At 44.9% G+C, this 144179-nt stretch overlaps 7 protein-coding genes and 1 pseudogene across 9 annotated transcripts; 6 read left to right on the forward strand and 2 right to left on the reverse strand.

Annotated features, from left to right (window-relative positions):
• Positions 1–54716: 54716 nt before the first annotated feature.
• LOC139835974 (uncharacterized) lies at positions 54717–56841 on the reverse strand (annotated as a pseudogene).
• A 115-nt stretch (positions 56842–56956) lies between these two features.
• On the reverse strand, positions 56957–78445 carry LOC127331669 (uncharacterized). The gene is made up of 6 exons (XM_071825936.1): positions 78290–78445; positions 58344–58424; positions 57757–57853; positions 57596–57680; positions 57454–57509; positions 56957–57106 (listed from the first exon to the last, which is right to left on the reverse strand). Exons 1-4 carry the CDS (start codon positions 78362–78364, stop codon positions 57649–57651), a joined length of 285 nt encoding a protein of 94 aa, XP_071682037.1. The 5' UTR covers positions 78365–78445; the 3' UTR covers positions 56957–57106; positions 57454–57509; positions 57596–57648.
• A 545-nt stretch (positions 78446–78990) lies between these two features.
• LOC127331672 (uncharacterized) lies at positions 78991–80813 on the forward strand. Its single transcript, XM_051357851.2, has 2 exons — positions 78991–79467; positions 79654–80813. Exons 1-2 carry the CDS (start codon positions 79088–79090, stop codon positions 80306–80308), a joined length of 1035 nt encoding a protein of 344 aa, XP_051213811.1. The 5' UTR covers positions 78991–79087; the 3' UTR covers positions 80309–80813.
• Positions 80814–85531: 4718 nt separating this feature from the next.
• Positions 85532–88221, forward strand: LOC127331671 (zinc finger protein CONSTANS-LIKE 13-like). Of its 2 annotated transcripts, none has more exons than XM_051357849.1 (4): positions 85532–86287; positions 86395–86616; positions 87101–87414; positions 87512–88221. In XM_051357849.1, exons 1-4 carry the CDS (start codon positions 85739–85741, stop codon positions 87603–87605), a joined length of 1179 nt encoding a protein of 392 aa, XP_051213809.1. In that variant the 5' UTR covers positions 85532–85738; the 3' UTR covers positions 87606–88221. The 2 variants fall into 2 exon arrangements, with proteins under 2 accessions (XP_051213809.1, XP_051213810.1); XM_051357850.1 differs by having other exon boundaries at positions 86401–86616.
• Positions 88222–88889: 668 nt separating this feature from the next.
• On the forward strand, positions 88890–93030 carry LOC127331676 (uncharacterized). The gene is made up of 3 exons (XM_051357859.2): positions 88890–89290; positions 89579–89868; positions 92612–93030. The coding sequence occupies exons 1-2, from the start codon at positions 88994–88996 to the stop codon at positions 89840–89842; spliced, it is 561 nt and encodes a 186-aa protein (XP_051213819.1). The 5' UTR covers positions 88890–88993; the 3' UTR covers positions 89843–89868; positions 92612–93030.
• A 600-nt stretch (positions 93031–93630) lies between these two features.
• On the forward strand, positions 93631–96734 carry LOC127331674 (uncharacterized). Of its 2 annotated transcripts, none has more exons than XM_051357856.2 (3): positions 93631–94104; positions 94295–94595; positions 96442–96734. In XM_051357856.2, the coding sequence occupies exons 1-2, from the start codon at positions 93721–93723 to the stop codon at positions 94592–94594; spliced, it is 684 nt and encodes a 227-aa protein (XP_051213816.1). In that variant the 5' UTR covers positions 93631–93720; the 3' UTR covers position 94595; positions 96442–96734. The 2 variants fall into 2 exon arrangements, with proteins under 2 accessions (XP_051213816.1, XP_051213814.1); XM_051357854.2 differs by having other exon boundaries at positions 93633–94104; positions 96423–96734.
• Positions 96735–98875: 2141 nt separating this feature from the next.
• On the forward strand, positions 98876–102275 carry LOC127331673 (uncharacterized). Its single transcript, XM_051357853.1, has 3 exons — positions 98876–99337; positions 99784–100102; positions 101915–102275. The coding sequence occupies exons 1-2, from the start codon at positions 98960–98962 to the stop codon at positions 100099–100101; spliced, it is 696 nt and encodes a 231-aa protein (XP_051213813.1). The 5' UTR covers positions 98876–98959; the 3' UTR covers position 100102; positions 101915–102275.
• Positions 102276–103131: 856 nt separating this feature from the next.
• LOC127331675 (uncharacterized) lies at positions 103132–107728 on the forward strand. The gene is made up of 3 exons (XM_051357858.2): positions 103132–103625; positions 103907–104221; positions 107214–107728. The coding sequence occupies exons 1-2, from the start codon at positions 103242–103244 to the stop codon at positions 104153–104155; spliced, it is 633 nt and encodes a 210-aa protein (XP_051213818.1). The 5' UTR covers positions 103132–103241; the 3' UTR covers positions 104156–104221; positions 107214–107728.
• The last annotated feature ends 36451 nt before the right edge of the window (positions 107729–144179 follow it).

The raw sequence follows: 144179 nt of genomic DNA on the forward strand, positions 1-144179 counted from the left end.
ATTCTGTTGAGGATTTCGCCACCGTGCACTGCTTCGAGCTTGCCCACCATCGCGCACCATTCAATATAAACACGTACCTGCATCGTGACTTAGAGTCATCAGGATCAGTGTTCCAACTTGCATCAGTGTAACTTGTTACAACGAGCTTTTGGTCACCTCCATAACAAAGAAACATATCCTTAGTTCTTTTCAAGTACTTCAGGATATTCTTGACCGCTGTCTAGTGTTCCATTCCTGGATCACTTTGATATCTGCTAGTCAAAATAACAGCATGTGCTATATCCGGTCTTGTACATAGCATGGCATACATGATAGAGCCTACTGCCGAGGCATAGGGGATTTGACTCATCCTTTCTCTTTCTTCTGCCGTAGCCGGACCTTGAGTCTTACTCAAGACCTTGCCTGGTAACATAGGTAAGAATCCTTTCTTACTTTCGTCCATTCTAAACTTTTTTAGAATCTTGTCCAGATATGTACTCTGTGATAGCCCTATTAGACATCTTGATCTATCTCTATAAATCTTGATGCCTAATATATATGATGCTTCACCAAGGTATTTCATTGAAAAACTATTATTCAAATAACCCTTTACACTGCTTAATAGTTCTATATCATTCCCAATCAATAATATGTCATCTACATATAATATCAGGAATGCTACAGAGCTCCCACTCACTTTCTTGTAAATACAAGCCTCTCCATGACACTGTATAAACCTGAAGTCTTTGATCACCTTATCAAAACGTCGGTTCCAACTTCTCGATGCTTGCTTCAGTCCATAGATTGAACGCTGAAGCTTGCATACTTTGTTAGCATTTTTAGGATCGACAAAACCTTTGGGTTGTACCATATACAACTCTTCCTCAATGTCTCCATTAAGGAACGCCGTTTTGACATCCATCTGCCAAATCTCATAATCGAAAAATGCAGCTATTGCTAACAAAATCCTCACAGATTTTAACTTCGCTACAGGTGAGAAAGTCTCATCGTAGTCAACACCTTGAATTTGTCGGAAACCCTTTGCGACAAGTCGAGCTTTATAGACAGTAATATTACCATCAGCATCTGTTTTTCTCTTGAAGATCCATTTATTCTCGACAGCCTTTCGGCTATCAGGTAAGTCTACCAAAGTCCATACTTTGTTATCATACATGGATCCCATTTCGGATTTCATGGCTTCTTGCCATTTGTTGGAATCTAGGCTCATCATCGCTTCTTCATATGTCGCAGGGTCTTCATCATTGTTGTCCACAATCATGACATTTAGACAAGGATCATACCAATCAGGAGTGGCACGTTCCCTTGTCGATCTGCGAGGTTCAGTAGCTATCTCATTTGAAGTTTCATGATCATTATCATTAGCTTCCTCTCGTTGCGGTGCGGGCGGTACAGAACATCTTCCCAGATCGCGCTACTCGATCAACGAGCAGAGATTCTTCAATCTCATCGAGTTCTACTTTTCTTCCAGTCACTTCTTTAGTGAGAAATTCTTTCTCAAGAAAGGTTCCGTTCTTAGCAACAAAGATCTTGCCTTCGGATCTGTGATAGAAAGTGTACCCTATAGTTTCCTTAGGGTATCCTATGAAGACGCATTTCTCCGCTTTGGGTTCTAGCTTGTCCGGTTGTAACTTTTAGACATAGGCTTCCCAACCCCAAACTTTCAGAACGATGACTTAGGTTTCTTATTAAACCATAATTCATACGGTGTCGTTTTAACGGATTTTGATGGTGCTCTATTTAAAGTGAATGCGGCTGTCTCTAATGCATAACTCCAAAATGATAACGGCAAATCAGTAAGAGACATCATAGAACGAACCATATCTAAGAGAGTTCGATTACGACGTTCGGACACACCATTTCGTTGTGGTGTTCCCGGCGGTGTCAATTGTGAAAGTATTCCGCATTTCTTTAAATGCATGCCAAACTCATAACTCAGATATTCACCTCCGCGATCAGATCGTAGAAATTTAATCTTCTTGTTACGTTGATTTTCTACCTCACTTTGGAATTCCTTAAACTTCTCAAAAGTTTCGGATTTATGTTTCATGAAATAGATATACCCATATCTACTCAGATCATCTGTGAAGGTTAGAACATAACGATAACCACCGCGCGATGCTACACTCATTGGTCCACACACATCGGTATGTATGATTTCCAATAAGTCAGTAGCTCGCTCCATAATTCCAGAGAATAGAGTCTTAGTCATTTTTCCCATTAGACATGCTTCACATCTATCAAGTGACTCAAAGTCAAGTGATTCAAGTAATCCATCGGTATGGAGTTTCTTCATGCGTTTCACTCCAATATGACCAAGACGACAGTGCCACATATAAGTAGAATTATCATTCAATTTAATTCGCTTAGCATCAATGTTATATATATGTGTATCACTACTATCGAGATCTAACAGAAATAAGCCATTCTTTTCAGGTGCTCGACCATAAAAGATATTATTCATAAAAATAGAACAACCATTATTCTCAGACTTGAATGAATAACCGTCTTGCATTAAACAAGATCCAGATATAATGTTCATGCTCAACGCGGGTACAAAATAACAATTATTGAGGCTTAAAACTAATCCCGAAGGTAGACGTAGAGGAAGTGTACCGACAGCGATCACATCGACTTTGGATCCATTTCCAACGCGCATGGTCACTTCATCCTTTAGTAGTCTTCGTTTATTCTTTAGTTCCTGTTTCGAGTTACAAATATGAGCAACCGAACCAGTATCAAATACCCAGGTACTAGTACGAGAACCAGTAAGATAAACATCTATAACATGTATATCATATATACCTTCTTTCTTCTTCTTGACAAGGCCGCTCTTCAGATCCGCCAAATACTTGGAGCAATTACGCTTCCAGTGTCCCTTCTCCTTGCAGTAATAGCACTCAGCATCAAGCTTAGGGCCAGTCTTAGGTTTCACAGGAGGTGTGGCAGCTTTCTTGCCACTCTTCTTGTTCTTGCCTTTAGACTTGCCCTGTTTCTTGAAACTGGTGGTCTTGTTGACCATCAACACTTGGTGCTCTTTCTTGATCTCAATCTCAGCAGATTTTAGCATGGAGAAGAGTTCAGGTAACTCTTTGTTCATGTTCTGCATATTGTAGTTCATCACAAAGTTCTTGTAACTAGGTGGCAGTGATTGAAGTACACGATTAATCCCCAGTCTGTTAGGAATCACTATTCCCAAGTCATCGAGTTTCTTCGCATGCCCGGTCATGGCGAGCATGTGCTCACTAACGGAGCTGCCTTCTTCCATCATGCAGCTGAAGAAGTGTTTCGATGCTTCATAGCATTCCACGGCCGCATGAGTTTCAAAGATAGTCTTTAACTCATTGATTAACTCATGTGGATCGTGGTGCTCAAAACGTTTTTGAAGATCGGCTTCCAGACTGCATAGGATGGCACACTGAACTTGAGAGTACCGAGTTTTCCAAGTCGCGTAAACATTCTTTACTTCATCGGTTTCAGTTTCTGCAGGAGGGTCACCTAGCGGTGCATCAAGCACATATTGCAGATTTCCGCCATTGAGGAAGATCCTCACATGACGGAACCAGTCGGTGAAGTTGCTACCGTTGCTCTTAAGCTTTTCTTTCTCTAGGAACTGGTTAAAATTGATTGAGGACGCCATATCTACAACATATTTGCAATAGTTTAGACTAATGTTTATGACAAATTGAGTTCAAATTTTAATTCAACATAATTAAAAACTAGGTGAACTCCCACTCAAAACAATATCCCTCGCATTGTCTTAGTGATCACACGAACCAAATCCACCACACCAAGTCCGATCATCACGAGACAAGATGTAACTTCAATGGCGAACACTCAAAGTGTTCATCATATCAATCATATGATTCATGCTCTACCTTTCGGTATCACGTGTTCCGAGACCATGTCTGTACATGCTAGGCTCGTCAAGGCCACCTTAGTATCCGCATGTGCAAAACTGTCTTGCACCCGTTGTATGCACTTGTTGAATCTATCGCACCCGATCATCACGAGATGCTTCGAAACGACAAGTCTTGGCAACGGTGCTACTAAGGATGAACACTTTATTATCTTGATATTTTAGTGAGAGGGATCATCTTATAATGCTACCGTCGCGATCTAAGCAAAATAAGATGCATAAAAGGATTAACATCACATGCAGTTCATATGTGATATGATATGGCCCTTTGTCTTTGCGCCTTTGATCTTCATCTCCAAAGCATGGACATGATCTCCATCATCAACGGGCATGATCTCCATCATCGTCGGCGAAGCACCAAGGTCAATGGCGCCGTCTTCATGATTGTCCTCCATGTAGCAACTATTACAACTACTTTGAAATACTACTCAACATGAAAATTAAAGACAACCATAAGGCTCCTGCCGGTTGCCACAATACAATAATGATCATCTCATACATAGTCATCATCACATTATGGCCATATCACATCACCAAACCCTGCAAAAACAAGTTAGACGTTCTCTAATTTGGTTTGTATATTTTACGTGGTTTAGGGTTTTCGAGTAAGATCCAATCTACCTACGAACATGAACCACAACGGTGATACTAGTGCTGTCAATAGAAGAGTAAATTGAATCTTCACTATAGTAGGAGAGACAGACACCCGCAAAGCCACTTATGCAATACAAGTTGCATGTCGAGCGTGGAGCAAATCTCATGAACGCGGTCATGTAAAGTTAGCCCGAGCCGCTTCATCCCACTATGCCACAAAGATGCAAAGTACTCAAACTAAAGATAACAAAAGCATCAACGCCCACAAAACCATTGTGTTCTACTCGTGCAACCATCTATGTATAGACACGGCTCTGATACCACTGTAGGATAACGTAGCATAGAAAACAAAAAATTTCCTACCGCGAACACGAAATCCAAGCCAAGATGCAATCTAGAAGACGGTAGCAACGAGGGGATTATCGAGTCTCACCCTTGAAGAGATTCCAAAGCCTACAAGATGAGGCTCTTGTTGCTGCGGTAGACGTTCACTTGCCGCTTGCAAAAGCGCGTAGAAGATCTTGATCACGGCGCCACGAACGGGCAGCACCTCCGTACTCGGTCACACGTTCGGTTGTCGATGAAGACGACGTCCACCTCCCCGTTCCAGCGGGCAGCGGAAGTAGTAGCTCCTCTTGAATCCGACAGCACGACGGCGTGGTGTCGGTGGTGGTGGAGAAATCCGGCGGAGCTTCGCTAAGCGTGCGGGATGTGGTGGAGGAGAGGGGGGCGCCGGCCACTAAGGGGTGCGGCCACCTTGTGGTCTTTGGGTGGCCGGCCCCCTCCCCTTGGCCCTCATTATATAGGTGGAACACCCAAGAGTTGGTCTACAAGTCTTCGAATAAGACCCCAAACCAAAACCTTCCATATCACATGAAACCTACCCAAGCTAGGACTCCCACTAGAGGTGGGATTCCCACCTTCCCTTGGGAGGGGGTGGCCGGCCACCTTAGGTGGAGTCCACCTGGGACTCCACCCCCTAGGGTTGGCCGGCCATGGTGGTGGAGTCCCTTTGGAACTCCGCCTTCCAAAGTGACTTTCTTCCGGATTTTTCTAGAACCGCCTTCTAGAACCTTCCATAAATGCACTGGATCATTTTTCAAACACATAAAATGACATCCTATATATGAATCTTATTCTCCGGACCATTCCGGAACTCCTCGTGATGTCTGGGATCTCATCCGGGACTTCGAACAAATATTCGAACTCCATTCCATATTCAAGTTCTACCATTTCAACATCCAACTTTAAGTGTGTCACCCTACGGTTCGCGAACTATGCGGACATGGTTGAGTACTCACTCCGACCAATAACCAATAGCGGGATCTGAAGATCCATAATGGCTCCCACATATTCAACGATGACTTAGTGATCGAATGAACCATTCACATACGATACCAATTCCCTTTGTCACGCGATATTTTACTTGTCCGAGGTTTAATCATCGGTATCACTCTATACCTTGTTCAACCTCGTCTCCTGACAAGTACTCTTTACTCGTACCGTGGTATGCGGTCTCTTATGAACTTATTCATATGCTTGCAAGACATTAGACGACATTCCACCGAGAGGGCCCAGAGTATATCTATCCGTCATCGGGATGGACAAATCCCACTGTTGATCCATATGCCTCAACTCATACTTTCCGGATACTTAATCCCACCTTTATAACCACCCATTTACGCAGTGGCGTTTTATGTAATCAAAGTACCTTTCCGGTATAAGTGATTTATATGATCTCATGGTCATAAGGACTAGGTAACTATGTATCGAAAGCTTATAGCAAATAACTTAATGACGTGATCTTATGCTACGCTTAATTGGGTGTGTCAATTACATCATTCATATAATGATACAACCTTGTCATTAATAACATCCAATGTTCATGATTATGAAACTAATCATCTATTAATCAACAAGCTAGTTAAGAGGCTTACAAGGGACTCATTTGTTTGTTACATAACACACATGTATCAATGTTTCGGTTAATACAATTATAGCATGGTATATAAACATTTATCATAAACATAAAGATATATAATAACCACTTTTATTATTGCCTCTTGGGCATATCTCCAACAGTAAAGTCTTTGATAGTAAAGTCAATACTAGATTTGGATTACTGCGCAGAAATAGATTTCTTGTTGTCACGAATTTGGGTATGGTTCTCTGTAGGTAACTCAGAAAAATCTGCCAATTTACGTGAGTGATCCTCAGATATGTACGCAACTTTCATTCAATTTGAGCATTTTCATCTGAGCAAGTCTGGTGCCTCTAAAAAATTCGTCTTTATGGACTGTTCTGTTTTGACAGATTCTGCCTTTTATTTCGCATTGCCTGTTTTGCTATGTTTGATGGATTTCTTTGTTCCATTAACTTTCAGTAGCTTTGTGCAATGTCCAGAAGTGTTAAGAATGATTATGTCACCTCTGAATATATGAATTATGCACTGACCCTCTAATGAGTTTGTTTTGAGTTTGGTGTGAAGGAAGTTTTCAAGGGTCAAGAGAGGAGGATGATACAATATGATCAAGAAGAGTGAAAAGTTTAAGCTTGGGGATGCCCCCGTGGTTCATCCTTGCATATTTTAAGAAGACCCAAGCGTCTAAGCTTGGGGATGCCCAAGGCATCCCCTTCTTCATCGACAACATTATCAGGTTCCTCTAATGAAACTATATTTTTATTCCGTCACATCTTATGTGCTTTACTTGGAGCGTCTGTTTGTATTTGTTTTTGTTTTGTTTGAATAAGATCGGATCCTAGCATTCTTTGTGTGGGAGAGAGAGACATCCGCTGTTTCGTATGAACACATATGTTCTTAGCTTTATCTTTAATGTTCATTGCGAAAGTTGGACTATTTCATTCATTGCTATATGGTTGGAATCGGAAAATGCCGCATGTGGTAAATGGTATAATGTCTTGAATAATGTGATACTTGGCAATTGTTGTGCTCATATAGATCATGTTTAAGCTCTTGCATCATATACCTTGTACCTATTAATGAAGAACTACATAGAGCATGTTAAAATTTGCTTTGCATGATTGATCTCTAGAGTCTAGATATTTTCTAGTTAAGGTGTTTGAACAACAAGGAGACAATGTAAATTCTTATAATAGCTACAATATGTTCATATGTGAGCTTTGCTGCACCTTTTATACTTGAGTTTGCTTCAAACAACCTTGCTAGCCTAGCCTTGTATTGAGAGGGATTCTTCTCGTGCATCCAAATTCTTGAGCCAAATACTATGCCATTTGTGTCCACCATACCTACCTACCACATGGTATTTCTCCGCCATTCCAAAGTACATTACTTGAGTGCTACCTTTAAAATTCCATTCTTTGCCTTTACAATATATAGCTCATGGGACAAATAGCCTTAAAAACTATTGTGGTGAAGAATATGTACTTATGTGTCTTATTTCTTAATAAGTTGCTTGTTAAGCGGTAACCATGTTTCTGGGGACGCCATCAACTTTTACCTTTGTTGAATATCATGTGAGTTGATATGCATGTTCGTCTTGTCTGAAGTAAGGGCGATTTTCATGATCAAATGGTTTGAGTATGCATACTGTTAGAGAAGAACATTGGGCCGCTAACTAAAGCCATGATTCATGGTGGAAGTTTCAGTTTGGACAACTAATCCTCAATCTCTTACGAGAATATTAACTGTTGTTGAATGCTTATGCATTAAAGAGGAGTCCATTATCTGTTGTCTATGTTGTCCCGGTATGGATGTCTAAGTTGAGAATAATCAAAAGCGAGAAATCCAATGCGAACTTTCTTCTTAGACCTTTGTACAGGCGGCATAGAGGTACCCCTTTGTGACACTTGGTTGAAACATATGCTATGTAATGATAATCCGTGTTAATCCAAGCTAATTAGGACAAGGTGCGAGCACTATTAGTATACTATGCATGAGACTTGCAACTTATAGGATATCTTATACATAACACATATGCTTTATTACTACCGTTGACAAAATTGTTTCTTGTTTTCAAAATGAAAAGCTCTAGCACAAAAATAGTAATCCATGCTTCCCTCTGCGAAGGGCCTATCTTCTACTTTATTGTTGAGTCAGTTTACCTACTTCTTTCTATCTTAGAAGCAAACACTTGTATCAACTGTGTGCATTGATTCTTACATGTTTACCTATTGCACTTGTTATATTGCTTTATGTTGACAATTATCCATGAGATATACATGTTGAAGTTGAAAGCAACCGCTGAAACTTATATCTTACTTTGTGTTGCTTCAATGCCTTTACTTTGAATTTATTGCTTTATGAGTAACTCTTATGCAAGTCTTATTGATGCTTGTCTTGAAAGTATTATTCTGTTATCACCAGATTTTGGACAAATCCAGAGGTGGGCCGTAAGAGAGATGGGCTTGGAAGACTACACGTGGAAGATCTCTGAAGCGGCCTTGCACGGAGAATTTGGGCTAGTTTGCCCGTGTATCTTTAATTATAGTAGATTATGTTTTAGATCAAGATTAGAGTTTGTATCGTGCACGGTGGGATATTCCCACGTTAGAAAGTCCCCTGGACTATAAATATGTATCTAGGGTTTATGGAATAAACAACAACTCACGTTCAACCCAAAACAAACCAATCTCGGCGCATCGCCAACTCCTTCATCTCGAGGGTTTCAATCAGGTAAGCGACATGCTGCCTAGATCGCATCTTGCGATCTAGGCAGCACAAGCTCCACGTTGTTCACGCGTTGCTCGATCGAAGCGTCTTTGATGGCGAGCAACGTAGTTATCATAGATGTGTTAGGGTTAGCATAGTTCTTCGTATAACATGCTTACGTAGTGCAACCCTTGCATGTCTAGCCGCCCTCACGCCTATCTCGGTGTGGGGGCGGCACCTGCTTGTTCATCATCCGGTAGATCCGATCCGTTACGATTGCTCCTTGCTCGCAAGGATTAGTTTAATATCTGCAATAGTTAGGCCTTACAAAGGGGTGGAGGATCCACGGCACGTAGGGTGGCGTTCGCAAGTCCTAAACAGGATGTTCCGAGGATCAACGTCATGTTGGTTTTTAGGCCTTGTTTAGGATCGGCTTATGAGCACCGTGCGTGGCCGCGAGGCCCAACCTGGAGTAGGATGATCCGATTATGCGGTGAAAACCCTAAATCGTCGTAGATCTCATTAGCTATATTTTGATCAAGCAGGATCACCAAGTATTCGTGCACCCCGTACGGATCATGGGTGAATCGGCTCTTTGAGCCGATTCACGGGATAACTTTGAGAGCCGATCGAGGCTCGTATTTAATGTTTACGTGTATGCCATGCAGAACTAAGCGAGGCATCCCCATCACCTTCCCGACCAGGTATAGGTCGTGGCACGCCCTGCACTTCGCATCGCCGCGTGTGACCAGAAGAGCATTGCGGGCCGTCGCTCGGAGGGGTCTCGGCCAGCCGCAGCTCTAGGCTCTTCCCGCTCTCCACCGTGTTGACAGGCGCGCCGCCGGTGGGTTTTGGCGATCCAACACATTCTCGCACGCCGGTGGGACAATCGTCTACATCAACCACATCGCCATCTACATCCGAGATGGCGGCGACGCGCACGCCGGTCACCTACGAGGAGCTGCCCGACGAGCTCAAGAAGAGATATGACGAGATCAAGGTCACCCTCGAAGCCGACCTCATCGGCTCTTTTCGAAGAACCCGTTCCCATGGCATCGATGGAAGGGATTCTCACCGCAAGGTGCACTCGATGGGATAGATCTCTCGCCCCGTCGGAGGAACGCACCATGGGCCTACGGCAGAGATCAACTACTTGGTGGCTCACTCACTACACCGCCACTCGAAAACTTGGTCAACGTGTTGGAGCGTCTCGCTCGCGCGTGATCCAGGAGATCATGAGCCACCGGTACTCGCCGTCGGGACCAGCTCTTGGGACGCATCAAGGAGAGTTGCCGCTCCAGCCCGTCCACCGCCGCCATATGCGTTGGCGGCACCACTGAAGTGCCGCCACACCGGCATTCGTCGTCTACAAGATTGGTGGTGACCCTAGTGACTACCAGTTCTTGACCGAGGCGCCTAAGGAGATCCCTCAAGGATACGCGTGCACGTATGTGCTGATTGTGGCAACTGGGCACTCTCAAACCAGGCCACAACATCGGGGACTCCGGCGAAGACAGAGAAACGTCGCAACGAGCTTGAAAGCGTACGTGGCTAACTAAGTACGCCACCCCGACGAAACTCCAGAGCCCAGCTCCTGCAGCTTGGCTCGAGGCTGGAAAAGCAAACATGGTTGGCTAAGTACGCCACCCTGGCGAACCTTCGAGTGCAACTTCTGCAGCCCAAAGACAATGGATCGATCGCACCATACCGAGAGACCGATTCGGCATGGTGCCGAAAAGAAGGGCAATCGGCTATTCCAAGCCGTACTCGACGAGTACGAGATGATCCCGCCGCCACCTAAATATCGGCTCCCGACTTCTCCAAATTCAAGTGGATCAGATGGCTCCAGCTCCATCGAGCACATCGGCCGATATTTGGCGCAACTAGGACCGGCTTCGGTGTCGGATCAGCTACGTGTGAGGCTCTTTTCACGATCCCTCACGGGATCGGCTTTCGGATGGTACACCTCTCTGCGACCAAACTCCATCCAGTCTTGGAAGCAATTGGAAGAACAATTCCATACGCAATACCATTCGAAGCTTCCGAGTCTAGCATTGCCGATCTAGCACAACTACGTCGAAGCGCGGAGAAACGGTGACAGAATCACATCCAGCGCTTCGGGAATCTTAGGAACCGATGTTATTCGGTTCGTATAACTGAAAAGGAAGCGATCGAGTTGGCGTAGCAGGCCTTGCGGACAGCTCAAGGACATGGCCTCCCAAGCAGATTATCCCTCGCCGCGCACATGGTTCGAAACTATCGGCATATGAACAGCGCCACCTGCACTGTACCAAGACAAGTTCAAGCGTGCAGAGTCATGGTCGATACAGAGGAAGATGAGGTGCTGCGGAGACCAAGAAGTAACGATGGGCGAGTGGACTCGGGGAGGAACCCCGTATCCTGCAAATGGGTAAAGCCACCGGGGCCGCCCGGGGATTTGATTTTGACGTGACCAAGACTGAACAAATCTTCGACCTCCGCTCAAGGAGAAACAATTGACGATTCCTGAAGGTCTCAAGTTCCCCACGGCGCAAGAGCTAAACGGAAAGCCGTCGCAAATTCCACAACTCGCTTTCCCATGCCACCAACGACTACAGGTGTGGCGTCGGCACATCCAAGCGGCGATAGAGAAGGGGCGTCTAATTTTCAACCAAGACGCCATGAAGGTCGACACCCAACCCTTCCCCGCCGTTAACATGGTAGAAGTCATCTACCACGAGGGTTGCCCCAGGTCCCACGTTCGGCATTAACATGGTAGGACACGGGAACCACTCGGCAAAGATGGAGATGAGGGCACCGCTCTCATAGCAAGGACACAGAGGAGGCCGCTCCACGCGATCGGCTCCATCATGATGGCAAGCGCTACGTCACGTAGGGAGAAGTGAAGAACATAAGATATCAACGACCTCTCTCTCGATCACCTCCTCAACAAATACGTAAGTCGCATGACCAACGCCGACGGTCCAACTATGATGATGAAGGAGATCGTCCGGCTAGAGAAGCCGGAAGACATCGTCGGCGGGATCGCGATGAGGAGGAGCACGAGCGCGTGCCACGGACAAGTCAAGGGAGCAAGATGACAACGCCAGACACCGGACCGCCCTTTCTTCGGACACTGGGATTCGGGAATGAGCCGATTGCCCACAATCGGCAATTGCCCGAATGCAACCAGAAGAAGAAGGAGGCGACCAACGTATCGTGTTCAAGCGCTTAGGGCCTCTCCCGCCACAGAGCAAACGTCTTTGAGTCACCTCGTTGGGCAGATCTTGAGGATTCCGAAGACGAGGGACTAGAAGAAGAAGAAGACAGTACCACCGTCCAAGGTGGTGCCTCGACGGACTCACCGTTCACCAAAACGCAGGGTGCAGCGGTTGCGCGGCCTGGAGGCCGCCGAAAGGTTATACTTGCACACGCTATGGACGGCACGGCGGATCCGTCGCAAAGGTTCAGCGAGCCCTGGATGAAGAGGGTCGTCCACGAAGAATGGAGTGGCGTCCCAAGCAAAAGAAAGCCGATGATGAAACATCGGCTGGCACAAACATGGTGCTCATCTTGCCGACAGAGCTTAGTGCTCCACGATTATACGATGCACTCAAGGTGGACGACAGCAGGCGCATCAAGTCAGAGGTTGGGTTGGTTTTATCCAGCCTAACCGAGTAGCAAGATTAAACCAATGAGCAAACCGGGTGAGGCTGATCCTTGTGATCGGCCCCAAAAATTTTTATGGAGGGACATTACAAAACCTTCATCGAGCAAGCAATGTGGAGGCCGATTCCAGCAATCGGCCAGAGTTATCTTCTGCACATATTCTGTTTGTGGTCAGCAACGATCTACTGGGCAGCGGCCACGTCGGCAGATGAACGTCAGCATGAATCTTTGCGAAGCCGACGTGCAAGTGCAGTGCCCTGACTAACCATGAAAGCCGATATCTGCAGTCATTTGGCAGATTCGGCTCGGGGGGCATATAGTCAGATGGACATATGCAGATAAACGTGTGCAGACATGCGTGCATTGGAATAACATGCGTGCAGTGGAATATTGGGGGCCGATTAAGAAAAATCAGCCAAATAAAAAACAAAATTTTCAGCCGATGGAAGGGCATAGACTTCAGAATTAAGAAGCGGAGCAAGACCGGCATCGACGGTCAGTGACCTACAAGGCGCGATGTAGACTGAAGAAGCCCGGGGGGCAGCTCACCCTGAAGGTTCTCTGCTCTGGAGAGCCGATTTTGCTGAAATCGGCTGGTGCCGCATCATGACTTGGGAACCGATGGTGACACATTTGGTTAGTCCACTGATATGCTCGCCTTGATGAAGGCTCGGGGGGCAACTGATGGCGCAGAACTTCCGTTCTCAAGAAGCCGATTGAAATTTCATCGAGCTGAAAACCCAGTGGTATCGACTTCAGGAGCAAGTCGTGTCGACAGTGGTTCTGGGGCTCTCGTGAGAACGTCGATCTGCCTAGTTGTCCGCCAGAGCTCAAGGGGATGGGGCATTGAGATACCGGTGCGTTGGCGTCGGCTCGTTGGGCATTGGCTAAGTAACGATCGGCGGGGTCAGCAGAAGAGGGAATCGGCTCAATTAAACTCCGAAGAAATCGGCAAAATCAAATTGGGGAAAAGTTCTTCATTGATAAACCAGATTTCTTACATGGAAGAGCTGATTGCTCTCAAAAGGGAGTACTAAGGGGATACATTGCCCCGTCTCATCGTTGCCGATCCTATTCTAGAGGTCCTATTCTACGGGCCGTCATCGCCTCGTCGTCACCGTCGTCCGGCTGTCGGCGCTGCTCCCGCGGGCTCGTCGTCGGCTTGTAGCGGCCGCCGGCAGGACCTTCGTTGTCTTCGTCCTCCATGTCGTCGTCGTCATCGTCGCTATCATAATCACTGAGATTCCCTGGCCAGGGGCAATGGCGCTTGGCCGGCGGCTCGTCGGAGGGGCTGTCGTCGTCATCCCCCTCCTCCTCTTCCTCCTCCTTCACCTCGGAGGAGGTCAAGTCGTCCCAGGGGAAGCGATCGTCATCGCTCTCCTCCTCCGATTCCCCGTTGGCTAGGAAGCGGAGGTCGCTCTCCCCGTCCGTCGAGGACTGGTCGTCCTCGGACCAGATGGAGAAGTCATGGTCTGACTCCTCCCCGGCCTCAATGGCACGGCGGGTGTTGGCCGCATGGACCTCTTGTGGGCTCGGTGCTGGCATCGGCTCGGGAGAAGAGGACTCGAAGGAAAGTCCCGATGAGGCGGAGGAAGAAGAAGACATGGTGCGCAGAAGGGTTTTTTGGGGTGCCGATGGCTGGAACAGAGGAAGGGGATAAAGATAACTAATCAGTCGGCACAGTTAAATAATGAGAAGCCTGGTGGAAATTTAATGTCATTACAGTTTCCAAGGAGACGACGCCGGAGCTATCGGATTTTGCAGAGAAGCTGAGAAGACAGGGCATAATGATAACGGATACTGCAACAACTCTGCTCTGCTACGACATGACCCGACGAGAGAGAAGCGTAATGATTTTGGAAATGTCATTTCCAAAACCAGGGGGGCATGTGTTATCACCAGATTTTGGACAAATCCAGAGGTGGGCCGTAAGAGAGATGGGCTTGGAAGACTACACGTGGAAGATCTCTGAAGCGGCCTTGCACGGAGAATTTGGGCTAGTTTGCCCGTGTATCTTTAATTATAGTAGATTATGTTTTAGATCAAGATTAGAGTTTGTATCGTGCACGGTGGGATATTCCCACGTTAGAAAGTCCCCTGGACTATAAATATGTATCTAGGGTTTATGGAATAAACAACAACTCACGTTCAACCCAAAACAAACCAATCTCGGCGCATAGCCAACTCCTTCATCTCGAGGGTTTCAATCAGGTAAGCGACATGCTGCCTAGATCGCATCTTGCGATCTAGGCAGCACAAGCTCCACGTTGTTCACGCGTTGCTCGTACTGAAGCGTCTTTGATGGCGAGCAACGTAGTTATCATAGATGTGTTAGGGTTAGCATAGTTCTTCGTATAACATGCTTACGTAGTGCAACCCTTGCATGTCTAGCCGCCCTCACGCCTATCTCAGGTGTGGGGGCGGCACCCTGCTTGTTCATCATCTGGTAGATCTGATCCGTTACGATTGCTCCTTGCTCTGCAAGGATTAGTTTAATATCTGCAATAGTTAGGCCTTACAAAGGGGTGGAGGATCCAGCGGCACGTAGGGTGGCGTTCGCAAGTCCTAAACAAGATGTTCCGAGGATCAACGTCATGTTGGTTTTTAGGCCTTGTTTAGGATCGGCTTATGAGCACCGTGCGTGGCCGCGAGGCCCAACCTGGAGTAGGATGATCCGATTATGCGGTGAAAACCCTAAATCGTCGTAGATCTCATTAGCTATATTTTGATCAAGCAGGATCACCAAGTATTCGTGCACCCCGTACGGATCATGGGTGAATCGGCTCTTTGAGCCGATTCACAGGATAACCTGAGAGCCGATCGAGGCTCGTATTTAATGTTTACGTGTATGCCATGCAGGAACTAAGCGAGGCATCCCCATCACCTTCCTGACCAGGTATAGGTCAGGTGGCACGCCCTTGCACTTCGCATCGCCGCTTGTGACCAGAAGAGCATTGCGGGCCGTCGCTCGGAGGGGTCTCAGCCAGCCGCAGCTCTAGGCTCTTCCCGGCTCTCCACTGTGTTGACAGGCCGCTGCCCGCCGGTGGGTTTTGGCAGTCAACACATTCATGAAAAGTCTTTGCTATATGATTCATTTGTTTACTCATTATCTTCATCATTGCTTCGAATCGCTGCATTCATCTCATATGCTTACAATAGTATGATCAAGATTATGATAGCATGTCACTTCAGAAATTATCTTTGTTATTGTTTACCTACTCGAGGGCGAGTAGGAACTAAGCTTGGGGATGCTTGATACGTCCCAAACGTATCTATAATTTCTTATGTTCCATGCTACTTTTATGATGATACTAACATGTTTTATACACATTATATGTCATTATTATGCATTTTCCGGCACTAACCTATTGACGAGATGCCGAAGAGCCGATTCTTTGTTTTCTGCTTTTGGTTTCAGAAATCCTAGTAAGGAAATATTCTCGGAATTGACGAAATCAACGCCCGGGGGCTTATTTTTCCACGAAGCTTCCGTAAGACCGAGGGAGATACGAAGTGGGGCCGCGAGGCGACGCCACACTAGGGCGGCGCGGCCTGTGTCCCGGCCGCGCGGCCCTGTTGTGTGGTTCCCTCGTGACGCCCGACCTACCCTTCCGCCTACATATAGTCTTCGTCGCGAAACCCCTGCATCGAGAGCCACGATACGGAAAACCTTCCGAGACGCAGCCGCCGCCAATCCCATCTCGGGGATTCAGGAGATCGCCTCCGGCACCCTGCCGGAGAGGGGAATCATCTCCCGGAGGTCTCTTCATCGCCATGATCGCCTCCGGATTGATGTGTGAGTAGTCCACTCCTGGACTATGGGTCCATAGCAGTAGCTAGATGGTTGTCTTCTCCTCATTGTGCTATCATGTTAGATCTTGTGAGCTGCCTATCATGATCAAGATCATCTATTTGTAATGCTACATGTTGTGTTTGTTGGGATCCGATGAATATTGAATACTATGTCAAGTTGATTATCAATCTATCATATATGTTGTTTATGTTCTTGCATGCTCTCCGTTGCTAGTAGAGGCTCTGGCCAAGTTGATACTTGTGACTCCAAGAGGGAGTATTTATGCTCGATAGTGGGTTCATGCCTCGCATTAAATGCAGGACAAGGACAGAAAGTTCTAAGGTTGTGGATGTCTTGTTGCCACTAGGGATAAAACATCGATGCTTTGTCTAAGGATATTTGTGTTGATTACATTACGCACCATACTTAATGCAATTGTCTGTTGTTTACAACTTAATACCGGAAGGGGTTCGGATGATAACCTGAAAGTGGACTTTTTAGGCATAGATGCATGCTGGATAGCGGTCTATGTACTTTGTCGTAATGCCCTGATTAAATCTCATAGTACTCATCATGATATATGTATGTGCATTGTTATGCCTTCTTTATTTGTCAATTGCCCAACTGTAATTTGTTCACCCAACATCTGTTTATCTTATGGGAGAGACACCACTAGTGAACTGTGGACCCCGGTCCTATTCTTTACATCTGAAATACAATCCCATCGCAATTGTTCTTTACCGTTCTTCGCAAACAATCATCATCATCCACACTATACATCTAATCCTTTGTTTACAGCAAGCTGGTGAGATTGACAACCTCACTGTTACGTTGGGGCAAAGTACTGTGATTGTGTTGTGCAGGTTCCACGTTGGCGCCGGAATCCCTGGTGTTGCGCCGCACTACACTCCTCCACCAACAACCTTCAACGTGCTTCTTGGCTCCTACTGGTTCGATAAACCTTGGTTTCTTTCTGAGGGAAAACTTACTGCTGTGCACATCACACCTTCTTCTTGGGGTTCCCAACGGACGTGTGTCTCACGCGCATCACTATGCAACTCTTGTCAAGTCCATTAAAGAGAAAAATGGCAAGCCATTGACAAGAAAAGAAGATTGCTTCACCAAAAATCAAGAGGCATGCCGCAAGGACATTGAGAGAGCTTTTGGTGTTTTGCAAGCAAAGTTTGCCATTGTCCGGGGTCCTGCAAGGTTTTGGGACAAGAAAATTCTTGTTCAAATCATGACATGTTGTATGATTCTTCACAACATGATCATTGAAGATGAGAGGGGGTTGAACTTGCCATGTTTCTATGACAATGTTGGCCCTCGAGTGTAGCCCCAGCGAAACCCCGATCGGATTGAAGGTTTTCTTGCAGTGCATCGCAACATTGAAGATGCCGAGACCCATCACCAGCTCACCCAAGATCTGATTGATCACCACTGACAGTTGCATGGCCAATGAGCTTTTGCATTCATTTCCTATTGTTGTATGTGTGAAACAGTTATCTTGATTGTTTGATTGCGGGAACATTTGTTATTTATTTAATTCTTCCATTATAACATTTGTTGGCAGTTCCGAAAAACATTATTGTAATAATTATGACAATTATTGTGTGATTTAAAACTTTTATTCAATGTGAATGTTGTATTGGTTCTAATATCTAATTTGTCAAAAACCTTGTTTTGAGGGGTTGGAAACTCGTCCGAGCTAGCAGTCCCGTATTCCCACCCCGTAAAACAGAATGTTTTTCTTCTCTCTAATTAAGCATGCAGGTTTCTTCTCGAAACAATCACTCAAAGTGGTTACAATTGCAATAATCTGCACCACGAAATTTACATTTGACTTCATCTTACATCGGTAATTGATGAAACATCAATCTAAACAATTTTAGTTTTTGTTCTAAATGTATTATATTGGGCAGCATTCATGCTATCATTGTAAGTTGTTGAATACACTTGCATATACTCTGATGTAGATTACCTTAAATTGCAGTAAAATAGACTTGCAAAATCTAATAGAACGCAGATTTCGTGCTCCCGAGCTCCAGTGCTCTTGGTTAGTTCAAAAATTTCAAAACCATATCTGTGAGTCTTAAAAAAAATTGAAAAAATATATTCGGATGTAGTTCATGAATTATCAATTCCAAATACTTTGTATTCTAAGCTGTAAAAAAATAACAAAAATGTAGATCTGTAGAAGTATGTTTCAAATCCCCAAATTTTATCAGATTTGTCATTTTTGTGTAGCCCACAATACAAAGAATTTCAAGTCACGATTTTATATGCTTGTGGGATACAACGGTAACTATGTGCAGAATTATTTTCAGATTTTTTAAAAACTTGTAAACCATGATTTTAATTTATTTGAACGACGAGAGCACTGGTGCTCAGGAGCAAATGATAGTAGTTTTTTGAGTCCAGGCTCTGTTTTATTGGTTCTGAACATTTGCAGATGTATCTTATTCTAGGGACAGCGACAGTATTACGAATGTTACTGTAAGGAAATGAGAGGCATTATTGAAATTATAACTGAAACTGGAAAGTTGCGGTATATACTGGACCTAGACCTGGATGAATTGACATTCTCTTAATGTTTTTTTAGAGATTCTTCGATTGTTGAAAGCAGCTACATGCTTCATATTTCTGTTCAGGTGTGCAATTTATAATCCAGTTTTCTCTTACTTATGAGTAACAAATATACAGTGTCACGTATTTTATCTTTGTGTACATGTACATTATGCACAGATTGTTAATAGCTATGTTGATTTAATTGTTCATTTTAGTATTGAAGATATAGTTGCTGGTTAGGGAGATTTCACCAAAATATACTGTGGTGAAACTGCGGTTTTCCTTTTTATTCTCGGCATTCTCAGGATAGAGTGTGCATGCTCATTTCTCACCATCTGATTTCTATGGCAGCGCGATTATTATGGTTCCAGCAATGCTGGATTGCTGGAAAGGCGTGTGCCAATCTGGACCTACACCCTGCCATCACTTCCACTTGCACGAGGAGTGGATCGGAGGGCGCCACCTTGACAGTGCACGACAACAAGCCCTACCGCTGACACTCTCAAGTGGACAAGAAGCACAAGCAACTCACAAGTCTGAACGTTAGTGTGCTGAATTCAGTTTGAGTTTTTGAAAGGGTAGCGTATGTTAGTCTTAACTGCCAAATTTAGTTTTCTCATTGTTGAACAGACTATAGAGTATGCATTTACATGTTGTGTTGGCATGTATTGATTCATTGCCTGGTGGTGCCAAATTACTGAGTATGCATGTAAATGTTGTCCAGGTATGTTTTCGATTCATTGCCTGGTGGTCCTGGATTAGAGCATCTCGCAGAGCCCGGAAAAACGCGAACTGAAAAATAGAGTTCAGTTCACCGAACTCGTGTTTACGGGTCAGAAAACTGCTGGCGCAGAATAGAGCCCCTAATCAAAACCGTAAAACAGAGAAAGATCCACATGTCAGCATTTTTCTTTGTTTTCCTCTTTTTGTTTCTTTTTTCCCTTCTTCTTCCTCCCGCACACGCACCAATCCCGCACACGCACCAACCCCGCCGCGCGCCTGCACCAGCCCCGCAGCGCCCGTCCCCGCCCGCCGCGCGTCGCCTTGGTTTCGCCCCACCGCGCATCGGCCTTGTCCCGCCCGCCGCGCGTCCCGGCCCCGTCCCGCCATGCGCCGCCGCACGCCGAACCTGTCCCGCGCCGCCACGCTCCGGCCCGCCCGCCGCGCGCGCCACGCGCCGGCTCCGCCGCCCGCCAAGCGCCACTCCACGCCGCGCCGCCCCGAGCTCGCCCGGCCCCATCCGGGCCACCCTACGCCACCACGAGCTCGCCCCATCCTCGCCGCCCCACGCCACTGCGAGCTCGCCGCCCACAAGCTCGCGCCGCCCCACGCCGGCGACGGATTTGACTAGATTCCTGCGACTACCGGCGGAAGCAGTTGGTCCCATCTGAAATTTCAGCGCGCCACGAATAGAGTTTGGTGTTCAATTCACCCTTTCAGCCCCTACAAATACATGTTGAGTTGGGTTTTCGGTCTTGGCCTGAAAACTTTATTTCGGTTTTGCCTCGTCTACGGTGACTGATCTACGCCATTTTTCAGCCCGAACCCGTAAACCGATGGTTATTTTTCGGTTTTGCCCCTTTTACGGGCTCTGCTAGAGATGCTCTTGCTACACCAAGTTATACATAGTTACCCAGCATAGCAAGTACTGCAGCAGTAGTCTCCTAGATGTGCCATGAAGTGATGCAAGATTCGGCATGAATATGTGCAGATATTTGTTTGAAGCCAGATCCCTACATCGCTACTGATGCTTTCTTACATGTATGCAAACAAACTAAATAAAGGCGCGGTAAAAAAATTCAGTTAGAAGATAGCATGCAATCTCTTCTTCTTTTCAGAATATGTTTCTCCTAAACAAAGGAACATGTAACGAAATATGCTTGCAGTATACGGAGTAATGGCACTTGACAGATATTTTTTGAAACGAATCACTTAATAGATATTCAGCCAGGAGAAGCATACCAGGCCGTCGGTCCACCCCCCTTGAACTCCGGTTTGGCCCACTGCTGCAAGACCAAGAGCAGAGCTGCCAGACAGCGCTCCGCCGCCAAGCTTTGGTCGCCTGAACAGCGTCTCCTGCACCCTCCTTTTTGCGACCTGCCTCCCACGCCCAGCCGGCGACTTCCACGGCTCCACCCCAACGCGCGAGCTCGAGCTGCCGCAGCAGGCGGCCACGAGCGCCCCAGATCCAGCCCCCCAGAGCAGCCTCTGCTACTCTCTCTTTCGCCATCCTCAATGGTAGCGACCAAACCTCCCCCAAGCGCTCTCATAGATCCTATCGAACGTGTTCGTCGTGAGCACAACACCACAATAGCATCCTCTGAAGAAGAAGCTCAGGAGTAGGTGACAACCACTCTACTGGTGAACTCACCCACTCGAAACAGCAGCACACTCCTCTCTAAGGCTGGCAATGGGCCTGGTTTGATCGGGTCAACCTAAACTAGATCCATGCCCATCACCCTTAGAGCATCTCCAGCCGCGTCCCCCAAACCGTCCCCCGAAGGGATTTGGGGCGCGCCGGACCAAAAATGCGTTCCAGCCGCGTCCCCCAAAGCCCTTTTTTGTCCGGCGCGCCCCTATACGGTGTCCGGCGTCCCGAGCCCGTCCCCGTCCCACAGGGGACGCACCGGGGACGCCGGTGTTGCCTGCCAAAACTCACCGGCGAGCAATGGTTAAGCAACACGAAGAGCCGGGAGACTCCCAAGACCGCTTAGTGGGCCCTGGCGCCTCGTGTCGTCCCGCAAAGTCCCAGCACACGTCCTGACGGTTGCAAGGGCGTGCCACCTGACCTATACCTGATCAGGAAGGTGTTGGATTGTTTCAACTAGTCTCCTGCATGGTAGACACGTAAACATTAAATACGAGCCCGATCGGCTCTCAGGTGCCCTGTGGATCGCTCAAAGAGCCGATCGCCCCATGGTTCACGTTGGATTTACGATGACCTGGGGATCCTGCTTGGTCAAAACAAAGCTAAACCAATCCACGACAGTTTAGGGTTTTCACCGCATAATCGGAACATCCTACGCGTAGTTGGGCCTAGCAGATACGAAAGATGATGAAAACTATCCCTAAAAGAGGCCTAAAAACCAACGTTAAGTCAATTCCCGGAATATCCCTTATAGGAACGGTAAAACAACACCTCACGCACTACCGGATCATCCAACCCCAGCATAAGGCCTAATCATGCAGATATTAAACTAATCCTTGAAACAAGGAGCAACTATAACAGATTGGATCTACTAAGTAACGAACAAGCAAGGTGCTGCCCTTACACCTGAATAGGTGTAAGGACAGCTAGATATCGAGGGACGGCATTGCTAAGCAAATATGCATAAGAAAAGCATCAATGCAAGCCCCAAAACATCTACGATAAATAGTGCTACTCGCCATCAACAACGCTTCAGCACGAGTAACACAAGGTAACGAATAAACGTATACTGCCTAGATCGCAAGATGCGATCTAGGCAGCATGATGCTTACCCGGAAGAAACCCTCGAAATAAGGGGTGGCGATGCGCCTGGTTTGTGTTTGTTGTGAACGTGATTGTCCTCCTTTCTCAATAACCCTAGATACATATTTATAGTCCAAGAGACTTTCTAATTCGGAAGTACACCTGACCGTGTACGAGCCAAACTCTATCTTCTAATTCTAAATACGATCTAATAATATACAGATGCACGGGCAATTTAGCCCAAACTCTCGTGCAAGGCCGCTTCAGATATTCTCCACGTGCATCTTCTTCAAGCCCATCTCAATTACGGCCCATCTCCTGATTTGGCCAAAATCTGGCGATAACACATGCCCCCCTGGTTTTGGTAATGATAATTTCAAAACCACTTTGTTCTTCGTTCGTAGGGTCATGTTGTGGCAGAGCAGAACCGCTTCAGTATCCTTCCATCATGATACCCTGTCTTCTCAACTTCTGCACGTTTGACAGTTTTGGCACCGCATCCTCGAAAACTGCTCAAGCATTAAATGTCCACTATGTCCCCTTCTATTTAACCGCATCGAGCAGTTCATCTCTTCATTCCCCTGCTCCGTACTTGCCATCGGCAAAAAACCCTCCTCCACCATGGACTCATCCTCCTCCTCTGCTGCATCGGCTCTCTCCTTCCAATCTTCCTCCTCAGATGAGCCGATGCCAGGGCCCAACCAATGGGATGAGTCGGAGTGGGACTTCGACTATGTGCCAGATGGCCCACTGATGACGCGTAAAGCACACGCTCGTTGGGAACCCCAAGTGGAAGGTGTGATGCGTACAGCAGCAAGTTTCCCTCAGTAAGAAACCAAGGTTTATCGAACCAGTAGGAGTCAAGAAGCACGTTGAAGGTTGATGGCGGCGAGATGTAGTGCGGCGCAACACCAGGGATTCCGGCGCCAACGTGGAACCTGCACAACACAACCAAAGTACTTTGCCCCAACGAAACAGTGAGGTTGTCAATCTCACCGGCTTGCTGTAACAAAGGATTAACCGTATTGTGTGGAAGATGATTGTTTGCAGAAAACAGTAGAAACGATGTTACGATGATTGTATTTCAGTAAAGAGAATTGGACCGGGGTCCACAGTTCACTAGAGGTGTCTCTCCCATAAGATAAACATCATGTTGGGTGAACAAATTACAGTTGGGCAATTGACAAATAAAGAGAGCATGACCATGCACATACATATCATGATGAGTATAGTGAGATTTAATTGGGCATTACGACAAAGTACATAGACCGCCATCCAGCATGCATCTATGCCTAAAAAGTCCACCTTCAGGTTATCATCCGAACCCCCTCCAGTATTAAGTTGCGAACAACAGACAATTGCATTAAGTATTGCGCGTAATGTAATCAATAACTACATCCTTAGACATAGCATCAATGTTTTATCCCTAGTGGCAACAACACATCCATAACCTTAGTGGTTCTTGTCACTCCTCCAGATTCACGGAGACATGAACCCACTATCGAGCATAAATACTCCCTCTTGGAGTTACTAGCATCAACTTGGCCAGAGCATCTACTAATAACGGAGAGCATGCAAGATCATAAACAACACATAGATATAACTTTGATAATCAACATAACAAGTATTCTCTATTCATCGGATCCCAACAAACGCAACATATAGAATTACAGATAGATGATCTTGATCATGTTAGGCAGCTCACAAGATCCGACAATGATAGCACAATGGGGAGAAGACAACCATCTAGCTACTGCTATGGACCCATAGTCCAAGGGTAGACTACTCACACATCACACCGGAGGCGACCATGGCGGCGTAGAGTCCTCCGGGAGATGAATCCCCTCTCCGGCAGGGTGCCGGAGGCGATCTCTTGGATCCCCCGAGATGGGATCGGCGGCGGCGGCGTCTCAGTAAGGTTTTCCGTATCGTGGCTCTCGGTACTGGGGGTTTCGTCACGGAGGCTTTAAGTAGGCGGAAGGGCAGGTCAAGAGGGGGCACAGGGGCCCCACACCATAGGTCGGCGCGGCCAGGGGGTGGGCCGCGCCGCCCTAGGGTTTGGCCACCCTGTGGCCCCACTTCGTTTCGTCTTAGGACTTCTGGAAGCTTCGTGGAAAAATAGGCCCCTGGGCGTTGATTTCGTCCAATTCCGAGAATATTTCGTTACTAGGATTTCTGAAACCAAAAACAGCAGAAAATAGCAACTGGCACTTCGGCATCTTGTTAATAGGTTAGTTCCAGAAAATGCACGAATATGACATAAAGTGTGCATAAAACATGTAGATAACATCAATAATGTGGCATGGAACATAAGAAATTATCGATACGTCGGAGACGTATCGGCATCCCCAAGCTTAGTTCTGCTCGTCCGAAGCGAGTAAAACGATAACACAGATAATTTCTGGAGTGACATGCCATCATAATCTTGATCATACTATTTGTAAAGCATATGTAGTGAATGCAGCGATCAAAACAATGTATATAACATGGGTAAACAAGTGAATCATATAGCAAAGACTTTTCATGAATAGCACTTCAAGACAAGCATCAATAAGTCTTGCATAAGAGTTAACTCATAAAGCAATAATTCAAAGTAAAAGCATTGAAGCAACACAAAAGAAGATTAAGTTTCAGCGGTTGCTTTCAACTTGTAACATGTATATCTCATGGATATTGTCAACATAGAGTAATATAATAAGTGCAATAAGCAAGTATGTAGGAATCAATGCATAGTTCACACAAGTGTTTGCTTCTTGAGGTGGAGAGAAATAGGTGAACTGACTCAACATTGAAAGTAAAAGAATTGTCCTCCATAGAGGAAAAGCATCGATTGCTATATTTGTGCTAGAGCTTTGATTTTGAAAACATGAAACAATTTTGTCAACGGTAGTAATAAAGCATATGTATCATGTAAATTATATCTTACAAGTTGCAAGCCTCATGCATAGTATACTAATAGTGCCCGCACCTTGTCCTAATTAGCTTGGACTACCGGATCATCACAATGCACATGTTTTTACCAAGTGTCACAAAGGGGTACCTCTATGCACTTTGTACAAAGGTCTAAGGAGAAAGCTCGCATTGGATTTCTCGCTATTGATTATTCTTCAACTTAGACATCCATACCGGGACAACATAGACAACAGATAATGGACTCCTCTTTTATGCATAAGCATGTAACAACAATTAATAATTTTCTCATTTGAGATTTGAGGATATATGTCCAAAACTGAAACTTCCACCATGGATCATGGCTTTAGTTAGCGGCCCAATGTTCTTCTCTAACATTATGCAGGCTTAACCATAAGGTGGTAGATCTCTCTTACTTCAGACAAGACGGACATGCATAGCAACTCACATGAAATTCAACAATGAGTAGTTGATGGCGTCCCCAGTGAACATGGTTATCGCGCAACAAGCAACTTAATAAGAGATAAAGTGCATAATTACATATTCAATACCACAATAGTTTTTAAGCTATTTGTCCCATGAGCTATATATTGCAAAGGTGAATGATGGAATTTTAAAGGTAGCACTCAAGCAATTTACTTTGGAATGGCGGAAAATACCATGTAGTAGGTAGGTATGGTGGACACAAATGGCATAGTGGTTGGCTCAAGTATTTTGGATGCATGAGAAGTATTCCCTCTCGATACAAGGTTTAGGCTAGCAAGGCTTATTTGAAACAAACACAAGGATGAACCGGTGCAGCAAAACTCACATAAAAGACATATTGTAAACATTATAAGACTCTACACCGTCTTCCTTGTTGTTCAAACTCAATACTAGAAATTATCTAGACCTTAGAGAAACCAAATATGCAAACCAAATTTTAGCATGCTCTATGTATTTCTTCATTAATGGGTGCAAAGCATATGATGCAAGAGCTTAATCATGAGCACAACAATTGCCAAGTATCACATTACCCACGACATTTATAGCAATTACTACATGTATCATTTTCCAATTCCAACCATATAACAATTTAACAAAGAAGAAACTTCGCCATGAATACTATGAGTAGAAGCTAAGGACATATTTGTCCATATGCTACAGCGGAGCGTGTCTCTCTCCCATAAAGTGAATGCTAGGATCCATTTTATTCAAACAAAACAAAAAATAAAAACAAACCGACGCTCCAAGCAAAGCACATAAGATGTGATGGAATAAAAATATAGTTTCAGGGGAGGAACCTGATAATGTTGTCGATGAAGAAGGGGATGCCTTGGGCATCCCCAAGCTTAGACGCTTGAGTCTTCTTAATATATGCAGGGGTGAACCACCGGGGTATCCCCAAGCTTAGAGCTTTCACTCTTCTTGATCATGTTGCATCATACTCCTCTCTTGATCCTTGAAAATTTCCTCCACACCAAACTCGAAACAACTCATTAGAGGGTTAGTGCACAATAAAAATTAACATATTCAGAGGTGACACAATCATTCTTAACACTTCTGGACATTGCATAATGCTACTGGACATTAGTGGATCAAAGAAATTCATCCAACATAGCAAAAGAGGCAATGCGAAATAAAAGGCAGAATCTGTCAAAACAGAACAGTTCGTATTGACGAATTTTAAAATGGCACCAGACTTGCTCAAATGAAAATGCCCAAATTGAATGAAAGTTGCGTACATATCTGAGGATCACTCACGTAAATTGGCATAATTTTCTGAGTTACCTACAGGGGGATTTTGCCCAGATTCGTGACAGCAAAGAAATCTGGAACTGCGCAGTAATCCAAATCTAGTACTTACTTTTCTATCAACGGCTTAACTTGGCACAACAAAACACAAAACTAAGATAAGGAGAGGTTGCTACAGTAGTAAACAACTTCCAAGACACAAAATAAAAACCAAGTACTGTAGTAAAATAAACACATGGGTTATCTCCCAAGAAGTTCTTTCTTTATAGCCATTAAGATGGGCTCAGCAGTTTTAATGATGCACTCGCAAGAAATAGTATTTCAAGCAAAAGAGAGCATCAAGAGGCAAATTCAAAACAAGTTTAAACCTAACATGCTTCCTATGAAAAGGAATCTTGTAAATAAACAAGTCAATGAAGAACAAAGTGAATAGCATAGGAAGATAAAACAAGTGTAGCTTCAAAAATTTCAGCATATAGAGAGGCATTTTAGTAACATGAAAATTTCTACAACCATATTTTCCTCTCTCATAATAACTTTCAGTAGTATCATGAGCAAACTCAAAAATATAACATAAAGCATTCTTATCATGAGTCTCATGCATAAAATTATTACTCTCCACATAAGCATAATCAATTTTATTAGTTGTAGTGGGAGCAAATTCAAGAAAGTGGCTATCATCATATATAGGAGGCATATTGTAATCATAAAAGAAAATTTTCTCCTCAATGCTTGGGGGACTAAAAAGATCATAATCATCAAAGCCAGCTTCCCCAAGCTTAGAATTTTCCATAGCATTAGCAACAATGGTGTTCAAAGCATTCATAGTAATAACATTCCCATTAGCATGCATATAAAGTTCCATGGGTTTTTTAATTCTCTCTTCAAACACATCATGTCCTAATTCAAGATAAAGTTCATAAAGATCACTCATATTTTTGTTGTTTTCCATTATGCTTAACTAGTGAAATAAAAACATGCATGATATTAAGTATAGTAAAACAAGTAACTAATTTTTTTGTATTTTTGATATAGCAAACAAGATAACAAATAAAGTAAAACTAGCAACTAATTTTTTTGTATTTTGATTTAGTGCAGCAAACAAAGTAGTAAATAAAACTAAGCAAGACAAAAACAAAGTAAAGAGATTGAGAAGTGGAGACTCCCCTTGCAGCGTGTCTTGATCTCCCCGGCAACGGCGCCAGAAATTTAGCTTGATGACGCGTAAAGCACACGCTCGTTGGGAACCCCAAGTGGAAGGTGTGATGCGTACAGCAGCAAGTTTCCCTCAGTAAGAAACCAAGGTTTATCGAACTAGTAGGAGTCAAGAAGCACGTTGAAGGTTGATGGCGGCGAGATGTAGTGCGGCGCAACACCAGGGATTCCGGCGCCAACGTGGAACCTGCACAACACAACCAAAGTACTTTGCCCCAACGAAACAGTGAGGTTGTCAATCTCACCGGCTTGCTGTAACAAAGGATTAACCGTATTGTGTGGAAGATGATTGTTTGCAGAAAACAGTAGAACAGTATTGCAGTAGATTGTATTTCAGTAAAGAGAATTGGACCGGGGTCCACAGTTCACTAGAGGTGTCTCTCCCATAAGATAAACAGCATGTTGGGTGAACAAATTACAGTTGGGCAATTGACAAATAAAGAGAGCATGACCATGCACATACATATCATGATGAGTATAGTGAGATTTAATTGGGCATTACGACAAAGTACATAGACCGCCATCCAGCATGCATCTATGCCTAAAAAGTCCACCTTCAGGTTATCATCCGAACCCCCTCCAGTATTAAGTTGCTAACAATAGACAATTGCATTAAGTATTGCGCGTAATGTAATCAATAACTACATCCTTAGACATAGCATCAATGTTTTATCCCTAGTGGCAACAGCACATCCATAACCTTAGTGGTTCTTGTCACTCCTCCAGATTCACGGAGACATGAACCCACTATCGAGCATAAATACTCCCTCTTGGAGTTACTAGCATCAACTTGGCCAGAGCATCTACTAATAACGGAGAGCATGCAAGATCATAAACAACACATAGATATAACTTTGATAATCAACATAACAAGTATTCTCTATTCATCGGATCCCAACAAACGCAACATATAGAATTACAGATAGATGATCTTGATCATGTTAGGCAGCTTACAAGATCCGACAATGATAGCACAATGGGGAGAAGACAACCATCTAGCTACTGCTATGGACCCATAGTCCAGGGGTAGACTACTCACACATCACACCGGAGGCGACCATGGCGGCGTAGAGTCCTCCGGGAGATGAATCCCCTCTCCGGCAGGGTGCCGGAGGCGATCTCCTGGATCCCCCGAGATGGGATCGGCGGCGGCGGCGTCTCAGTAAGGTTTTCCGTATCGTGGCTCTCGGTACTGGGGGTTTCGTCACGGAGGCTTTAAGTAGGCGGAAGGGCAGGTCAAGAGGGGGCACAGGGGCCCCACACCATAGGTCGGCGCGGCCAGGGGGTGGGCCACGCCGCCCTAGGGTTTGGCCACCCTGTGGCCCCACTTCGTTTCGTCTTCGGACTTCTGGAAGCTTCGTGGAAAAATAGGCCCCTGGGCGTTGATTTCGTCCAATTCCGAGAATATTTCGTTACTAGGATTTCTGAAACCAAAAACAGCAGAAAACAAAGAATCGGCACTTCGGCATCTTGTTAATAGGTTAGTTCCAGAAAATGCACGAATATGACATAAAGTGTGCATAAAACATGTAGATAACATCAATAATGTGGCATGGAACATAAGAAATTATCGATACGTCGGAGACGTATCACCCACCCGAGGCACTCGTCGGGTCAGATGGCGACCTGCCCCTGACCGATGGGGAGGACGACCTCCAATTCCTCATCGACGGGGAACTGGTGGCGGAGAGCAAGGATGAACTCCTCTCCTGGGGTAGCTTCGCCCCCTCCGACGAAGACGAAGAAGAAGAGGATGAGGAGGACGACGCCTCTTCCAACGAGGAGGAAGAGGATGGCGACACCTCCTCCGACGAGCCGCCAGCGAAGCGCTTCCGCGGCTGGGCCTGGTCGGATGACGACGAAGACGACGATGATGAGGAGGAAGAAGCCCCCATTGAGGGCTACGGCAGTAGCGACGAGGAGCTCGCCAGCAGCAGCACCGGCGGCGGCTACAGCGGCGATGACGAGGACAGCGACGGTCCTTAGAGTAGGGACCATTTAGCATAGGACTAGTGGTAGCAATCTGTCCTCCTTTTGTTCTTCCTCCCTTGAGCAATCGGCTCTCTCTTTGTAAAAATCCTATTATTAATGAAGAAAATATTCCCCAATTAATTTTGCTTTCCTGTCAATTTTGCCGATTGTCAAACGAAGTCGCTGTACAAAGAGCCGATGGCAGGGCATCGGCCTGCACTACAAACGCGATTTGAGGCCAAACAGTTGCCTATTCACACGGTCAAACAGGTCCAGTCCATGTCCAAACTATCCTCCAACCTTAAACGCGCAGATTCAAATCCTCAGCAAATCCACTGGGAGATTCATCTCAGATATCATGATCTCTGGTCTGAAACTGATCTGTTAACCTGCTCAATTGAGCTTGTTCCTCTAGAGTCGATAGCAATGCATCGACTTTTATTATTCTGAAGTCGATGTCCGTGCATCGGCTGTACTAGTATACTGTTGTCTTCGCATATTTTCTCAAGTCGATGTCTGTGCATCGGCTGTGATTTGTGTGTACACATAGCTTTTTTACTGGCCGATTTAAAATCGGCCCCCATACCTCACTGCCCATCATCCCACATGCTTGGGAAATACCTCTTGAGATGCTGGCCATTGACGGCCACTGGGAACTTCACACCATCCAACTGTTCAAGCATGTAGGAATTGCCCTTCAAAACCTGGATGACTTTGTAAGGACCGTGCCAATTTGGAGACCATTTACCATACACTTTGTCCTTAGTCCCCAACGGCAATACAGCTTCCCATACCAGATCACCAACCTGGAACTCCTTTGGCTTCACCTTCTTATTATATGCGCGAGCCACCTTAGCTTTATTCTCCTTGATTTTCTCAAGTGACCATAGTCTGAGTTCCGTTGCATCCTCAATGCCGTCGCTCATCAGGGCTGCATATTCCTCAGCAGTTAAATCATTCTGAAATGTTATCCGTCTCGACCCAGCCTTGATTTCCCAAGGTAACACAGCTTCTTGTCCATAGACCAGCTGGTATGGCGAGGTTTTTATTGCTCCATGACACAACATGCGATAAGCCCACAAAGCTTCTGACAATACCTCATGCCATCGTCTAGGGTGCTCGTCGATTTTCCTCTTAATCAGCTTGATCAGGCTTTTGTTGGACGCTTCGGCCTGCCCATTTGCTTGAGCATAGTATGGAGACGATCGGATCAGCTTGATTCCCATATCCTCGCAGAATTTTCTTAACTCCTTGGAAACGAAAACCGAACCTCCATCGGTCGTGATAGTCTGAGGAATCCCGAATCTATGAATGACGTGTTCCAACACGAAACTGATAACATCTTTCGATGCTACTGACTTCATAGGGACGGCCTCCACCCATTTAGTGAAGTAATCTGTAATGGCCAGAACCCATTCATGGCCTTTGCTCGATGCAGGATGAATTTTACCGATCATATCCATGCCCCAACCTCGGAATGGCCAAGGTTTGATGATAGGATTCATTGCTGATGCGGGTACCATCTGAATGCTCCCAAACTTCTGACATGCTTGACACCCTTTATAATACTGGAAACAATCTTTAAGCATGGTGGGCCAATAAAATCCCGATCGCCTGATCAGCCACTTCATCTTATGAGCCGATTGGTGAGTTCCACAGGCACCTTCATGCACCTCGTGCACGAGCCAATTGGACTCGGCTGGTCCCAAACATTTGAGAAGTAATCCTTCTAATGTCCTGTAGAACATGTCATCGCCAATCAGTACGTACTTCATGGCCCTATATCTTATCCATTTAGGTGCCCCCCGAGCCGAATCTTTCAAGTAATTGAAGATATCGGCTCTCCAATCATCTGGTTCCATGGACTGCACCTGAAAATCGGCTCCATCGGCTACGTCCTTGTATCCTGACGCCATTTGTGCGAGATCGTTCGCCTCGGTATTTCGCGACCTTGGGATCCAATGGAAGTTTATATATCTGAACCGTGTCATCAGCTCGCGGCATTGTATCCATAATGGAAAGAGCGACTCGCTCTCACACTTGTACTCTTCCGTGAGTTGAGAAATCACCAATTTGGAGTCTCCAAAGATCGCAACCGCTTCCGCCCCAGCGTCCAATAGCAACTCCATTCCCTTGCACATCGCTTCATACTCAGCAACTTTGTTGGTGCAAGGGGTAGATATCCTGATGGAGAAGGAAAATGTTGCCCCCCGAGGCGACACGAGTAGCACGCCGATGCCGCAACCATCCTCACAGACCGATCCATCGAAGAACATGGCCCATGCACGCACAGATAGTGCGGCGACGTCCGTGTTTATTCGTTCAGCGATAAGATCGGCCAACGCTTGTCCCTTGACTGCTTTCGTAGGTTGATACCGGATATCAAATTCCGATAACGCAAACATCCATTTGCCGAGTCGGCCTTTCAGTACAGGAGCCGACAGCATGTGCTTGATGACATCCGATTTGCATATGACGATGATTTACGCCGACAAGATGTGCTGGATCTTGGTGCAGGTGAAAAATAGACAGAGGCACAACTTCTCAATTTCAGGGTACCTTGTTTCTGCATCCAACATCCTTCTGCTGAGGTAGAAAACCACTTTTTCCAGACCATCATAGACCTGCACCACCACTGATGCGATGGAGGTGTCAGCCACTGATAAGTAAATGTAGAACGGCCTGTCTTGCTGCGGCGGAACTAACACAGGTGGCTTCGTTAGGTACTCCTTAATATCGTCAAATGCCTGTTGTTGCTCTGCCCCCCAGCGAAACTCCTCATCAGACTTGATTTTAACCAATCCCATGAACGGCTCGATTCGTCCTGACAAGTTGGAGATAAACCTTCTGACGAAATTAATTTTGCCGATGAGACATTGGAGCTCCTTCTTCGTGGTGGGTGGCTTCATCGTTCGCACTGCCTCTTGACTTTTCAGGCCGATCTCAATTCCACGTTCATGAACCAAGAAACCCAGGAACTGACCGGCCGTCACACCAAAGGCACACTTCTTTGGATTCATTCTTAGTCCGAACTTCCTAGTTCGGTCCAGGACGTGTCGCAAATCTTCCAAGTGTCCATCCATCGAAACAGACTTGACCACCACGTCATCGATGTAAATTTCCACCAATTTGCCGATTAAATCATGAAAGATGTAATTCATGGCTCTTTGGTATGTTGCGCCAGCATTCTTCAGTCCAAAAGTCATGACTACATATTCAAACAAGCCCACCGAGCCTGGCACTCTGAATGCAGTCTTGTGTATATCTTCTGGAGCCATAAAAATTTGGTTGTAGCCGGCATTGCCATCCATGAAACTTAAAATTTTATGACCAACAGCTGCATTGATCAATGTCTCCGCTACTGGCATTGGATATTCATCCTTTGGAGTGGTACTGTTGAGGTTCCGAAAATCTATGGCGACTCGCCATCGGTCGTCCTTTTTCTCCACAGGTACGACATTGGAAATCCATTCAGCGTACCTGCATGTCCTGATGAACCCGGCGTCCAACATCTTCTGGATCTCTTTCTTGACTTCCACCAAGATTTCGGCCTTCATCTGTCGTGCTCCATTCTTTGGAACGGCCGAAATCCTTTCTTCAGAGGGAGCCGATGCTCAATGATGCTCCTGTCTAACCCAGGCATCTCCGTATAATCCCATGCTAAACAATCTGGGTACTCTTTCAACAAGGCTATCATCAGGCCCCTCAGATGCGGATCCAACTTTTTGCTTATAAATGTTGGTCGTGGCTTATCCCCAGGACCAATGTCAATCTTTTCCAGCTCATCAGCTGATGTAAACCCATACCCCAGCTTTCCATCGCCTGTTAGATCAATGTTGAACACAGGGAAAATGCATGTTGAGGATAATTTTGGCCGATTGCCAGAATCGGCCCCCTTTTTCATTGCAATGCTCAATGAGGGTTTACAACTTCTTGGTTTCCTACTATGGCTACGTGACACGCTCGAGATGAGATTCGGGCTTTTTATTTTTTGGGGCCGATCGCAGGGATCGGCCTTGCCACGTACATCTACTGATTTAGATCTAGCTACTCTGTCAGGCGGTGGATAAGACCAGCCTCACCCCATTTTTTGAAGTTTCGATGCGCTCACAGCCGTCCAAACTAATTCCAGAGAGCGGCTCTTGGTCGTTTGCATCCCAAATGTTCATGGCAGCTAGTGAGATCTCGATTGAGTCATCTGCCTGAACAACCTCCACTTCATCTCCATCCCACTGTATGATGCATTGGTGCATTGTGGATGGGATGCAACAGTTGGCGTGAATCCAATCCCTTCCTAGCAGGACAGCGTAATTGCTTTTGCTGTCGACGATGAAGAACGAGGTAGGTATGGTTTTTCGGCCTACGGTCAGATCTACATTCAGAACACCTTTTGCTTCTGATGCTTGGCCGTTGAAATCGCTTAACGTGACGTTGGTCTTGATCAGATCATCATTGGAGTGTCCCAAACGTCGTAGCATGGAATACAGCATTATGTTGACTGCCGCTCCCGTGTCAACCAACATCTTGCTGACAGGCTGCCCATCGATATAACCTTTTAGGTATAGAGGTTTCAAGTGCCTGTAGCTCCTCTCTCGTGGCTTCTCAAAGATCACTGGCCGTGGACCGCAGTCGAATTGAGCCACCGATACTTCCTCGTCTTTTGGAGCACAAAACTCTGACGGGAGTATAAACACCATGTTTGTATCAGCCGATGCCTCTGCATCAGCTTTTGTCTGTTTAGGGCGCCACACCTTCTTTAGCGGGCGCATCTCTGACTCCAACGTTTGCTGAATTTTCAAGGCCAGATCGGGCCGTGCCTTCCTCAACGTGTACAGGTACTGTGCTTCGGCTTCCTCCAGGTTTCGTAGCCGCTGCACCCTACGCTTCTGCGAATGGCTGAGTCCATCAGGGCACCACCTTGGCCTGTGGTACCTATCCTCTTCTTCATCTGACTCCTCGAAGTCTTCATCTTGAGATGACTCAGCTCGTTTGTCCTGAGGTGGGAGAGGCCCTAGACGCTTGAACACTGAAACTTCATTTGTTCCCTTCCTCTGCGGTCTACATTCTGGGCAGTTCTCGATTGTAGGCAATCGGCTCATTCCTGAGTCCCAGCAATGTTTAAAGAAAGGACAGTTCCAATGCCTATCCAAGTCTTCTTGCTCTCTTGACTTCCCTCTAGTGTGACGCTCGTACCCTTCATCGTCTCTATCATATCGACGATACCTCTTGTCATCTACATCAGACCGACGATATCTTTCGTCATCCACGTCGTAGCGCCGACGTCGGTCATACTGCTGCTCATATTTGTTAAGGAGATGCGCGGAGAGTGGTCGTTGATACCGCACGCTTCTCACTTCTTCTTCTGTCAGGTACCGTCTGTTATCATGTTGGGGCCGGTCGCGTGGATCGGCCTCCTCTTTCTCTTTGCCACGGGAGTGAGCGCTACCTTTATCTTTGCCATGGCGGGTCCCAAGCCCTGCCATGTTGACACCAAAAGAAAAACCTGGCTCGCGTCTTAGGGAGTGACTGAGATCCACCATGTTGACGCCAGGAAACGGATGTGTATCTACTTTCATGGCAAATTGTCCGAAGATTAATCGGCCTGACTCTATCGCCATTTGAATCTGTGCACGCAACACCTTGCAGTCGTTGGTGGCGTGGGTGAACGTGTGATGCCATTTGCAGTATGGCCTACCGTTCATCTCTTGTGACGTAGGAATTTTGTGGCCTTCGGGTAACTTCAGCTGTTTCTCCTTCAGCAGCAAATCAAAAATTTGCTCAGTTTTGCTTAAATCGAAGTCAAACCCTTTTGGAGGCCCTGGTTGTTTCACCCATTTGCAGGACACGGGAACTGCCGTCCGAGTCCATTCAGCCACAGCGACTTCCTGATCTTCCGCAGGGTCTTCATCCTCCTCAGCGTCGACCAGGCCTATCGTGCGCTTGAACTTGTCTTGGTACAACTCTGGGTGGCGCTGTTCATACGAAGTTAGTCTCTGGACCATGTGCGCCAACGAATTGTACTCCACTTGGAACGTCAGATCCTTGAGTGGCGCTGCGAGACCTGCCACGGCCAGCTCGACTGCTTCTTTCTCAGATAAATGAATCGAATAACATCGGTTCTTGACAGTTCTGAAATGTTGAATGTATTCAGACACCGTCTCTCCTCGCCTTTGCCGAACCTGCGTCAGATCGGCAATGCCCGCTTCGGTAGCTTCTGAATGATATTGTATGTGAAACTGCTTCTTCCAATTTGCTTCCATGTCCGAACTGAATCTGGGGGTAGCGAGGTGTACCACCCAAAGGCTGGACCCGTGAGAGATTGGGCAAAGAACCTCACACGTAGCGGTTCTGACGCTGAAACCATGCCCAGCTGTGCCAAGTATCGGCTCACGTGCTCGATGGAGCTAGATCCTTCTGCTCCACTGAATTTTGTGAAGTCAGGGAGCCGATACTTAGGTGGCAGCGGGATCAGGTCATACTCATTGGGATACGGCTTGGAATAGCCGATTGTTTTCTTCTTCGGCAGGATACCGAACTGATCTCTCAAGATTGCGCCGATCTGATCCACAGTAGGAGCTGTAGAGGTTGAGCTGTCCGAACTCGTTGTAGTGGCATATTTAGTTAGCCACGCCTGTTTCTCAGCATCTGCTCCAGAACTCCCTGCTGCTCCAGCAATCCCTCCTGCCGTAACCATCGCTCCTGCTCCGGCAATTCCTCCTGCCGAAGTTTGGATCGCGCGCGTCCAGTTGTTGCAGTCCGGCACGTATGTGCACACGTATCCATATGGGATCTCCTTGGGCGGCTCATACAAGAATTGGTAGTCGCCAGGATCACCTCCAACCTTGTAGACAACGTATGCCGGTGAACCTTGTTGCTGTGGAGCTGCCATCGCGAATGGCAGTGGTGGCCTGGTGTGGAATGGTATCTCTCCCTGATAAGTCCCTAAAGCAGGTCCTGACGGAGAATACTGATGTTTCATGATTTCTTGCACCACATGAAGCGCAACTCGCTCAAGCGTATTCACCAGGCTCTCAGAATGCCGATGTAGAGAATGAGCCACAGCATAGTTAATTTCTTGGCGCAGGGCTCTGGTACGTTCCTCCGAAGGGAGAGATAGATCTAATCCCTCGAACGCGCCTTCGGGTGTGAATCCTTTGAACCTGATGCCGTGCGAACGGGTCTTCTCAAAAGAGCCGATGAGATCGGCTTCAAAGATGGCCTTCAGCTCATCGTATTTCTTCTTATGCTCTGCAGGTAGATCCTCGTACTTGATCAGTTCGTCCGATATCTTGGCTGCCGATGTTGACGTGGTTGTTGTAGAAAGTGTCCCACCGGGCGTGCCAGAATGTGTTGCCTGCCAAAATTCACCGGCGAGCAGTGGTTAAGCAACACGAAGAGCCGGGAGACTCCCAAGACCGCTTAGTGGGCCCTGGCGCCTCGCGTCGTCCCGCAAAGTCCCAGCACACGTCCTGGCGGTTGCAAGGGCGTGCCACCTGACCTATACCTGATCAGGAAGGTGTTGGATTGCTTCAACTAGTCTCCTGCATGGTAGACACATAAACATTAAATACGAGCCCGATCGGCTCTCAGGTTGCCCTGTGGATCGGCTCAAAGAGCCGATCGCCCCATGGTTCACGTTGGATTTACGATGACCTGGGGATCCTGCTTGGTCAAAACAAAGCTAAACCAATCCACGACAGTTTAGGGTTTTCACCGCATAATCGGAACATCCTACGCGTAGTTGGGCCTAGCAGATACGAAAGATGATGGAAACTATCCATAAAAGAGGCCTAAATACCAACGTTAAGTCAATTCCCGGAACATCCCTTATAGGAACGGTAAAACAACACCTCACGCACTACCGGATCATCCAACCCCAGCATAAGGCCTAATCATGCAGATATTAAACTAATCCTTGAAACAAGGAGCAACTATAACAGATTGGATCTACTAAGTAATGAACAAGCAAGGTGCTGCCATTACACCTGAATAGGTGTAAGGACAGCTAGATATCGAGGGACGGCATTGCTAAGCAAATATGCATAATAAAAGCATCAATGCAAGCCCCAAAACATCTACGATAAATAGTGCTACTCGCCATCAACAACGCTTCAGTACGAGTAACACAAGGTAACGAATAAACGTATACTGCCTAGATCGCAAGATGCGATCTAGGCAGCATGATGCTTACCCAGAAGAAACCCTCGAAATAAGGGGTGGCGATGCGCCTGGTTTGTGTTTGTTGTGAACGTGATTGTCCTCCTTTCTCAATAACCCTAGATACATATTTATAGTCCAAGGGACTTTCTAATTCGGAAGTACACCTGACCGTGTACGAGCCAAACTCTATATTCTAATTCTAAATACGATCTAATAATATACAGATACACGGGCAATTTAGCCCAAACTCTCGTGCAAGGCCGCTTCAGATATTCTCCACGTGCATCTTCTTCAAGCCCATCTCAATTACGGCCCATCTCCTGATTTGGCCAAAATTTGGCGATAACAGCCGGACACAACGAAAAGCGAGGCGGGGAGTGGCGGGGCCGACCCGTCAGCGGCACAATTAATTTTAACCTAACCGTCGCCTACCTCGCGACGGAAGTTATTGGCGCGCAGCGACGGTGCAGTTCCCGCAGAGGGCGCAGCGACGCGTCCCGTCACGCCTAGCTCTGCGTGCCGGCGTTAATGAGCGCCACCGCTCCTCCGCCTCCCTCCGGCCTATAAAAAGGGGCGCCTCTCATCGTCCCTGTCACACACAAACCCTAGCGCCTCTCTCCCAAACCCTAGCCGCCACCATCTCTCAACAAGACTCGACGCTATGTCTGGTAGAGGCGGAGGCCGACCTCGCGGCCGCGGCCGTGGTCGTGGTCGTGGCCGCGGCATAGCTGAACGCTCGCCGTCGCCTCCCACGTCGTCGTCTTCATCGTCGGAGATGGACGTGGAGCCGGACGTCCTGTTCGAGTTCGTCCACGTCCTCACGGGCGACCCGCGCGGCATCCAGAGGCTGCCGGACTCCTTCGCCGAGTACGTCGGCGGCGTACGCCCGCGCAAGATGCATCTGCGGGAGCATTCGTGCGGCTTCTGCCGGTGGATCGTCGACGCGATCTACGACGCGCGCGGCAAGATGTACCTCAACATCGGCTGGGAGAAGTTCGCGCGCCACCACAGCCTCGAAGCCGGCTTCATCCTCGTGTTCTCCTACTTCGGCAACAGGGACATGAGCGTCAAGGTCTTCGACGAGAGGCGCTGCCTTCGGGACTACCACGCCGACAGGGACTCCCACGACGACAGCACCGACGAGGAGGACGACTGAGTGTTGTTTCTTCGCAGCGAATACGTGCACGGAGGTTTCTGCCTGTTCGCCTCATCGGTAGAACCAACAAGGGCACCATCCTCCCGCTGGATTTTCCAGTTTAGGTGACTGGGTGTGCCCTCGAGTGTTCTTTCTTAGCAGCGAACACAGGAAACCTTCGATGCACGGCCTAGTTAGGTTTAGTTTTTTTGCAATATTTTATATTTGTGTCCACCATGGTTCAAACTATGTATTAGTTTGTGGAAAACCATGTTCCAAACTATGTCTTCGTGTAAACCACGTTCCCAATTATGTATTAGTTTGTGGAAATTGAAATAAAAATGCCAAGAAAAAATATTTTAAATGTTTGGGGGCGGCGTTTGGGGGACGCGGCTGGGGAGCGACGTCCCCCAAACGCGGCACGAACAAAACACGTCCCCCAAACGCTCGATCTGTCGCGGTTTGGGGGACGGTTTGGGGGACGCGACTGGAGATGCTCTTATCGAGCACATCGGTGACCCACGAACCTACCCATGGGTAAGGAATGAGACCCATGCCCAAACCCATCGGGCAATCCGACCCTATCGGTCAACCCATCGGGTACAAAAAATGAAGAGTTTGACGCAACCAAATATTTAGAACACATCGGCACATTGTTGGGCTGCCAGGACGAAGAGTGGTGTGTTCCGTTCATGGCTTTGTGACTGCAAGTAGTACTAATATGCACATGTTTGGTGTCTGGATACAAGAGAGCTTTGTGTGTAAACGATGTATACTATCTACATGTATAATGTATATGTATCATAGCCCATGTACCATACAAAATAATTCAATTGTTTTAATTAGTAATATTAATCGGGTGACCCATCGGGCAACCCGTGGGCATAGACTGATACCTATGCCCGACCCACGACTAATCGGGTTGCCCATGGGTCGTTTCCATGGGCGAACATCGAGACCCATACCCTACCCATTCGGGTCGGGTGCCCATGGGCAGACGTACCCATGGGTCGAAATGCCGGCTTGACTCCTCTCTCTTCAGTCAACTGCGGCCTGAATAAAAAAGATGACCACTGCCAAATTATTTTATACGAGCATAATCAAAATTAAGAAATTATTTAACAAGCTAAAAAGGATATCAGAGCAAGAAAGCAACGCGTCGCCAACCAAGGATCATGCATGCACCCAGCGACAAAGGCTTCCACTGCTGCACTACTCAACCAAAGCTGATCACATGCACGACCTCTATACATCAGCGGACACCACAAACTAAAAAAAATATATATATACATGCCATACGATCAGCTAGGGGTCCATATGGCAACGGGGACACTAACCACTGGTTATTGCTCAACCGTAACCATCCCCGTGCATGAAAATTTTCTCCGTCCCCATCCCCGTTAACTGTCATGGGGTCAGTTCTTTTACCATCCCCATCCCCATCGGATAAACAAATAACCATCGGTTAACCATCCCCGCTTTAGCTAGTAACTATGAGGCCAAAATAAAATAACAACATGGTAGAATGACAGGGCTGGCTAGATCAAGAGTTTAGGAAGGAGAGACGAGCGTTTGGGAGTTGGGATTTAGGGACTATGGCGGTTGGAGGCGAGATGGGAAATTGAGCACAATAGGATTAGGGTTTTCCCCGTATCTATACATATCTATCTTGTACCCTAGTGCCACATGTCATGTGCCTAACGGGGATTTCATGGTTATCGGGTATGGATAGTGGTAATACAGACCCATCCCCACCTTACCTAATGGGGAGAGTTTGCCTCCAATAAGATCCCCACGGGGATGAAGTACTAACCAAAACTATCCCCTAATAGGTGAATGAACCATCGGGGATCGGGGAATGGGGCCCCATTGCCAAATTGAGCTAGGGGCGTGGCGTGCGCCGCGCCAAACACTTCCTAGTACTGCTTATGGCGCCAAGGAATGGGTCACCATTCCCACACCCTCTAAAGGTGCTAACAACTCGTCCTTCCACAAGATGTTCTATTTTGTTCATCGCAATTTCCGTTCAAAAAGATTATGATGGTGCTGTTAGAATATGTATTAGAGGTTTATATCATATGTGTTTGGGCCTCATACGGGCTGAGTCTGTATACGTTTCTGGTGTTCTGTACAAACTCTGGCATTGTGTGCCTCCTATATAACATGGAACCGTGGCCGAGACAAAGGTACACGTTAACAGCCATTGCTAATATGGTATCAGAGCCAACTTCTTCCACGACCTAGCTGCCTCGCCGCCGCCGCCGCCGCTGTTCCCAGCCGCCGCCGCCGCCACAAACCAACAACTGCGCCACCGCCACAGCTGTCTGCTGTCGCCGTCGCGTCCTACAAAATCGCTCCAAGACACACACAAACACAACTCTGCCGCCGCCGCCGTTGCTGGTTCTCAGCCGCCGCCGCCGCCGCATCACAAAACCCTACAGACATACACCTGCCGCTGCCGCCGTTGTCTTCTCCAGCCACCGCCGCAGCCGCACCACAAACAAAACCCCTAAAATTCTCGCTGATCAAAACCCTAGATCCGTTAGCCGCCAGCCATCTCCACCAAAAACCCACCACAAGCCCAAAACCCTAATTTTGCTTCTGTTTTCAGGTCTACCATCATGAGCGCGTCAAGTTCATCCGCCATGTCGAGTTCTGCTCTCGCTGCTGCCCTAGGAACACCACCGGCCCAACAACTGAATCGCAACAATTTTCTGCTCTGGAAGGCTCTTGTTCTCCCTGCCTTCCGCGGTGCCAATGTCATGCAACTTCTGGATGGTTCAGATCGTGCTCCTCCCAATACTATTGAGGTTGAAGATGCTGAGAAGAACAAAGTGCTAGTCCCCAACTCAGCGTACATTGACTGGATGGCCAAGGATCAACAAGTTCTTCGATTTCTCCTCAACACCCTCTCGCCCGATGTGCTGTCACATTTGCTTGAGGTGACGTCCACTGCCGAGGCCTGGGCTGCTATCAACGCCATGTTCAAGACAGCGTCTCGCACCAAGGCCCAGCATCTCCGTGGTGCACTCAATGACACCAAGAAACTATCGCTGACCGCTGATCAATACTACACCAAGATGAGAGGCCTTGCTTCTGAATTATCTGCTCTCGGAAAACCTGTTGAAGATGATGAACTCCTTGGCTACCTGTTACATGGGCTTGATAAGGGAGAATACAATGCACTCATTACCACGGTGAATGGAAACCCGGGTACATCTCTTGATGAATTTTATGAACAACTGTGCTCTTATGATATGCGGAACGGAGTGGAAGAAAATGGCTCCTTTGTATCATCTGCAAATCTTGCCCGTCGTGGTGATCCACGATCTCGTGCTCGCACTCCACCACCCCGTGATCGCTCTCCTCCTCCGCCACGAGCTCGCAGTCCCTACCGTGGTGGTGGCAATACCCGTGATGATGACAGCCGCAACTGGCGCCGTGATGACAACCGATGCAATGGAAACTGGCGTCGTGATGACACTTGGCGCCGTGATGATCGTAGAGGTGACCGTCGTGATGATCGCCGTAGAGATAATGGTGGTGGCCGACGTTCTGATGGACGCCGTTCCGATCGTGTCCCTACTCCTTATGTTGATACGGAGTGCCAAATTTGTAAGAAGCATGGTCACCCTGCCAATGCGTGCTGGTGGCGTTACTCGGATGACAAGAAGGACAGGGATGATGGTGAGAAGGGAGCAAACCTTGCGTCGTATGGTGTTGATACAAATTGGTATACTGATACAGGGGCCACTGACCACATCACGAGTGAATTAAACAAGCTTCTTATAGCCAACAAGTATCATGGGCAAGATCGAGTTCGCACTGCTGAAGGTTCAGGTATGCACATTAGTCATATTGGTAATTCAGTTTTGCGCACTCCTCATGGTTCCTTTGATCTCAATAATATCCTTCATGTCCCTAGTGCGTCAAAGAATCTTTTGTCCGTTCACCGCTTTACTCTTGATAATCATGTCTTTATTGAGTTTCATCCCTTCTTCTTTTTAATCAAGGACCAAGCAACTCGAAGGACACTGTTTAGGGGCCCCTGCTGGGGTGGTCTCTATCCCTTGGTGCCTATGTTTCATGAGACCGCCAAGCACGCCTTCATCACAATAAAGCCATCATCCGCTACATGGCATCGCCGCTTAGGACATCCATCTTCGTTCGTGGTTCAACAAGTTCTTAGGAAGAATAAAATAGCTTACACTCCAGACAGTACCCCTTATGTTTGTGACTCTTGTCAGTTGGCAAAGAGTCACCAGCTACCATACCCCACTTCTTCTAGTGTTTCTACTGCTCCCTTGGAGCAAGTCTTTTCTGATGTATGGGGACCTGCCCCTCTTTCTGTGGGAAAACATGCATATTATGTAAGCTTTATCGATGATTTCAGTAAATTTACATGGATCTATTTGCTCAAAAAGCGTTCTGATGTTTATCAAGCCTTTCTTAACTATCAACAATATGTTGAACGTAAGTTTGACAGAAAAATTGTTACTATGCAAACTGACTGGGGAGGTGAATATGAGAAGTTAAATGGTTTCTTTCAAAAGGTTGGCATTACACATCATGTCTCTTGCCCTCATGCTCATCAGCAAAATGGCTCTGCTGAAAGAAAGCATCGTCATATCGTCGAAGTTGGTCTTGCTTTGCTTGCCAATGCCTCCATGCCCCTTAAATTCTGGGATGAAGCTTTTATCACTGCAACCTTTCTCATTAATTTACTTCCCAGCAAAGTGCTTGATTTTGAAACTCCCACTGAACGGCTCCTTCATATCATTCCAAATTATGATGCATTGAGAACTTTTGGTTGTGCATGTTGGCCCAACCTTCGTCCTTATAACAAGCGGAAACTTGCGTTTCGCTCCACACGATGTGTGTTCCTTGGTTATAGTCCTCTCCATAAAGGTGTCAAATGCCTAGATATCTCCACAGGTCATGTGTATATTTCCCGTGATGTTGTCTTTGATGAAAATGTCTTCCCATTTGCATCTCTTCATCCAAATGCAGGTGCTCTTCTTAAGAAGGAAATTCTCCTTCTTCCGTCATCCACCTCCACTTCCCATGAGAGTGCACAAAATTGCAATAACCATGTTGTACCTATTGTGTCTGTTCCTAATGTGTTGCAGGATACCACAAGTTCTGAAGAAAATTCTGGTGCAAACAGTGAAGAAATCAGTGTTGAATCTGCTGCTGAAAACCAGTCACAAAACGACGAAACGAGCACAGAACACGGAGCAGATTTTCCTGAACATTCTTCTGCCAGTGCTGATTCCGAGACGTCGCGCCCCGAGGTGGATCCGTCCAGCCAGACGCGGACAGCCTCCGACAGCGAACAGCAGGCCTCGCCTGCAGTGTCCGCGCGTGCTGGCCACACGCCTGCGGGACCGCACGCACATGCACCCGGTGCCTCGTCGCCGCGTGGCAGTCCTGGCTCCCCGCGCGGGAGCTCCTTGTCGCTGTCTGCCGCCGATTCCCCAGGTGCGGGATCTTCTGCATCCAACTCTGATGCGGTCTCTGCTGCGGCTGCTGCTGGGGGAGAAGAAGAAAATTCAGCCACCTCAGATGATGATTCAAATACACATTCTCCGCCTCCTCCTTCACCACCTGGTGTCCGTACTCGACTGCAGAAAGGTATACGCAATCCCAAACAATATACTGATGGTACGGTTCGCTATGGTATGTTGTCCTCTACAGGTGAACCGCATACACTTACAGAGGCTTTGAATGACTCAAATTGGCGCAAGGCTATGGAAGAAGAATACAATGCACTTCTTGAGAACAAGACTTGGCATCTTGTCCCTGCAAGTAAAAACAAGAATTTGATTGATTGCAAGTGGGTGTACAGAATTAAGAAGAAGGCAGATGTATCTATTGATAGATATAAAGCAAGACTGGTTGCAAAAGGTTTTAAGCAGAGATATGGCATTGATTATGAGGATACATTCAGTCCTGTAGTGAAGATTGCAACTATCAGAATTGTTTTATCTCTCTCTGTCTCTTGTGGATGGAGCTTACGGCAGCTAGATGTCAAGAACGCGTTTCTCCATGGTGTTCTGGAAGAAGAGGTTTACATGAGACAACCTCCAGGTTTTGAAAATCCCCATGCTCCGCATCACATTTGCAAACTTGACAAAGCCTTATATGGTCTGAAACAAGCACCTCGAGCCTGGTATTCTAGATTGAGCTCTAAGCTATGTGAACTAGGATTTACACCGTCCAAGGCTGATACTTCCTTGTTCTTCTTGAGAAAGTCAGGTATCACTATGTTTGTGTTAATTTATGTTGATGATATCATAGTTACTGGCTCTTCTGATCGTGCTATCACTGCGCTTCTTCGAGATTTAAATGTGAACTTTGCTATCAAGGATTTAGGAGACTTACATTTTTTCCTTGGTATTGAGGTGAAGAGGATACCAAATGGTCTGCTTTTGACACAGGAAAAATATGCTACAGAGTTACTAAGCAAAGTTGGTATGCATGATTGTAAGCCTGCTCCTACACCTTTGTCCTCTTCTGAACAGTTATCTCTCACAGATGGTACACCTCTTGGCTCAAGATCGTACTCAGTATAGAAGCATAGTTGGAGCTCTTCAGTATTTAACCCTGACACGGCCTGATTTAGCCTTTTCTGTAAACAAGGTTTGTCAGTATCTTCATGCCCCAACTACAGAACATTGGACAGCTGTTAAGCGTATTCTTAGATATGTGAAGGATACAGTGAAACTTGGCATCACATTTACAAGATTATCTTCCACACTTTTAAGTGCTTTCTCAGATGCAGACTGGGCTGGTTGCTTGGATGATAGGAGATCTACAGGTGGTTTTGCTATATTTGTTGGTCCAAACTTGGTTTCTTGGAGTGCTAGAAAACAAGAAACAGTGTCTCGATCAAGTACTGAAGCAGAATATAAAGCTTTAGCTAATGCCACAGCTGAGTTAATTTGGGTTGAAGCTCTTCTTACTGAACTTGGAGTAAAGCTGATACAAAAACCAAGTCTTTGGTGTGACAATCTAGGAGCCACTTATTTATCTGCAAATCCAGTGTTTCATGCTCGCACCAAGCACATTGAAATTGATTTTCATTTTGTTAGAGAGAGAGTGGCTAAAAATAGACTAGCTATTCATTTTATTTCTAGCAAGGATCAAGTGGCAGATGGTTTTACAAAGGCTCTACCAGTCAAGAAGCTCAATGAATTCAAGCGTAATCTCAACCTTTCGACAGGTTTAGATTAAGGGAGAGTGTTAGAATATGTATTAGAGGTTTATATCATATGTGTTTGGGCCTCATACGGGCTGAGTCTGTATACGTTTCTGTAATACGTGTTCTGTACAAACTCTGGCATTGTGTGCCTCCTATATAACATGGAACCGTGGCCGAGACAAAGGTACACGTTAACAGCCATTGCTAATAGGTGCATGTGCGTGTGTGCTTAGTGTAATGTGTAAGATAATTGGGGTTTTTTTATTGGCATATATTTTCTAATTCCGATTTGAATGCATTGCAGTTCAACAGAAGAGTCATTTACCGCGTGTAGGAAAGCTCGACACAATGCCCAAAGCGGTAAAACATTTCATATATGTTGTTGCAGGCACTATCCTGGCCAGTGGCCGCCCCATGCTTGCTGCCGCCACAAGCTATGCATATGAATTGATATAATCCCTGGTCTGGTCCTGTTCTGAATTGCTGAGCTTGGGACCAACAACAATTTATCTTTTGCATTTATTTGACGTGCTTGGTTATACGCCAAGCTTCATCCTTTTGTGGGTTCTATGCCACGGTAAAAATCCCCAAAAATCGTGAGGTACAAACTATTCCTATCGGCATGTTTATTTTTTTTCTCTCCATGTTCATCAACCTGTACTCTGCTGCAGGAGATAACCCATGCACTATTGAAGTTGCCGTTCCAGTTAATTCCACCAGCTTAACTGCATCTGATATTTGTTTGGGGTTCAAGCTTGATAGACAACTCAGTTGTAATTCTGCCATATTTTGAGGTGGTAGACTCCATCTTGATTAATGTCTAATTTCTTTGAATTGAATTGAATTTAAATGTTAAGATACTTTTGGACAGATATTATTGTAACATTCTTATACTTTAACTGTTCATACATACATATATACTTTCTGTCGTGTATTCATTTGTATGTAGAAGATTAATTTTGTCACAAGCTTGAGAGTTCGAGCGAAGTCTCATCAATAACAAGTCATGTGGTTTGGTCCTTTTTATTTTTTTGTTGGATTTTATTTACCTTTATGTATTCATATGATCATATCACGTGCCATATATGTTTCAGCTCAAGCATATGGTGAAATGAATTAACATTTGTCCTCACTAATTCCATGACGTACCCTCCGAAAATTCCCGCCGCAACACGCGGGGTCTTTTTCTAGTATACATAAACACTAAGGTACTAGTATAGTTCAGTACTAGAAAAAAAACATGATCATGGATTACCCGCAAACAAACGCTCATGTAGAATGTTTCTTTTTTGCTCCTTCCTCCATGGAAAAACACTATTCTGATTGTTTACTTCTTGCAAAGGATACCAATGAGAACAGAATATCAAATAGTACTGAACAACATTTTATAAGAAAACATGTAGCAGAGTGGAGATAGCATCAGTAGTGAACATTTAATTTCGCACATAGGCTAGAGCTGGTAATCCCATCGAGCTCTGGCACATGGTCTATAATAATACTTGCATCATTATAGCCGGTTCTAGGTACTGGCTCTGATACCAGACCCCTAGACGACTGAAAAACATAACATTCTTTAGCAACTACTCCGTACATCATTGGAGATTGCTTTTTTTGTGACCGGCTCCAGGGCAATGACAGCTAATCTATAATAACTAAATATAAGCAACCCATTAAGATGATTTCTCTCAACATGCAAGGTGTCCACCTCATCACAGTTGCCACCTCATCCACTAACTACATTCTCTATCGCGTCCAGCATGCCACGTGAGTGTGTCTTTTCGTTAGCAATATATTAAATCTTCATTTGAGTTAACTGAAAGATTCCACCGACCCACCAGTTACTTGGCCTTTCAGCCTGCAGCTTCGACCCTTTCTCTCCACACATCGATCACTATTTGCAAACGGATCCACCACCACCGGCGAGGAGATCAAGCAGCAAGTCTACCTATTTATTTGGCCTTTCTACAGAAGCGCGAGGCATATCCCTCTTCACGGTGATATGGTTCTTATTCCCGTACGCCTCAGCTTCTCATGTTCATTGATTACTGGACACTGAACGTGCAATTTTCTCACCCCACAGATCCTCTTGCTGCATGGTTGAAGCCTGGAAAAGAGCTGCGAGGTTAGTTTACCGATTCCTTTCTTGCATCACGTTTTCTTTCTTATTTTTCTTCGATTTTGCAGCAACAAGTCATACATATACCTGCTAATCCGCAGTTCACAGGTAAGATATCATACATTCAGTGGGCTAAACAACCAGATAGCATACATTAATTCTTTCCTTCTAGCGTATGATGTGCTCAACCTGCCCCTGTTACTTGCGTACGTGTTGCACTAGAGGCCTGACCCATGCGCTTTGCCTCCGGACTAATCGAGGATATTAATCGCCTGCAGCATCAGATGTGCAACCCCAATCATCTCTCCCGTGAAGCTTTGACGCCCGCCCCTCCGTTTGTTTTGAGCTTTCGGCGACGTCGCACATCCAAGAAGGCTGTCCTCGGCGGCGACCACACAAACCAGTGGCCGCTCGTGCCGGTTTTAACTCTCATTCCCTATGCATATATGGTGCCGTTGATTTTCTTTGTACCAAGATCCTGATCTTATCTTCGATGATGGTAGTGTGCATCATCAGGTTACTTCCAGTAATTGCTCGATAAAATTCCTAGAGGACCTACACCTCGATATGTGTTCTGTTCTACTAACACATCTCCTCACATTTGTAGTTACGTAAGCACATGATGAATTGCTTATTTACTATTTTTGTGAACGATGAATTTCTTATTACTTAACTTTTCTATGCAGGTCAAGTTGGTATATACATCTTAACCTCAGCGAGTTGCTTGGTCAAGTTGGTATATATACATTTAGTCAGGCATGCAATACAAGTATTTTGTTATTTCACAAATCTTAAGTTTCAGCATTCGCTCCTTGATATATTACATATGATTATGTAGAGCTCAAGTGAAACGTACAATTTCTGTGAGTGAATATCCTTTGCAGAATTATTCATTGTTTACGCGAGTCTGCCAAACACAAATCATGCCACATTCTAAGTATATAACTATTACACTCATGTGTTTTTTACTACTACAAGAAACGGTATATTTAGATTATTTTGTAACTCATACTTTTACTTCTACAGAACTTTCTCTCTTCCAACTAGAGGACATGACTTGAGGTAGCTGGTAAAGATGTACAAAAACTGATGTTTTTTTTTGTTCTAACCTTTGTTGACAAGCAGTCCCCTATACTACTACTACTTAAGTCATATTCATATGCACAGATTGCACCTATGTGTTTTGTATACTTTTGGTACATGTCGAGCATCATCAATTCAAGAAAGGCGATGGAGAATAGAAGGGGACAGTATATCAAAACAACGAAAACGTGTAGGGTTAGATTTGAAATAATTATATTTTTACTCTAATATTCTGAAAATTATGGATGTATTACGAAAAAAGGCTAAGACATCTTATTTGTCTTACATTAGCTTATTAAATTGAAAAAAATACTAACTATTGCAACACCCATGATAGTGTGGCACAGGTATTATCTATGTGCTGCATTCAATATTACACAAGTACTATTTTGTATGAAAGATTGTAATCACCATTTATAGACTTCCGCTATCGAGAAAGATGCATATTTATAATATCTTGTGACACGGCATATTCTTATGTTAGCGTGCTATTTTATCATCTTACTTGACTGTATCAAATAAGGCAATAAATTCCTATGCTTTTTCAACTAAGTGACTAATGATATTTCATTTTGCATATGCTCAATTCACAGCGCGTGCTCATTTGCTTCTTCAACTAAGTACATAGTTGACAACAATAATTTTAATTAGCAAAGAAATACAATATCATTACTATATTAGTTGATCATAACACAAGTAATCTAAACCATATTCATTACCACACAAAATCATGCTAATGTGTCCCGCAACAACGTGCAGGGTATTGTCTAGTAGTATTTGTAACCAGCTCCAACTTATAGGAAAACCTAGATTAGAGATGGGTGTAATCAAGGTTTTGGCTCCCGACATAATTTTTTTCCCGAGGGTGTTCGGGATTCCCGGTTCCCGCGGTAACCGAGAAATCCCGACCGGTTCCCAAGCAAATTCAAAAACTAGAATTTGAATTTTTGAAGAAAGGGTTATTTTGAGTCGGAACTGGAGGTTTGCACAACCCGTCTGCTACCTAACTGGGCATTCTCCGTTCATTGCTGCATAATGATCATACTCCATATCAACGGTTCGAACTTTGTTGAAATTGGAGGACATGGAAATCGAACCCTGAACCTAGCGTTGCACACAATTATCCGGAACCACCAAGCCATGCTTTCGGCTTGTTCGACTTTCTAGACTATATCTTATATATTTATCTATTTTTGAGCGTTTAAATGCAAAAAATTCAAACAAAGTCGGGATTTTTTGGCCGGTAAGAGTGTTTACCGGGGGTATTCGGGAAACCCGGTTACCGGTCGGTAACCAGATTTCCCGACCGGAACCAAAACCTTGGGTGTAATAACTATAGCCCGCTTTTTGAAATGGCCGTCTCGAACGAAATTTTAGCAGAGACGGGTGTGATAACTATAGTTATATCTGATCTCTAATCTATAGTAACCTACACCAAGTATTTACTTACAAATCATGGTTAGCCGGAAGCACATCATTAGTACAGGGAGTGTAGATGAATGACTCAAACATAGGTGCACAGGGAGGGATACTAAGGCTAAATCGTGGGTAAAGTAACCCCAAATATTGTAACTTCGAGCTGTCTAGGTAGTAAGCAAACCCGTTGAAACTGTTGCCCAAAAATGCAATTTCCTTGTACGGATGGTAACCTAAAAAGTCGATGCCGTAGTTTTTGTAGCCCTCGAGGTTGCTGATCCCTTGTTCTTCCCTGTCGACAACACTATCATCACTGGAGTCCCATTCATGGTCTTCTTCGTCATTTAGTACTTTGTCAGGAGGGTTTAAAATCCAAGACTTGGCAGTATTTGTTCCTATGTTGCGCCGGTTGTAGTGTCGCAGAAAAGTAGGCTTGAGGTTAGCTTGATGCTTCACCTCCCACTCCGGTGTTCGGTGCGGTTCTGATGCTTCATGCAATATCCATACCTGAAGTTGGTACCCATGAATAGCGCTGTAGCAGACCCCATTGCTGGTTTTACCCAGATATCCAAAGGTTCTAATATATTTGTAGTCTTCATTGCCCTCAGTTACTTGTAGCCTTGGAGTTCTAATCACACGATACTTCTCCTCCAGTAATGACAACCTACAAAACATACAAGAATGTGCACACATGTGTGTTAGATTGAACAACGCACCAAGGACTGTTATAGCGCATATGCCCAGCTGAACATACAGTTACGCCCTACCATCCCAGATCTACCGGGAACACAGAACCAAATAAGGCCCTAAACCTCAATTCAGAAGACTAGCCTGACGAATGAGGCCTGCCTCACCTTATAAATTATGTTTTTTCACAACTTACTTTTGATGGAGTAAATTTAATATTTCCCCGTCATACACAAACTATGTCCTACTAGCTAGCTCAGGTCCATCTAAGCACACAGCCGAACTAATGCAATGATGCAATAGCAAAAGTGATTAAAAATCTGAACTAATGAAAAGAGTTAGGTAATATATTTTAACATTTCCCCTCGCGTCTAGGCTAGCACTCATCTCGCATCTAGATTGTAGATCTACATGATAGCCTTATACATGGGATCGATGAAATGACGCAACTAATTTATATATTTAATAGTGCATTGACCAGTTTTAAACCTTGAGACTTATTGACTTTGATGCCACATTTAATTGATGCACTAGCCAACATAATGAGAAGTTCGAACTGATAAAAACTTAAAAAGGGAAGACAATTTCGATGTGGGAGTGTGGGACAAACCTAATAAGGACAGCACAAAAAATCAATAAAATTCACAATGCATAAATTGTTGGTACCTCATAACAAAATCACCACAGCAATGGACATAGAGCGCTCCTCGCCAGTACACGCCGTGCCGTCGGATCGCCTCCATACCACTAGTGCGTGGTGTAGGATCTGACCACACGTCAAACACCTTAACCGCGACATTTCCTTCTCGGACAAAATTCTTGTCCTCCCACTGTCCGGTTTTGGACGAGAAGACTTGCACCTGGTACGAGTACGGGGGCCACTCCATCGGTCCGGTGGTATTGTACTCATGGTCGTAATCTGATTCGTTACCAGCACCAACGTGATCAGGTGGCTTGGGCTTCTCGGGCGCATCGGGGAGGAACAGGACGTCGTAGTGCAGCGACATGGTGGGTTCGAACAAGAGGTACAGACGGCGGCGGTAGAAAGGCAGGCGGTGGCAGATGGGTGGCACACGCGGCGGGGGCAGCGTCGCCCAACGTCGTGTCGCCGGGTTGCAGACGTACATCTCAAGCGTGTTCTCGTAGAGGAGGAGGCCGTTGCGGTGATCCAGGACTCCTCGGTAACTCGCCGGCCGGCCTGCAGGCAGGAATCGGAGCGTGCCGTCGATGGAGATCCCCTGCGCCGGCGCAACTCGGGAGAAGAAGCCGTGCCGCCGTTTATTTAGGTAGTTGACGAAGACGCCGCCGACAGGGCCCAGGAGCAGCAATCCGTGGGTGTCCACGGCGATGCACCAGTCCTTGTGGACGCTACGGCAGACGGCGAGAGCCTGCAACGGGAGGCGACGGAGTATGTCCACGAACAACTCATCGGGGAGATCCATCAATGGCTACCAGTTGCCTTCTTCGGGTTAGGTTTAGAGTTTGCCTGTCGGCGGCGCAGGGTCCTGGTCGTTTACATAGCGTTATTTTTGAGACTTCGAAGCCGAATAGGTTTAAAATTAGAGTTAGAACTTTTTAGAACTTGCAAGAGGGCCGGATACATCTAAAAAAAGGAGGGCTGGATACATCATATACATGTGTTCTCTTGTTTAAATAAAAGGATTTGCTGTCTCCTCCAATGTGCACTCGTCAGACCCTTTTTTTTTTTTGCAGTTCTCATAAATGCGAACAGAATTTTGCAGAAGAAATAATCACCGTATCTAATACACGGACAAAAGATAGTTTGCTTTTTCAGCCAACCAAACGCATTGGAACCCATGTCATGCATCCCATGTCTGGAATCACCACGCTCCAAGCATTCAAATACATAAATTGTTAAGCACAGTGCAACGGATTGAACGTGCGCGGTATAGAACGAAACCAAACAGCTAACTGCATCTGGATCATTACTATTCAGCCAGTGCAGGGCATGTGTGGCGTGCGGTAGGCGCGTCATGGTGGTCCTCGCATCGCATGAGGCAGGGGCGACACGCGCGCAGCCGCCATGGCGCTTCAGCAGCATAACTGATCCACAGAAGACAACGCCGGCAGCAGGGGAAGCACCAGATCTAGACTCCACAACTCGAATCTTATTAGGGATATAGATATACTCCATTGCATCACTTTTGCAATGGTTTTAGTTCAAATTTAAAATAAAACTACAACAAGAATTGAATTATGAAATAGAGGGAGTAATATAATAGATTAAGGTGTAATATAAGACTTTTATGTGCATAATAATCCTCTTGAAAATCTCTGCAAAATAAGGAAGTCACCCCAATAATAAACAAGGGTAAAAACGCCACAGACAGTACCGAAAAAAAAATGCAAAGGGTGAGTTCATTCCACTACAGTAACAAATACTATAGTATAGTGATCTTTGCACAATCAGGAATCATACGACTGCTATGCGCTTCTTTTTCTAAAAGTGTGTCGGAGTACAACAAATAAGTGTTTGGGTATCGTGCGGGTGGAGTTTAACTACATGCACACAACTACTAATGTAGCAGCCAAGTGGGGGGAGCTCTGTCAGAAGCTGCTGCCACCGGCATGCCATCCCACAAAAGAACCGGCCACTCCAGAACTCCAGCGCTGGTCGCTATGCCAGAGTCAGTGCGCCAGTATTTCTGCCTCCTAGCCTTGTGATCCTGTCGTGGAAGAAGTATACCTTGAGTAGCTCCTGGCCGATCTTGTACGATCTCGAACACCCTTGACCAATAAACAACGTTTCACTAGGCAGCTCAAACAATTCTTCCCATCGGGTACTGTCACCGTCGGACTGGAGCCTGAATAGTCGAATTCCTATAGTCCATTCTCCTTCAATGCTCCGGACAACCATAATGGGTTGTCCAGATGATTCAACCAGATACCGCCTTGTGAGTGCTCCTTGCCCCTTCTTAAAGACCTCGTCTTCATCAAGTTCTTCATCGGGTTCGAAATCCTCCCTCACTTGCACATTCAGCCCTCTGGCCACCCATGCGAAGCAAACCGTTCAAATCCTCAACAGGAACCAGCCGAACTACTTCCTCCTCAGACGTTAGGTACCAAAAGGTTCCGCTGATGTGCACCAGGTCCACTAGTTCAATGTCAAGAGGTAAATACCTTTGTCCAGCTAGCTCTCCGGCTCTTTGGAAGGCCACATTGCCACAGTCGCCCCAGAATATCATGTTCCTTTCCCATACTCCGGCTCTGTTGTTCCCCCCTTCCGCTATCTCCAGAATCGCAGCGACAGTAAAACTTTCAGAGCAAGGATTACCAGACAGAACTGCTGATGTAACTGTCACATCCACTTGGCGTGAGTCCACTGTCATGGCAATTGGTAACTGGATGCTCCACCCGCTGAACAAATGAAATAGCAGGTGTCTGCGAGGACTGTCAGATACAAGAAATAGCCAATCGCCGTCTGAAGCTCCAGCAAAGCGAGCATCTTGAACTTCGATGGGAATTGGACGATAGTTTCTGAAACTGTCTCCAGTCACGGAATAGTACAACAGCTCCACTGATGATGGAAGCAAGAGCCAGGGAAGCTGAAGTGGCTCACAGAAGTTCTGGACAGAATCTCTCCAGATCTACTGCAGCATCTGAGGCGGGCACGGTCCGCACGGCATGGCAGACGCCTGACAACCTCCTCGAGAAGATCTGGAGGTAGGTCGTCTAAGATCATTGGCCTTGCAGGCGCCAAGTTGGGATCCTGCTGGAATGTGCGACGTTGGGACAAATATTAATTGATCAAATCTATAATGAAACGCAGAACGTGGGCACCAAAACTTTAAGTAATAAAAAAATCAACAAAATCAGAATAATCGTATCTTAACGATTTGTTTTGATACCACCTAATGCGAAAAACACTCTAAATCCTGAAGTGATCTTAACCAGAGCAGGTCAGAGCAATATTGGTTATCCCTGTGGCTCGGCTAAGGCAAGCACACCTTAGAACCTCAGATCTATCTAACCTTTGGTTGTCTTAAACTTTTGTTGAAACCCTGCCTGTCCTCAAATGAGGGCATATTGATCATACAATCAAGTCTACAAGATTAATTTCTGAATTACCAACATTCAAAGGCACTAGGAAATTACCAACACATGATTTCCATATCTTGATTATGCATACATGCAGCATGATATTCCCTGGTCTACAATTCAGGTTATGCATGTTCTTTGCTGCATTCAACTTGATTGTTGGGTCACACCTACATGTATCATGTATGCACCTAATTGCAAGGAGAGGAGTATGCTACATGGAGCATCATGATACATTTGAACAAGTCGATGACTTACATCTTTTGATGATGAATGTGCAGCATGCATCTGCTCCCTCTTGCCACATTGCAGTATAGTCTGGATGTTCTGTTGAACAATATGAAAAACATTCAATATGTAAGTTATTGTCAGAGAAAATGAAGGATCTAAGGGGTAAACCGCTTGGTAAACACCAAAGTTTGGCTCAGGGAGGTTGGGCTAGTTGTATTTGTCATGAATAAAACATATTTGGTTATATGTATTTGCTCCAGGCTTGTTGACCAAGTTAAATCGCACAAATACATAACACGACTCCCAAACTTCCTAAATCTCTTCACAATACTTTGGAGCTCCTAATATCTGCTTGCAAAATATGTAATGTCCTACTTTGGCAACCAAAAAAGGTCACATCAAATTCAGCATGATGAAAACACTAAATGTTAAAAGGTTTAAATGAAAAGACAATTGAAATAAATCGCACCTTTAAAATGGAAAAAAGACCAGACAACTCAAAAGGAGGTGGAGGCTGAGAGTATTTCCTCTTTTTCGAGGAAAAAAGTTCAACAGAATGTTGTTTCTTCAATTCACCATTAACAACTGCGGGTAAAGAAATAATTGATTAATATTCTAAGCCTTCCAAGTGGTCAGGGCACAAGTATATTCCCAGTTGAAAAAATAATATAAAAACGTAATTATTCACATTTAAGCCTGTGAAACCGAATCTAATGCAGTCAGGCCACCAAAAGCTGAGTTCTTATGATTGTTGAACCGAAATGGAAAATAATTCCAGTAACTCCATACTGAATCTTAGCAGTGAGATAAAACTACACAGACAAATTGTACCTTGACAACAAATAGTCGATTTTAAAGATTATTTTGATACAAACTTACCAACTATATTAGGGAGCATATGATTCACACGGGAGGAAAAAGTGGTTACCTACCATGCAAATTTTGGTGCGATGCTTGCAGTTCTTCCTGTATATTGCATATGGTCTCCCTACATAAAGCATAAACAATATGTAAGACCAACATCATCAATCCGCTAAAGAAACAGAGCAATAACATTATGTATCAAAGAATCACCATATAGATAAGCATCCCGCAGGTTCTTCAAAGATCAAAGCTGATTCTAATGCCTATTCAGGATCCTTCCATGAGATGATACTCTCTGCCAAATATAATGGGCAAAAAGTTGTGGTAGGGAAAGAAATGGTCTATGCAAAAAGAATAGCATGATAGTTCACCTTGTTTTTTGTAGATATCATCAGGAGTTATCTTGTGTAGCAGTATGGTATCATTGTATTCTTCATCGGATACAGCCAGAGCAACATTGCTTGACCCCTACGTTAGAAAAAGGGTGAGAAGGTGAATGTTGAATGGCAAACAACAACGCTTAAAAAGAAAAATCTTGTTGCCACCCACTGCTTCATGCCTTAATTTTTTTAATAGTAATAAACAAGCGAAACTAAAACAAAAGATAATGTCATGTAAAATCCAGGGCTCCACTTCATGTCAGTGGACCACTTAACTATTGATAACTCCATTCTCACTAAAATCAGGGCTCCACTTTGCGTACATATTTTTTAAAAAAATAGTAAACAAACATAGAATGATTCAATGGGTTGGCTCAGGCCATTTGCATCCTAATGTCATGAGAGGCACTGTGTGTATTCGTGGTACTATGAAGTTCCCATACAGCAAGATGTTGTTCTAAATATAATTATAACTATTAAATCCAATATATTGTATTACATAAAGAAAAAAATAGGAAGCATATTTGATTACTATAAATGCAGCTTTGAGACTACTGAAGGATAACCAATCAGCATACCACTATAAACCCAATGTTCACGTGACCGGTTCCGTGATCCTCCCACTTCCCATTGTCTCCTAACCGGTACACCTTGACACGTGTTATATACTGGTGTCTTGGTTTGAAGACCCACATTCGCCCCAATCCACACTTTGTTGTCCTTGCGAATAATTCCGTTCGCTAGAGTAAACCCCTGTGCATTGTTTGGTGAGATGGCTAGCTCCTGCAGCAGTTGCTGCGCTTGAGGGTCGACAACGTATGAGTTCAGAACCTCCTGGATCCACACCGGCTGCACAACCGAAATGGCTTGCGCCTCAAAAGTATGTCCGATCCTTGACAAAGCATCAGCTGTCTTATTGTCAGCTCCCTTGTTGTACTAGAACTTGTACTGGAGTCCAATTAGCTTCGTCATAGCCTTCTTCTGCAGCTCGGTGTGAAGCACCTGATCGTCCAAGCAACATAGACTCTTGTGATCCGTCTTAATAATGAATGGTCCCCTTTGCAAGTAGGCTCTCCATTTGTCCACTGCCATCATAATGGCCATAAACTCCTTTTCATAAATTGCGAGCTTTTGATTATTCACACCCAATGCTCCGCTCAAGTAAGCAATGGGGTGGCCCTGCTGAAGTAACACTGCTCCAATGCCATCTTGGCATGCATCTGTCTCAATGACAAAGGGCTTGTCAAAATCTGGTAAGGCCAGAACGGGCGCCTGTACCATTGCTTTCTTCAATGTTTCAAAAGCTTTAGCTGCCTTATCCGTCCACACGAAATTTCTGTTGTGTTGGAGCAGATCAGTTAGCGGTTTCGCCAGCAACCCATAATTCTTCACGAATTTCCTATAGTAGCCTGTGAGGCCTAGAAAGCCTCTAAGATCTGTGAGATTAGAGGGAGTGGGCCAAGCCAGCATAGCCTTGGTCTTGGATTGATCTGTAGCCACTCCACTGTCAGATATTATATGGCCCAAGTATTCCAAGCTGGTTGCTGCAAACTGACATTTGCTTCTCTTTGCATAGAACTTGTTTTGTAATAATATGTTAAAGACAACTTTCAAGTGCTGCACATGCTCTTCCAGAGATTTGCTATAAACCAAAATATCATCCATGAAGACCAAAACAAATTTTCTGATGTAACCCTCAAATATCGAGTTCATGATGCATTGAAAGGTGGCTGGTGCATTAGTTAGATCAAATGGCATCACCCTGAACTGGAAATGTCCATGATGAGTTTTAAACGCAGTCTTGTACTCATCTTGTTCCTGCATACGGATTTGATGATATCCACTTCGCAAATCCAACTTAGAAAAGTATTTTGTGCCAGCCAACTCATCCAACAGTTCATCGATAACCGGCATTGGGAATTTGTTTTTGATTGTTGCTGCATTAAGCCTCCTATAATCAATGCAGAATCTCCACTGGCCATCTTTCTTTTTCACGAGCAGTACTGGGGAGGCAAAAGGACTCACGCTAGCAGTAATGACTCCAGCTTTGATCATCTCCTTCACTTGCTTTTCAATCTCATCTTTCTGTAAGGGAGAATATCTGTAAGGCCTTGTGTTGATGGGCGTAGTGCCAGGAAATAATGATATAGCATGATCCGACTGTCTGCTGGGAGGTAGTTCTGATGGTTCTTGAAAAATTTCTTCAAGTTGCTTTAGGAGGCCTTCCAACTCCTCCGGTACTGGCCGTATTGCTACTGTGTTTGTGTCTTCTAGAATTGCAGTTGCCCATAACTCATTATCTCTATGTAACTGTATTACTTGCTCCAAAGATATCTCAGTGAGGTGGTCTTGCTTTGACGGCACTACTCCTTGAAGCTTCAATGTATTTCCCTCATGTGTTATTTCCAACCATTTTGCAACCCAGTCACAGGTGATTGGTCTGAACTGCTTCAGCCAGTCCATACCTAACACAGCATCATACCCACCCATATCAAGAACATGCATGTCATGAGAAAATTTCGTCCCCTGAGTGTACCAGGTAAAGTTTGGGAGCACCTGGTTGCATATCAGCTTTTCATTATTTGCCACTTTGACATACACAAGAGTTCTGGATTGAGGGATCATACCCAGCTTGTTCACCATTGCCACGTCAATAAAGCTGCTTGTACTGCCTGAATCTACCAGCATTAGCATCTTGAGATTATTCACCACAGCTGGCAAACGAAGTGTGCTATCAGTATCAGTACCCTGCAACGCATGGAGAGACAAATGTTCCATGTCGTCCAATGATAGTGTTTCCATGCTGGTGACCACTTCCAACAGGTCATCAGAAAGGAATGCAGTAGCAGGCTCCATGTGTAAAGCTTTGAGCTATGCCACAGCTAGTTGCACACATTGGTGTCCTGGGACATACTTCTCACCACATTTATAACAGAGGTTGTTAAGCCTTCGATACTCCTTCAATTGTTGAGCTTTCCAAATTTCACCTGATGCAAATTTATGCTTGTTATCCTTCCAAGCGTGCTGCCGAAATGGTTTCACCGGCTTTGCTGCATTTTTGGTTTCAATGAGTCCCTCATGCACTTGTGCCAACAACGTTGCTCGCTGAACTGTGTCAGGTAATTGCGCCTCGACTAATGCTCTAATATCATCTCGGAGTCCTAAGACAAACTGAGTAACAAGCATGATTCCCCCAATTGCTGGGTCATACAGCTTGATATTGTACACCAGCCAATCAAATTGGCGCCTATAATCAGCGACAGTTCCAGATTGCTTTAGCTGCAACAACTCTTTCATCTTCACACGGTGAGTATCTGTGTCAAACTCCAGGAGAACAGCATTACGAAATTGCTCCCATGTCAATCTCTCATGATTCTGTTTAAAAGCATGATACCAATGGGCTGCTGTCTCACTGAGGTACATGGTGGCTGCCGAAACCTGGAAACTAGGCGCAATCTGATACAAAGTGAAGAATGTCTCACAAGTGTCTACCCAAATGCTAGCATCAGTCCCGTCAAATCGCGGAAAATCCATCCAAGGCATCCAAGGACGGCGAGAATGGTGGTCCTCCCGCGAATCAAGTGATGCTCGACTCTCCTGATCATGCGAAGTTTCAGGTGCTTCAAGGTTGATGGGTTGGAAGGTTGATACCTGCAGATTTGGGGCGCTTGCAGGTGATGGCGTGTAACTCACACGTTCGTTGGGAACCCCAAGAGGAAGGTATGATGCGCACAGCAGCAAGTTTTCCCTCAGAAAGAAACCAAGGTTTATCGAACCAGGAGGAGCCAAGAAGCACGTTGAAGGTTGATGGCGGCGGGATGTAGTGCGGCGCAACACCAGGGACTCCGGCGCCAACGTGGAACCTGCACAACACAACCAAAGTACTTTGCCCCAACGAAACAGTGAGGTTGTCAATCTCACCGGCTTGCTGTAACAAAGGATTAACCGTATTGTGTGGAAGATGATTGTTTGCAGAAAACAGTAGAACAAGTATTGCAGTAGATTGTATTTCAGTAAAGAGAATTGGACCGGGGTCCACAGTTCACTAGAGGTGTCTCTCCCATAAGATAAACAACATGTTGGGTGAACAAATTACAGTTGGGCAATTGACAAATAAAGAGAGCATGACAATGCACATACATATCATGATGAGTATAGTGAGATTTAATTGGGCATTACGACAAAGTACATAGACCGCCATCCAACTGCATCTATGCCTAAAAAGTCCACCTTCAGGTTATCATCCGAACCCCCTCCAGTATTAAGTTGCAAAGCAACAGACAATTGCATTAAGTATGGTGCGTAATGTAATCAACAACTACATCCTTAGACATAGCATCAATGTTTTATCCCTAGTGGCAACAGCACAACACAACCTTAGAACTTTCTCACATCGTCCCGGTGTCAATGCAGGCATGAACCCACTATCGAGCATAAATACTCCCTCTTGGAGTTACAAGCATCTACTTGGCCAGAGCATCTACTAGCAACGGAGAGCATGCAAGATCATAAACAACACATAGATATAACTTTGATAATCAACATAACAAGTATTCTCTATTCATCGGATCCCAACAAACGCAACATATAGAATTACAGATAGATGATCTTGATCATGATAGGCAGCTCACAAGATCCGACAATGAAGCACAATGGGGAGAAGACAACTGATACGTCTCCGACGTATCGATAATTTCTTATGTTCCATGCCACATTATTGATGTTATCTACATGTTTTATGCACACTTTATGTCATATTCGTGCATTTTCTGGAACTAACCTATTAACAAGATGCCGAAGTGCCAGTTCCTGTTTTCTGCTGTTTTTGGTTTCAGAAATCCTAGTAACGAAATATTCTCGGAATCGGACGAAATCAACGCCCAGGTTCCTATTTTTCCCGGAACCATCCAGAACACCCGAGAGCCGCCAGAGGGGAGCCCTGGGGGCCCCACACCACACCCTGGCGCGGCCAGAGGGGGGGGGGCGCCGCCCTATGGTGTGGGCCCCCCAGAAGCCCTCCTGCGCCGCCTCTTCGCCTATTTAAAGCCTCCGTCGTGAAAACCCTGATGCGTTCGACGAAACCCACAGAAACCTTCCAGAGCCACCGCCATCGCGAAGCCAAGATCTGGGGGACAGGAGTCTCTGTTCCGGCACGCCGCCGGGACGGGGAAGTGCCCCCGGAAGGCTTCTCCATCGACACCGCTGCCATCTCCACCGCCATCTTCATCACCGCTGCTGCTCCCATGAGGAGGGAGTAGTTCTCCATCGAGGCTCGGGGCTGTACCGGTAGCTATGTGGTTCATCTCTCTCCTATGTACCTCAATACAATAATCTCATGAGCTGCTTTACATGATTGAGATTCATATGAGTTTGTATCACAATTTATCTATGTGCTACTCTAGCAAAGTTATTAAAGTAGTTCTATTCCTCCTGCACGTGTGTAAAGGTGACAGTGTGTGCACCGTGTTAGTACTTGGTTTATGCTATGATCATGATCTCTTGTAGATTGCGAAGTTAACTATTGCTATGATAGTATTGATGTGATCTATTCCTCCTACATATGCATGAAGGTGACAGTGTGCATGCTATGCTAGTACTTGGTTTAGTCTTTTGATCTATCTTACACTAAAGGTTACTAAAATATGAACAATTTGTGGAGCTTGTTAACTCCGGCATTGAGGGTTCGTGTAATCCTACGCAATGCGTTCATCATCCAACAAAAGTGTAGAGTATGCATTTATCTGTTCTGTTATGTGATCAATGTTGAGAGTGTCCACTAGTGAAAGTCTAATCCCTAGGCCTTGTTCCTAAATACTGCTGCGTTACTACTGCTTGTTTACTGTTTTACTGTGTTACTACTGCTGCAATACTACCACCATCAACTACACGCCTGCAAGCTATTTTCTGGCACCATTGCTACTGCTCATATATATTCATACCACCTGTATTTCACTATCTCTTCGCCGAACTAGTGCACCTATTAGGTGTGTTGGGGACACAAGAGACTTCTTGCTTTGTGGTTGCACGGTTGCATGAGAGGGATATCTTTGACCTCTTCCTCCCTGAGTTCGATAAACCTTGGGTGATCCACTTAAGGGAAAACTTGCTGCTGTTCTACAAACCTCTGCTCTTGGAGGCCCAACACTGTCTACAGGAAAGGAGGGGGAACGTAGACATCAAGCACTTTTCTGGCGCCGTTGCCGGGGAGGAAAGGTAAAAGGTACTCACACTCCGGATCTCGGCTACTAAGCTATTTTCCCGGCGCTGTAAGTACTCGAAGCTATTTCCTTTAGATCCTGCAATTGCAACTTTTTGTTTCTTGTTTACACTAGTTTGGCATAATGGACAACAATGAGCTTTTTATTCTATTTCCTGATTTAAAACATGGATTGTTTGATGCGAAAATTAAAAAACCTATGGAATCTTATTTGCATGCTGGTAGTAATATTAGTATGAACGCTATGAACACCATTGTTGATAATGATATAGAAAGTTCTAAGCTTGGGGAAGCTGGTTTTCATGATCTTTTTAGTCCCCCAAGCATTGAGGAGAAAATTTTCTTTGATGATACTTTGCCTCCTATTTATGATGATTATAATGATATTGGTCTTTTAGTGCCACCTACTATGGAGAGTAAATTTTGTTGTGATTATACTATGCCTCCAACACTTGATGAGAATAATAATGATAGCTACTTTGTTGAATTTGCTCCCACTACAACTAATAAAATTGATTATGCTTATGTGGAGAGTAATAATTTTATGCACGAGACTCATGATAAGAATGCTTTATGTGATAGTTATATTGTTGAGTTTGCTCATGTTGCTACTGAAAGTTATTATGAGAGAGGAAAATATGGTTGTAGAAATTTTCATGTTACTAAAACACCTCTCTATGTGCTGAAATTTTTGAAGCTACACTTGTTCTATCTTCCTATGCTTGTTACTTTGCTATTCATGAACTTGTTTATTTACAAGATTCCTTTGCATAGGAAGCATGTTAGACTTAAATGTGTTTTGAATTTGCCTCTTGATGCTCTCTTTTGCTTCAACTACTATTTCTTGCGAGTGCATCATTAAAACTGCTGAGCCCATCTTAATGGCTATAAAAAAAGAACTTCTTGGGAGATAACCCATGTGTTATTTTGCTACAGTACTTTGTTTTATATTTGTGTCTTGGAAGTTGTTTACTACTGTAGCAACCTCTCCTTATCTTAGTTTTGTGTTTTGTTGTGCCAAGTAAAGTCTTTGATAGTAAAGTCAATACTAGATTTGGATTACTGCGCAGAAACTGTTTTCTTGCTGTCACGAATCTGGGCCTAATTCTCTGTAGGTAACTCAGAAAATTATGCCAATTTACGTGAGTGATCCTCAGATATGTACGCAACTTTTATTCAATTTGGGCATTTTCATCTGAGCAAGTCTGGTGCCATTTTAAAATTCGTCTTTACGGACTGTTCTGTTTTGACAGATTCTGCCTTTTATTTCGCATTGCCTCTTTTGCTATGTTGGATGAATTTCTTTGTTCCATTACCTTCCAGTAGCTTTGAGCAATGTCCAGAAGTGTTAAGAATGATTGTGTCACCTCTGAACATGTGAGTTTTTGATTATGCACTAACCCTCTAATGAGTTTGTTTCGAGTTTGGTGTGGAGGAAGTTTTCAAGGGTCAAGAGAGGAGGATGATATACTATGATCAAGAAGAGTGAAAAGTCTAAGCTTTGGGATGCCCCGGTGGTTCATCCCTGCATATTTCAAGAAGACTCAAGCATCTAAGCTTGGGGATGCCCAAGGCATCCCCTTCTTCATCGACAAATTATCAGGTTCCTTCTCTTGAAACTATATTTTTATTCAGTCACATCTTATGTGCTTTGCTTGGAGCGTCGGTTTTTTTTTTTTTTGTTTTGTTTGAATAAAATGGATCCTAGCATTCACTTTATGGGAGAGAGACACGCTCCGCTGTTGCATATGGACAAGTATGTCCTTAGGCTTTACTCATAATATTCATGGCGAAGTTTCTTCTTCGTTAAATTGTTATATGGTTGGAATTGGAAAATGATACATGTAGTAATTGCTAAAATGTCTTGGATAATATGATACTTGGCAATTGTTGTGCTCATGTTTAAGCTCTTGCATCATATGCTTTGCACCCATTAATGAAGAAATACATAGAGCATGCTAAAATTTGGTTTGCATATTTGGTCTCTCTAAAGTCTAGATAATTTCTAGTATTGAGTTTGAACAACAAGGAAGACGGTGTAGAGTCTTATAATGTTTACAATATGTCTTTTATGTGAGTTTTGCTGCACCGGTTCATCCTTGTGTTTGTTTCAAATAACCTTGCTAGCCTAAACCTTGTATCGAGAGGGAATACTTCTCATGCATCCAAAATACTTGAGCCAACCACTATGCCATTTGTGTCCACCATACCTACCTACTACATGGTATTTTCCGCCATTCCAAAGTAAATTGCTTGAGTGCTACCTTTAAAATTCCATCATTCGCCTTACAATATATAGCTCATGGGACAAATAGCTTAAAAACTATTGTGGTATTGAATATGTAATTATGCACTTTATCTCTTATTAAGTTGCTTGTTGTGCGATAACCATGTTTTCTGGGGACGCCATCAACTACTCTTTGTTGAATATCATGTGAGTTGCTATGCATGTTCATCTTGTCTGAAGTAAGAGCGATCTACCACCTTATGGTTAAGCATGCATATTGTTAGAGAAGAACATTGGGCCGCTAACTAAAGCCATGATCCATGGTGGAAGTTTCAGTTTTGGACATATATCCTCAATCTCATATGAGAAAATTATTAATTGTTGTTACATGCTTATGCATAAAAGAGGAGTCCATTATCTGTTGTCTATGTTGTCCCGGTATGGATGTCTAAGTTGAGAATAATCAATAGCGAGAAATCCAATGCGAGCTTTCTCCTTAGACCTTTGTACAGGCGGCATGGAGGTACCCCTTTGTGACACTTGGTTAAAACATGTGCATTGCGATGATCCGGTAGTCCAAGCTAATTAGGACAAGGTGCGGGCACTATTAGTATACTATGCATGAGGCTTGCAACTTATAAGATATAATTTACATGATACATATGCTTTATTACTACCGTTGACAAAATTGTTTCATGTTTTCAAAATCAAAGCTCTAGCACAAATATAGCAATCGATGCTTTTCCTCTATGGAGGACCATTCTTTTACTTTCATTGTTGAGTCAGTTCACCTATTTCTCTCCACCTCAAGAAGCAAACACTTTTGTGAACTGTGCATTGATTCCTACATACTTGCATATTGCACTTATTATATTACTCTATGTTGACAATTATCCATGAGATATACATGTTATAAGTTGAAAGCAACCGCTGAAACTTAATCTTCCTTTGTGTTGCTTCAACACCTTTACTTTGAATTATTGCTTTATGAGTTAACTCTTATGCAAGACTTATTAATGCTTGTCTTGAAGTGCTATTCATGAAAAGTCTTTGCTTTATGATTCACTTGTTTACTCATGTCATATACATTGTTTTGATCGCTGCATTCACTACATATGCTTTACAAATAGTATGATCAAAGTTATGATGGCATGTCACTCCAGAAATTATCTGTGTTATCGTTTTACCTGCTCGGGACGAGCAGAACTAAGCTTGGGGATGCTGATACGTCTCCGACGTATCGATAATTTCTTATGTTCCATGCCACATTATTGATGTTATCTACATGTTTTACGCACACTTTATGTCATATTCGTGCATTTTCTGGAACTAACCTATTAACAAGATGCCGATGTGCAGGTTCTGTTTCTGCTGTTTTTGGTTTCAGAAATCCTAGTAACGAAATATTCTCGGAATCGGACGAAATCAACGCCAGGTTCCTATTTTTCCCGAACCATCCAGAACACCCGAGAGCCGCCGGAGGGGATCCCTGGGGCCCCACACCACACCCGGCGCGGCAGGGGGCCGCGCCGCCCTATGGTGTGGGCCCCCGTAAGCCCTCTGCGCCGCCTCTTCGCCTATTTAAAGCCTCCGTCGCGAAAACCCTGATGCGTTCGACGAAACCCACAGAAACCTTCCAGAGCCGCCGCCATCGCGAAGCCAAGATCTGGGGGACAGGAGTCTCTGTTCCGGCACGCCGCCGGGACGGGGAAGTGCCCCCGGAAGGCTTCTCCATCGACACCGCTGCCATCTCCACCGCCATCTTCATCACCGCTGCTGCTCCCATGAGGAGGGAGTAGTTCTCCATCGAGGCTCGGGGCTGTACCGGTAGCTATGTGGTTCATCTCTCTCCTATGTACCTCAATACAATAATCTCATGAGCTGCTTTACATGATTGAGATTCATATGAGTTTGTATCACAATTTATCTATGTGCTACTCTAGCAAAGTTATTAAAGTAGTTCTATTCCTCCTGCACGTGTGTAAAGGTGACAGTGTGTGCACCGTGTTAGTACTTGGTTTATGCTATGATCATGATCTCTTGTAGATTGCGAAGTTAACTATTGCTATGATAGTATTGATGTGATCTATTCCTCCTACATATGCATGAAGGTGACAGTGTGCATGCTATGCTAGTACTTGGTTTAGTCTTTTGATCTATCTTACACTAAAGGTTACTAAAATATGAACAAATTGTGGAGCTTGTTAACTCCGGCATTGAGGGTTCGTGTAATCCTACGCAATGCGTTCATCATCCAACAAAAGTGTAGAGTATGCATTTATCTGTTCTGTTATGTGATCAATGTTGAGAGTGTACACTAGTGAAAGTCTAATCCCTAGGTCTTGTTCCTAAATACTGCTGCGTTACTACTGCTTGTTTACTGTTTTACTGTGTTACTACTGCTGCAATACTACCACCATCAACTACACGCCTGCAAGCTATTTTCTGGCACCGTTGCTACTGCTCATATATATTCATACCACCTGTATTTCACTATCTCTTCGCCGAACTAGTGCACCTATTAGGTGTGTTGGGGACACAAGAGACTTCTTGCTTTGTGGTTGCAGGGTTGCATGAGAGGGATATCTTTGACCTCTTCCTCCCTGAGTTCGATAAACCTTGGGTGATCCACTTAAGGGAAAACTTGCTGCTGTTCTACAAACCTCTGCTCTTGGAGGCCCAACACTGTCTACAGGAAAGGAGGGGGAACGTAGACATCAACAACCATCTAGCTACTGCTATGGACCCATAGTCCAGGGGTAGACTACTCACACATCACTCCGGAGGCGACCATGGCGGCGTAGAGTCCTCCGGGAGATGAATCCCCTCTCCGGCAGGGTGCCGGAGGTGATCTCCTGGATCCCCCGAGATGGGATCGGCGGCGGCGGCATCTCAGTAAGGTTTTCCGTATCGTGGCTCTCGGTACTGGGGGTTTCGTCACGGAGGCTATTTGTAGGCGGAAGGGCAGGTCAGGATGGGGCACGAGGGGTCCACACCCTAGGTCGGCGCGGCCAGGGCTTGGGCCGCGCCGCCCTATGGTGTCGCCACCTCGTGGCCCCACTTCGTCTCCTCTTCGGACTTCTGGAAGCTTCATGGCAAAATAGGACCCTGGGCGTTGATTTCGTCCAATTCCGAGAATATTTCGTTACTAGGATTTCTGAAACCAAAAACAGCAGAAAACAGCAACTGGCACTTCGGCATCTTGTTAATAGGTTAGTTCGAGAAAATGCACGAATATGACATAAAGTGTGCATAAAACATGTAGATAACATCAATAATGTGGCATGGAACATAAGAAATTATCGATACGTCGGAGACGTATCAGCATCCCCAAGTTTAGTTCTGCTCGTCCCGAGCAGGTAAAACGATAACACAGATAATTTCTGGAGTGACATGCCATCATAATCTTGATCATTCTATTTGTAATATGTAGTGAATGCAGCGATCAAAATAATGTATATGACATGAGTAAACAAGTGAATCATATAGCAAAGACTTTTCATGAATAGCACTTCAAGACAAGCATTAATAAGTCTTGCATAAGAGTTAACTCATAAAGCAATAATTCAAAGTAAAAGCATTGAAGCAACACAAAAGAAGATTAAGTTTCAGCGGTTGCTTTCAACTTGTAACATGTATATCTCATGGATATTGTCAACATAGAGTAATATAATAAGTGCAATAAGCAAGTATGTAGGAATCAATGCACAGTTCACACAAGTGTTTGCTTCTTGAGGTGGAGAGAAATAGGTGAACTGACTCAACATAAAAGTAAAAGAATGGTCCTCATAGAGGAAAAACATCGATTGCTATATTTGTGCTAGAGCTTTGATTTTGAAAACATGAAACAATTTTGTCAACGGTAGTAATAAAGCATATGTATCATGTAAATTATATCTTACAAGTTGCAAGCCTCATGCATAGTGTACTAATAGTGTCCGCACCTTGTCCTAATTAGCTTGGACTACCGGATCATCACAATGCACATGTTTTGACCAAGTGTCACAATGGGGTACCTCTATGCCGCTTGTACAAAGGTCTAAGGAGAAAGCTCGCATTGGATTTCTCGCTATTGATTATTCTTCAACTTAGACATCCATACCGGGACAACATAGACAACAGATAATGGACTCCTCTTTTATGCATAAGCATGTAACAACAATTAATAATTTTCTCATTTGAGATTGAGGATATATGTCCAAAACTGAAACTTCCACCATGGATCATGGCTTTAGTTAGCGGCCCAATGTTCTTCTCTAACAATATGCATGCTTAATCATAAGGTGGTAGATCGCTCTTACTTCAGACAAGACGAACATGCATAGCAACTCACATGAAATTCAACAATGAATAGTTGATGGCGTCCCCAGTGAATATGGTTATCGCACAACAAGCAACTTAATAAGAGATAAAGTGTATAATTACATATTCAATACCACAATAGTTTTTAAGCTATTTGTCCCATGAGCTATATATTGTAAAGGTGATGATGGATTTTTAAAGGTAGCACTCAAGCAATTTACTTTGGAATGGCGGAAAATACCATGTAGTAGGTAGGTATGGTGGACACAAATGGCATAGTGGTTGGCTCAAGTATTTTGGATGCATGAGAAGTATTCCCTCTCGATACAAGGTTTAGGCTAGCAAGGCTTATTTGAAACAAACACAAGGATGAACCGGTGCAGCAAAACTCACATAAAAGACATATTGAAAACATTATAAGACTCTACACCGTCTTCCTTGTTGTTCAAACTCAATACTAGAAATTATCTAGACCTTAGAGAAACCAAATATGCAAACCAAATTATAGCATGCTCTATGTATTTCTTCATTAATGGGTGCAAAGTATATGATGCAAGAGCTTAAACATGAGCACAACAATTGCCAAGTATCACATTACCCAAGACATTTATAGCAATTACTACATGTATAATTTTCCAATTCCAACCATATAACAATTTAACGAAGGAGAAACTTCGCCATGAATACTATGAGTAGAAACTAAGGACATACTTGTCCATATGCTACAGCGGAGCGTGTCTCTCTCCCATAAAGTGAATGCTAGGATCCATTTTATTCAAACAAAACAAAAACAAAAACAAACCGACGCTCCAAGCAAAGCACATAAGATGTGATGGAATAAAAATATAGTTTCAGGGGAGGAACCTGATAATGTTGTCGATGAAGAAGGGGATGCCTTGGGTATCCCCAAGCTTAGATGCTTGAGTCTTCTTAATATATGCAGGGGTGAACCACTGGGGCATCCCCAAGCTTAGAGCTTTCACTCTCCTTGATCATGTTGCATCATACTCCTCTCTTGATCCTTGAAAACTTCCTCCACACCAAACTCGAAACAACTCATTAGAGGGTTAGTGCACAATAAAAATTAACATATTCAGAGGTGACACAATCATTCTTAACACTTCTGGACATTGCATAATGCTACTGGACATTAGTGGATCAAAGAAATTCATCCAACATAGCAAAAGAGGCAATGCGAAATAAAAGGCAGAATCTGTCAAAACAGAACAGTTCGTATTGACGAATTTTAAAATGGCACCAGACTTGCTCAAATGAAAATACCCAAATTGAATGAAAGTTGCGTACATATCTGAGGATCACTCACATAAATTGGCATAATTTTCTGAGTTACCTATAGGGGGATTTTGCCCAGATTCGTGACAGCAAAGAAATCTGGAACTGCGCAGTAATCCAAATCTAGTACTTACTTTTCTATCGACGGCTTAACTTGGCACAACAAAACACAAAACTAAGATAAGGAGAGGTTGCTACAGTAGTAAACAACTTCCAAGACACAAAATAAAAACAAAGTACTGTAGGTAAAAACATGGGTTGTCTCCCATAAGCGCTTTTCTTTAACGCCTTTCAGCTAGGCGCAGAAAGTGTGTATCAAGTATTATCAAGAGACGAAGCATCAACATCATAATTTGTTCTCATAATAGAATCAAAGGGTAACTTCATTCTCTTTCTAGGGAAGTGTTCCATACCTTTCTTGAGAGGAAATTGATATTTTATATTACCCTCCTTCATATCAATGATAGCACCAACAGTTCGAAGAAAAGGTCTTCCCAATATAATTGGACAAGATGCATTGCATTCAATATCCAAGACAACAAAATCAATGGGGACAAGGTTATTGTTAACGGTAATGCGAACATTATCAACTTTCCCCAAAGGTTTCTTTGTAGAATGATCAGCAAGATTAACATCCAAATAACAATTTTTCAGTGGTGGCAAGTCAAGCATATTATAAATTTTCTTAGGCATAACAGAAATACTTGCACCAAGATCACATAAAGCATTACAATCAAAATCTTTAATCTTCATCTTCATGATGGGCTCCCAACCATCCTCTAGCTTTTTAGGAATAGAGGCTTCGCGCTCTAGTTTCTCTTCTCTAGCTTTTATGAGAGCATTTGTAATATGATGTGTGAAAGCCAAATTTATAGCACTAGCATTAGGACTTTTAGCAAGTTTTTGCAAGAACTTTATAACTTCAGAGATGTGACAATCATCAAAATTCAAACCATTATAATCTAAAGCAATGGGATCATCATCCCCAATGTTGGAAAAAATTTCAGCAGCTTTATCACAGCGGTTTCACAGTTTTAGCAGTTTCAGGCAGTTTTTCGCGCTTTGCATTAGAAGTGGAAACATTGCTAACACCAATTCTTTTATTAGTATTAGTAGGAGGTGCAGCAACATGTGTAGCATTAGCATTACTAGTGGTGGTAATAGTCCAAACTTTAGCTACATTCTTCTCTTTAGCTAGTTTTTCATTTTCTTCTCTATCCCACCTAGCACGCAGTTCAGCCATTAATCTTATATTCTCATTAATTCTAACTTGGATTGCATTTGCTGTAGTAATAATTTTATTATGATGATTCTCATTAGGCAAAACTTTCGATTTCAAAAGATCAACATCAGCAGCAAGACTATCAACTTTAGAAGCAAGTATATCAATTTTCCCAAGCTTTTCTTCAACAGATTTGTTAAAAGCAGTTTGTGTACTAATAAATTCTTTAAGCATGGCCTCAAGTCCAGGGGGTGAACTCCTATTATTGTTGTAAGAATTCCCATAAGAATTACCATAGCCGTTGCCATTATTATAAGGATATGGCCTATAGTTGTTACTAGAATTGTTCCGGTAAGCATTGTTGTTGAAATTATTATTTTTAATGAAGTTCACATCAACATGTTCTTCTTGTGCAACCAATGAAGCTAATGGAACATTATTAGGATCAATATTAGTCCTATCATTCACAAGCATAGACATAATAGCATCAATCTTATCACTCAAGGAAGAGGTTTCTTCGACAGAATTTACCTTCTTACCTTGTGGGGCTCTTTCCGTGTGCCATTCGGAGTAATTGATCATCATATTATCAAGAAGCTTTGTTGCTTCACCAAGAGTGATGGACATAAAGGTACCTCCAGCAGCTGAATCCAATAAATTCCGTGAAGAAAAATTTAGTCCTGCATAGAAGGTTTGGATGATCATCCAAGTAGTCAGTCCATGGGTTGGGCAATTTTTAACCAGAGATTTCATTCTTTCCCAAGCTTGAGCAACATGTTCAGTATCTAATTGTTTAAAATTCATTATGCTACTCCTCAAAGATATAATTTTAGCAGGGGGATAATATCTACCAATAAAAGCATCCTTGCATTTAGTCCATGAATCAATACTATTCTTAGGCAGAGATAGCAACCAATCTTTAGCTCTTCCTCTTAATGAGAAAGGGAACAATTTTAATTTTATAATGTCACCATCTACATCCTTATACTTTTGCATTTCACATAATTCAACAAAATTATTAAGATGGGCAGCAGCATCATCAGAACTAACACCAGAAAATTGCTCTCGCATAACAAGATTAAGTAAAGCAGGTTTAATTTCAAAGAATTCTGCTGTAGTAGCAGGTGGAACAATAGGTGTGCATAAGAAATCATTATTATTTGTGGTTGTGAAGTCACACAACTTAGTATTTTCAGGGTTGACCATTTTAGCAACAGTAAATAAAGCAAACTAGATAAAGTAAATGCAAGTAAACTAATTTTTTTGTGTTTTCGATATAGCAAACAAGATAGCAAATAAAGTAAAACTAGCAACTAATTTTTTTGTATTTTGATTTAGTGCAGCAAACAAAGTAGTAAATAAAACTAAGCAAGACAAAAACAAAGTAAAGAGATTGAGAAGTGGAGACTCCCCTTGCAGCGTGTCTTGATCTCCCCGGCAACGGCGCCAGAAAATATGCTTGATGGCGTGTAACTCACACGTTCGTTGGGAACCCCAAGAGGAAGGTATGATGCGCACAGCAGCAAGTTTTCCCTCAGAAAGAAACCAAGGTTTATCGAACCAGGAGGAGCCAAGAAGCACGTTGAAGGTTGATGGCGGCGGGATGTAGTGCGGCGCAACACCAGGGACTCCGGCGCCAACGTGGAACCTGCACAACACAACCAAAGTACTTTGCCCCAACGAAACAGTGAGGTTGTCAATCTCACCGGCTTGCTGTAACAAAGGATTAACCGTATTGTGTGGAAGATGATTGTTTGCAGAAAACAGTAGAACAAGTATTGCAGTAGATTGTATTTCAGTAAAGAGAATTGGACCGGGGTCCACAGTTCACTAGAGGTGTCTCTCCCATAAGATAAACAGTATGTTGGGTGAACAAATTACAGTTGGGCAATTGACAAATAAAGAGAGCATGACAATGCACATACATATCATGATGAGTATAGTGAGATTTAATTGGGCATTACGACAAAGTACATAGACCGCCATCCAACTGCATCTATGCCTAAAAAGTCCACCTTCAGGTTATCATCCGAACCCCCTCCAGTATTAAGTTGCAAAGCAACAGACAATTGCATTAAGTATGGTGCGTAATGTAATCAACAACTACATCCTTAGACATAGCATCAATGTTTTATCCCTAGTGGTAACAGCACAACACAACCTTAGAACTTTCTGTCACTGTCCCAGGTGTCAATGCAGGCATGAACCCACTATCGAGCATAAATACTCCCTCTTGGAGTTACAGGCATCTACTTGGCCAGAGCATCTACTAGCAACGGAGAGCATGCAAGATCATAAACAACACATAGATATAACTTTGATAATCAACATAACAAGTATTCTCTATTCATCGGATCCCAACAAACGCAACATATAGAATTACAGATAGATGATCTTGATCATGATAGGCAGCTCACAAGATCCGACAATGAAGCACAATGGGGAGAAGACAACCATCTAGCTACTGCTATGGACCCATAGTCCAGGGGTAGACTACTCACACATCACTCCGGAGGCGACCATGGCGGCGTAGAGTCCTCCGGGAGATGAATCCCCTCTCCGGCGGGGGTGCCGGAGGCGATCTCTGGATCCCCGAGATGGGATCGGCGGCGGCGGCGTCTCGATGGGTTTTCCGTATCATGGCTCTCGGTACTGGGGGTTTCGTCACGGAGGCTATTTGTAGGCGGAAGGGCAGGTCAGGATGGGGCACGAGGGGCCCACACCCTAGGTCGGCGCGGCCAGGGCTTGGGCCGCGCCGCCCTATGGTGTCGCCACCTCGTGGCCCCACTTCGTCTCCTCTTCGGACTTCTGGAAGCTTCGTGGCAAAATAGGATCCTGGGCGTTGATTTCGTCCAATTCCGAGAATATTTCGTTACTAGGATTTCTGAAATCAAAAACAGCAGAAAACAGCAACTGGCACTTCGGCATCTTGTTAATAGGTTAGTTCAGAAAATGCACGAATATGACATAAAGTGTGCATAAAACATGTAGATAACATCAATAATGTGGCATGGAACATAAGAAATTATCGATACGTCGGAGACGTATCAGCAGGTCGTTGGCCCATGATGCTGGTCCCGCGAGGCGTCAGCGGCGTGGACAGCGGGGGCGGACGCGCCGCCGGTTTGGGTGCGGACTGCTGTACCGCCGACTTGACCGCGGCCTGCTCCTCCTCCAGCTTGGCGAGTTTGTCCATGGACAGATCGACCTTGATCTGGACCTGGTCGAGGCGCGTGCCCTGGAGATCCATCTTCGCATCCAGCGCGCCGATCCGCTCTTCCAATCCATCCAACTTGCTGAGTTTCTCCAGCAAACGGGCTTCCATGGCCTCCATCGCGGTCAGGGTGTAGCGAACCTGGGCGCTCGGCTTGAACGGCGCCGTCGCAGCAGACACTCTGGATCAACCAAACGCTGCCTGGGATCTTACGCCAAATCGCTCAAGAGCAATTCGACAACCGTGAGCAGTCGATTTACAGGTACGACCTCGAGAATTTTGTCGCGCGGCGGCGGATCGAACAAAGCTCTGATACCAAGTGTTATATACTGGTGTACGAATATAATTCACCCAACCATGATACAACCAGATCTAGATTTCAGAGATAGTCTTGGGGAGGAAGGGATGAACTAGAGAGGGGAAAAGAGACTCGTCCAATTTCTTCCTACCATCTACGACACCACCGTGCCTCTCTTAACCACCCGCCACATCTGGCACACACGCTTACAACAGCTCACGTGCTGCACACCACTACGGAATACGCCTTGCCCACACGCTTACGCCTTGCCTTCTGACGTAGTGGTCCCACCAGGTGGCACAAGTACGATAAAATAATAAGTACATTAACAATTACAAGCTGATCATACTGTACACAAGTGCCTAGTATTAGTCGTGGCTGGCTATTAATAGCTGAAGATGAGATGGTAGTCATGCTAAAGTACTTGAAAAATCTTTAACACAACGATTTGAAATTCTAGTTGAAACACAGAATACAACAAACTTGAGCTGCATCACACTTCCCCTACAGATTCCTGGTAAAAAGCATGTGCGTCATTTCCATTAAGACAACCGTGATGGTTAGCATACCCCACAAAGACTAAGGCTCAAACGTGGTGGGGGTAGTCGCACCCATGCTTAGCAACCAGGGCGATGCTCAGTTCTCTATATCAGTAACACAAATTATAACCTCCTGATTCGCTCTGCCCAAAATAAATGTAGTCTGCAACTTATTGTAATACAACACTGATACTTCATGCTGCAAAGTTTCCCAATAACCCATAAATGAGAATAGAAAAGTAATTAAGGTACCACAAAAAAAAATGAACTATGCAGTAATAAATGCGGTAATATTCTTACGGGAAAAATTGCTATATGACACCGTTATTTTCTGGTCTTTGCTAAAACACACCGTTACAATGTGTATTTGCCAAATACCATTACAATTTGGTGGCATCTTTGCTAATACACACCCTATGGCCCAAAATGGAAAGATAGGCTTATTTGACAGGGAAATTACCATTTGACAGAATTTTAACAACCCTTTGGCGAACAGTTTTTTCTCCTACCGCATACTGCAGTGACTAACGAGACGAAGCCTGGCAAGGGGATGATCGAGAAACTATAGCGCCGTCAAGCCCATCTTTAATCTAGCCGTTGTCGAGCCCATCGCCTTCTCCCCCAACTCCCGTATCGCCGGGTTGTCCCCCATCTGCGACTTCCGGTGAGGCCACCACGGCGATGGGCCGCAGAGTTGCATGGTGCCACCCATCCTAAGCTATTTACTCTTCAACAGTGGTAAATTTTAATTGAACAAAGACAGATAGCAGATGGCCTGAATCCCCTATCCTAAGCTATTTACTGATACATGGCCGTGTGCGCAGCAGTACTGTAGCCTATTTTTAACTCAACGTATGCGCCGATTAGCAATAGATCCTCTCCTAAATTTCTCCAATCACCCCGTGCCCTTTAGAAATTTCGAAATCACGCCCACTTCTCACTGTCCTGAACACGAGCGAAACATCAAATTGCCACGTCTCAGTTCCAGAGCACCACCCTCGTCAATCCCACGGCAGGCGCGACTTCTCGAAACATCAGCTACCGCGACACAGAACACACGGATTCGAAGCTTCGACCACAGCCCCCGCGCCCAAGCCGCTAACGAAAGCACGGGCGCGCGCCTACAAACTTCCGCGACTGGATCTACCGCGAAGAATCAACACCAGAAGATTCGAGAAGCTTCGATATAGGCGATAAGCTGGAGGAGCTCACCTTCATGCTCGCGTGCGGCGCCTTGCCCTGCCACGCCTCCTTCTTCTTCAGGCCCGGAACCCGCGTCTCCCCCATCGCTGGAGAGCCCGGGCGCGTTCCACGCGGGAGGGGAGCAGAAACTTCTAGAAACCGCGGCTCCGCGAAACCCTAGCGGCAATGCGGAGCTCCTCCCTCTCTTTTCCCTCTCTCTCTCTCTCTCTCTCTCTTCCTGAACCCCTCTCCCTCTTCTATCTCGCTTCACGAGTTCTTTTCGCCCTTTGCATTTTGCCCCCTCAGCTTTGTTTGTTTCTTGTTTTAGGTTCCACTCGCGGAATGGAAAGCTGCGGGGGTTGGAAATAGCAAATGGAAAATGGGAGTCCTTTTTTTTAGAAAAGCAAAATGAGCATTCGGTTTTACGATTTTTGCAAAATGATCACATAGTCAATCTAGGTGAGGGACATGCTCCGCCGGTCAATTTGGGATCAACGACCCTAAGATATAGTAGACGGAACAAATATTAAGAGCGGACAGACTCCTCGCGGTAACATGAAAAAAGGTTTAAAATCAACATGACTAAACAAGATAGTGTCGTGACTCCTTTTTTTTTGGTTAACCGGATCATTGCTGCAAAAAAGGGTACACGTCACACGCGAACGGGACGATGCGGTCGAACCAGACCAGGTAGCAGGACGGCAGCGTCGTGTTGGTTGGACTCGGCACCCACGAGGCCACGACAGACGAGATCCCAAACCGACCCCTGCACTCGGCCCGCCGGCAGCAGCAGCGCCACCATCTCCGATCCAGCCGCCGCTCCCCGCGATGGCGCTCCTGTCGGGCTCGGGCTCCGGCGGCGGCTCAACGGCGCGGCTGCTCACAGTGCCGGCGCTGCTCCTCCTGCTCTCCTCCGCCGCGCTCCTCGTCTTCCTCCTCCTCCCCGCCATCTCCCCCTCCACCTCCACCGGGGCGCACCTCTGCGCCTGCACCGACCCCGTCACCACCCACACCACCACCAGCGTCACAACCACCACCACCACCGCCTCGCCGGCCCCCGTCGCCACCTCCCCGGACGACGTCGCCTGGCTCAAGGCGCAGCTCGCCTCCAACTCCCTCGCCCTTCTCGCCTCCACCGACGCCTGGCACCGCCTCCGCAAGGGCATCAACCCCCGCACCCGCGACCAGCAGCTCTTCGACATCAACAGGTACACACCATTCTCCCCCAATCAATTACCCAAACCACGCCACTTCGATTTCGATGCTTCCCCTTTATTACTCTCAAACATTAGATCCACCATGCTGTCCTGCTAGGATCGAGTTAGTTCCTCGCGCATTCTTAGTACTTCCAGGGCTTCATTACCATCTCAATGTTGCACCTGGATACACTGCAGGCACCATGGGATCTCCCATTACCCAGACGAAGAGGTGACCAACCACACCGCGCTGCCGTGCCCCGGGGAGCTCCTCGTCGAGGAGCACCACAGCAACTACGGCGAGCCATGGGCCGGCGGCCGCGACGTCTTCGAGTTCCTGGCCAACGCGTCCACCCTCACGCCCAAAGACCAGGTTCTCGAGATCGGGTGCGGGACGCTCCGTGTCGGTCTGCATTTCATCCGGTTCCTCGACACCGGGAGGTTCCACTGCCTGGAGCGCGACGAGCTGTCCCTCATGGCCGCGCTTCGCTACGAGCTGCCCTCGCAGGGGCTGCTGTACAAGCGGCCGACGATTGTGAGAGGGGAGGACATGGATTTCAGCAAGTTCGGGGATACTGTCATGTACGACCTTATCTACGCCAGTGCCGTGTTCCTCCACATCCCAGATGCGCTTGTTTGGACTGGGCTTCAGAGGCTTGCAGGGAAGCTGAGGCCGCAGAGGGGCAGGATTTTCGTGTCGCATAACATCAAGTTTTGCTCGAGATTGGGTGGCGACGAGTGCACGCGCCGGCTTGCAGAACTGGGGCTTGAGTATGTTGGGAAGCACACTCATGATAGCTTGTTGTTTAACCATTACGAGATATGGTTTGAGTTCCGGAGGCCGAAAGTTTAGATCATGATAGCTCAGGAGGATACACAAGTTTGGTTTCTGTTCTGCAATTTTGAATGTGTGAAGCAAAAAAGGCAAGCCATGCCATGTACACTGAAGAGTTTTGCCTTTGGACTGGAAGCACTGTTTGCTCGGCTCTGAGTTGGAACATGTGCACAAAATTCATGATAGGAAGGTACAACTCCGCCAGAGTCCTATTACATTCTGGTGAATGGTTGTTCAACTCTTTAGCTTTAGTTACCACCAATTATTGGCTGTACTGTAATCTTAGTAATGTCTGAAAGTTTTTTCGGTAGTTGAGGTCAAACTGATATGTTCACATCTTTTACCCCAATAGCTTCCTACAATGGTCAAGCAGAAATTGTATCATCACGCAAGGTTTAGTAAATCGTGACAAGGATAACCTTGTTATCCTGTTTCTGTATTTAACGAATCTGAAATACACTTTTGTTATGCTATGGTAGCTTGCTGAATTGTTTGATGCATATGCATCTATATTTGTTCTTCATTATCCACCTTGTTGTTGGTGTTATAATGAAATGGTAGTGTCTCTTTGTGTGGTGACTAAAAGTGAACATATCTGATTCCAGCTATCTTTATGTCTTCATATATATGCAGTTGCAATACATTTTACCTGGGTTGTTGGTACCTAGACAACTCATCTTTATTTACTTATGATGATTTTGAGTGAAGCCCAATGATTCTTTGGTTACCATTATTGCTGCACACCACAGCTACAACTAGCATGATCTTATGTTGTGTGTTATCTGCATCTTCTCTGTATGCTAGGGTTTGCCTCTTACCATCATCCTGGAATCCATGTTTCTTCATGTAGAAGTCCTGTCTGATTTCATGCATGCCATGTTAGTCTATGTCGACAAGTGTCTGGTACAAATGTCTGATAACTAAATGTGCATGTTGACTCAGTAATTAGTTTTATCTGTGTTGTTAACTCAGACCATGGTAGCACAAAACCAAAATTGCTGAAATGAGGGCTAAAACTTGTTCAACCATTAAGAGATATGGTTTGAATTCTGGAGGACAAAAAAGTTCAGATCCTGATGGCTCAGTAGTATGTGCAAGGTTGGTTTCTAGCCTCTATTGCAAGTTTGAATGTGTGAAGCAAAAACGCAAGCCATGCCCTGTACGCTGTTGAGTTTTCGTTTCAGACCGGAATCAATGATTGCTTGGCCCTGAGTTGACATGTGCACAAATTTATAACGGGAATGGTACAACTTGTGCTAGAGTCCAATTACATTTTGGTGAATCGTTGCTGAAGTCGTTAGCTTTAGTTACCACCAATTATTGACTGTACTGTAATTTTAGTAATGTCTGAAAATTTTCTGGGTAGTTAAGGTCAAACAGATATTTTTCACTCTTTTTAACCCAGTAGCTCCATAAAATGGTCGAGCATCAATTTTATCACCAGGCAAGGTTTAGTAAATTGTGAGAAGGATAACTGTGTTATCCTTTTATTGAACAAAAGGCCTTTTTGGTTAATGACTTCTGAAATACACATTGTTATGCTACGGTATCTTAGTGAATAGTTTCGTGCCTATGCATCTATTTGTGTGGTGACTAAAAGTGAACATCTCTGATTCCAGCTTTGCTTCCTGTCTTGATTGTCAGATTAAGACTATTCATATATACGCAGTTGGAATACATTTTACCTTGGTTGTTGGTATACCTAGGACAACTCTGTCTTTATTAGTATTTATGGTGATGTTTTAGTGAAGCACAATGATTCTTTTGTTACCATTAGTGCTCCGGACCACAGCTATAATTTTTAATCAGCATGGTCCTATATACACTTATTCTATATGTTATCTGCATCTTTTCATTATGCTAGGGTTTGCTTCAGCCCTCATCCTGGAATCCATGTTTCCTCGTGTAGAGTTTCTTTGTAATTGATACATGCCATGTCAGTCTATGTGGACAGTGTTAGGTACAAGCTCTGATAACTAATGTGCATGATGACTAAGTACCCTGTTTTATCTGTGTTGTTAGCGAAGACTATAGTGCCACAAAGCCAAAATTGCTGAAATGAGGGCTAAAAGTGTTCAGGATTCATTCATTAAGAACCATTCGTCTGATTATAAATAGAAAAACCTGATAACGACGCCCTTGATTCCGAGGAAATCCACCGCCATTTTCAGAGCATATGCCTCTTGTGTCATGGGTCATTGGTTTGCTTGATTTTCAGTTAGGGATCTCCTAAGACGTTGACACATGACCTGTCTGGTCCAGCACCTCCGGCCTATCAAGCCACAGCTTTATTTCAGCTTTGTGGGGCCTAGTACGGATCTTTCTGTGTCTATTATGGAGCACAAATAAAAATAATCAACATCCTCCTTCCTCGCCCTGACAGTGATCTTCTGCCTGCCCTTTGATTTACTGCTATTCATCTCCTTTTCTGCTTCTCTTCTCTCTAAGGCAAACGTAATGTTCTAACCACTTCTTGTAGTGCTATCTATTGGTCACAGGTTTTCATCTCTTGTTATGCTAGAGTAGACCGCATCCTGGAATGCATGATTGATCATGTAGGAGTTCTATGTGATTTCATACATGCCAGGTCAGTCTATGTGGTACTATTTGGTACAAGCGTCTGATAACGAATGTGCATGATGACTCAGTACTCAGTTTTATCTGTGTTGTTAGCGAAGATCACAGTGCCACAACCACAACGCCAAAATTGCTGAAATGAGGGTTGAAAGTGTTCAGCATTTAGTCACACGAAGTGCCTAATGTTCTAACCCACTTCTTGTAGTGCTTTGCTATTGATCATCAGTTTTCATCTCTCTTATTATATGGTGAAGATGAGCAGTAGTTACTAACGCTGCTCCAAGTAACGTGGAATACTGACATCAGCTGCAGTTCTTCCTACGGTTTGTCAAGATTTGACCATTAATTCCTGGTAAAATTCGGATAGTGATCTTCTGCCTGGCCATTGATTTTCCAGTGTTCATCCCCCTTTCTGTTTTTTTTCTCTATCAAGCAAGTACTCTCTCGGTCCTGAAAAATATGTTGTAGATTTATCTAAATTCGGATGTATCTATGTAGCGATCATCCTTTCGAAAAGGAGGGAGTACAATGTTTTTTTACGTTCATGTAGCGATCACTGCTACCTATTGGTGGTGAGTTTTTTGTTTTCTCTTATTACAGTGAGCTTCTCATCCTATCCAAGTTTCCTGTCGGCAAATTCTAGCTCAGTAAAGTGCTGACGGCCTGACGGCACCAGCAGCAGCTCATACTTGGCTTTTTGTCGAAATCTGACTATGAATTCCCCCAGGAATTTCGAGTGGCACTTGCTCTGAACGACAGCAACACTATATCACCGGTTTGGACCAGTCTCCCTCCAGCCGGAACGAGAGGCAAGCAGAGCTTGAAGACGAAGGAGGTCCCTCATTGCGTGTCCTCTTGTGGCATTTCGACGTGCCGGTACAACCGACGTCGACATATAGCCCTCGTATTCTTCGGATCTCTCATCATTGTCTAGTGGGTGATTGTCACGTGCTCATTCAACGGGGGCGAAGACAAAGGACAATACCATTGTGGCCACCTTCGTTGCATCATGGTGTTATAGTGTTGCTGTCGTTCAGAGCTACCAATAAACAGTGGTTAGTGGTAATTTTAGATAGTAGGATTTACTCCCTCTTTAATAAAATGTAGTAATAGTTCATATTTTTTTTTAGAAAGCTAACGGCATAAAGATTGACCAAGTATGATAAAAAAAATATGACAACATCTACAACACCCTAAGCTAATTCTTAGTATGTAAAATTTGACCAAGTAACTGAGAATTAGTTTAATTTTCAGCCAACTCTCACACCATTGGATTGCATTATGATCCGTGCTAACTAAGTTACAGCTGAGATTTTTTCAGTTGCACATGAGGTTGCAACTAAGATTTTACTACTTGTAACATAGTTGAATTGCTTTAACAGTTCTTAACATTTATGTTAGTCATGAGTTGCAACTAAAATTTGATGACTTTACCTTGAATTAAGTTAGCTTGAATTAGTCACTCCATATGGAAATATATTTATGGTTTTGCTAGCTCTGAGTCGATTGAGAATTGACTTAGCTTTCAGTTGACTCCTAAACCATAGTACCACGTCGTAATTCGTGCTAGACATGAGCTGAGATTTTTTCAGTTGCACATGAGGTTGCAACTCAGATTTTACTACTTACACATAGATGATAGCACCTGGCTCAAAATTAGCTTATTTCTTAGTTCATAGACAACTTGTCACACCCATATATTTAAGCTGATTCTACTAATATTGATGTAAATGTGATATATTTTTCTACATATTTAGTTAAACTTTATATCATTTGAATTAAAAAATAAACTATGCAAGGTGATGCAAGTAAATATATCCCAGTGAATATATTTAAACTTTATATCATTTACTAGTTAAACTTTATATCATTTTAGCAAAGAGAGAGTATTAATTTTTCGTCAGGTTCTACGGTGATTGGCTTAGCGTAATATTCTTGATCTAACGTGTGACTGAAGACCAATGATCTTATAAGCAAGGTGAATTGCGTTCATATGTACATTGCATTAATTACCTCCAGCCCATGAACCTGCGATAAGTATTTAGGCAAGATGAGCAGCACTAAGATCAATTACTCTGTGGCACATCCAGTGGGAGTAACAGTTTCGCCGAGTTTTCTTCGCCTTTCTATGCATGTGTTCATGTGTAACTTATGCTTGCTGTGTTTGTAGTTTTGTGTGACGAAAAGTGCTTTTCGCTCATGAGTATCATGCTCACTTTTTTTAAAAAAAAAAATTCTAGGATTTCAAAAATCTAAGGTTAAATACGCATATACATAGAAATATTCTGAAGGTACGGTGGAAATTTCGGAGGAAAATATGTTGTATTATGAACTATATAAAAAAGTCAAATTTCTGACAAAAACTATCCCTATACACGTCTATAGTTTTTTTTACTGTAGCGTAAAATACAACACAATTTCTATCGAAATTTCGCACGAGTATTCAGGACATATATATGTATTCATGGAATAAAAGTTATGATTTTTTGAAACATAGAAAAAAATTCAAATATTTCAAAAACCCCAAATCTGCTCCTACATACCTAGAGTGGTGCGAGCCAGTGAGAGTGACACTGAGCGCCACCTCTCGGCTCGCCCTCTTCCCGCTATGCACACGTACTTGGAACTTGGAAGAAGCGTCTTCTCCACCTCCTCTCAGCGACCTTTCGAGCCCATCGATTCCGTCTCTTTACTGCGGCCGTCACACTTGTCCTCCACCTCCTCCCACTCGTCAAGCACGCGGGTCATTCATTCATGGCGTCCACGGAAGCCATTCTCTCTCTTGTCGCTTCCGCGCGCGGTGCCTATTACAACTAGTTCTACCAACAAGACTGCCCGAGCCCGACAGCAAGAAAGGAGTCGGCGAAAACCATGTCTGGAAGCCGCACGACACCCGGGCCTGTTGTTGCCGGCACCACCGTGGCGGCTCCGGCGCCTGTGGCGACGATGGCCGAGTGCTACTTCTGCGGCGACATGCCGGCGGTGGTGTACTGCCGCGCCGACGCCTCGGGGCTGTGCCTGCCGTGCGACCGCCACGTCCACAGCGCCAACACGGTCTCCTCCCGCCACGCCCGTGCACCGCTCTGCGCCGCCTGCCGCGCCACCGGGGCCTCCGTCCGCCGCGGAGGCGCCGCGCGGTTCCTCTGCTCCGACTGCGATTTCGAAGAGCGCAGCCGGGGCGGGGATCCGGTGATGCACGACCGCGGCACGGTTGAAGGGTACACCGGGTGCCCCTCGGTGGCCGAGCTCGCGGCGATCCTCGGCGTCTTCGTCCACGGGTGTGGCGGCAAGAAGGCGCAGACGAAAGAGGGGTGCCGGCCTGTCTGGGAGGAGCCCCGGGTGCTCACCTTCGAGGACGTCATCGTGCCCACCACCTCCTGCCATGGCCTCCAGCCTCTGGTCACCTCATCCTCCCCCAAGGTTGGTGCCAACGACACCATCACTGCAACCTGTAGCGTTCATTTACTGTTCACCGTCCGACAAAGGTGAAGCAAAAGTTTCTGATATCTTTTACATTTGTGTGCAAGAACCAGAGTCCGCCCTGTGGGGAGCCGGACGGGGAGGTTATCCGGCAGCTCAGTGAGCTTGCCAAGTCGGAGGTGGCGGCTGCATATGTCGAAGCGGAGCCGACCTGTGATCTGATGCCTCCATGGGCATCTTCAGGTTATGGTTTTGGGCATGGTGATTTTGGGGCTCTTGGCACCGAGGCCGTCAGCGAGGAGGCACCAAGCGTCGTTGTGCCTTGCCAGGTTTATTTCTTGCACTTCACTTGAAAATATCTCAGAGTATACGCGACGATCTGCAGACGTACTCAACTCTGAATTTTTGAAGCAGACGGTTTATCGAAAACTCAGAAAACCTTAAATCTGAGAAATACTGCCACAAACCATAGTCTTCGATTTGTCACAATGTACATTATTATATGGGCCATGGCATGACGCTCTCAACTCCTATACCATCACATTGATTCAACGCAATCAGAACAATAGAGACAGGAGTAGCTAAGGATCTTTCAGTTGCAACCGACTAGTATACTATTCTTAATAGAGATGATTATGCTAATGATATCTTGATTTTCTCGGTCTACCAAAATCACTTTCAGTAGAATCTCCACACCATGACAGCTCAACCAACTCATGCATGTTTCAGCATCGTCATGTTTCACTCCTACTATAGCAGTTGATTTTTTTCTGAAACCACTCGAGCTATAACCTCATTCTGGTCTTGCCACAGCACCATGAGGCATGGATTGCAGTCGATCGCAGCGACGTCTCTCCAGACAAGCACGAGCAAGTCCCAGCGAGCTCGCCGGCGGAACCGAGCCTGTCGGTGTTCGTGGAGATGGCAGAAGTCTGCCCCGCCCTGAGCCGCAGCAGCAGCATCGACGTCGCCAACGGCAGCCACGACGACCACCCGCCGGCACCTGTGGCGGCAATGACGGCGCCGGAACCGGAACTGGCTCAGCCCAAGAGCGGCGGCTACCACATCGCCTACCCCGACCGTAGCATGGTGATCTCGCGCTACAAGGAGAAGAGGAAGAACAGGATGTGAGACAAAGTCCATGCCACGCCAAGTAATTTTCACCTCGTACTGAACCTAACTCCATGAACGTTCTTGTGTTTCTTCTTGGGACTGTTGTCGCAGATTCGGGAAGCAGATCCGGTACGAGTCGCGCAAGGCACGCGCAGACAGCAGGCCGAGGATCAAGGGGCGCTTCGCCAAGTCGAGCGATATTTGATTAAGCCTCTGTCCGTGGAGTACGTACGAGCTAGGGGGCAGTGCTACCATGTACTCGTCACCTCCACTCCACATGATGTTTCTGTGTGTCAGCTGTATTATCTTCCAATCAGTACATTTTACACAGTTTCACTGCCAGGTTCTTCATGATTGGTTGGATTCACCTGTTGGTGGATGGTGGTGATGCTTCAGTTGAGTGTGCCACCGTAGTAGTAATCTTGTTAGGATTTCTCCTACTTGACATCAGCATGAAATGTGTTTTTGTTAGAATGCCAAAGGACTGCTCACTATGAAGAAAAATCTTATGGTGTGATTAGGGCCTTAGGGGACTGCCCATATCAATGAACCCGCTAATGTCTTGGCATCCCGTTGGGTACTTCCGGTACACATATATGTTTTTTTTCTTATCAAAATGTTGCTAAATTTTGTGAAATAAATTCATAACACAAATACAACACCTAGATGTTGTGCCATAAATTTCCAAAACCAAACTTAATATGTAGTTCGGTTTATAAAGAAGACAAACTCAACATGCATAGAGTTGATGATCAAATATCCACATCCCAATTCCCCGCCAAAAAGGATCACATTGGAACTTGAACCAACTATTATTCACAGCTGTATTGGTTTTTTCTATTGTTGTATTGGTTCTCATTTTGGCGAAAGTCCGGCGGCGTCGGGTAGCTCGCCATGTATAGGAGTCCCGCTTCCCACTGGTGTAGGGAACGACGGCCGAAGCCGTTGTTCGCCGCGTAGTGGCCCGCCATTGCTCGCTGGTGGAGGTGTATTGGGGAGAGAAGACAGGGCTGGGGAGAGGAGGGAGACGGCGGTGCTGAATGCGGCCAGCCGCGGTAGGTTCCGCGATAAATAGTGGGAGCCGCGCGTGGAAGCTACGCGTTCGGTGAAGTCTGACTGGCGACAGTCTTTTGAAGAGCGCGGAAGACGATTGACCTCTGTCGCCGACAAATCGGGCCCACCATCCGCGCGGGAAGTTTTCTCGACGTTTGGCGCGCTTTCGTTTCATCCGGAATCCGGAGTCCCCGAGCGCTCTCCGGGGGCCGGGATGACCTGGACTCACCGGACGGATGAAAGTCCAAATCCGGCGAAAACGAGGTTCCGGGAACATGACTGAGCCATTTTCATCCATTCGAATGAAAAAAAGGTCTGAAAGCTTCACGGTGAGACGGTTAGAGAGGCTCTAAGCATCGGATCGCGATTGAACGGCTCGGGAACGACCAATTTTCGCCCAGAAATGCGGCGGCCGACGCCTAGCGCTTCCCGTTTACCAAAAACCCCAACTGTCCCCCGTCTTCTTCCACTCTCCAGGCAAACCCAACTCCGCACAAACACAGCCGCCCGCGCGCGCCTAGGGTTCCGCCACCCTCCCACATGGCCGTCGCCAAGGCGGAGATGCCGGCGTGGATGCGCAGGCCCGGGGCCCCCGCCGCCGTCGACGCGGTCATCTTCCTCCACTACGGGATGATGTGGGTCGCCACCGCGGCGTGCCTCGCCATGGTCATCGGGCGCCGCGCCTTCCGCCTGGTCGAGGGCTCCCCCGTGCTCTCATCGGCGTCCTCGCTCTCCCTCTACTCCCTCACCGTCGGCGTCCTGCTCTACCCCGTCGCCATCATGCTCGTCGGCTTTCGCGGCATGAGCTCCGCATCCAAGTCCAAGGGAAACTCCAAGGTACCACCGCGGAAATCCTCCTCTATTATGCCTTCCCTTGAATATTGGGATTTTTTTAATGAATCTGATGACTCGGTTCAAAAATATACTACTAGTTATTTCGACCGATTGTCTAGCAGTGGAATAAGATCTTACACGGTTAATTCCGTGGTTTAGATTAAGTTGCCGATTCCCCAATTTAAAAGCGGCTGTGCTACTCATCTGAGTCGGTTTAGCTTCTTCAGACCATATAATACTTACGATCCTCTGAGATTTCTCATGCCGAACTCTGCTTCGATTCTTATCAAGGATACCAAGGTGCCCCCGACGCCACGCCAGATTGCGCGGAAGATGCTCAAGGATCCTGTCATGGCTGGAGCGCTCGTGGTGATGGCCTTCATTATGCTCATACCTGCTGGTGATTTCGGGGTGGTGGACCTTTCCCTCCCGAAAGGATCTCACAAGGCAGGGGTTGGTTCAGTCTTGAGGGACGTGGGAATACTGGGTGCCTGTGTGGTAAATTGTTTCATCATCGTACCCACTACGCTTCTCAGGCAGTGGAGGATGAGGTAGATGGGTTATTCACTTGTGTTGCTGAGGTATACACCTGCCCTTTGTTCGTATCTTCTGTACTTACGAGCATACCTTTTCAAATTCACGAATCCTGATAATGTGCAACCTTTTCTCTTATTGGCGCTGATAATGGTAGTATATGAAACCATTTTTTCATGCGTACAAGAGGGTTTGCTTTTCTTGGCTTGTTGATAGATATAGCTTACCTAAGAAGTGCATATAAACTTACTGACTTTGGTACGAGATACCATCAGACCAATCAGATGCTTACTGCAAAATCACCTGTGGAAATCTAGTATTCATTGTTCATGTTCAGTCATTACCATAACTATCGAGCCCTACATTTGGAAGGGCTGGGTCGTGTGACAATGTGACATCCTATACTTAACTGCATTATCTTCTTATTTATCTGTTATGCATGAAATTAGTGCTTTATTCTAGTGAAAATAGCAACTAGAAACTAAATTCGCTTATTCAAGCAAGTAAATTATTGTAGTAGTGTATAAAACAGGTCCTTTTAATCCTTAGCTAGTTATGTGCTGTGCTCCACAACATTCCTGTACAGGTGCCTCGACAAACACATGTTGATTTTGTCAGATGTTGCTTCCCTTTCACAGGTTTCCATCGTCCCTTTATTTTCCTTAATGGTTACTTCTTTCACAAGAGCATATCCCCAACAGCAGGGTAGGTTGGTTAGAACGAGATGTTCTAAGGCACTCGGCACACAATGTAGTTTTCAAAACAATAGCGCGATCGTCCAAACCTGTCAATTCCTTTCCGAAATAATTTTGATCCACACCACTTCTTCATGAAAATCTACATATTGTGCATTAATAATCGTCTGACTTGTAAAAACCAGTGTAGCTCACTTGTAAAACTTGTTTCCCACTAAGCACAAGCAAACTTCTATATTCTGATATTCTATAACAAAGTAAATACTTCTATGTAATTTGAATAAGAAATCTTCAACTTCAAATCCAGAATCCTGAATGAGATTCTTCATATCTTTTTACTTATTACGAGCATGCCGTTTCAAATTCATGAATCCTGGTAACGTGCAAGTTTTTTCTTCCGTGTTTTAATCACTTATTGGTGCTGATAATACCAAACCATTTTGTCATCCATACAAGAGAGTTAACTATTTTTTCTTTGGCTTGTTCAGATTCATGAATCCTGATACTCTGCGTGTTTTTTCTTCTTGCAAACTTGCAATCACTTATAAATGTGAATGAGTAGCACTAAGTAGTATTGATAATTTATATCGAACCATTTTGGCCTCCATCTGTTAGACATACAAGCAAGTTTGCTTTTCGACTTCTTGATAGATTTTGGCTTTCCTAAGAATTGCATTTAACACTAAACCTTCTTCTAAGGTGCCAATTTACCAATCAGATAATTATTGAGAGATCATCAGTAATCAAGAATTCATAGTTTATGTTCAGTTATTCCGTGATTACTCTGATTGGGAAGCTAAAAAATTTATTCATCATCTTCTATTATAGCGAAGATAGCACCTAGGACGTGTTTGGTTCGCCAGTTTTGCCCCGTTATCTGATTGCAGCGCCAATTGGTACCATTAATCCTGTTTGGTTTGGCTGGCCTGTAATCCGATACCGCGTAAACGAATTACACTGTAGGTCTCCGCTGATTCCGCCCGCCCCCGGCCGTAAGCAGATTGCGTTACCGTCTGCTAACGAGTCAATCGAGAGCCATGCCTCTGCCCTCGATCCACTGTCCCCGATTTCTCCGTCGACTCCAATGGCAGCACTTGTGGCAATGGAGGCCTAGATCTCCACTCCGATCACCTCTACCGCACAACCAGGAGAGCAAGCGGCGTAGTATGGAGAGCGCGGAGGCGGCGGCCGCCGCCATCGGTTCCCCTCCGTTCTTGACATACCGCTTCTTCTCGGGATCTCCATGCCATTGTTTCTGGTCGTCTGCTCTTCGGTCTGGTATTCTCCTCTCCCTAGACATCCTTCAGCTCGCTGCCGTCTCAGATTTCTTGCTGGGAACTTGATTCTGTTTAGAAGTTCTTGTCTTCAGATTCCATCGTATAAACAAACAGTGGCAAGTAAACTGACACCTTTACTGGTTGGAACCAAACAAAATAGCAGATTCCCCGACTACGCTGATGTACCAGTGTAATCTGATAACACTACAGTGCTGTTACCGTTGTGTGAACCAAACATCCTCCTAGAAAGTCAACTCAATTATTGAAGCAAGTAAATTATTATGGTAGTATGTAAAACAGATCCTTCAAATTTGTTTGCATGTGGACTGTTCCATGGCATTTCCTTTGGGAACACATGTTGATGCTGTAGTGAGAGATCTTCCCTTCACAGGTTTTCAGTTTATTTTTATTTCCTAAACGCAACTGCTTTCGCAAGTGCAATTTCTAAGAAACCTTTTTGATAGTTTTGTATGATTACGTGTTCATTATATTGGTGCCTCTGCTCTAAAAGGAATCGATGAATACTGCTGTTGGTGATCTCTGGGAATTTGAAATCAATGGACAAGAAGAGTTTCTTCTGATTATATTTGTAGTGAGTTTTTCTATGACATATTTGGGGTCAGTTGCATAATGAAAAATATGTTTCTTTGCAACGACATTGTAGTGGCCTATGCCATATTTGTGTATTACTCTACAAAGATCGATGCATACAAGTTTATTCCATCTGGCGCTTAATACTGAAAAAATCTACATATCTTCACTCAAGTGCTATTTTTATGCTGATAATCTCATTCAGTTTTGGGCTCATTTTTTAACAGACATAACCCTGAACGGAGTCGTGAAGACGATGCAAGGCAAATACAAGAGCTGACTCTTCGCTGAAGTTTACTGAATTATGGTTACCTGTATTCAGGGCAGTAGATTGGTCCACTGCTAGTATTACACTATTACATACTCCATGTGCCAGGTGCTCTCTTAAGTCAACATTGTGTTGTTTCAGTTTTTACCTGCTGCTGGGAAGCCTGGAATATGTGACTAGACACTGAGGGAGTGAGGGGTATGAAAACCTACCGGAGGATACTGCTTTTCTAGCAATATAGCCATGTTTGCAGTTTTATGCTGGATCACTACTGTTTCTTTGCAAGAGGTGTTGGCCTTGTGGCTGTCAGCGTAATCGCGATCTCAGATGTAATGTTGATCTTGCAAATGTTTAATTCCAAGGGTTACCTGTGAGTGCTCTCATCTTGCCTTGGATTCATGTGCGGTAACAGTTCTCTGTACAGATGTGCTGTTTTTTTGGATTGTTAAAAAATGAGAAAATACATGGAGCAACTATGTCTTCAGAAGGAAGGCACTCAAATCCGAGCATACAAGTATTCAAGCAGGGCGGTGTGTTTGTACAAGCAAACTTCTATAGTATGATCTTGAACTCTATTTGAGAGTGTAAGTTGATATGTAATTTGAACAACAAAAAATAATATTCAATTTTTTAGTCAGAAATCTTCAACCTCAAATCCAGAATCCCGAGTGAGATTGTTTTTACCTATAGGTGGAAATTTTAAATTCGAATTGGAAGTTGCAATTTTATATCTTTTGGAAAAAAAATTCAGCAGCCAATCACCCAATCTATTTTTCCTTTAAAAAAACCCGGTGGCTTTGACAGAGAAATTATTTTTTATTGGCGGCTGCTTGACAGAGAGAAGGTAATTGTGCAGGATCGAATCGGGCATGCACCATTTCCAGTAATACCCGGTTTTAGAACCCAAATCCACTAACAAAAACGGGTTAGAAACCCGAAAACGAATGAGCTTTCACCGTAAAACCCCATCCCGTTCTTCGCTAATCCCATTCCCACTCCGCTGCGCAACCCAACCACTCCGCCCCACCGAGAGGGAGAAGCTTCGAGGCGCTAGGGTTTCCCGTCCCGATGGCCGTCGCCGACGACACGGCGAAGCCCTCGCCGCCGCCGCCGCGGATCGTCGTCGTGGTGCTAGCGCTCGTGCCCTTCGTCCTCGCCCCAATGCTGGCGCTCGGGCGCATCGTCGGCGTCGCGGCCCAAGCGCTCCCCTACCTGGGCTACGGGGTCATCTGGGTTCTCGCCGCGGCCTCGGCTGCCAAGGTCGTGGCGGCCCGCGCCTGGGGCGACGGCTCCGCCCCCTCCGTGTTTCTCCAGGCGCTCACGGACGCGGCTTTCAAGGTCTCCCTACGCGGCACCTTTCTCTTGCTCGCGCTTGCCGCCGTTCTGCTGTGCGGCGCTTGCCTGGCCTTCATGGTTGCAGCTGTATCCGGCTCAGGTTCCGAGTTCAAGAAGGTAGTTTCGAAATAACCCCCTTTGGTCTTTGCTCCTGATGAAATTGTACAGAGTTTAAATTGTCTTGATGAGATGTAGTAGTAGTGTTCCATGTGAGTGTTCATCTGCATCGTTCGATTGAAAGAAACATTCGATATGCATATACTCATGTAGCTAGTTGGGGTTTTACTGAGATTGTTGTCCTCCCCAGGGCGCCCTTGGAGCATTCAAGCAGCACTCGACTCGGGAGTTTTTCCCCCGCACCGCAGTCCTTGGATGGGTCGCGTATGTGCCTTTTATGCTACTGCTTTTCACTGGTTATCTGATCCAAGACATGATGCCGTCACCTGTGGAGGGATCCATATCTAAGGGGGAAATGATTGGATCTGTGATTGTCGATGTGGGGGTAGTTGGCACCAGTGCAATATCCTGCTTTGTTGTCATTCCAGCTTTAGCACTGCGTAACTGGAGGGATAACCAGTCGGACAGAAAAGCAGGACTCACTGTCTGAGGTATATACCTTGCCCTTTTCTTTGGCTTCTCCCATGTCTATGAGCCATATGATCATCTCAACTAACGAGGCATAATTCGTGTATATCATTAGCCTTCCAATAACATGAAAATACTGCCTCCAGCGTTGTGTATCTGCAATCATTTCTCTTAGCTGAAGAACCTAATGCCTAGTGGTTGATTTTCGTCTGTTATATTAAACGAATCATCCTCCTTTTCGAAAAAGAAATTGAACCAATGAGACTTCTGCTATTCCCTCTGGTTGCTGCATATTATCATCCATCAAAACATTGGGATTATTCTCAATCTTTAATTGTGTGAGTGGACCACTGCTGTAATTCTAGTGCTGTATGTCTTTGGTGCGAAGTGATCATAAAAATGACCAGTATCATGTAATAGCTGAAGTAATATTTGCTGTTTACATTCCATTGTAGCCTATGATCATTGCTATCTGTGCTGATGGTGAGATTTAATAATAGCTGCTTGCTGCTTCAGAACCATTTGCAAGCACCTTTCTTATAAGCATGATCTTTCTAGTTTTAAGAATCGTGATAATGTGTGAGTTTTTTCTTCTTGTGTTGCAATTGTTGATCACTTTATGCCAACCACTTTTTGTGCATCCTAGTTAGACCTACAAGAGAGTATGCTTTCACGGCTGTTGATAGATGTTAGCTTTCCTAAGAATATATGCATTTCAAAATTAAAACAGATCTTCTTTGCTACAAGTTGCCCAGTTGACCAATCAGATGCTTACAGGGAGGTCAATCGCGGAAACCTAGTATGCATTGTTCATGTCATTTCCACGATTATTCTGATATAGCCGCTAAGAATTTATTCACCAAACCTCGAAAGCTGTAGATCTCAAATTTCAAAGGCCTCTGTCATTATGTCAGCCATCTTCTACTTTGTTGCATTATTTTGTTGTTCATATGCCTTGTTTTATCTGTTATGTACCAACTTGGCGCTTTGTTTTAGTGAAGATAGCAAATAGAAACTCAATTGGATTATTCAAGTAAGCAAACTATCATGGTGATATATAGAACAGACATACCCCCAACCCGTAGCTAGTATATACTTGCCTGTGGTGTTGTTCCGTGCCATTTTGTCGAAGTCCTTTGAAGGCACATGCTGATGTTCTAGTGAGAATTCTTCCTTTTAATGTGTGTTTTCAGTGTCCATTTATTTCCCTGAAAGGTGATTTGTTTCGCTAGAGAAATTTGTAAGAAATATTTTTGATATAGTATTTGTTGATTATATTTGCGCTTCTTGTGCTGAAGAATACTACTGTAGGGAGGTCAATTGCATAATGACATACATTTCATTCAGACAAGCTACAGGATGCCACTAGATCTACTGAAATTTCCTTCACTATTGATGCCATTCTCTCGTGCCATGTGGAGTGTGGATTGTGATGCTTTGCTCTGCCCACTATCCCTCATAGTGTAATGCATGCCAATTTATGAGGCTTGTGATCTCAAGCTGGTTTCCATATGTGGGTAACTACTGATTAGGCCATATTTACCATTGAGTGTTCTATAATTCTGATTCTGTTTTGAGCTAGCTACCATGTACACTGAATTTGCACTATCGAAGCTTGTGATCTGACGTGCAATTAGATCCTTCCCATTCTTGATCTAAAAAATCCCTGCCACTGGTCTAGTTGCACTGGCATGGTAGTGACCCTTGCCATAATGTTATCCTCTACATAGATCACTATATACGGTTTATAGTATTGGGTGTTTAAGTATTGTTAAACATACACATCCTCACTCAAGTGCTATTTGACGCTGCTAGTCTAATTAAATTATGATGGGCTTCTATATTGACAGACATAACCCTGAACTGAAGGTGTGAAGAAGCGCTGGGCAGATACAAGAGACTTCGCTGAAGATTATGGCCGCTGACAAGTACTGGATCACAGTTACATGTATTCCACGACTGTATATTGGTCCACTGCTAGTATTGCATGCTCCATGTGCTAGGAGCTCTCATAATTGTACATTGTGGTGTTTCATACGTCAGTGTTTACCTGCTGCTGGGATTGCCTGGAATACGTTTGAAACCCTGCCGGAGGATAGTGCTTTTCTAGGCCTATAAATTTGTTGTGTTTGCGGTTTTATGTTGGATAACTATTCGTTCTTTGCAAGAGGTGTTAGCTCTGGCAGTTATCATAGCATGATATGTGTGTGGCGAGCACGAATGTTATGTGTACAGTTTTGTAGAGTTTGTCTTGTGGGTCTGTCATCTTCAGTCCGCAGAGCTTATATCTTTGGTAACTTAGCTTTGTAGAAATTAGCAATCATGATCTTCAATCTATAACTACACATGTTTAAGTCGAAAAGGGTCACATATGTTTACTGTTTTGATCTTGCCTTTGATTCGTGTGGGCCTGTGGGGCAACATTTATGCGTGTTGTTTCTTGGAAAAATATTTGGCAGCTCGAGTTCAAAAGTAATCCACGGTGATCTTCAATCTATTTATTACCAGTGTTTACATCTGATGGTTACATATGAATTCTCATCTTGCTATATCATCATTATTTTGATTAAATTACATTAAGCTGCAACAGTATTTTGAATCTAGCTTAGACATTTCGTATCCCAAACAGGACGGTAGGTTTGTTAGAACTTACTCACCCCATTCTAAAATAAGTGTCTTAACTTTTCTAAATACAAATGTATATATAACTACAATGAATCTAGATACATTCGCATCTAGAGAAGAATTAGACACTTATTTTAGTATGGTATGTTCTAACTTTTAAGGCACTCGTCACGTGATCTATTTTTTGAAACAATAGCATGATCAACCAAAACTTTTAAATCATTTTGACAAATATGTGTGATCTCCACCAGTTCTTCATTAAATTCCGTCGTAGTAGTGGAAGTTTGGTCTAAAAGATTAGTATTGCTCACTTGTATAATCTTTTAACTGAGGATAAGTGAAATCCCCACTGCCCAATTTAGAGCTATGTAAGACAATATGCACCAAAAGGCTGAATTCTAGCCTTTTTCTCAGAAAATATCATCATCATTCTAGCACGAAATCCATAGTTCCCACTAAAACTTGCAATTAATAATAGTTTCTTTTAAAAATAGCAACAAATACATTTCAACAAATTCTAGCCTTTATTGGGTTTTATATAACTTTTTCTCTATTAATATATCGAGGTGCAAGGAAGAGGTGATTAGGAGGCGGCGGCGGCTAGAAAACCCATCTAGGGTTCGGTTCTCCTTGCCGATGATGCTGTTGGTCTGCTCTGCCTCCGGTGCCCTTGGGGCCTTCGAGGTGTGGAAGACCACGATCTCTCGTCGGTGGGGAGTTTCTGTTCTTTTCTTTAGGTTTTTTCAGTGTCTTTTTCGGGATTTCGAGGCGGCGGCGGCTAGAAAACCCATCTAGGGTTCGGTTCTCCTTGCCGATGATGATGTCGGTCTGCTCTGCCTTTGGTGCCCCTGGGGCTTTGGAGGTGTGGAAGACCACGACCACTTGTCGGTGGGGAGTTTATGTTCTTTTCTTTAGGTTGCTTTTCAGTGTCTTTTTCGGGATGGCGAGGCAGCAGCGGCGGCTAGAAAACCCATCTAATGTTCGTTTCTCCTTGTCGATGACGCTGTCGGTCTGCTCTGCCTCCGGTGCCCTTGGGGCCTTGGAGGTGTGGAAGACCATGACCTCTTGTTGGTGGGGAGTTTCTGTTCTTTTCTTTAGATTGTTTCTCAATGTCTTTTCCGGGATGGCGAGGCGGTGGCTACATCCTTAAGTCAGAATAAGGTCATCATGTCCTATCCTCGCTACGGTGGCGCGTGTAGTGCTGATCTCCTCCGATCCGGTCGGGTTTTGTATTCGTTGGTGCGATTTCATGTCAGTCTCTTCCATCTATGATCGTCATTATTGGTGATGGTTTCTCCTCTGGCGCGCTGATCCTTCGCGGCCTTAGCACGACGACTTATCGTATGTCTACTATAACAATCTCTACTACGGTAAGATTTGCCCAACTCCGGTGAGGACGGCAACACACTTTTGGCTCGTCTAGTGTTTGTAGTTTTCTCTAGGTGGCACCACTTATAATTTTTATTAGGTTGTTGCTGCTATTGTAAAATTTTCGGAAAAAAAATATCGAGGTGCAAAGTTTATGCGTTATTTCGAAAAACAACCGTGCAAGAATCAAGATCAATTGGAGACAAACTGTTTCAGATAATAACCGATTAAACCCGAAACCCACTAACCCAAACGGGTTAGAATCACCGTAAAACCCGACCCCGTGTTCTTCGCTAATCCCATTCAGCCATTCCCACAAACCCCTCACCCCGCTGCGCACCCCATCGAGAGGGAGAAGCCTAGCAGCTTCGAGCAGCTAGGGCTTCCCGTCCCGATGGCCGTCGCCGGAGACGCCGTGAGTCCCTCGCCGCCGCCGCCGCCGCCGCCGCCTCCGCCTCCGCCTCCGCCTCCCTCGGCGCGGACCGTCGCCGCGGTGCTGGCGCTCGTGCGCGCCGCGGCCCGACCGCTCCTCTGCCTGGATTTGGCGACTGCGTGGGTTCTCTCCGCGCTCGCCGCCGCCATGTCCCTGGCTCACCTCGCCTGGGGCGAGGCCTCCGCCGCCTTCCTTTTCCTCATGGCGCTCACGGTCGCGGCTCTCAAGGTCTCCATATGCATCCTCTTCCTCTTCCTCGTGCCAGCCGTTCTGCTGTGCGGCATCGGCCTCGCCTACGTGATTGCGGTTGAATCTCGATCTGGTTCTCAGCCCAGGAAGGTATCCCCGTGCACCTAACTCCCCCTGATCTTTACAGCAGCAGATACGATAGTTGACTGAGCTCTAGATTGTTACATTCGGGTTAAGTTGTCATGTATGGTTCAAGCTGTTCTCATAACTACTAGTACTAGTTCCCCATATTCGAGCTTAATTATCACTTCATCCGCACCATTCCAGTTCCGAACCATTCCGTAGCTCCATCTGATCCTTACTTCGATTGAATACTGCAGCAGATACTATATATACTAGCAGTATATGGTGGATGAGCTCTAGATTATTTCATTCGGATGATTAAGTTGTAGTTCAAGCTGTTCTAACGACTACTAGTACTAGTTCCTCATTCGAGCTTAATTATCACTTCATCTGCACCGTTCCAGTTTCGAACCATTCCATATATAATCATTGTCCATTCCCTGTGGCTTAACTGAAATTGCTGCCCTCCCCAGCGCGCCTTTGGACCAATCACGCGGGAGTCGATTCGGGAGTTCATTAAGTTTGTGTTTCCCCGTGCCGTGGTCCTTGGATTGGTCGCAGATTTGGCCTTCACCCTGCTAAGTGCTGCTGGCGCTCTGGTAATGTCGATGTCGCCGTCTGTGGTGGGATCGGTATCTCAGGGACAAATGATTGGTTCTGTGATCATGGATGTGGGGATGCTTGGCCTCCATGCGATATCTTGCTTTGTTATCATTCCAGCTTTCGCACTGCATATCTTGAGGAAGGACCAGGCGGACAGGAAAGCAGGACTCACCGTGGCAGTTTGTTGAGGTATATGCCCGCCCCTCGCTTCCCCTGCATCTATTGAGCCATATGATCGCCTAGTTAATGAGCCATATCTTCTGTACACTATAAACGTCCTAATAATACTGTTATATATAACCAATGATGGTTTTGCTATTCCCTCTTACTAATGTTGCATATCACCATTGATGACACACATTGGGATTAGTCTCAATCTTCAATTGTGTGAGTGGCCAACAGAGTGACAGACGCAATGCTACACTATGCCTTTCTTATGTAGTGATCATCGAAATGATTAATATCATGTATTAGAAGAAGTAATATTATTAATATAATCTGTTCATGTTCCATCGTAGACTATGATCCTTTCTATCTCTGCATTTAGTGAGATTATAAGAAAAGCTGCTTGCTGCTTCAGAACCGTTTGCAAGCACCTTTCTTAGAAGCATGATGTTTCTAGTTTCATGAATCCTAATAACGTGTGAGTTTTTGTTTTTGATTTTTGTTTTGCTTCGTTGTGTTGCAGTTGCAAACAAATGTACCGAGTAACACTTGTTAATGTTCATAATTTCAATGTAAACCAATTTTCCATGCATCCTAGTTGACCTACATGATATATGTTAACTTCCCTAAAAATAGTTGCATTTTTACATGGAATTAGTTTGTTACAAGTCTCCAATTGACCAATCAGATACTTACAGAGGGATCATCAGCAGAAACATAGTATACACTGTTCATGTTCAATCATTCCCGTGATTATTGTGATTGGGCAGATAACAGTTCATTCATTAGACCCATCTTAAGTTGTAGGCCTCAAATTTCGAAATGACCGGTCGTCGGGCATCTTCTACTTCATTGCATTATCTTGCTGTGTATTTTTGCCTTGTTTTATCTGTTATAAACCAACTTGGTTTTTCGTCTTAGTGATGATAGCAAGTAGATACTCAACTTTGGTTATTCAAGTAAAAAACTATGATGGTGGTGTTACATAGAACAGACCGTTAACTTAACTCGTAGCTAGTATGTACTTGCATGTGGTGGTGTTCCATGGCATTTTTGTAGAAGTGTCTTTGAGAACAAGTGTTGACGATGTAGTGAGAAATTCTTCCCTTTTACAGATTTCTACTGTCATTTTATTTCCCTAAAAGGAGATTTGTTTCACAAGAGGAATTTTTAAGAATTGTTTTTGAGAGTTCAATATGTTTTCATGTTAACTATAATGGCGCTTATTGTGCATTGTTTCTAAGAATAGTACTGTCAGATTGTCAAATTGCAGAAAGACAAATATGTTTTATTAAGACAAGCTACAGGATGTCACTAGTTCCATCGATTTTTTCCTGCTATTTATACCATTCTTTTGCGCCATATGGAGTGTGGATTGACTTGATTTTTTCTGCCTACTGGTCCTCATAGTGTATACAAATATATTGGGCTTGTGATCTCAAGATGGTTTCCAACTTTCCATGTGTGGGTAACTACTGATTAGGCCATCTTTAATAATCAACTGTTCTATAATTTAGAGTCTGCTCTGAGCTAGCTATCATGTACACTGAATTTGCACCATTGAGACACCCTGACTTCCCAAATTAGGCTGTTATCTGATTTGACGTGCAATTAAACCCTTCCCGTTCTTGATCTGAAAAATCCCTATCACTGGTCTAGTTGCACTGGCATGGACGCATGGTAGTGGCCCTTGCCATATTGGTATACTCTACATATATAGATTACTATATACACTTTATAATATTGGGTGCTTAATATTGTTAAAGATACGCATCCTCGCTCAAGTGCTATTTGATGCTGCTAGTCTAATAAAATCATGGGCTTCTGTATTGACAGCCATAACCCCGAACTGAAGATGTGAAGAAACCCTGGGCAGATACAAGAGACTTCGCTGAAGATTATAGCCGCTGACAAGTACTGGATTGTAGTTACATGTATTCACAATTGTATATTGATCCCCTTCTTAGTATTGCATACTCCTGTGCTAGGAGCTCTGATGATTGGACATTATGGCGTTTCAGACGCCAACCCTGCCGGAGGATAGTTCTTTTCTAGGCGAATAGATCTTGCCATGTTTGCAGTTTTATGTTGGATGACTACTGTTTCCTTGCAAGAGGTATAGGCTCTGTGGCATTTACCATAGAATGTCGTGCATGTGGCGATCTGGGATGTTATGTGTCTATAGTTTTGTTGAGCATCTTCATCTGTGTCTTCTGGGTCTGTATTCTGCAGGGCTCATATCTTCGGTAGCTTAAGCTTTAAAAATATGCAATCATGATCTGCAATCTACAACTAGGATGTTTAAGTCAGTGTTTAGTGTATTGATCTTGCCTTTGATTCATTTGGCGTAATACTTTTGTGTGTGTGTTTTTTTTTTGAAAAAAATCTTTGGTAGCTCGAGTTCAAAGTATTCAAACCTGGTCTTGAATCTATTTACTACATATGTATATATCGAATGGTTACTGTCAATGTTCTCATCTTGCCATGTAATCATTATTTTGCGTAAATTACATCGAGCTGAAACACTATCGTGAATCTAGCTCTAGATATTCTGTATCCGAAACAGGAGGGTAGGTTTGTTAGAACCAGTTCTACGTTAAAATTTACACACTTGTGCAGTCATAATAGTTTGACTCTAGTCTAAAAGATTAGTGTTGCTCACTTGTAAAACATTTTTCCGAAGGATAAGGAAACCTGTCGTCCAAATTCGAGTTCTGCAAAATATTCAGAATCCTGATTGGGATTTTTTTTTTTTGAATTTCTAGCTTGAAATCTAGAAATTTCATCAGAAACCTGCAAAAAATTGAAAGAAATTTGTAGCAACAAATCCAAACATTTCAACCGGCCCTCTGCTCCCTACGGTACCTGCTAGTTCTTAGGGGCATCATGTTGTAATCTCGAGTGTCCCTTTTCTTGAATTTGTATATAACTCCTTTTCTAAATATATCTAGGCGCAAAGCTTTTGTGTCTAGAAAAAATAAATCTGTGCAAGATCAAATGGATTTGGGGTTAAAACCAGATCCACTAACCCAAACGGGTTAGAACCCGAAAAGAAACAGCTTTTACCCTAAAACCCATCCCCTGTTCTTCGCTAATCCCATTCCCACGAACCCTCACTTCGCTGCGCAATCACCTCGAGAGCGAGCTAGGGTTGCCCGTCCAGATGGCCGTCGCCGACGGCGCCTTGAAGCCCTCACCGCCGCCACCGCCGCCCGCGCGGATCATCGTCGCGGTGCTGGCGTTCGTGCGCTTCATCCTCGTTCCGGTGCTGGGGCTCGTGCGCGTCGTCCGCGTCGCGGGCAGAGCGCTCCCCTACCTGTGCTTCGCGGCTGCGTGGGTCATCTCCGCGGGCTCGGCCGCCACGATCGTCGCACGCCACGCCTGCCGCGAGGGCTCCGCCCCCCTCGTCTTCCTCGAGGCGTTCACGGACGCGGCTTTCAAGTTCTCCATCTGCGGCATCTGTATCTTCCTCGCGCTCGCGGCCGTCCTGCTGTTCGGCCTGTGCCTGGTTGCAGTTCTATCTGGATCTGGTTCGAAGGTCAAGAAGGTATCGTGCAAATTACTCCTCTGACATTTACTTCGATCGAATTACAGTTGTGGATAGGCTAGTGACTGAGCTCTACATTATCAATTACGTTGCATACATAGTTCAACTGGTCCTGATGGCTAGCAATAGACTAATAGTGTTCCTTCCGTGGGGATAGGAAGTTAATTTAAATGTTTTTTTAACTCCATTCCATCATTCAGTTGTGCCCTTCCATTTTCGAACCATTCGATGTATACTCATCTCAATCTCAGTGGTTTCGCTTAAATTGTTGTGCTCCTCAGAGCGCCTTTGGAGCAATCAGGAAGGGGTCAACTCGGGGTTTGTCTGGGCTTCCCCGTGCTGTGGTCCTTGGATTGGTCGCAGATCTGCCCTTCATGCTGCTAATTGTCACTGGTCTTCTGGTAGTGATGATGACGTCGTCGCCTGTGGGGGGATCGATATCTCAGGGAGAAATGATTGGTACAATGATTGCGGAGGTGGGGATATTTGGCTTCCATGCAATATGTTGCTTCTTATCATTCCAGCTTTAGCGCTGGATGTCTGGAGGGATGACCGATCAGACACAAAGCCAGGACTTGGGGTTGCAGATTGTTGAGGTATATGCATTCCCCTATTCTTTGGATTCTCCTATGTACATGAGCCATGCGATCCTCTCAGCTGACGAGGCATATTTTATGTACATTATTAGCCTCATAATAACATGAAAATTGTGTCTCCCTCTAGTGCTGTGTATTTGTAGTCATTTATCTTAGCTGCAGAACGTACTGCCTACTTGCTGATATTTGTTAACATGGAGTATTAAACCATTGAGTGTTTTCCTATCTCCTGGTTGTAGCATTCATGACAAGAATTGGGATTAGTCTATCCTTAATTGTGTGATTGGCCAACTACCGCAATTCTATTGTATGCCCTTGCTACGAAATATCAGATATTCAGATGTTTCTGTCCGGAGCTGGTGATCTTTTCTATCGGTGCACATAGTGAGATAATAAAAAAAAACGTGTTTCCTGTTTCAGAACCATATGTGAGCATCTTTTTTATAAGCATGATGCAATTATATGCATACGAAACCAAGTAACACTTGCTAGTGCTGACAACTTTATGCCAAACCATATTTTTGTGCATCCCAGTTGGTCCTACAAGAGTGTTTGCTTTCACAGCTGTTGATAGATGTTAGCTTTCATAAGAAGTTTTGCATTTAAAATGGATCTTCTTAATTTGGTACAAGGCGCCCAGTAGACCAATCAGGTGCTTACAGACAGATCATAACCAGAACCTAGTATGCATTGTTTAGTCATTCTCGTGATTTTTGTGATTGGGCCACTAAGAATTTATTCATCAGACCCATCGTAAGTGGTAGGCCCACAAATTTTAAAGTGTTGGGACGTCGGGCATCTTCTACTTCATTGAATTATCTTGTTATTACTTGATTTATTTTATCTATTCTGTACCAACTTGGTGCTTTGTTTTAGTGAAGATAGCAAATAGAAACTCAATCTGATTATTCAAGCAAGTAAACTATGATGGTCATATATAGAAGAGACGATTCCCTTAATTTGTAGCTAGTGTGTACTTGCATGTGGTGTTGTTCCATGGCATTTTTGTAGAAGTGCCATTGACAACAAAAGTTGATGTTGTAATGAGATTTTTCTTCCATTTTACAGGTTTCAGTGTCCTTTTTATTTTATTTAAAGGTGATTTGTGTCGGAGTAGTTAGTTGTTAATTTTTTTTGATAGTTTTATATGTTTATTTGTTAATATATTTGTGCTTCTTGTGCAAATTTATTTTTTTAAAGAATACTACTGTCGTGGGCTCAATTGCAAAATTGCAACTATATTTCATTAGGGCATCTCCAGCGGCGCGGCGCATTTCGGACGCCCAAAAGTGGTCGCGAGCGTCCGTTTGCGTCGCCCCGCGGACATATTTTGTCCGCTCGTCCGTTTGCGTCTGGGTGTGCTCCCACCGGGGCGACCCATTTTTTGAATTGCAACATAGTAAAAACATTCAAAATAGTACATAAAAATGCATAAATACTATACAAAGTAGATCTATAGGCCTAGACTACTTGCTTTTCCTGACGGGCCGGCACCGTCGTTGCGTCGCTCCGTCGCCTGCTTCTCCGCCGCCTCCCGCGCGGCCGCTATGGATCGGTGCGCCGCCGCGTCCTCTTGCAGGCACTGCTCCAGCCTCGCGTTGGCGTCGTCGTCCTTAAGCGTCTCGAAAGACTCGACGAGGGCCCTCTGCTCCGCCGCCTTCTCCTCCGGCGTCGGCGCATCAGGGTCATCGGAGGACCAAGATATCTCCGAGTCGGAGTCCTCTGCAGCGGCGGCCGCTAGCCTGCGCTGTTCCAGCTCGGCGTCCAACGCCGCGTGGCCCGCCAGCTCGGCAGCTCCTCCTCTGCTTCCTGCGCCGCGAGTGCCAGGGCCGCGGCGTCCCTGACCGGGTGGAGGAGGTCGGTGCTGTCTTCGAAGTCGAACTCCTCGGAGGAGCTCGAGGCCGGAGGAGGTGGAGTGGGAGGTGAAGGTGGAGGTGGAGGCGCAGCAGCCTGGCCGCGTCCGGCGCTGCTCATGGTGGATCTGCTGGAGGCTGAGAGGAAGCGGCGCTACGGCAGCGGCGGCTGGGAGGAGATGAGATGCTCGCGCCCCTGTATATATAGGTCGGAGGCAGGGCGACGGCCGCGCCACGCGTGGCATCGCCATTACTACGTGCGCAGAGGTAGGCGACGGCCGCGCGCCACGCGAGGCATCGCCATTAACGCGGCCGCAGACTGCCGAAGCGACGCCTCGCTGCCAGTACTGGCGGAGAAGACGCATCGACGCTGCGTCACTGCCTGGCGGGCTCGACGAAACGTCCGCCAGACGCGAGCGGACACTTTCCGCGCCCGCCGAGCGTCCTCCGTAGACGCATCCTAGGCGCATATGGCCAGGTTTGCGTCTCCGAGGACGGCCCGGTCACTTTGCCTCGCCCCGCTGGAGCAGACCCCAGACGCATTTCCGGTCACGGCGGACGAAAACGGTCGCTCAGCGACCGTTTGCGTCGCGCCGCTGGAGATGCCCTTAAGACAAGCTACAAGATGCCAGTAGGTCCATTTTTATTTTTCCGCTATACTTTTGCTCAGTGTGGAGTGTGGACCTGCACACTTGTTAGGCTTGTGATCTCAAGATAGTTTCCATACGTGGGTCACTACTGATTAGGCCATCTTTTTATCATCAAGTGTTCTATAATTCAGAGTCTATTTTGAAATAGCTACCATGTGCGTTAAATTTACACCTTTTGAGGCACCCGGGCATTTCTAAATTAGGCTGTTATGAGGACCAACAATAATTACACTTTATATCCTGAGCTGCTATTGTTGTATTCTCCATGAGATACGATGCTCCACTATTGATATAAAGAACCCCCCTTGCTTGTCTAGTTACGCTGGCATGGTAGTGATCCTTGCCATATTGGTATACTCAGTATAGTACATACATCACTATATGCAGTTCATAATATCGGGTGTTTAGTATTGTTAACATCTGCACATCCTCACTCAAGTGCTATGTGATGCCGCTACTATAATAAAATTTTGGCTTCTGTATAAACAGACATAACTCTGAACTTGAAGGTGTGAAGAAAGGCAAGGGAGATAGAAAAGACTTCGCTGGAGATTATGGCTGTTGACAATTACTGGATTATAATTACTTGTATCCACGTCTGTATATTGTTGGTCCACTGCTAGTATTGCATACTCCATGTCCTAGGAGCTCTCCGTTGTGCTGTTTCAATGTTCAGTTGCTGCTGGAAGGCTGGAATACATGAGCGAGGGGTAACACCCTCCCAGAGGAGAGAGGACAATGCTTTTCTAGGTGTATAGAATTTGCCATGTTTGCAGTTCTATGTTGGGCGACTATATGTTTGCAAGTGGTTGGGAATGTGGTAGTCATCATAGAACGTTATGTCTGTGGCAATCTCATATGTTACATCCCTACAGTTAACTATCTTTGTTTCTTTCTTGTGGATATCGATTGGGCCAAACTCTAATGCTTCAATTTTGAAGTATGCAATGGTGATATTGAATCTGTTGCCACAAATGTCTAAATTGAAGGGTTACCGCTGTAAATGTTCTGATCTTTCCTCTGATTCAGGTGGGATAAATTTTATTTGCATTTGTTTGAATTGTTGAGAATAAGAGGAGGACTATGATTTAGGAAGGAAATTAAACACTCAGATCTGAGCCGCGAAGTACTCGAAGATGCCTACTTTTGCAGGTGCTTATTTGATGGTTATGATGGTCTTATTTTGTTCATGTTGTCATAACATGTTCGATATTCCTGGTCTCTTTGATGCTGAGCAGCTGAGGTCTTCTTGAGACTACGAAATGACTTCCTTTTGCGACTGGAGCCATTCTTGCAGTGATGATCTTCCCTCCACTCGCAAACCTGCACTTTTTTCTGACTGTTAATAGGATCGTTCCTGTTGATATACTACAATATGGTGGTCTTAAGTTTTCTATTGTCATACAATGGTATCACGTGAAGGCAATTCTGAGATATGCATGATAAACTACGGGTATATTTTAAAAAAGCTTTTGACAATTTATTCTATCAAGATTAGGCATTCGTTAATAAGTGGACTGTAGTCTTAAAAATCAAGCTCGAGACGGAAGGCCCAAACCCTCAGGTGCCATGGCCAATCGCGCGGAAGATTGTTTAGACTGAAAAACTCGGTTTGGACCTTTCTCTCAGAAATTCTCAACATCAAATTAAGAATCCAGAGTGAGATTCTTTTTTTAACTTCTTGCTCGATATACAGAAATCTCAAGGGAAACTTGCAACTAGTAACTTTCTAAAGAAATATATCAACAAATCCTAACATTTTACCCAGTTGATTGAAGGAGGAAAGGTAGCTGTGCAGGATCGATTCGGCCACGAACCATTGCCGATAACAACCGCCGGTACTTGACTTATATCAACTATTTAATCACTGTGAGAAGGTAACTTACCTAGAAAATTTTATTGTACTTGACTTATATCAACTATTTAATCATTGTGAGAAGCTAACTAATTTTTGTTCAATCACATGCACTATATTAGGTTTCGAATGGTGGGGATGAAGTTTTTTTATAAGGCAAATGCCTTTTTTAGGCTGAACAGTGGATAGGCCTTTTGTACGTAAAGAAACATACTTCTCGCTTTTTCCTTTCCCACAAGCCTCCTCACTCCGCTGCCCCACTCAACCACTCCGCCTCCTTTCGAGATCGAGGGGAGAAAGCTTTCGGGAGGTACGGTTTCTCGTTCCGAATTTCCGACGGCCATCATCACTGCAACGTGATGCTCTCACCGCCGCTGTCGCCAGCGCGGATCATCATTGCGGTGCTGGCATTTGTTTGATTCGTCCTCACCCCGATGTTGGGGCGTGTGCGTGTCGTCCGCGTTGTGGCCCGAGCGCTCCCCTACATGTGCTTCACGACGGCTTGGGTTATCTCCGCGGGCTCAGCCGCAACGATTGTCGCACGCCATACCTGCCGCAAGGGCTCTACCCTCCTCTTCTTTCTCGAGGCATTCACATGCATGGCTTTCAAGTTCTGCATCTGTGTCATGTTTCTCTTCCTCGTGATTGCAGCTGTTCTTCCGTGCGGCCATTGCCTGGCCTACCTAATTGCACTTGTATCTGGATCTGGTTGCAAGTTCAAGAAGGTACTATCCTGCAAATATATCCCTCTCATCAGATCTTTACTTCGATCAAATTACACTGCTAGTTATATAGGCTAGTGGCTGAGCTTGTAGTACATTGTTGCATTCGAATTAATCTGCCATGCATAATTCAAGTTGTCAAGACGACTAGTAATAGTGTTCCATGTGGGCTTATCACTTCATACACATCCTTTCATTTTCGGACCATCCCATATATATTCATGTCCATCCCTGTGTGTTTTGCTAAAATTGTTGTCCTCCTCAGACCGTCTTTGGAGAAATTACGTGGGAGTCGGATCAGGAGCTGTTTAAGTTTCCTGCGCAGTGGTCCTCGGATGGGTAGCATATCTGGCCTTCATCTTGCTAATTCTCGCTGGTATTCTGGCAATGATAATGTCCCCACATGTGGAGGAATCAATATCTCATGGACAAATGGTTGGTTCCGTGATCGTGGATGTGGGGATATTTGGCCTCCATGCCATATCTCGCTTCGTTATCATTCCAGTTTTCGCATTTGATATCCGGAGGAAGGACCAGGCAGACGGAAAATCAGGACTCACAGTGGTGGATTGTTGAGGTATATACCTTCCCCTCTTCTTTGGCTTCTCGTATACGTATGAGCCATATGATCCTCTCAATTAATGAGGCATATTTTGTGTACTACATTATTAGCCTCCTAATAACATGCAATTCCCCATCCCCCCGCCCCGATGTTGTGTATTTGCAATCATTTTCCTTAGCTGCAGAACCTACAATATTTGTTGGTTCGTGGTAACATGGAGTATTGTTATATCTAGTTGCTGCATACTGGCATTCATGACAAACATTGGGATTAATTTGAATCTTTAACTGTGTGAGTAACCAACGACCAGAATGCTACCGTGTGCCTTTGTTAGAAAGAGGTCATCAAAGTGATCAATATCATGTATTAGAGGAAGTAATGATAGCTGCTTATGTTCCATTGTAGCCTATGATCGTTTCTATCAATGCAGATAGTTAGATTATAACAAAAGGTGATTGATGCTTCAGAACCCTTTGCGAGCACCTTTCTTACTATAATTATGCATGATGGTTCTAGTTCTAGCTTCATGAATCCTTCATGTGCTGCAGTTGTATATAAATGTACCCGACTAACACTTATTGGTGTTGATAACATTTTGCCAAACCATTTTTCGTGCATCCCAATTAGACCTACAAGAGAGATTGCTTTCTCGGATATTGATAGATGTTAGCTTTACTAAGTATATTTGTATTTAACACGGCTCTTTTTTTGGCGCAATTCACAAATTGACCAATCAGATGCTTGTGGAAAGATCGTCAACAGAAACCTAGTATCATTGTCATGTTTTAGTTATTCCAGCGATTAGGCCCCTAAGAATTTATCCATCAAATCCACTATTAGTGTTTTTTTCAAAAATGGGGAGCTACACCCCGGACTCTGCATCGAAACGATGCACACAACCACTTATTTCATTATTCAAACTCACCGTCAGTGGTATGCCTCAGATTCCAAAGGGCTAGATTGTTGGACAACTCTTTTTAAATTGCATTATATTTTTTATAACCATATGTCTTGTTTTATCCGTTCTGTACCAACATAAGGCTTTGTTTTAGTGAAGATAGCAAATATAAGTTCAATTCGATTAAATCATCTAAGTAAACTATGATGGTGATATATGAAATAGACCCTTCCTCTAATCCATATATAGTATCTACTACTTGTGTGTCATGTTGTCCCATGGACCTTTTTTTTTTGTAGAAGTGCCTTCCAGAACTCATGTTGATGTTGTAGACATAATTTATTTTTACGGGTTTTGAGTGCCTGTTTATTTCCCCAAAAATTGTTTCTCGAATAGAAATTTGTTAGGAATATTTTCTATAGTTTATTTTTTTATTTTTTTAACCATATTGGTGCCTATGCATTTTTTTTGAAGAGTACCCCGCTGGGAGGTCAATTGTACAATTAAAATATATTTCATTCAATCAAGCTACAAGATGCCACTAGTTCCATTGATATTTTCTTCTTCGCATATTTATAGTATGTTGTTCTTTTGTAACCCATGGAGTGTGAATTGTATTGCTTTGCTCTGCCCACTTGTTAGGGTTGTGATCTCAAGATGGTTTCCATATGTGGGTCACTACTGATTATGCCATCTTTTTTTACCATCAAGTGTATAATTCAAAGTCTTCTTTAATTTTTTTACCATGTATTGAATTTGCACCTTCGAGGCACCCATCCTTTCCAAATTGGGATGATGTTATGCAATTATTGTATTCTCCATCAGAACCGACGCTCCACCTAACCCTTCCCACTATTGATCTAAAGAATCCCCCTCACTAGTCTAGTTGCACAACATGGTAGTGACCCTTGCCATATTGGTATACTCGGTATTCTACATAGATGACTATATACAGCTTATAATATCGGGTGTTTAGTGTTGTTAACATCTACACACACCCTCACTCAAGTGCTATTTGATGCTTCTAGTGTAATGATTTTTTTTATTTCTGTACAAACAGACATAACCCTGAATTGAAGGTGTGAAGAAAGGAAAGGAAGATCCAAGATACTTCTCAAGATTATGGCTGTTGACAATTTCTAGATGACAATTAGTCGTATGTGCGTCTATATATTGGTCCATTGTTAGTACTGCATACTCCATGTGCTAGGAGTTCTCGTGATTCAACGTTGTGTTGTTTCAATATTTACTCCCTGCTGGCAGGCTGGAATACATGACTTGACAATGAGGGGTAATAGCCTCCCATAGGATAATTAATGCTTTTCGAGGCGTATAAAATTTTCCATGCTTGCAGTTTTATGGTGGTAGACTAGATCTTTGCAAGTAGTTGGGCATTTGCTAGTCATCATATAATATTATGTTTTGTGGCGATCTAATATGTTCAACGTGCAGTTCAATATCGTTGTTTATGTCTTCTGTATATGGGAATGGACCATGCTCTAATGTTTAAACATTGAAAATGCAATGGTGGTATTGAATCTTCAGCTACAAATGTCTAAATTGGAGGATTGTTGACAATAAGCCGAGGACTATGCTTTGGTAGGAAAACGCTCTGAGCTGAGAAGTACTCAAAGATGGCTAGTGTTGGTGGTGCTTATTTGATTATCACCATTGGTTTTTTGACTGTACTTCTCATCGTATTGAAGAAGACATTCTTGTAGTAAGGATCTTTGCACCACTTACTAGACCTGAGCATGGGTAGCCTGGCTCGAGGACCGGCCCAAAATTCCCGGGCATGGGCCTGAAAATGTTGGTCCGATGGCCGAGCTGAGCCTGGATAGTTAAAATCTGCATATTAAGGAAGAGGCCCGACCCGCCAGCCTACCAGGATTTTTGACTGGGCCTGGCTTGGTCCTCATAGTGTAATTCATGCAAATATATGGGGCTTGTGATCTCAAGATGGTTTCCAACTTTCCATATGTGGGTAACTACTGATTAGGCCATCTTTTATGATCAAGTGTTCTATAATTCAGAGTATATTCTAAGCTAGCTACCTGGGTGGTCTGCCCAGTTGGTTTTCCTGGAATGTTGCTCTCATTGTTCTAGGGTAAACATCTCCACCGCACCGACGGTATGGCGCCCTGTGATCCAGAGCGAGAGGGTTGGGACTCTCTTCTTGCGAGGACGACATCGCCCGCTCAATCTGCGTTTCTGGTTTTATCTTGTGTGTTTGAGTTGGGCATTATGTTGTAAGCTGTTTCAACATTCTTGTATCTACGCACGGCTTTATTATTAATTTAAAGCAGGGTTTCATGCCTTCAGTTTAAAAGAGATAGAGTTGAGGAGTGCGGTGCAACCATGGAGTACTGGTGATAGAGAGAGAAACAAAAGGTTTTGGAGGGTAGATAGATTTGTGGGAGCGGTTCTCGCTTACGTACGGATGCGGCCAAAGTTGGGGCTACCGATCATTCGCTTCCGTGCGCGCATCACGCCGCTTGCTCGCGACATTTCTCATTCGGTGCGCCCCATGTCGTCACGTTGGCTCTGCCAAGTGCCAGGTAGTACCACACGGCACATTAACCCGCTTCACCCTTCTAATTAAAATCCAAATCCAGTAGGTTAGAACACCACGCAAGCGAAGAGCTTTCGCCTTAAAATCACATCCTGTGTTCTTCGCTAATTCCATTCCCACAATCCCCCTCACTCCACTGCCCCACCCAACCACTCCGCCCCTTTCGAGATCAAGAGAGAGAGAAAGCTTCTAGGAGCTAGGGTGTTCGGTTACGAATTTTCGATGGCCATTGTCGACGCTGTTGTGATGCCCTCCCCACCGTCATCGGCACCACCGGCGCGGATCATCGTCGTGGTGCTGGCGTTTGTGCGCTTCATCCTCGCCCCTATGTTGGGGCTCGTGCGCATCGTCCGCCTCGCAGCCCCAGCGCTCCCCTACCTAGGCTTCACGGCCGCTTGGGTCATCTCAGCGGGCATGGCCGCAACAATCGTCGCACGCCACGCCTGCCGCAAGGGCTCCGCCCCCCTCGTCTTTCTTGAGGCGTTCACGCAAGTGGCTTTCAAATTATCCATCTGCATCATCTCTCTCTTCATTGTGCTTCTAGCCATTCTTTTGTGTGGCCTGTGCCTAGCCTACCTGGTTGCAGTTGTATCTGGATCTGGTTCTGAGTTCAAGAAGGTACTGTCCTGCAAATAAATTCCTATGATATTTACTTCGATCAAATTAGAGCACTAGCTAGATTCCGTAGATAAGTGGCTAAGCTTGTACATTATTACACTAGAATTAACTTGCCATACATAACTCAATTGTCTAGATGACTAGTAATAGTGTCATGTTGGCTTATCACTTCATCTGCATCCTTCCATTTTCGGACCATGGCGTTGTCCATCCCTGCGATTTCTCTGAAATTGTTTTCCTCCTCAGACCGCCTTCGGAGCAATCACATGGGAGTCAACTTGGGAGTTATGCAAGTTTCCTCGCGCCGTAGTCCTCGGGTTCGCTGCAGATTTGGCCTGCATCCTGCTAATTGTCGCTGGTATTCTGGTAGTGATCATGTCCCCACATGTGGAGAAATCATTATCTCAGGGACAAAGGATTGGTTTCTTGATCGCGGATGTGGGGTCATTTGGCCTGCATGCCATAGCTTGCTTCGTTATCATTCCAGGTTTGGCATTTGATATCTGGAGGAAGGACCAGGAGGAGACAATACCAGGACTCACAGTGGCGGATTGTTGAGGTATATACCTTCCCCTCCTCTTTGGCTTCTCGTATGTCTACGAGCCATATGATCCTCTAAATTAATGAAACGTATTTTGTGTGCTACATTACTAGCCTCCTAATAAGGTTATGCTAAACCATTTTTTGGTGCATCCAAGTTAGACCTACAAGAGAAATTGCTTTCTTGGCTGTTGATAGATGTTAGCTTTACTAAGTATATTTGCATTTAGCACGGCTCTTCTTTGGTGAAAGTCACAAATTTACCAATCAGATACTAATCGAGAGATCATCAGCTGAAACCTAGTATGCACTATTTATGTCTAGTCATTCTCGTGATTAGGCCGATAAGAATTTATCTATCAAACCCACGGAGTGGTAGGCCTCAAATTTTAAAGGACTAGGATATTCATCTGCCTCGTTTTATCCGTTGTGTACCAATGTAAGGCTTTGTTTTGGTGAAGGTAGCAAATAGAAATTCTATTTGATTAATTCATGTAAGTAAACTATGATGGTAATTTATGAAACAAACCCTTCCGCTAATCCGCAGCAACTATCTCCAACTTGTGTGTGGTGTTGTTCCATGGATTTTTATTTTGTAGAAGCGCCTTCCAGAACTCATGTTGATGTTGTATACATAAATTATTTTTACTAGTTTTCAGTGTCCGTTTATTTCCCCAAAAAGAGTTTCCCGAAGAGAAATTTGTTAGAAATACTTTCCATAGTTTATCTATTTATTTGTCAGTCATATTGGTCTCTGTGCAATTTATTTCTTGAAGAGTACAACTCTCAAGGAGGTCAATCGCACCACTGAAATATATTTCATTCAATCAAGCTACAGGATGTCACTGGTTCCATATATTGAATTTTTCTTCTTCCGTTATTTATATTATACATTCTTTTGTGAGCCATGGAGTGTGAATTGTAATGCTTTGCTCTGCCCACTTGTTAGGCTTGTGATCTCAAGATAGCTTCCATATGTGAGTCACTACGATTAGGCCATCTTTTACCATTAAGTTTTCTATAATTCAGAGACTATTTTGGAAGTGCTACCATGTATTTAATTTGCAGCTTTGAGGCATCCAGCCTTTCCAAATTGGATGTTATGCAACAAGTATTACATTTTACATTCTGAGTTGCAATTGTTGTATTCTTCACCAGATCTGAGGCTCCACCTAACCCTTCCCACTCTTGATCTAAAGAATCCCCCTCACTAGTCTAGTTGGGCCGGCATGGTAGTGACCCTTGCCATATTGGTATACTCAGTATTCTACATATATCACTATATATAATTTATAATATCGGGTGTTTAATGTTGTTAACATCTGCACATTCTCACTCAAGTGCTATTTGATGCTGCTAGTCTAATGATTTTTTTGGCTTCTGTACAAACAGACATAACCCTGAACTGAAGGTGTGAAGGAAGGCAATGCAGATACCAAGAGACTTCTGAATATTATGGCCGCCAACAATTACTAGATTATATTTACCTGTATTCGCGTCTATATTGGTCCATTGTTAGTACTGCATACTCCATGTGCTAGGAGTTCTCGCGACTCGATCACATTGTGTTCTTTCAGTGTTAACTAGCTATTGGAAGGCTTAAATATATGATGGGGGTAACACCCCTAGAGGACAATGCTTTTCAAAGCGAATAAAATTTGGCATGTTTTGCATCATTGAGACACCCTACCTTCCCAAATTAGGTTGTTATCTGACCTGAAGTGGAATTGAACCCTTTCTAAATTATGCTTTTGTGCGGACCAACAAAAAAAAGCATTATATTCTGAGTAGCAATCGACCTTTTCTCAATAATTAAACGTTCTACCTAACACTTACCACTCCTACAATGAAAAAAAGAATGAAAAAAAGGTCGCTCGCGCTGGTCTGGTTAATCTGTGAAATGAACAGATTGACTCCCGCATGCTGCTACATCAAATAAAACAAGGAAACCCAACGAAGAATATGCCCGTGAATAAAAAAAATCAACAGATCTTTATCTGAACTTATTTTTTTGATAAAGAGAATATATATTAATATCAAAAGATACCAATTACACCCAGTCTCTGCAACAACGTAACACCCTAATGGCAATACGGATGCACACAGCCAAAAAAGAGAAAAGAAAACTAAGAAACAAAAGTCCAGCTACAGTATTATAGGCCTAGAAACATCAATACATCAACCACCGAGACAACACCTGAAATACAGACTCTCCAAAAGCGACGCCTCCACGAAGGAAACAGTGCACCAGCGCCGTTGTCGCCCGACCAGATATCTTAGGTTTTCACCCTGAAGATAGTCACCGCTCTCAAAACAATGCCTCCAACAAGGTCATTGCCAGGCACAACCAGTTAAGGCTAGACTTTGGGTTTTCACCCTAAAAGGTAGGACTCTAAACTTCACCTGTGTTGCCGCCCCTACTTTCATACCACTACTGCGAAGCCCGGAACACCAAGCAAGTCCCTCAACAGCGCGGGGACTTAAATCTCCATTAGCCGGACCTCCGATCCGGCCTTCATGATATTCTCTTCTTCCGACTTCACCATGGACCAAATGTCTCTTGATGTCAACACAGAACAGAGCTTCGCGCCGCTCCCTCCAAAACCAAACGGCTGGAATAAAAACATGGGTGCGCACGACCGAATACCACCCGATCCAGCAAACTCCAGAAAAAAGATGCACTGTTTCATTCGTCGGCGGCGCCTTCCGGAACTCAACACTCCGGCCAGATCAAGAAGGGCAGACCTCAGGAAGGTCTCCATCTTCGCGCAAGAAAAACCCTAGGACCACCACCTTCAAACTGCGAAACAGACGAACATGCCCCCTCGTCGCCATCTGCTATTCCGCGAAAACGAAGGAGGAATCGGTGGACGCACCATCCGAGACCCACATGACCCAGATCTCAGATCGGGCCTGCCATGCCACGGCGGTCTTGGACGCCGGTACCATACCATCCACACATCGCAAGGCGATGCCCCCTCCTCGCGCCGTTAGCTGAACCGACGACGGGTCTATGTGGGACCTAGACCCGCAGCCACCACCCGGAAGGCCATGGAGGGAGCAGCCGCCGCCGCACATCGAGGGATCTCCGCTCCGGACGCCGTGCGCACCTACCCGCAGCAGCCGCCCTAGCCGCCACAACAGATCGTCGCCACCACCACCCCCCGACCACCTTTGGCGCCGGGGCCCGCCGCCACCGTGACCAGCGCCGATGGCAGAGGTAGAGGGATGCGAAGGGGGGAAGGCGGCTGGCGGCGTTAGGGTTCACCCTGGCGTCGCCCTGGGGGACGACGCAAGGACGAAAAGAGGGCCGATCGATTACCCCAGCCATTGGCCACCTATCACCACCCATCACGAGGAGGACGGAAACGGCGAGAAGGACGGGGATGTCCACACTACTCGAGGAGTACCTCTGCATGCCGCCATCCATGGCCATCACCATCCCAGGCTGCCGTCCATGGCGCTCAACTAGCAGCGTGAGTCCACTCTACTCCTCTCCTAGACAAGTCAAAGTTAGTCAAAACCAATGTCAAAGTTAAAGTATAAGCCATCGCACGTGATTCCCGTACACGGACTGCAACCATTGCCACAAAGGTGGATGGAGATACGCACCACACGGGCAACGGCGGTACCACAGTCCTGCCAGCCCACCACCGTGCCCACCGCTCTACCCGGATCCCCACCCTATCTCCCTTTTCCACGATGAGGCAGGCGTCGATAGCCTGGAGCCTTGAGGAGCGGATTGTGCCAGAGGTACAAGAGTCTGCCATGGCCCTCACTGTGTGCCGCGCCACCGGATGAGGGCATGCTGCAGCAGAGCTGGACGGGTTGTCCGCAGCTGCAGAGCTAGGACTCCTACCTCGACCCTGCCAAGATCGACAGAGGTGCGCATTTGGTACGCCCATGTTTCTCTCACACGGCTAGAATTTGATCTTTAGGGATGAACCATACGATCTCCAAAATTAGATCGTTATTCTCTCCCAAATAAATGCATGTGTGTTGAATAAACAACGTTGGTTCAGAATGGGCGCGTTTGGTTGCCTGGGCCGAAATGGTGCACCACTGGCGCAGCGAGATGGGCGCCCCTGCGCGTTGCGAACGGGCCACCGGCCACTTTTGTCCCATCGTTTGGTAGGTTGTGCTGCACCGGCCCGAACGGAGTTGCAAATTATTTGTATGCATGTACACATCGTTCCATCTCTATTTAGCCACAGCACATATGTTTGGTTGCCATTTTGGGCACCCTGACAACAGCTTCTCCTCACCAAATTCAAATATGGTGACCTTACCATCATACAACGGCACACAAACAGCTTAAACACGATCATAATCACAGCAAACACTTATAAACAACGAACAGAGTACTTCATAGGTCCTAATCTAGCGTCAGAGTGGTAAGACGCTTGCCTAAACCTGGGGGCAGACTCCCCAGATCCAAAAGCAGTGTTCAAACGCCTCCTAGAGGCCAGCACAACAGTGAGATATGCAAAAAGTAGTGTTTATCAGCCTCCTAGAGGCCAGCACAAGTAACAGGATCAGACTTAAACATAGGCAGCGATGGAGCAGCAGCACCTTAATGGCGAGGATCAGCAAAAGGGCCCTCGCGGTGCCTCTTGCTGCCGAATACGCTGGAGTAGGACGTCTCCTTCCTAAAGACGGCGACCTTGAAGCCGTTTTCATCAGGGGTGAAGACGAGCGTGTCGTCGACGTGCAGCAAACTCCTGGCGCAGAACTCGCTCCAGGAATTGATGAACCCGACGCGCTGCCCTGTCCACTGCAGCTGCACCTTCCACGCGCAACGGTCGCCCAAGTACAACAGACCTTCACAGGGGGGCCATTGTACTTGAGCTTGTACTTCCTGATGAGGGGCTGCTCCATGAACGGCGCGACGGCGAGGGCACGGAGGTCCTGGCTCTCCACCTGGACGAAGAACGTCGGCAGACGCGGATTGGCATGGTGCCCTAGGTCAGCAGGACGGCCGGCGTGGCGCCTCGGCGCTGTGATCTGCGCGTGGGCTTCCATGAACGCTACATTGGGATCACGCAGTTGCACACAGATGGCATAGTCGACAGCGTCCAGTATGGGCCCGTCCGAGAAGTATTCCAGGAAGGGCCAGTTCTGCACATGCACAAGGAAGCCATGTCAAGCTTAAGAAGGCAATGGCATGGACAAGCACCAGCAAGCAATGGCATGGAAAGCACAAGCACCAGCAATGTCATGGAATGCAGAAGCACAAGCAAGCAATGTCATGGAATGCACAAGCACCAGCAATGTCATGGAATGCACAAGCAGCAGCAAGCAATGGCATGCACAAGCACCAGCAAGTAATGGCAAGCACAAGCGGCAGCAAGTAATGGCAATGCCAAGCTCAAGCAGTGCCATTGTCAAGTCCATGATGGTGCTTGAGCTTGTCATGGGAAGCATAAGCACAACAAGCAATGGCATGCACAAGCAGCAGCAAGCAATGTCATGCACAAGCAGCAGCAAGCAATGGCAAGCACAAACAACAACAAGTAATGGCAATGCCAAGCTCAAGCACTGCCATGGACTTGACATTGTCAAGTCCATGATGGTGCTTGAGCTTGGCATGGCAAGCATAAGCACATTGTAGTGAATCCATGTCAATCTTGATCTATAATATCATCTAGTCGACGTAAAGAAGCGACAAGGCGATTGAGTCAAGGTACTTACGATTGGGTGGATCGCCAGCGCCCCACTCTGAGGAGGAAGAGGAGCAAATCCCGGTGGAGGTGGAGGGGGCGTAGACGGTAAGTACGTCCTTAGGTCCGGCCGCGGTGCAACTGTCAGGAAGCTGGGCGCCGATGGTGCTGATGTCTGGCGCCGAGCACGAGGTCGGGTGAACCCCGGCGGCGGCGGGACGGGAGGCGCGCCAAAGGGGGCAGGCGATCGCGACATGCCCCATGGCATCGCCGGCTGCATCGGTGTGGACGCGAACCCCGGCGGGGGCTCCATCTCCCTGCTGGAGCCCGGTGCACCGCCCGCCATTGCCGATGCCCTCGCTGTCGAAAACCCTAGTGGGGACGGGGAAAAAAACCCCATCCTCGACGGATCCGCCGGTCAAATCCCGGCAGCTCGAAGAGCCAGGACGGCGGTGCTCCGGGTTGCGATGTCGACGGGCCTTGTGCTGGCGAACGGTGATGGTCGATTCATCGCCGGCACGCGGCCGGCATCGATCTTCGCGGCCTCGTCGCCGCCTCCGGCCTCATACTCGCGGACGAGGCGCATTAGCGCCTTGTTGGACCGGGTGGCCGACGGCCGTACGGCAGGATCCGTCGGCGGTGGAGTGGATGGCAGAGGCGGAGGAGGCGAGGAGGCCATGGTGGCGGTTGATGGGACAGGGTGATGGTGTCTGTGCCAGGAGTGAATGGGGAGAGAAAAGAACGAAGCGGTGACAGGAAGTGGGTAGCGAGGACCAAGAAAACGCGCTGTCTCCCGCGCTTCTCCACGCGTGCAACCGTTTCACGCGGGCGTGCAAAATGGCACGACAACGGTCCTGGCCCCGGAGAAACTGCCGATTCGGGCGTTCCTCCAGGGCCTATCCCAGGGGTGCTTTGAGAACCGGTTGGGCCACAACACGGACATCTCACAGGCAACCAAACGGACCGGTTTTTGCTGGGCCGATGCGAGCCAAAGGGCTCACAGCCTACCAAACGCGCCCAATATTGTTGCAGACCACCACGGTTCAGATTTTGTTTTCTTAGAGGAACCGAATGCTAAAGGGTAACTATGGAAGGTTGGTGGTAACTTCTACAGTAAGGGAAGAACGTCATAGAGAAACAAGCTTGGCGTGATTTGAGTTGGATTGGCCAAGAAAATCCCAGGACTAAATGTTCAGAATTTGCTGCCAAGTACTTCTACTGATGGCTTAATTTTATATTTAGCTCGGTTAGTTAGATGACATATTTAGTTCTCTAAAATCCTATAGATGCATAGCCGCACTGCAAACAAAATGCTGCAAGTGAGGCTATGCATCTCGCTTAATTTGATGCGATCTACTCAGCATATATATGAAATCTGCTACCCGCGCATTTGGAGGGGGATCGCCGGAGTTCCTTGGCCGGTGGCGGTGCATCCAGATCAAGGGAGGTTCCTGCGGCGGCGCTCCTTCTTCGTGCGGCGCAACATTGGGTGGTGGGGAGGCGATGGCGTGGCCCTTTGGCTGTGAGGCAGCTCGGTGGCTCGCGACAGAGCCTTCATGGACCAGATCCGTGTCCTTTGGGCCCCATCTAGGGCTAGGCGGGGCGGGCCTGGGTACGGCTGTGCCGCCTCCGGGGGTGGAGGGTGGCCTAAGCTGGGGGAGGTGGGGGTGGCGACGCACTTTCCTCAGCGTAGCGGCGGGGGCTTCACGAGCCTCTGGTCTGATGGGCTCTGGGCTACGCCGGGCTAGGAGGGCCTAGTATGCTCTTGTTGTTAAGTCCGGACGGTTACTGCCAGCGGCGGTGGAGGCAGTTCCCTCCCGCATGGCCATTACCCTACGGCTTCTCGCTTCCGGCTGTCCCTTATTGATCATGCTGGCCTCGAAAGAGAAATCCTTGCCCGCGGGCGCCACCATTCCTTCCTTAAGTGCTATGGGTATAGCCCTCCTCCTCGCTTCTCCGCGTACCGGGGGAAACCCTAGGACCCGTCCGGGCAACAACGTTGTCGTCGTGGCACTCCTTCTTGAAGGTGTTGCATACGACGCGTTTAGAGTGCTAAGAGCGTGGTGGGAATTCTCCGGAGGGTGCAGCGGTCGTGTGACATCTTCACTTTCGTTGAGCAGACCTTCTCGGCATCATTTTCGATTTTCGTGTTCTTTTTGTTTCTTTTTGGAGGCCAGTATAGACACTGCTAGTCTCTTTAATAGTTGGCTTGAAACATTATATATGAGTTCCCTGCAGTATTCATTAAATTATTACACTTATATTTACTACAAGTGATGCTATTTCTGTTGAGTAAGAGCATCTCCACTCGTCTCCCCGACGAGGCCCCCGAGCGACGTTTTTTCCATCCGGACGGCGAAATTCGGCCCAGTCGCGCCCCCGGTTCCTCGATTTCGTCCGGATTTGGGCCTAAATTCATCCGGCGATCCCACGCCATCCCCGGCCCCCCGGGGAGCGCTCGGGGAATCCGGACGAAACAAAAGTGCGCGAAACGTCGAGGAAACTTCCCGCGCGTCTGGTGGCCCCAACTTGTCGGCGAGAGAAACCGATCGTCGTCCTCATCGCATCGTCTTCCGCGCGCTGTAAAAGCCTGCCGCCGGTCAGCATTCGCCGGCCGCGAGTTAATGTCGTCGCATCGTCTTCCGCGCACGCATCGTCTTCCACGCGGCATTAATCGCCGGCGCCAGCCGCGCCTATATACACCGCTCCGCTCCGCTCGCCGCGACGCGTACCCCTGCTCACTCTCCCGATGGCGTTCTACGACGACGACGGCGCAAGCAACAACGGCTTCCCCCGCCGGTCGCTCCACGCGTGGGAGGGACACCTCCTCCACCAGGCGGGGTACCCCTGCCCGCCGGACACGAGGCCTCCCGGCGGCGGGTGGCGGCTCAGCGCTGGTGGCGTGCCAATCCCGCCGCCGCCGCCCCAGGGCCACGCCCTCGACGTCGCCATCGAGGAGGCGCGGATGGCGATGACGGAGGAAGAACGCGCCGACCCGCGCCACCACCCCGAGAACTGCACGCGGTGGAACTCCTTCTTCCTCCGGCGGTGGGAGCGCGAACTGGCGTCCTACGACGGCCCGCCACCTCCGCCTCCGCGCAACAACACCGCGGGTCGACGGCGTTGGTGGAGCGCGCTGAATAGGACGCTCCATAACGTCCTCGAGCACATCGAGGGCGGCAACTCCCCGGTGCTCACGATGCCCCCTCCATCGAGGGCATCGACCAGCCTCCGTCGGGGAAACAGCTGGCAGCCACGGCGCATGGCTGCCAGTTCCTCTTCGTCCGGTTCGGCGGCGAGGTCGATCTCCAGGTCGGCGCCATCCTTGGCGCCGGTGAAAAAGGAGCCGACTTCCCCGCCGAGCCACCGCACGCGCGGCGGCGGCATCGTCATCCGCGAGCCATCGACGGCACAAGGACGGCGCCGCCCCAAGCGCGAACATGACACCTCCGGCGAGCGGAAGCACAAGCCGGCGAAGGTGAAGGTGGAGGAGGCCGAAAGCGCCGAGGACGCCGCCATCCTCGAGGCCGTCATCGCGAGGTCCCTCCAGGACCTCGTCCCCGCCGAGAACGCCATGCCGCTCGATCAGGCCTGCGCCTGGTCGAGGGAGCACTGGGAGAAGGAGGAGGCGGAGCGACAGGCGAGGCTCCTCCAGGACGTCGCTCGCTACCGGCGCCCTGCGACTCCTCCATCCGGCGCCGCCGTCCCCGTTGTCGACCTCGAAGCCTCCGGCGACGACCTGTACAAGCCAACGTCGTCCCCACCTCGCACCAGTGGCCGGTGGGGAGACGCCGGCCAAAGCAGCAGCCAGGCGGCTTCGGCGCCGCCGCAGTTCGACGACGACGGCTCCGACGACGATGGCGAATTCGAAATATAGTCGAATTCGGTCTATTAGTATGAACTTCGCCCTCTATATAGTAAATATCATTAAATTTAGTCTAAATTCGACCGTTTTATGCCGTAGTTTGTCAAGTTTCCGTTTTTCAAATTTAGATCGCCATCTTCGCCTGAGATCGCGGCTGGGAAACTACTCCTCCCCACGCCAAATTTACGTCCAATTCGGACGTAAATTTCCCCGGATTTCGGCGTGGGGAGGGCAAACGAGTGGAGATGCTCTAACAATAATATTAGTTTGAGATGCAAGATTTTCTTATTACATTAATTTTCGACCCAATTTTAATCCATTAGGCATCGTCGGCTTTAAATGACTTATTGTTTTGTTGTTCTTTGGTGCGTGGTTCTTGAAAAAAAAGAACTTTCATAGTCATAAATGGCCAAGGCATTTTGAACTTGATCGTGAGCGTGCAAGTTTGTAGTTCTTTTTTGGCACATCTGGATAATACAAGTCATTTCTAATTTCATCAAATGCATGCGGTCTTGAGGATGCACCCAACTCATTTCAATTTCTTTGACGGATATTCAATCAAAACTGCCTGAAAACAAAAGTTGCTTCTTTTTTACAAAATTGGCATATGTATGGTATGAAGTATATGATCCCATTATTTGACGTCTCATTGTGATTGCTATGATCTGTAAGGTAAAGTCAGCAGCTTATGAGAATCATTTTTTTTGCATGTGTTGTGAATGAAGAAATATTGGCGAAATCTTCCTAGGGAATTACTCATTTCGTTTTTGACATTTGGTTTGTTGCATGGCACTGTCGTTGATTTCGTTCGTGCGGTAGGTGCCGTTTGTTCTAGCTCATCCTTCCACTGCTGCTTCTTTGTCTTGTTTTGGATGCCTCTGGTTTTCTCATAAGTGCAGTGGCCTTGATGATCTTCTCGCTCGTGGTTTGTTCTATTAGTTTTTTTTTGTCACGTGTTCTTTGCTTTTCGCTCCTGATTTACTTTAAAGTTACATTAAACTATTCATTTCTTATGTTTCGCAGGCCATGGCAATGGAGAATCGTTGGAAACATGTTTGTGTGTTTCCAGGAACACCAAGATCATGGCACTGTGGGGGTGCAACCACTGAGCAGTTTGATGCAGATTATCTAGAGGAGTTGGTGAGAGCATGTGATTTTATTGGTTATTGGGCGCACCTTCAAGCTGCAGGATTGTACATCCCTCCAGTTATCAATTTTGTACCTTTGCTATATGGCGATGCTTAATAGAAGCCTGTCCAGCATACCTGATTCTTATGTGATCATCTGTTCTCACTTTGTTGCAGCTATAATTCCACCGAGTCTTAGCTTTGGATTGGCGAAGCTTGCTCTAAAGAAACATGACAGCTAAAACTACATATTTGAGCTGGCGGTTGCATTATAACATTTGTTGGAATATTAGGCAATTTCCATATGTGATTAATTACCGAAAGTAGCATTACAGATGCACAAGCATAATTAACCACACACATCAAACTAAGCACATGCATCAGATCTGAACATGGAACAAGTAGCAGTGCAAGGTAGGAGAGGAAAAGCACGTACATCGCGACCGGGAAGGTCGCACCAACAGCAGCACCACTATGGGAATCATTGATGTCTCCCATGGCGTAGTCGGATCTGTCGATGAAGCAGCCGAACCGTCGAAGAAGAAGATGAACAACAACGAGCAGTCGCGCCGAGACGCTCCCCAAAAACCTTATCGCCTGTCTCCCGGTGCAGGATCTCAACGGACGGAGTTTCGGAGGCCTACTCTCCCGGACGGCTATGCACGCAGTCGCCGGGATGGGGAAGACTAGAGAGTAGCGCAGCAAAAGGAACTTCGTGAGAGAGACGGACTGGACAGTTCTGAGAGATATGTTCTCCAGATCTGTCTCCTTGTATAGCCTGGGAGGGGAGCCGCCCCAACCGCATTGCCACGCGTAGGAAACCAGGGACACGCGGCGAGCATGCACATGCAGGTCGACACGTACTGAACTCAGTTGGTGCACCAAGCAAAAATTTAGGCTTCCTTGAGTGTGTCTCAAACTCGAGTCACGAAACGGACGTGCGTGCGTGACGTGCCGTGCCGAGCCGAGGCAGGGCGGGCGGGCGGAGGAGGAGGAGTGCGCGAGGGCTCCTTCTATTCTCACTCACTTGGAAGGAGTAGAACAGCAGCCCTTATATACCACTCCAACTCTCTCTCAACTAGCAATGTGGGACTAAACTGTGTCCCCCAAAGCTGTCCCAAGCTGCCAACATGATGGGCCTTGAGATTTCAGAAATTGTAGAATACATAGGCTGCCTTATTGGGCTGCAGCCCATCTACATTCAACAATCCCCCACCAGATCTCATATGCACATCAGATGACACATTAGTTCCATTTACTGTTTAATATACCTGCACTTCAGTGGAGACTGTTAAGTTGAACTTCCACCTAGGCAAGGTGCTACACTTGACTACAACTGAACAATGGACTATCCCTTGAATTGTCAGTCTTTGTGCAGCAAGCTTCGCTCAATGCCGACACGGTACTAGGCTACCATAGTCTTCCCCTCGGGTGGAGCTTATAAGTCATACTCATCGGCCCTTCATGAGCTTACTAGAGATTCACCCAAATCTCCCACACTATGACCAGTAGTGTCACTCATATAGGTGTGTTCTTCAAAGATTGCCCTGTAGGACAGCGTCTTCGCTCATCAAGAGCCGCTCAGAACACATTAAGACATTGTCAACCTGCCTTACAGTAGCTATGAGAGAATTGCATCTGCAACGGAGTGGGAGTATTAAATTTTCTCTCAACTCAGTTGGTCCGGTTTGTTTTCCCAGGTCCTAGTTCACGGAATTTCCGATCACATAGGTTGGGTTACCCCCTCGGCAACCCAAGTGGGTCTCAAACCCATCTCCCTCGATGCAAGGTCTATCATGTTTCTTGATAGTCCTTTTGTGAAAGGATCTGCCAGATTTTTAGCACTTTGGACATAATCCAATGCTATCACTCCGGAGTTATTCAGTTTTCTGACAGACTTCAATCTCCTCTTGATATGTTTGGAACTTTTCATATTATCCTTAGAACTTTTCACTTTGATAATCACGGTTTGATTATCACAGTTCATGAGGATGGCCGGTGATACGTCTCCGACGTATCGATAATTTCTTATGTTCCATGCCACATTATTGATGTTATCTACATGTTTTATGCACACTTTATGTCATATTCGTGCATTTTCTGGAACTAACCTATTAACAAGATGCCGAAGTGCCAGTTGCTGTTTTCTGCTGTTTTTGGTTTCAGAAATCCTAGTAACGAAATATTCTCGGAATTGGACGAAATCAAAGCCCAGGGGCCTATTTTTCCACGAAGCTTCCAGAAGTCCGAAGGAGAGACGAAGAGGGGCCACGGGGTGGCCAAACCCTAGGGCGGCGCGGCCCCCCCCTTGGCCGCACGGCCCTATGGTGTGGGCCCCCCGTGCCGCCTCTTGACCTGCCCTTCCGCCTACAAATAGCCTCCGTGACGAAACCCCCAGTACCGAGAGCCACGATACGGAAAACCTTACTGAGACGCCGCCACCGCCGATCCCATCTCGGGGGATCCAGGAGATCGCCTCCGGCACCCTGCCGGAGAGGGGATTCATCTCCCGGAGGACTCTACACCGCCATGGTCGCCTCCGGAGTGATGAGTGAGTAGTCTACCCCTGGACTATGGGTCCATAGCAGTAGCTAGATGGTTGTCTTCTCCCCATTGTGCTATCATTGTCGGATCTTGTGAGCTGCCTAACATGATCAAGATCATCTATCTGTAATTCTATATGTTGCGTTTGTTGGGATCCGATGAATAGAGAATACTTGTTATGTTGATTATCAAAGTTATATCTACGTGTTGTTTATGATCTTGCATGCTTTCCGTTACTAGTAGATGCTCTGGCCAAGTAGATGCTTGTAACTCCAAGAGGGAGTACTTATGCTCGATAGTGGGTTCATGCCTGCATTGACACAGGGACATGTGATGAAAGTTCTAAGGTTGTGTTGTGCTGTTGCCACTAGGGATAAAACATTGATGCTATGTCTAAGGATGTAGTTGTTGATTACATTACGCACCATACTTAATGCAATTGTCTGTTGCTTTGCAACTTAATACTGGAGGGGGTTCGGATGATAACCTGAAGGTGGACTTTTTAGGCATAGATGCAGTTGGATGGCGGTCTATGTACTTTGTCGTAATGCCCAATTAAATCTCACTATAATCATCATGATATGTATGTGCATGGTCATGCTCTCTTTATTTGTCAATTGCCCAACTGTAATTTGTTCACCCAATATGCTGTTCGTCTTATGGGAGAGACACCTCTAGTGAACTGTGGACCCCGGTCCAATTCTCTTTACTGAAATACAATCTACTGCAATACTTGTTCTACTGTTTTCTGCAAACAATCATCTTCCACACTATACATCTAATCCTTTGTTACAGCAAGCCGGTGAGATTGACAACCTCACTGTTTCGTTGGGGCAAAGTAATTTGGTTGTGTTGTGCAGGTTCCACGTTGGCGCCGGAATCCCTGGTGTTGCGCCGCACTACATCCCGCCGCCATCAACCTTCAACGTGCTTCTTGGCTCCTACTGGTTCGATAAACCTTGGTTTCTTTCTGAGGGAAAACTTGCTGCTGTGCGCATCATACCTTCCTCTTGGGGTTCCCAACGAACGTGTGAGTTACACGCCGTCAAGCTCTTTTTCTGGCGCCGTTGCCAGGGAGATCAAGACACGCTGCAAGGGGAGTCTCCACTTCGCAATCTCTTTACTTTGTTTTTGTCTTGCTTTATTTTATTTACTACTTTGTTTGCTGCACTAAATCAAAATACAAAAAAATTAGTTGCTAGTTTTACTTTATTTGCTATCTTGTTTGCTATATCAAAAACACAAAAAAAATAGTTACTTGCATTTACTTTATCTAGTTTGCTTTATTTACTGTTGCTAAAATGGCCACCCCTGAAAATACTAAGTTGTGTGACTTCACAACCACAAATAATAATGATTTCTTATGCACACCTATTGCTCCACCTGCTACTACAGCAGAATTCTTTGAAATTAAACCTGCTTTACTGAATCTTGTTATGCGAGAGCAATTTTATGGTGTTAGTTCTGATGATGCTGCTGCTCATCTTAATAATTTTGTTGAACTATGTGAAATGCAAAAATATAAAGATGTAGATGGTGATATTATTAAATTAAAATTGTTCCCTTTCTCATTAAGAGGAAGAGCTAAAGATTGGTTGCTATCTCTGCCTAAGAATAGTATTGATTCATGGACTAAATGCAAGGATGCTTTTATTGGTAGATATTATCCCCCTGCTAAAATTATATCTTTAAGGAGTAGCATAATGAATTTTAAACAATTAGATACTGAACATGTTGCTCAAGCTTGGGAAAGAATGAAATCTCTGGTTAAAAATTGCCCAACTCATGGACTGACTACTTGGATGATCATCCAAACCTTCTATGCAGGACTAAATTTTTCTTCGCGGAACCTATTGGATTCAGCTGCTGGAGGTACCTTTATGTCCATCACTCTTGGTGAAGCAACAAAGCTTCTTGATAATATGATGATCAACTACTCTGAATGGCACACGGAAAGAGCTCCCCAAGGTAAGAAGGTAAATTCTGTCGAAGAAACCTCTTCCTTGAGTGATAAGATTGATGCTATTATGTCTATGCTTGTGAATGATAGGACTAATATTGATCCTAATAATGTTCCATTAGCTTCATTGGTTGCACAAGAAGAACATGTTGATGTGAACTTCATTAAAAACAGTAATTTCAACAACAATGCTTACCGGAACAATTCTAGTAACAACTATAGGCCATATCCTTATAATAATGGCAACGGCTATGGTAATTCTTATGGGAATTATTACAACAATAATAGGAGTTCACCCCCTGGACTTGAAGCCATGCTTAAAGAATTTATTAGTACGCAAACTGCTTTTAACAAATCTGTTGAAGAAAAGCTTGGGAAAATTGATATACTTGCTTCTAAAGTCGATAGTCTTGCCGCTGATGTTGATCTTTTGAAATCAAAAGTTTTGCCTAATGAGAATCATCATAATAAAATTGTTACTACAGCAAATGCCATTCAAGTTAGAATTAATGAGAATATAAGATTAATGGCTGAACTGCGTGCTAGGTGGGATAGAGAAGAAAATGAAAAACTAGCTAAAGAGAAGAATATAGCTAAAGTTTGGACTATTACCACCACTAGTAATGCTAATGCTACACATGTTGCTGCACCTCCTACTAATACTAATAAAAGAATTGGTGTTAGCAATGTTTCCACTTCTAATGCAAAGCGAGAAACTGCTGAAATCGCTAAAACTGCTGAAACTGCCTGTGATAAAGCTGCTGAAATTTTTTCCAACATTGGGGATGATGATCCCATTGCTTTAGATTATAATGGTTTGAATTTTGATGATTGCCACATCTCTGAAGTTATAAAGTTCTTGCAAAAACTTGCTAAAAGTCCTAATGCTAGTGCTATAAATTTGGCTTTCACGCATCATATTACAAATGCTCTCATAAAAGCTAGAGAAGAGAAACTAGAGCGTGAAGCCTCTATTCCTAAAAAGCTAGAGGATGGTTGGGAGCCCATCATTAAGATGAAGATTAAAGATTTTGATTGTAATGCTTTATGTGATCTTGGTGCAAGTATTTCTGTTATGCCTAAGAAAATTTATAATATGCTTGACTTGCCACCGCTGAAAAATTGTTATTTGGATGTTAATCTTGCTGATCATTCTACAAAGAAACCTTTGGGTAAAGTTGATAATGTTCGTATTACCGTTAACAATAACCTTGTTCCCGTTGATTTTGTTGTCTTGGATATTGAATGCAATGCATCTTGTCCCATTATATTGGGAAGACCTTTTCTTCGAACTGTTGGTGCTATCATTGATATGAAGGAAGGTAATATAAAATATCAATTTCCTCTCAAGAAAGGTATGGAACACTTCCGTAGAAAGAGAATGAAGTACCCTTTTGATTCCATTATAAGAACAAATTATGATGTTGACACTTCATCTCTTGATAATACTTGATACACACTTTCTGCGCCTAGCTGAAAGGCGTTAAAGAAAAGCGCTTATGGGAGACAACCCATGTTTTTACCTACAGTACTTTGTTTTTATTTTGTGTCTTGGAAGTTGTTTACTACTGTAGCAACCTCTCCTTATCTTAGTTTTGTGTTTTGTTTTGCCAAGTTAAGCCGTTGATAGAAAAGTAAGTACTAGATTTGGATTACTGCGCAGTTCCAGATTTCTTTGCTGTCACGAATCTGGGTCCACCTCCCTGTAGGTAGCTCAGAAAATTATGCCAATTTACGTGAGTGATCCTCAGATATGTATGCAACTTTCATTCTATTTGAGCATTTTCATTTGAGCAAGTCTGGTGCCATTTTAAAATTCGTCAATACGAACTGTTCTGTTTTGACAGATTCTGCCTTTTATTTCGCATTGCCTCTTTTGCTATGTTGGATGAATTTCTTTGATCCACTAATGTCCAGTAGCATTATGCAATGTCCAGAAGTGTTAAGAATGATTGTGTCACCTCTGAATATGTCAATTTATATTGTGCACTAACCCTCTAATGAGTTGTTTCGAGTTTGGTGTGGAGGAAGTTTTCAAGGATCAAGAGAGGAGTATGATGCAACATGATCAAGGAGAGTGAAAGCTCTAAGCTTGGGGATGCCCCGGTGGTTCACCCCTGCATATATTAAGAAGACTCAAGCGTCTAAGCTTGGGGATGCCCAAGGCATCCCCTTCTTCATCGACAACATTATCAGGTTCCTCCCCTGAAACTATATTTTTATTCCATCACATCTTATGTGCTTTTTCTTGGAGCGTCGGTTTGTTTTTGTTTTTTTTTGTTTTGTTTGAATAAAATGGATCCTAGCATTCACTTTATGGGAGAGAGACACGCTCCGCTGTAGCATATGGACAAGTATGTCCTTGGTTTCTACTCATAGTATTCATGGCGAAGTTTCTCCTTCGTTAAATTGTTATATGGTTGGAATTGGAAAATGATACATGTAGTAATTGCTATAAATGTCTTGGGTAATGTGATACTTGGCAATTGTTGTGCTCATGATTAAGCTCTTGCATCATATGCTTTGCACCCATTAATGAAGAAATACCTAGAGCATGCTAAAATTTGGTTTGCATATTTGGTTTCTCTAAGGTCTAGATAATTTCTAGTATTGAGTTTGAACAACAAGGAAGACGATGTAGATTCTTATAATGTTTACAATATGTCTTTTATGTGAGTTTTGCTGCACCGGTTCATCCTTGTGTTTGTTTCAAATAAGCCTTGCTAGCCTAAACCTTGTATCGAGAGGGAATACTTCTCATGCATCCAAAATACTTGAGCCAACCACTATGCCATTTGTGTCCACCATACCTACCTACTACATGGTATTTTCCGCCATTCCAAAGTAAATTGCTTGAGTGCTACCTTTAAAATTCCATTCTTCACCTTTGCAATATATAGCTCATGGGACAAATAGCTTAAAAACTATTGTGGTATTGAATATGTAATTATGCACTTTATCTCTTATTAAGTTGCTTGTTGTGCGATAACCATGTTCACTGGGGACGCCATCAATTATTCATTGTTGAATTTCATGTGAGTTGCTATGCATGTCCGTCTTGTCTGAAGTAAGAGAGATCTACCACCTTATGGTTAAGCATGCATATGTTAGAGAAGAACATTGGGCCGCTAACTAAAGCCATGATCCATGGTGGAAGTTTCAGTTTTGGACATATATCCTCAATCTCAAATGAGAAAATTATTAATTGTTGTTACATGCTTATGCATAAAAGAGGAGTCCATTATCTGTTGTCTATGTTGTCCCGGTATGGATGTCTAAGTTGAAGAATAATCAATAGCGAGAAATCCAATGCGAGCTTTCTCCTTAGACCTTTGTACAAAGCGGCATAGAGGTACCCCTTTGTGACACTTGGTAAAAACAAGTGCATTGTGATGATCCGGTAGTCCAAGCTAATTAGGACAAGGTGCGGGCACTATTAGTACACTATGCATGAGGCTTGCAACTTATAAGATATAATTTACATGATGCATATGCTTTATTACTACCGTTGACAAAATTGTTTCATGTTTTCAAAATCAAAGCTCTAGCACAAATATAGCAATCGATGCTTTTCCTCTATGGAGGACCATTCTTTTACTTTCAATGTTGAGTCAGTTCACCTATTTCTCTCCATCTCAAGAAGCAAACACTTGTGTGAACTATGCATTGATTCCTACATATTTGCTTATTGCACTTATTATATTACTCTATGTTGACAATATCCATGAGATATACATGTTACAAGTTGAAAGCAACCGCTGAAACTTAATCTTCTTTTGTGTTGCTTCAATGCTTTTACTATGAATTGTTGCTTTATGAGTTAACTCTTATGCAAGACTTATTGATGCTTGTCTTGAAGTGCTATTCATGAAAAGTCTTTGCTTTATGATTCACTTGTTTACTCATGTCATATACATTGTTTTGATCGCTGCATTCACTACATATGCTTTACAAATAGTATGATCAAGATTATGATGGCATGTCACTCGAGAAATTATCTGTGTTATCGTTTTACTGTCGGGACGAGCGAGAACTAAGCTTGGGGATGCTGATACGTCTCCGACGTATTGATAATTTCTTATGTTCCATGCCACATTATTGATGTTATCTACATGTTTTATGCACACTTTATGTCATATTCGTGCATTTTACGGAACTAACCTATTAACAAGATGCCGAAGTGCCGATTCTTTGTTTTCTGCTGTTTTTGGTTTCAGAAATCCTAGTAACGAAATATTCTCGGAATTGGACGAAATCAAAGCCCAGGGGCCTATTTTTCCACGAAGCTTCCGAAGTCCGAAGGAGAGACGAAGAGGGCCACGGGGTGGCCAAACCCTAGGCGGCGCGGCCCCCCTTGGCCGCGCGGCCCTATGGTGTGGGCCCCCGTGCCGCCTCTTGACCTGCCCTTCCGCCTACAAATAGCCTCCGTGACGAAACCCCGGCACCGAGAGCCACGATACGGAAAACCTTGCGAGACGCCGCCACCGCCGATCCCATCTCGGGGGATCCGGGAGATCGCCTCCGGCACCCTGCCGGAGAGGGGATTCATCTCCGGAGGACTCTACACCGCCATGGTCGCCTCGGAGTGATGAGTGAGTAGTCTACCCCTGGACTATGGGTCCATAGCAGTAGCTAGATGGTTGTCTTCTCCCCATTGTGCTATCATTGTCGGATCTTGTGAGCTGCCTAACATGATCAAGATCATCTATCTGTAATTCTATATGTTGCGTTTGTTGGGATCCGATGAATAGAGAATACTTGTTATGTTGATTATCAAAGTTATATCTACGTGTTGTTTATGATCTTGCATGCTTTCCGTTACTAGTAGATGCTCTGGCCAAGTAGATGCTTGTAACTCCAAGAGGGAGTACTTATGCTCGATAGTGGGTTCATGCCCGCATTGACACAGGACGATGTGTGAGAAAGTTCTAAGGTTGTGTTGTGCTGTTGCCACTAGGGATAAAACATTGATGCTATGTCTAAGGATGTAGTTGTTGATTACATTACGCACCATACTTAATGCAATTGTCTGTTGCATTGCAACTTAATACTTTGGAGGGGTTCGGATGATAACCTGAAGGTGGACTTTTTAGGCATAGATGCAGTTGGATGGCGGTCTATGTACTTTGTCGTAATGCCCAATTAAATCTCACTATAATCATCATGATATGTATGTGCATGGTCATGCTCTCTTTATTTGTCAATTGCCCAACTGTAATTTGTTCACCCAACATGCTGTTCGTCTTATGGGAGAGACACCTCTAGTGAACTGTGGACCCCGGTCCAATTCTCTTTACTGAAATACAATCTACTGCAATACTTGTTCTACTGTTTTCTGCAAACAATCATCTTCCACACTATACATCTAATCCTTTGTTACAGCAAGCCGGTGAGATTGACAACCTCACTGTTTCGTTGGGGCAAAGTACTTTGGTTGTGTTGTGCAGGTTCCACGTTGGCACCGGAATCCCTGGTGTTGCGCCGCACTACATCCCGCCGCCATCAACCTTCAACGTGCTTCTTGGCTCCTACTGGTTCGATAAACCTTGGTTTCTTTCTGAGGGAAAACTTGCTGCTGTGCGCATCATACCTTCCTCTTGGGGTTCCCAACGAACGTGTGAGTTACACGCCATCAGCCGGTATTAGTTTTTCAACCATAGGAAAGTCCATCAAGAGCTCACGAAGCCATTCCTCTTCGACAATAGTTGTATCTAATGCTGTGAGTTCTGCTTCCATAGTTGACCTCGTTAAGATGGTCTGCTTGCAAGACTTCCAGGAAACAGCGCCACCACCAAGAGTGAAAACATATCCACTTGTGGCCTTCACCTTAGCATCTGTAATCCAATTGGAATCACTATACCCTTCAAGTCCTCTTGGATACCTGGTATAATGAATTCCATAACTCATGGTTCCCTTCAGATAGCGCATCACTCTCTCAAGAGCATGCCAATGATCTTCTCCCGGGTTGGCCACAAACCGGCTAAGTTTGCATACAGCAAACGAGATATCAGGCCTCGTAGCGCAAGCTAAATACATAAGTGAACCAATGATTTGAGAGTATCTCAATTGATCTCTAGTTGCCTTTTCATTCTTTCGAAGCAAGACACTAGGATCATAAGGTGTGAGAGAAGATTTGCGATCAGCATAGCCAAATCTGCTCAACACCTTCTCAACATAATGAGATTGCACAAGTGTAATCCCATTATTCTCATCTCTCAATAACTTGATGTTCAATATAACATCAGCTTCTCCAAGATCTTTCATCTCGAAACACTGAGATAAGAAGGTTTTTACCTCCTCAATCACTTTGAGACTTGTCCCAAAAATTAGTATGTCATCCACATACAAGCATAGGACAACTCCCTCACCCCCACCATGGCGGTAGTATACACATTTGTCGGCTTCATTGACAACAAAGCCTACAGATATCAAAGTTCTTTCAAACTTCTCATGCCATTTTTTGGGAGCTTGTTTGAGACCATACAAAGATTTCTTTAATTTACACACCTTTCTTTCTTGACCTTCTAGTATAAGACCATTAGGCTGTTCCATGTAAATTTCCTCGTCCAACTCTCCATTTAGGAAAGCCGTCTTAACGTCCATTTGATGAACGAGAAGACCGTGTGAGGCAGCCAATGACAGTAGTACACGAATGGTGGTCAATCTCGCCACAGGTGAGTAGGTATCGAAGAAATCTTCACATTCCTTTTGGGTATAGCCTTTGGCTACAAGCCGAGCTTTATACTTCTCAATAGTACCATGAGCTCGAAGCTTCTTCTTAAATACCCATTTACATCCTACAGGTTTGCACCCATAAGGACGCTCAGTTAACTCCCACGTTCCATTAGCCAAGATGGAGTCCATCTCGCTTTGAACCGCTTCCTTCCAGTAGTCTGCATCAGGAGATGCGAGAGCTTCTGAAATGGTAGTGGGAGTATCATCCACAAGATACATAATGAAATCATTACCGAAAGACTTTGCAGTCCTTTGTCTCTTACTCCTTGTGGGAGCTTCATTGTCATCTTCATCAGAATCTGAACTCTCATCATCAGATTCCTCATCAGACTCTATAGGAGTTTCATGTATTGGATCAGATTCCCAACTAGACATTCCATGCATATCTCTCATAGGAAATATATCCTCAAATAATTTAGCATCTCTTGATTCAAAGATGGTGCCAACATTCATGTCGTCCACTCCATATTTCACCACAAGAAATCTATAAGCAATGCTATGGGCAGCATAGCCAAGAAAGACACAATCCACAGTTTTGGTGCAAGCTTTCGCTCCTTGGTGATTGGCAAATTCACTTTAGCCAAACATCCTGATGACCCACAAGTATAGGGGGTGTATCGTAGTATTTTCGATAAGTAAGAACGTCGATCCCAACAAGGAGCAGAAGGTGTTGACAAGCAGTTTCGATGAAGGGTTCCCTGTAAATGCTCACAGACAAGTATTCAGGGGGTTTTAGTGTAGCAGATGAATAAAGTACGAGTAAGTAAAGTGCGAGAGAAATAATTGCAGCGAGTGGCCCAATCCTTTTTAGCACAAAGGACAAGCCGTTTTGTTTACTTATAATGACCAAACGTTCTTGAGGACACACGGGTATTTAGTCTAGTGCTTTCGCTTCATATAGCTGATTAATCTTCATTGTTTTGATAAGTGTTGTGTGGGTGAACCTATGCTAATGCACCGCCCTTTCTAGGACTAATACATACTTGTGATTATACCCCTGCAAGCATCGCAACTACAAGAAAGTAATTAAGATAAATCTAACCACAGCCTTAAACTCTGAGATCCTGCTATCCCTCCTGCATCGATATACCAACGGGGGTTTAGGTTTCTATCACTCCGGCAACCCCGCAATTAGCAAACGAGTACAAGATGTATTTCCCTAGGCCCCTAAAGGTGAAGTATCATGTAGTCGACGTTCACATGACGCCACTAGAAGAATAACACCACAACTTAAATATCATAACATTGAATATTACCCAACATAATTCACTACTAACATTTAGACTTCACCCATGTCCTCAAGAACTAAACGAACTACTCACGAGACATCATATGGAACATGATCAGAGGTGATATGATGATGAATAACAATCTGAACATAAACCTTGGTTCAATGGTTTCACTCAATAGCATCAATAACAAGTAGAAATCAATACCAGGAGAGTTTCCCCTATCAAACAATCAAGATCCAACCCTAATTGTTACAGCGGTGACGATGTGCAGTGGTGGAGACGGGGGTGATGATGATGGAGATGATGATGATGGTGATGGAGATGATGTCCAGCTCGATGTCGGTGACGATGGCGTCGATTTCCCCCTCCGGGAGGGAATTTCCCCGGCAGATTTCAGCCTGCCGGAGAGCTCTTTTCTCTCTGGTGTTTTCCGCCCCGCAGAGGCGGCTGTGAATCTTCGCGACTATCCCCCGGAGCTAAGGTTTTCGGGACGAAGAAATACGCGAAGGAGAGGAGGCCAGAGGGGGCTGTGGGTCCCCTCCTCACAGGGCGGCGCGGCCAGGCCTTGGCCCGCGCCGGCCTATGAGGTGGGCCCATGGTGGCCCTCCTCGGCTCCCCCTTCTGGCTCCCTTCGTCTTCTGGAAAAATAGGATTTTTCGTATAATTTCTGTCAATTGTTGATCTTCCGAAATATTGCCTTCTGACGACGCTTTTTCCAGCAGAATCCTGGCTCCGATGCGCGATCCTCCAATAATCATGAAACATGAAAAATAGATGAAATAACATAAGTATCATCTCCAAATATGAAATATATCAATGAATAACAGCAAATTATGATATAAAATAGTGATGCAAAATGGACTTATCAACTCCCCCCAAGCTTAGACTTCGCTTGTCCCCAAGCGAAACTAAACTCGGTAAACAGGACAACATGTTTATGGAGTGAAGAGTCGATAAATGAAATACGGACAAGAAGCATCATATCAATTCACACAAGACATTCTAATGAACAACTTCCTCATATAATTCAACTTGAAACAAGTAGAGGGTAATCACAAATAAAGGTGCATAAGAAATCATAATTGGTGATGGCAAACTTCGTTCTTGGTCAGAGAACAGATTATGTTAAAGTTTATATGGCACAAATTGCATACTCAATCATAATAATCTCCTCATAATCATTGATAACTTTCAAAGCTATATTCATTCAGATAAAACTTGTACTAAACAAGGAAGAATAAAAGACATGATGAAGTAAATCACAATATAGATGGTTTGATTACAACAACTCAAATGCTTGCTTAAGATGGAGGGAAATAGGTTTACTGACTCAACATAAAGTAAAAGGCAGGCCCTTCGCATAGGGAAGCAGGGATTACATCATGTGCTAGAGCTTTTTCAGTTTTGAAATCATATGAAGAGAATAAAAGTAACAATTTGAGAGGTGTTTGTTGTTGTCAACGAATGGTAGTGGGTACTCTAACCCCCTTGCCAGACAAACTCTCAAAGAGCGGCTCCCATAAAAAATTTTAGTTGACACTCCTTCCAACCTTTACTTTCACAAACCATGGCTAACCGAATCCTCGGGTGCCTGCCAACAATCTCATACCATGAAGGAGTGCCCTTTTATTTTAGTTTTATTTAGATGACACTCCTCCCCACTTTTGCTTTCTCAAGCCATGGCTAACCGAATCCTCGGGTGCCTTCCAACAATCACATACCATGGAGGAGTGTCTATTTGTAAAATTATGAAAGTTAATTAATCGGGGCTGGGAACCCCATTGCCAGCTCTTTTTGCACAATTATTGGATAAGCGGATGAAGCCACTAGTCCATTGGTGAAAGTTGCCCAACAAGATTGAAAGATAAAACACCACATACTTCCTCATGAGCTATAAAACATTGACACAAATAAGGGATGATAAATTTTGAATTGTTTAAAGGTAGCACACGAAGTATTTACTTGGAATGGCAGGAGATACCATGTAGTAGGTAGTTATGGTGGACACAAATAGCATAGGTTTAGGTTAAAGTTTGGATGCACGAGAAGCATTCCTTCTCAGTACAGGTCTTTGGCTAGCAAGGTTAATTAGCAAGCATAAGATTTGAGGGAAGCAAACAAATATACATGTGATAGAAACAATCATGCATCTTCCTTGTAAGCACAAACAATTTTAACTTCAGAATAATAAGCTATGAGCTAACAAGAAAGGAAGACAATGAAACAACTACATGAATTTCTCTTTCCTACTTAATCCTCAAAAGTGTTGTTGCTATTGACCAATGCTAAGTTTGCCAAAACCAAATAGATTTACTCAATGCTCCCAAAGTGATACCAATACTAATAACAAGATCAATCATATAATAGAGATTGCAAACTAAAATGAGATGTGCAATATGTAAATGATAAGACTTCTCATTAGTATTTCATAACGATAGCTCACACCAAGGGATACATAGACAACCAACTAAAGGAGAGATACTTCCACACTGCAACCCATCTTATATGATAACTTCCCTACTCATGATATGACACCACTTGATAGTAAAAAGTAAAAGATAGTGATGATGTGATACCGCGGCACTCCCCCAAGCTTGGAACAAACCAAGGGGATGCCAATACCGAGGATGAATTACTCCTTCGGCGGTGGTGATGATGAATTCTTGACAAGCTTCTCAACCAGCTCCTGAAGCTCATCAATCTTGTACATGAGGTTGCGGATCATCTCCGAATTGTGCTCGACGCGGTTGAGAAGTATGTCCGACGGCGAGTCCCAACTCTTGGAGTTATCTCCCCACTCTTCAGCTTCAGGCTTCATCCTTCCTGCAGTGTTAGAATGATCTATATCCCAAATGCTAGGCAATGCTGCCTTGGGAGTCCTTTCAATTTGACTATTGTAAATTAGATTGCGGAAGGGGTTGTAGGTGCCTGTAGAAGATGTCTTTGGAGCTAGGTAGTGACGTGGAACCTTTCCTCCGGTGCGAATTCTTGCGCTCCTCTTGGCACTGAAAGGGTTCTCCACCACCATGATGCTTGCGATTGTAGCACGCAGGTGCGCACGCGAGTCTTCCTCCACTTTTTCTTCATCTTCTTCCTTGACGCTCTCATCCACCTCTTTCCACTCGGGATCTTGAATATCTTCATCCGAAAGCCCCTTGCATTTGTTGTTGTTGACCATGGTGCTTCTAGATTGAAAACAGATCTTGGCAGAAACAGCTCGAAACAAAACACGTCGAGAGAACGATATACGGACCTCCAGGGGTCCGGGGGATTATATAGAATAAATTTTTATAGCAAAAGGAAAGTACCAGGTCGAACCGGAGTCGAAGAGGGGCAACGAGGGAGCCACCTCATAGGGCAGCGCGGCCAGGCTGGGGCCCGCGCCGGCCTATGGGGGCACGCCCTCGTGCGTCTCCTCCAATCCGTTTCGATCTCGTAATTTTTCATATTTTCCAAAATCAGCAAAAACATTGTTCGGAAAGTAAAACGCGAACTTTTTATTACCAGTACTGTTACCTATTCAAAGTCGAACTCTGCAGAACTGTCAATTTGACCTTTGATGAAAGCTTCCGGAGTTACCACTCGAATAACATCTACATCTTCATTATAAGAATCACCTGAGATATAATGCTTGAGTCTTTGTCCATTCACTACTTGTGTGGCATTGCCTTGGAGAGAGCTATATTTAATTGCTCCTGATCGATACACCTCTTCAACCACATATGGTCCTTTCCATTTTGAGAGTAATTTCACTGCAAAGAATCTGAGACGAGACCGATACAATAGGACTTTATCCCCAATATTAAATTCTCTTTTGATAATTCTTCTATCATGCCATTTCTTAACATACTCTTTAAAAAGTTTAGCATTCTCATAAGCTTCGCTTCTCCATTCATCTAGAGAACTCAATTGTAGCTACCTCTTCTTACCGGCAAGTTTAGGATCTTTATTTAGTTCTCTTACCGCCTAATAAGCTTTGTGCTCTAGTTCTAAAGGTAAGTGGCAAGCTTTCCCATAGACCATTTTATATGGTGACATACCCATGGGATTTTTATAAGCAGTTCTATAAGCCCACAATGCTTCCTTCAATTTACTAGCCCAATTCTTTCTAGATTTATTAACAGTCTTTTGCAAGATAGATTTAATCTCTCTATTTGATAGTTCTACTTGCCCACTAGTTTGAGGATGATAAGCGGAAGCAATTCTATGATTAATACCATATTTAGCAAGAGTTTTTCTAAAACCACCATGAATAAAACGAGAACCTCCATCAGTCATAAGATATCTAGGAACTCCAAATCTAGGAAAAATAATATCTAAAAGCATTCTTAAAGAAGTCTCACCATCAACACTTTTTGTGGGTATGGCTTCCACCCATTTAGTATCATAATCAACAGCAACAAGTATATGAGTGTTACCTTCTGAAGAGGGGAAAGGTCCATAAAGTCAAATCCCCAACAATCGAATGGTTCAATAACAAGAGTATAATTCATAGGCATTTCATTGCGTCTGGAGATATTACCAACCCTTTGACATTCATCACAAGATAAAATAAACTTCCTTGCATCTTTGAAGAGAGTTGGCCAATAAAAACCTGATTGTAGAACCTTTTGCGTGGTTCTATCTCCGGCGTGATGTCCTCCATAAACACTACCATGACATTTACTCAATATCTCCTGTTGTTCATATTCGGGAACACATCTTCGCAGAATACCATCCACTCCTTCTTTATATAAGTGTGGGTCATCCCAAAAATAATGCCTCAAATCATAAAAGAATTTGCTCCTTTGCTGAGCTGAAAAGGTTGGAGGCAAGTACTTGGAAACAATAAAGTTAGCATAATCAGCATACCAAGGGCTATCTCGCGAGCTCACCTTTATTACAGCCAATTGTTCATTTGGAAAACTATCATTAACAGGAACAGGATCATAAGCAATATTTTCCAATCTAAACAAGTTATCAGCAACAGGATTATCAACACCTTTTCTATCTACTAGTAAGTGTGCCCGTGCAATGCACGTATCCTGAAGTCTTTATCAAACACAAATTAGAAGCTTGTAATTATAGCAGTTATGCCTTTAAAAAGAGTATGGAACTATAATTTATACATGAAAACATTTTCAATCCATCTGTAGAACAACCTGTACAAAGAAGACCGCAACAATAATGGTCTTCCAATACCGAGATCACTATCTTGTAGTACAGATGCCAAGGAAACAAAATATGTGAGTTTTAGTTGAGTTTGGGACTGCCTGATGGCTCGAGTATATGACGTCGCGTCGACTCCGTCGACGCCTCATGCTTCAACCTTGATAACCCGACAATCATGCTGCAAGGCTGCTACCTGAGGTTTTAATTACCGGTGCTCAATGTCTTGCATAAGCTGTGCATATTGATTTGTTGCCCTAGTGAACACATGAATTACAAAAAGAAAAATAATAGAAAACTGAAAAGTCAGCAATAGTGGTGCTTAGTCGCCTTCTACCAGTAACCCTAGCTCACCTCCGTATGTGTGACATGTGTCTACTACCAGTTCAACCACCGGTTCCAATCATCAACTCATAGTCTACCATATTGCTATGTTTAAGGGTAGGATTTGAGAGGTAATATTTAGGTTTTCTAAGTTCATATGTAATTGAACAAGCTGGATCAAATCAGAGAGCACAACAAAGCAATACAGATATTTTATCATACCAGGCAAACTGATGAATCCAAGCATAATTTCTGAAAAGTAGAAGAAATATATAATAAGTAGATAATCCCATAGAGAAAAATAGTAAACAATGATAGAATATTGAAATAAAGCACAACTATTAAAATTTCTGAAGGTGAAGTTCTTCGTCTCCTACTCCTCCCTCTTAACCACCAGCAGCAAATCAGAAAATGCCTAATATTTCATGAGACGTACATACGTTAGACAAATCAATATGGAGGTTTCACCAGGTAGTCTGATGAACTCAAGCAAATTATCCGTAAGGAATAGAATACATATATATTTAGTAAACAACCCACAGAGATCAAAAGGGTGAACAATCATATAATCTTGAAAAAAGAACACCGTAATTTTTATGATGGCACAATTGTAGACTATCTGTCACTTCTTTGCTTATATCCATCAACAGTTCAGAATATAGGTACTCCAAAAATTCAGAGACCTCTTGAAAGGTGAACTGAACTTCAACATTCCCGCTGGTGCAGTGGTGCTTAGTTGAACTCAATATGTTTATTTGACAGGTAACACAATATAATAATTTACTATTCCTTTAGCTATGGCCTATACTCCTGAAGGATACAACAAATTTCAGTAGAGGAATAACAACAGCTCCGAAGAATGACCTGAGGAGCTTTGCCGTGGCAACACCAATGAGAAGCATTTGCGCTATGTTTGGGGGTCCGGTGATAGAAGTCACAAGCATGTTGCAGGCGGCAGCGATTTGGGGCACGGTGACAACAGGGCACCTACGCCATTGCTATCAGGTCAGAACAGAGCAAGTCAGGGCCAAGGATCGTTTCAACCGCATGAGATCGAATTAGAAGCGAGGGTTTGTGTGTGCCTCACCTGCGC

This window comes from Lolium perenne, chromosome 2 (genome assembly GCF_019359855.2).
Source record: "Lolium perenne isolate Kyuss_39 chromosome 2, Kyuss_2.0, whole genome shotgun sequence".
NCBI lineage: Eukaryota > Viridiplantae > Streptophyta > Magnoliopsida > Poales > Poaceae > Lolium > Lolium perenne.

Bases quoted from the DNA above. Each gene is read 5' to 3' on its own strand.
- LOC127331672 (XM_051357851.2), top strand. From the start codon at position 79,088: ATGGCGCTCCTGTCGGGCTCGGGCTCCGGCGGCGGCTCAACGGCGCGG. The intron at 79,468-79,653 runs GTACACACCATT...GATACACTGCAG, and splicing joins CAGCTCTTCGACATCAACAG to GCACCATGGGATCTCCCATT.
- LOC127331674 (XM_051357856.2), top strand. From the start codon at position 93,721: ATGGCCGTCGCCGACGACACGGCGAAGCCCTCGCCGCCGCCGCCGCGG. The intron at 94,105-94,294 runs GTAGTTTCGAAA...TGTCCTCCCCAG, and splicing joins CAGGTTCCGAGTTCAAGAAG to GGCGCCCTTGGAGCATTCAA.
- LOC127331676 (XM_051357859.2), top strand. From the start codon at position 88,994: ATGGCCGTCGCCAAGGCGGAGATGCCGGCGTGGATGCGCAGGCCCGGG. The intron at 89,291-89,578 runs GTACCACCGCGG...ATTCTTATCAAG, and splicing joins AGTCCAAGGGAAACTCCAAG to GATACCAAGGTGCCCCCGAC.
- LOC127331673 (XM_051357853.1), top strand. From the start codon at position 98,960: ATGGCCGTCGCCGGAGACGCCGTGAGTCCCTCGCCGCCGCCGCCGCCG. The intron at 99,338-99,783 runs GTATCCCCGTGC...TGCCCTCCCCAG, and splicing joins CTGGTTCTCAGCCCAGGAAG to CGCGCCTTTGGACCAATCAC.
- LOC127331669 (XM_071825936.1), bottom strand. From the start codon at position 78,364: ATGGGGGAGACGCGGGTTCCGGGCCTGAAGAAGAAGGAGGCGTGGCAG. The intron at 58,425-78,289 runs GTGAGCTCCTCC...CAGTATATAACA, and splicing joins CGCCGCACGCGAGCATGAAG to CGTGTCAAGGTGTACCGGTT. The intron at 57,681-57,756 runs GTGAACTATCAT...TATATTTGGCAG, and splicing joins TGATATCTACAAAAAACAAG to AGAGTATCATCTCATGGAAG.
- LOC127331671 (XM_051357849.1), top strand. From the start codon at position 85,739: ATGTCTGGAAGCCGCACGACACCCGGGCCTGTTGTTGCCGGCACCACC. The intron at 86,617-87,100 runs GTTTATTTCTTG...GTCTTGCCACAG, and splicing joins GCGTCGTTGTGCCTTGCCAG to CACCATGAGGCATGGATTGC. The intron at 87,415-87,511 runs GTGAGACAAAGT...CTGTTGTCGCAG, and splicing joins GAGAAGAGGAAGAACAGGAT to ATTCGGGAAGCAGATCCGGT.
- LOC127331675 (XM_051357858.2), top strand. From the start codon at position 103,242: ATGGCCGTCGCCGACGGCGCCTTGAAGCCCTCACCGCCGCCACCGCCG. The intron at 103,626-103,906 runs GTATCGTGCAAA...TGTGCTCCTCAG, and splicing joins CTGGTTCGAAGGTCAAGAAG to AGCGCCTTTGGAGCAATCAG.